The sequence below is a fragment of the Callospermophilus lateralis genome, chromosome 17 (assembly GCF_048772815.1).
Source record: "Callospermophilus lateralis isolate mCalLat2 chromosome 17, mCalLat2.hap1, whole genome shotgun sequence".
NCBI lineage: Eukaryota > Metazoa > Chordata > Mammalia > Rodentia > Sciuridae > Callospermophilus > Callospermophilus lateralis.
The window spans coordinates 35,442,538-35,586,716 of NC_135321.1; the positions used below are offsets into that span (position 1 = coordinate 35,442,538).

Here is a 144,179-nt window from a genome sequence, read left to right on the forward strand (position 1 = left end):
TATATTATCTCCAAATACCCAAATTATAAACCACTCCTTGAAAGCCTTTTGTTAAATGGAATCATAAAGAACTGAAGATTTATTGCTGTGAAAACAAATCTGTAGTACAGTAGTATGAATCTTGGGTATTAAGCATAATCAGCTGAATCAAGTTAGGAAGGTGAAAATGTGGTAAGAATGTGTGTGTGTGTGACAGAGAGAGAGAGAGAGAGAGAGAGAGAGAGAGAGAGAGAGAGAGAGAGAGAGAATGAATATGAGAGAGAAAAGGGAGGGAGGGAGGGAGAGAAACAGACAGAAGACTGAGACTGTAAGTCAGTTGACCCAAGAACAACTGAGATATCTAACTTGTTCAGTTGAGACCAGGCATCATGTTAATTCTCCATTTTTTAGAAGGCAATTAAAAGTCACAATTCCACAGCCCACAAATCAAATAAAAATATTGTAGAAAGAAATTAAAACTATGTTCAAAGAGCTTTTTCTCCCAGCTCATTTTCAGCACCCCAAGGAAAATAAAAGCATCCATGACTATCACAGATGAAAATAAAATGAACGTCATTGGAATCAGTTATTTTTCCCCACTGAGGTATAAAATCTATATAGAAATTTGATACTATACTATAACAAATTGTACTTCTCATAGTTCTGTTTTAATTTTGTTTAAACCCTGTTTAATATAGTTTTTTTTTAATGTAAAAATGTTGTTTTCATGATTCTGTATCTGGTTTCAGTTCTTTTTCATTTGCTTTTATGTCAATGTTTAATATACTGGCTACCAGTTCTAATCAGGAAAAAAATCTTGGTAATCTCTTCATTGACAGCACACTCAGCAGAAATTACTGATGTGCAAGCAAACCATAAAAGGTGCAGCTCTCCAGATAGCACATTTTGTTGACTGTTTCACTGTCTGAATATTCTTTTCCATGATTCTTGATGAAAGACTCTTTCAATCTTGTAAACATCAGTGTGCACAGTCTCACTACTATGCAGTTTCACGTCCTTGGACAGGAAGGCTGGTTCACAGCTAGTGAAAAGCTAGAGGAGTCTGAGTTTTAATGGCTGATAATCTTATATCCCGCAGAGGAGGAAAGCACTTTCCTTTTTTGCTACTTAAGAATGTGGCAGAAACGTATGCTGAGGTAGCCCAGTCAATCCTTATTTTTTTTCTTTTTTTAAAAATTTGGTCTCAGAATATTTCTGGAAGGGTGACATTTCGAAGAAGCCACTGCTGGGACCGGCTTCCACTGCAGTCTCTAATGCTGGGCACCTGGCTGTCCTCTTCCGTGGCTTTATCCAGGCACTGATTACTGTTCACATGCTGCAGGGTTAATTTCTGAAAATGACAGGGGGGAAAAAAAAAGAAATCTTAACATGAAAGTGGAGAAGGAAAACATCACACCCCGCCCCCCCTTTCTTGGAACTGAGGATTGAACCCAGGGGTACTCAATCACTAAGCTACTTCCCTCGTTCTATTTTATTTTGAGACAGTCTTGTTAGGTTGCTTAGGGCCTAAGTTGATAAAGCTGGCTTCAAATTTGCTATCCTGCTTCAGCATCCCCAGTTGCTAGGATTACAGGTGTGTACCATCACATCCAGCTTCAACTATCATTTTGGTGATTACTAAATTTGTCTGTAGAAAAGATTTTTGGTGGGCAGTATAAATTATTTAAAAGACAACAGAGAAAATGTGCACATTTAAAGATGCATTAAGAGCTAAGTGGGAGAGAAAATCCATTTGGTTCAGTGGGGCACAATTGACCTGCAGGAAGATGACCTAATTCTAAGCCCTAATTCTGGCATAAGTTCCGTAAAACTGTGAGAAACTTCTCTTTTTGTGAATGTGCACTCTGGTTTCCCTAAAAAAAGAAAGAAATGAAAGAAAGGAAGACCAGATTGGTTCCTAATTTAGGATCCTCCAACCTATTTCCAAACAGCAATTTCAAAGTTTTTTCATTTCCCTGTGATAGGGCTGTTCCTGTAAATTCTGTGATTCCAAATCTCAAGCTTTAGAAATTTAGGTCCTTTTGCAGAATTAAAGTTGTATGAACACTGGGATGGCTACGATTTGGTACAAGCAATCTTAAGTCTGTGTTATATTCAATCCAAGAAAAGACTAGCCTTGTGGTTAAGGCAGGTGGTGTGGTACACAAGAACAACACAGGAACTTGGAGTTAGTCTATGGTTCATAGCCTGGGTAACTTGGCCTTCCTCCTTTTTAAAATGTAGATTACATATTTTGAGTAGATTCTGTGAGGCTGAGACAACAAAGTTTATATAATATCTTACAAAGAAGGTATTTAAACAAATGGCTGACAGATAAAGCTATGCATCTTCGTATCTACTCATTTACATTTTGTAATTGGTATTATCTTGTTGATTTTTAGGATAATTTCAAAAAGGCAGGAAAGAGAGTTAACAGATACACAGTTAAAATGATCCAGACTCTGATAATGTACTCTGGTCACATTAAGGTCTTCAGAATAGTTGTGGCAGGCATAAACTTCAAGTTATTTTATAAGTTCAAATGACTTTAAGGAAAGGTGGAACATCAACAAACATATTTATTTGGTTCGCTGACAATTTTAAAATAATTATTTTATCTGGAACATCTCATTTTCATGAAGTTTTTCTTTTGTACCTATGTCAAAACAAAATGTAATGATTATATAACTATTTTGGCTTCTAGTCATTCACTATTCTTGTGTTAAAACAAAGTGAGAACTGGCAAAAGATGGTATACATTTGCAGATGTCTCCATCCACACTGATTTAGGTTCAGTGACTTTTGAATTCCTATAAATGCATAAAAACAGAACCAAAAAAGAGTGGATGTTTTAATTTTTCACACAGATGCTGTGTAATTTATTGGCTGATAAGGTGGCCTTAGCAGTCAAGACATTCCTGGAATGAATTTTGGATTTGTCAACTGAAGCATAACTTAAAGTAACTCGTCATCAAAGCAACCTCTCTGACACTCAGTATTCTCACTATAAAAAGGGAGCAAAAGTACTCACTTCATTGGGCTTTTGTGAGGAAACAATGAGAAAATGTGCACAAAGTGTTATCTAGTCTGGACTAAGAACTTGACAAATGGTACTTATTAGAAAACAATATCCTAGCTACACCCTGGGCAGCCATGAACACAATCTAGCAGCCCGATATACTAGACTGCTGAAGCTCTGCATGCACACTGTTGCCAAAGCAGTCACATAAACAATGCAGAACAAGAACAAATTCAGCAAAGCGGCAGGATACAAATTCAACATACAAAAATCAATAGCTTTTCTATACACCAATAATGAACCCAATGAAAAGAAGTCAGGAAAACAATTCCATACATGATAGCCTTAAACCGAAACAAGGGAATAAATCTAACAAGGAGGTGAAAGATCTCTACAATGAAAATTATAGAACACTGAAGAAAAAAAATAAAGAAGACATTAGAAGGTAGGAAGACCTCTATGTTCTTAGGCAAAATTAATACTATTTTTAAATGACTGTATTATTAAAAAAAAGTGATTTATAGATTTAATAAAACTCCCACCAAAATACCAATGACAGGCTGGGATCATAGCTCAGTGGTAGAGCGCTTGTGCCTTACAGGGGTGAGGCACTGGGTTCAATGCTCAGCACTGCATATAAATAAAGGAATAAAATAAATATCCATCAACAACTAAAAAAGAATTAAAAATAATAAAAAATATCAATGACAGGGCTGGGGTTGTGGCTCAGTGGTAGAGCGCTTGCCTAGTGCGTGTGAGGCCCTGGGTTCTATCCTTAGCACCACATAAAAATAAATAAAACACAGGTATTGTGTCCAACTACAACTAAAACATAAATATCTTAAAAAATAAATCAATGACATTCTTCATAAAACTAGGAAAAAAGTCTTAAAATTCATATGGAAGAATAAAAGACCCAGAGTAGTCAAAACTATTCTAAGCAATAAGAACAAGGTGAAAGCATTACAATACTCAATCTCAAATAATACTATAGAGCTACAGGAACAAAAACACTATGGTATTGCAAAAACAAAACAAAACAAAACAAAACAAAACAAAACAAAAACAACACCACATATAAAGACCAACGGAATAGAAGACACAGAGACAAATCCACATAGATACAGTTATCTGATCTTTGAAAAAGGTTCCAAAACCATATATTTGATAAAAGAGAGCCTTTTTAACATAACAGCCTCTATCAATGTGTAGAAGAATAAACTAGATCCCTACCTATCACCCTGCACAAAAGTCAATTCAAAATGGACAAGAACTGGGAATTAGAAACTTCTCAATTGCTAAAAGAAAACATGCAGGAAACATTTCAATATATAAATGCAGGCATCAACTTCCTTAATAAGACTCAGTAAATGATGAATAAATAAAGCTCAGTAAATAACAATAAGAATCTATAAGTGGAATGGCATCAAATTAAAATGCTTCTGCACAGCAAAGAAAAAAATTAAGAGCATGAAAAGAAGCCTATGAATGAGAGAAAATTCTTGCCAGTTACGCTTCTGACAGGGAATGAACTAAATACTCATTTCTCAAAAGAAGAAATGCAAAAGGCCAACAAATATATAAAAAAATGTTCAATATCCTGAGTAATCAAGAAAATGCAAATTAAAACTACACTGAAATCTCATTTCATTTAGTTAGAGTGGCAATCATCATCTATGTATAATATATAAAAGTGCATAAATGCATTCATTCTACTGTCATGTGTAATTAATTAAAACAAAAAATTCTTAAAAAGAGAATATAAATAATAGATGATGGTGAGAATGTGGGGATAAAGAAACACTTGTATAATGTTGGTAAGATTGTAAATTAGCATAACCACAATGGAGATTCCTCAAAAGACTAGGAATGAAAACACGGGATGACCTAGCTATTCTGCTCTTTGGTATTTATCCAAAATAACTAAAACTAGCATACTATACTGATACAGGCACATCAATGTTTGAGTCTTGTCTTTTTTTGTATGTGCATGTGTGGTGTTGGGGATTGAACTCAGGACCTCACATATACTAGGCATAGCATGCTATACCACTGAGCCATATTCCCAGCCCTACCATCAATATTTATAGCAGTGCCATTCACAATAACCAAGTTATAGAACCAGCCTAGGTGTCACCTACACATGAATGGATAAAGAATATGTGATATATACACAATGAAATTTTATTCAGCCGTAAAGAAGACTGAAATTATGTCATCTGCTGGTAAATAGATGGAATTAAAGAACATTATGCTAAGTGAAATAAGCCAAACTCACAAAGTCAAGGATCGAATATTTTCTCATATGCGAGAAGCTAGACAGAAAAAAGAAATTGAAAAAAAAAAAAAAAAGAGGGAGGGATCTCACAAAAATAGGAGAGAGACCAGTAGAATAGAGAAGGGAGGTTGGGGGGAGGAAAGAGGTGAGGGAAAGGGGAAGTACTGGGGAATAAAATGGAACAAATTATGTACATGTATGAATATGTCATAATGAACTCCACTATTATGTATAATATAATGTACTACAATTAAAAAAAAAAAAAAAAAAAAAACCTCAAACATTCCAAAACTCCCTGCAAAGCTTGTTCTACTGACATTCTTCCTCAGGCCCATGGCCAATATTATTAAAATCAGAAAGAAATTTAAGTACAATAAAAATTTGGTTGGATAATTCTCTTTTTCAAATCCCAATTTTTAAAAATGTGCATTTCATTTATCTAGTATAATTCAAATAAACTTGAAACAAATTGGGTTACTGTTTGGTACTGATTATTTAACTGTTTAACAACAGTATAAAATTCTCATAATTCAGTTGAACAGCCCCCCAGAGACCTGGACTCTGGTGAAGAATCTTGTTCCAAATAAGGCTCTGGTAACTGACATCAGGTGAAGAGCTCTGTGGCTAGTGACACTGTGAGCTTTGTCATCTTAGGACTCAACAAAAAACCCAGCTAATACTGAGTAGACTCCACATAGAGAAAGCTCAATTAAGGCAACTAAACAGGCAAGTGACAAATGTCTACCTTTAATCTTTGAAGAGGATAAAAGTTATAATTAATTTTTACAAAAAGTCTACATATAAGCTAGAAAAAATAATTTGCCCACCTCCTGCCCTGATCCCTAGATATAATGGGGTTTCAACTGTAAGTAGTCAAAGCAAAAGAGGATGGTGTTACATTATGAAATTTATGTAATATATAATATAAACAAGATTTAAAGATATATATATATATATATATATATATATATATATATATATATATATAGAATCCCAGTTTTGAGATCTAGTTTATACCATTACCTGTTCTGTGACCTTGGGCAACTGAGTTCCATTCTGGGCTTCAGTTTCTACTCACACAAAACAGTGTCCTGGATTTTATTTCTAGGGTTCCTTTGAAATCCAAGATTTCATTATTTTGAGTTTACATTTATAAATTACTGAGATAAATATTTTGTTCTCTCTCTAGTTTGTTATGTTTTCAGCAGCTAGAAGCAGGATAATTCTGATGGATTGTTACCCTCTAGAGCTCCCTACTACAGTCAGCTCAGGCTGCTGGAGGTGGACCAGTACTGCAGCTTGACTTCTCCTTCTGTCCAATTTTGCCTTCTCCCTTTCCTTTTCACAGGTATTGATTCAAAAAGTGACCTCTAATAAACATCTGAACACTAAATTTTATTTTACAGACTGCTTCTGGGAGAAACTAGCCTATGACATTGAATTTTTAATCTCAGGAAAAAACTCTGCAAAGTGATTCATAAGTTTTAAAACTTTACACTCAACAACCAGTTCTTTGTAAAAACCCCATCTCCAGCCTCTTATATTTCTAAGCAAATATTTACTTTTCAAATACCTGTTGTGGTAGACTGTGTAGGATAGCTAGACAACAGTCATTCCCAATCTTTGTCACTTGGCAATCTCATACTATAAAGACTAGCTCTTCCTTGTCACTGAGCTGGGGGTCACTATGGGATGAAGTTCTGGCCCATAAGAAATAAGCAGAGTTTGCTAAGAGGGTTGCAAAAAAAGCTTTTGCTTTCCTGAGTAAGAGAGACATATGTGGTAGCGAAACATTCCCTCTTCCCTTCTCTTTCTACTTTGAGTTGAGATGTGGCAATGAGAGCTTCAGAAACCATCTTCTGGCCATATAGAAAGTTGATAATACTATAGTTATGCTATCCCTGACACCAATGTCCCATTGAATCTATACCCGAAACCACTGACCTCCAGATTTACATAAGAAAAATAAATGCCTATTTATTTAAGCTACTATAAGTAGTTTTCATATTGCCTAATTAACACACTGTAATTTTCCAGTGAACTTAAAAGTGGGAGGTTTTTCAGACTAGTGGGATTCTACATCATATATAATCTGAGAATGAGAAATTATACTCCGCTATATATGATGTGTCAAAGTATACTCTACTGTCATGCATAACTAATTAAAAGAAAAAAAATTTAATTAAGTTCTCCAATGATTAAAAAAAAAAGTTTTGGTTGTCACAATGACTGTGCCACTGGCACTTTCTGCCTCATGCCAGAGATACTCTATATCCTTCAATGCATGGGGCAGGCACAGCCAAAAGAGCAATAGCATGCACCAAACATCATTCCAGAAGAGACTATTCAGGCCATTTCCAATGGCCATATTAACCATATTAGTTGATATTAGTCACTGTAGCTATGAAGAATATAAACATACTTAATGACAGTGACAGTCTAATTATTTTATTCCTAGAGGCTACTGGATAGGTAACTTACCACTGGGTCATACTCCCAGAGCTGGTTGCCTTTTAGGTGATGGCACTTGAGCATGGTAACTGGGCCATTAAGTTTGGAAACATCTAAGCAAAGGTCATCTGTTCTAATTTCTTTATTGGCAGTATAAGAGAAAACCTGGAAAACAAAATGGAAACATGTAGGCTTTAATAACAAAAAAAAATTAGCCAGTATTTCATATACTCAGTAACCTAGGAGGGAAAAAAATATTCTAAGATACACAATTCTGCATTTTATTGAATTAATAGAGACTTAAATGACTCATAAAAGCTACCACCAGGTTTATACAGAAAAAAGTAAAAATGGCCTTAGTTCTCTGCATACACTAAGTGTGCTGGCAGGGAGTATAATTTCATTAGAAAGCGCAAAATAAATTTTGTGTTCAGCAATGTTAATATAGTTCTCACAAAGGGCCTGTTACAGGAAAATATTTCCTGAATGATGTCACAGATAAAAAGGGCAAAGTAAAAACAGAGTTAAAAAAATTCTCCTTTTTATAAGTTAATATTAAGATACTCACCTGATTGCCTCCCATACCATGACAATTAAAAATTCCAACTTTTTCATTCTCTTTTCTAGCCATGTTATCTAGACACTGATTTGTTTCCACATTTCGTATCTATGGGACAACAATGGAAATATCAGAAGTTAGAAGGGTTAACTAGACAGATAAACACACATACACTAAAAAATCAATTTAAGTTTTCCCCATACTATGGATTCCCCATATAAAGGTGGTAGGTTGGGGTGGTTTGGAGAGGATCAGTAACTGGCTACCTAAAATTCTTTGGTCTAAAAAGAAATATATATAATTTCTATGTTTATGAGGGAAAATCCTTTAAATTCTTTTCCCTTCATTCTTCTAATGTTCTCTAGAATTTGTATTTAGTCTAATAAAGTCTTCTCTAGCTAAACAATGTAACAACTCCCTAAGGACACAAATAATAATCAAGACAAGCATATTATATTACTTTTGGTAACTACTCTGATGACTTTTCTGGATACTTAAGATGGGCATTTTCTAGTCAAAGACTTGGAAATTGGCTTATTTTGGAAGCCTAGGTATGGTATAGTATAATACAAACTTTACTCTTTCATTAGACATTTATCAATTACACAAAAGGAATTTAAATCAGTCATCAGACTTGTGAGAAATATTTTGAGCAATGCCTCTTGACACTTTGCTTTCTTTAAATCACTGCAGCTTCAAAGCACTTGATAAATTAACAGACACCTGAAAGTCCTAAATCTATTACCCTGCATGGTATTGTTAGCAGGTATGCCAGGGGGAGAGGTGTGATAGACTACATTTGTCATGTTATGTAGACAGAAAAATCTAATTTTGTGTGATGAAGTAGGGTTAAAGTTAAAAACACAAATATGTCATTTACTTTTATAAACAAATATATGGTTTACATATTATTCCAATATTTTAATAAGGCACTAAGAAGGCCAGATACATAAAAGTACAGCTATTATTCCCAGGCAGCCAGGAATAAGAATTGAGGCTCTGGCACAGGAGACCCAGATTTAAATCCAAGTGGCCCAAACCTTTTAAAATCAGTAATGGCAATCATGGTTAGCAGAGGGACGTGGGGGTGATGTCTAACAACCCTATAGTGAGGTTATGTAAGACACTGCATCAAAGTATCTACTTCAGAGTCCAGTACAGCTTGATTCAGAAACAGCAAGAATCTGCAATGTTACATTATCACTAGTTACCAACATGTGGCTATTCACTTTATTCAAAACAGATTTTTCAACTTTTTAATATTAATAGTTCCTCATCCCAATATTTTAATATGCTCCCATCCCACCTTGAGAATTGCTACCTGAAACATACCTCATTATCATTCCTCAAAAAACTTTCCCTATTCTCCTGATTATGACTAATCTTACAACTTATCCAATATTCAAGTTGGAAATCCCAAGGTCTTTTTTTGTTTCTGAGTGCAATATATCACATTAGTGTGTGGTAATTCTTTTACTACAAGATTCATATACATACAAGCGTATATGGATGTGGATACACACACACACACACACACACACACACACACACACACACACACACACATATATTTTGGTACTGGGGATTGAATACTCTGTTGCTTAGCCACATCCCTGGCCCTTTTTATTTTTCATTTTGAAATTGGGTCTTGCTAAGTTGCTGAGAATACAGGGATGTGCCACTGTGCCTGGCCAATTCATATCATCTTTTAAATCTATTATTTAAATTCAGAAACTCATTACTTAATAAGAAATAATAGGTTTTATAATTAAACACAGATTTGCATAGAGCAAATCTTCCTATACCACAGTTGGAGATCAATTAATACTTGATGATGATGGCTACCTTACTTGAAAAAGAATTCAAGTTATGACAAGATGATGTATTCATACAAATCAATTATTCCTTATAGTTTTGATTAAAATATAACTCTCCAATTCTTTGATTTTCTTATTTTTTTTCTTCCAAACACAGATGTAAAAGTTGCTGAAGAATGGGGATACATACGACAAGAATGATTATTAGAGTAGAACCAATGTTATCCCTGGCTTCTCAACGAACAAAATAGCTATTTTGTTAAATAACTGACTAATCTTACAACTAACTTGTCCAATATTTATCAATTCAATATTTATTATCCAATATTTATTTACAATTCTTTAACCAAATTTAAAACACATTTTTTTTTAAAAAAATGCAATACTCCAAAATATAACAAGGCTTCTTATCACTTTTTAAGTATTTTATAATAAATTAACTTTGGCCATTTGCTTTTTATAAGTGATATGCTGCTAATAAATGATAGCAAATAAACTGTGCTTAACTCTGCTAGGCACTGTTCTTTGAGATCTGTATAAGAGCTTATATCATAGATATAGTATTCACGACTAATTTTGGGTTGTTGTCTGAAATGAGAGCTGATCTCTATCCCTTGGGGTTACTACTGACTACTAGATGCAGAAAGTGAAGTTTCTACAAGAACTGGAAGCTTCCCATCAGCTGTTAAAAGTAAGGGAAAAATAGCCTATATCAGTAAAACGTGGCAGTGAGTCCCAGATGAGATGGGAAGTCAGAGACCCAGTGTTAGGTAGGGCCTGGTGACAAATCTCCAAAAGGCAGGGAAAGTGAAGAGATGTCCTGCAGATTAGGTTTCTGGAAGAGGGCAGTTAATGAAGTTTTAATCTTGAGTGGCTTTAATATTAGCAGGAAGAGAGGTGTGTTTGCCTCAACAAATTCGTAACATCTTTGCTGCTGGAAGGGTATGTCTGCTTGCCCCAGGTGGGTTGCTTTATATACTGGTTGGCTAGATGATGCAATTTTGGAGGATATATCCTTCTTCTTATAAAACTGTATGTGGATTACCTCACCTATTGGGTGTTTTCTCAAGAAAACATGGAGGGTAAAAATGACGGCAACACCTCAATGTTTACTTTGCAATGGACATAGGTACTAGGGTTGGCTATTCAACACTTTAAAGAATATTTGAGGGCTGGGGTTGTAGCTCAGTGGTAGAATGCTTGCCTTGCATACATGAGGCCCTGGGTTCGATCCTCAACACTACATTAAAAATAAATAAATAAATAAAAATATGTGCAAGAGTGTAAGACTAGCTAATGTAAGGATATTCTAGGCAAATGCCTCCTTTGTTGGACTTAAAAAAAAAGTACAAATCTTCTGAAAAGTTAGGCAATATACTGAATTTCAATACAAAGAATGAAGAGGCTAACTTCTTTTTTGGTTTTCCCCAGTCATTCAAGGTTTTATCCCACCTTCTGGTGTATATACAGTGCAAGGCTAACTTTTCAGGGGTCTTACAATGCTATTAATTCTTTTTAGTTTGTTTACCTTCCAAATCACACCTTGATGACTATCAGAGTATGTTTCCTTGTTTGGTAACATACTCATAGCAATCTGATCTTTTTTTCAAAGGAGTTTGCTCATATTGCTTGTCTTCCCACCAAAATAAAATCCAAAGTCCTCACTATTATATGCTCTGTATGACCTAACCCTCATTATGTTGTTGACCTTATCTTCTACTATCCCTCTACTTGTTCACTCTGTTCTAGACAACTCCCTCCCTGCTGAATATGCCAAGTGCATGCACATCTTAGAAATGTTTGTTCTTGGTGTTACTGGTGCTCAGAATATCCCCTCCCCACAAATTTATATGACCTGCTCACTCACTTCTTTCAGATCTCTGCTCAGTAAATTACCTTATAAGAAGGCTACCTCAACTACCCTACAAAAAACAGCACCATTGTCCACGGTTACCAGTTGTTCTCTATTCTTTCGGCTCTGGCTATCATCTGATATACTGTATATTTTTCATAACTTGTTTCCCCCATGACTGTAATATCAACAAGGGCAGGATCTTTATTCATTACTATGTCCTTAGTACTTAAATAGTATCTATTACATAATAGGTGCTGAAATAAATATTTCTGAATGAATGAACTGAAGAAGAGACAACTTCCTATAGAGTAGGGAGGGGATTACTTCCTGAGTGTTAGAAAGATAACTGTTAGGATAGGGCCTGGCTGTGGCCCTGGTCACACATGTCATCTTTTGCTACTATGCCTTTCAAAAGGAAATTTTGTCCTATCAATTTCTATCATAAAAGGTTGGATTTTCACCTCATTTTGCTTCTTGTTCTTTCTATAAAAGCCATTTTTATAATCAAAAGCTCATAAAGACCTGCAATGAATTGCAGATGGTTCAGCCTATTAACGAAACATATTGCTATAGGGAAAGAATAGCAGAAAAGGCAAGATTATACACTATACACATATCTTCAGGTACATTAACCCAATGGATTTGACTTTTGGGGAGAGGTGGGAGCAAAACAGTATTATTTACACTTTGGGATAAAAAGGAGGAAGGAAGCAAAGAAGTTTAATTTTATCATTTGAAGAAAATACCTCAATAAAAGCTCCAAGTGGTCAAACACAAGCTGTAACAATAGATGAGGATAAGGAAGGTTATCAGTGATTGCTCCTGACTGCATATTCCGGGGCTCAGTAAATATTTTCTTAAATATTTAAGAAAGTAAATATTTTAGTCTTCTGGGTCATATGGTCTCTATGGCAATTATTCAACTCTACTGCTGTAGTGCAAAAGTAACTAAATGCAGTAAGTAAATTCAGGGACAAGGCCATGTTCCTATACATATTCATTTACAAAAACAGGCAACAGGGTGGACTTAGCCTGCAGGCCATGGAATGCTGATCCCTGTCAGAGACTACCAAATACATGCCTATGGTACTGGAATAACTCTTCTTTTTCCCTTTCTACAATTTTTCTGTAAGTCAAATAACTATGGAGTCAAAACAAGGATGGCTACATCTTTTCACAAAGGGCCTATGTACAAGTAAGTCTTTTAAGTGCTAAGACCATCCCAGAAAAAATGAGCCAATTCCAAGCAAAGGAGTCTGTGCAGGGGTAGAAAAAGAAATAATGGCTGTTTTATGCAAAGTAGGAGGCCTGTGTTCTCTGGGTAAAAGGGACAGAATGCAGAAAAGAAAGTGTATCTACTAGAATGGTGGACAATAAAAGAAGAGGCTAAGAGATAGAAAACATCTGATAGTGAGCATATTCAACAATATAAGCCTAGTCAAAAAAGAATTGTGATGTATCCTTTAAAAGACAGAGGCTTTCAAACTTTTTTGATTGCAACTGACATTGAGAAATATATTTTCTCATCATGATTCAGTAAAAACTTTACTGTAAGCAATACGAATTTGAACTTTTTTCCCAGACTATTAAAAAAAAAAAATGGTGGTCAAAAGCAGCTGAATTGCTTTACAATCCAGTATTGGGCTGTGTTAAAAATCACTGACTTGAGCAGTAATAACATGGATCTTCAACTTCTTTAACAGAAGAAACTGCAAGATTATTAATAAAGGATATCTCAAATCTTTATAGTCCTAAAACTCGGAGTGTTCTACTATAATAAAGAAGAGAAGGAAAGGCACTGCTTCTTGGTAGGACACAGTAATCCAACACCTCTGCATTAAAAACTAGAGGCAAAACATCAGTTAAACTGCAAGCTGTTGAAAGCACTAACTTAAGGTAGACTGTGATACTTCAGAGATGAATACTGAAATCTCTACAGCAACTATGAAAACAAAAACACAAGCATTACAACTAAGAAGTCAACAACAGAGAATAAAAAGAAAATTAACAAAAAAGAAAACTGTTCTTGTTTCTTGGGAATGGAGGAAGGAACAGGGATTTAAAAGGGCTACAGGTGAAGACAGTTGTGTCTGCCTCTAAGAAAAGTTTGAACTTAGGCTTCTGGGAGACTGACCTCCAGAGTCAACATTTTGGATTAATAACAATAACAATCAGAATTCTGGGCTAGAGGAAGAACCTATTTGGATCCCTAGACAAAGCCAAGGTCTAGATGGAACACAGAATGGATGGCCATTGACATTGGAGGAAGACGGCATACAAAATGGTTGTTTGTGACCTTCCTGGAAGTTACAACAGAAGTAGTAAGAATGTAAGTCTCTCTTATAAGAGATCCTTACAGTATGGGAATTCTCTGGGATAAAAAGCTAACCTTCAAAGCTTAACTAATTTGTTTTAACTAATTAGAAGCATTAATAAGCAGAGACTACTTCAGATTTCAAGAACATTTGCTGCTGAATTCTAAGAGAATAACTAAAAGCATCACCAGAAACAAACATGTTTATCAACATTCTTTCCAACTTCCCTGCCCAAACCAAGACTTACAACTCCCAAAGGATATAATTTGCCAAAAATACAATGTTATGAATGATCTTTCAAACTTCTCTGTCAGTCTTTACAATTTATCTTGACTTTAAAATTTCTTAACCTTTGATTTGGGACTAAAACTAGTATATAAGCTTTATGAGTATGTGATCAAGTAAATGGGTTAGTTTGTTAAAAAATAAGTTTATTAAAGATATTTATATTGTAACAAGACAGAGCATCCTTATTTTAATAAAATATAACATGACAAAATAATATTTCAACTTATGAGGCAGACACTGTGTAAATAAGAACTTTTCCACACTTGAGATTATTTAATTTTAATCTGAAGGTACTCTGAAGTATATTAGAAATTAAAAATTTAATCTCTAGGTTTTTTAAATGAGGAACTAAGAATATAATAAACACAAAGAATACATGTTTTTACCTCTCCCAATGAAAAATAGTGACGTGGAATTTGAGAATCAGGGTAAATATTCTCTAGGTACCAAGAAAAAGGTTTGCATTGCAGTTTGTGTCTTAGACCAAGTCTTGATGATATATCCCCATAATCTACCTTTGTAACACCTGTTGAAAGAAATAATTAATGCTGAATTATTAGTGTCCTATCAAGTAATACAAATCCATTTATATGTTGATTCTAATAAGACAGTTGAATAGAAAGGTGGTATTATTTAGGTGACATGATTACATAGTTACATACCATGAATCCACCTCTAACGTATAAAACAAGGAAAAGACATTAAATGTATTTTAATCTTTCAAAAGAAAACTACATTTATGTGAGAATAAAATACATACTAACAATATATGCAAATACAAGCTATATGGGAATCAAACTTTTATATCTTCTGGAAAAACAAAAAAAAAATATCAAAATCTATTTTGCTAAATAATAAATAGTACACTTGTTTCCAGTCAGGTTTCTCTTACACAAGTCACTGAATTGTACACACTACTATTTGTTAGACTTGTGGTAACTGAAAAATGAGGACAGAATTGTAACAATGTCAGGCAGATTTATAGCTAATGAAACAATAGTTCCCACAAAACTCTGAATAGCAGAGAAATGTTCCTAGAGACCATGTTCAAGAGCTTTCCATAGGACTTGTGATATTTGACAATTTAACAAAGATGGCTTCAAGAGCCTGCTTTCAGAGAATAATCATGACATACTGCTAAAACACTGTTTTGTTTTGTTTTTTTTTTTTTTATCAAAAAAAGTTAAGAATCCAGAAAGTCATACAAGCCTGGAAAATAGCTGAAACATCACAGAATAAACGTCAAACACTGCAGTTAGGTTAAAAAAGAAGAAGGAAGAGGAGGAGGAAGAGAAGAAAGAAGAAGGGAGGAAGGAAAAGGAGAGGAGGAGAAGAGGGGAGGAAGAAGAAGAGGAGGAGGAAGAGGAAGAAAAGGAGAAGGAAGGAGTTGGGGCGGGAGAACAGGAAGAAGAAGATGAAGACTATGACAACCACTACCAATCACCACCAACCACCACCACCACCACCACCACCACCACCACCTGGGCTGGCAAAAGTGACCATGATAATTTAGTATTATTGCCAATGATACACTGGGCACTTTGCCAAGCACAATCTGTACTGTGGTTTCATTACTTCTTACCATGACCTCATTATAGGGCAAGTGTTCATGCTCAAAGCTTCATTTCTACCCTCTTGCCTCTCTTCAGAATGCATAAATCGGGGGAAAAAGTATATAGCCTTTTATTTCTAATGTAAAATAAACTAACCTGGAGAAATTATATAGAAGAAATTCTTGAATTCATCCATCCATACTTCTGCAAGTCGTCTGTTATTTTTATTGATAATTTGCCCTGTGCCTCCTGGAAATGTGTATGGGGTAGCCTTCCGAAACACATGTCCAACATGTGAGCAAGTGACAATTTCCAAAGTTCCTCCACACTGCCAAATCTGAACACAATGCAAAGAAGACCATGTAATACATTGCTCAGTATCCAGGAAAAGATAATCTTAGTCTTCCCATTGCAATTTTCCTTTCAAATGAGTAGAGGTTTGGCTTTTATTTAAACTTAAATGGAAAATCTTCATTTACTGTTAAAAACCTTCCAAACTACCTTCACACTACCAAATCTGAAAACAGTAAAGAAGGCCATATCAAACATTGATTTTCTTAAAAACAAACAAACAACAACAAAAAAAACCCCAAAACCGTTGACATCTATTGAGTTTTATAGTTGGAATTTCATAGAATCCCAGGCAAACAGTGGTTATTTGATTACAAAGCCATTGCTTCTCAGGAGCAAATGTTTCTCCAATCATCAATTTTGAACAAACGAAAAATAGCAGATTAAAACACAGAAAAGATAGATTAAAGGCTAAATACAGAAGAGACAGAAGATGTTGAACACTTATTTTTCTAAACACAGGCCAGGATTCATAAGAGGATCATAAATTCAAATATCAGAATTACGACCAGTCCTCGTTAACAAGGACATACTATTGCTTTGTTTGTGTATGATGTGTTTATTAATGTGATTCTTGGTTAAAAATAAAACAAAACATGAAACTGACCATGTAGTAACCAGCCAGATTTTCTTTCCTCCCTTCTCTAATCTGTGTCACTATTTGTACATTAGACAGAACATAGGAATTGGAATCAGATCCATCATAAGTTCTTCAGGGAGATAGTGATAATATGTTTTGTGGTAAAAACAAAAACAAAAGAGGGGGAAAAGATCAAGTATGAGGACAAATATTTAATGCAAAATACTTGTCCTTTCAAATATATTTTCTCCCTAAATTAAAAATCTCATATAGCTATTTGCAATTAAAATCACATTTTGAAAGGTTTTGATTTTATTAACTATTACAGCCTATCTCCAAGTTTACCCAGGATCTAAAAAGTGTTAAAGCTGGATAGATCTCCTAGAGGATCTAGGGCCCAACCCTCTCCTTTTACAAGAGGGCAAAGGGATTCACTAGAAATAAGTGAACTCAAGGATTCAGATTACAGTACCCTTCAGTATGGTTTCTACTATAGTGAGATATGTGTTGTGAGTTAATTACTGAAGAATATATAACATTATCTAAAGATGTTGATTTCAGTGAACATGAAATGGTTTTGATATAAGGTCAACTGTGTTAAATTAATTTAGAGCCAGTTTTAGAAGTTTTGCACTCTATTTTTTATTGAAAAATTTAAAGCTGATAAAATGACCAGGTATTATATATAAATGAAAAATTTTCATATAAGACAAAAAGTATATCACAGAATATGAAATTAAGTTTTAGCAGTTAAGTACCAAAGTAACATATATAAACTACATATTATTTTTTAGAGCTTGAATTGTTTCCTTGAAAATGATAGAAATTAAAAACAATTAGGGAATCTTATGTAATTTTACAATTGGACTATTAAGATAATTAATTGTATTATTTGCTTAAATAGTTTATAATGAACCCTTAATAGTATTCCCAAAGTTTTTATGGGCCAAAGGCTTTGGAGTCAGATTAAACTCACATTAACTTCAATTTTATTTTTTTATTTAGAGATAACATGAATAATCAAAGCATAATATTTGAGGTTAAATACAAGACTTAATTTTTTCAAAAGGAACTTACCCTAAAGGAAATTTCTAAGTTTTCTCCTCCCCAAATATCCATTCCAGCATCATATGTTCCAATTTCCTGAAAGTAATCTCTGTCTATTGAAAAAAGGCCTCCTGCCATTGTAGGTGTTCTGAAATTCAATCATAATACTATACCATTAATATTAATGATTAAAAATTTACAATGAATTTTTTTAAAAAATTATTTATTTAATTTGTTATTAGAATAACAAATAATAGAATAATAGAATAAATTTGTTATTTCATTTCTCTGATTGTACACAAAGTAGAGTCACACTATTTGTATCTTCGTACATGTACTGAGGGTAACGATGTCCATCTCATTCCACCATCTTTCCTACTACAATGAGTTTTTGTTTTTAAAAGATACTATAGTTTTGTAACTGTTTCTAACTACAGAATAATGCTTATTCTCACTCTTCAAAAACTTTCAAAGGCTTCTAAGGGCTTTTGGTGTCAGACAAGACTTGTATACTGCTTAGGCTATTTGCTGGACCCACTGTCAGTTTCTGCCTAGATATTCCTCACTGTGCAAGTCTTAAGGATGTTCCCTGTCTTGAGCACCTTTCTCTGTCCTCAATTCTAACTTAGATTCCACTTCAAACTCCTTAAACTGAAGCTATTCCTCATAATCCTCTCCATGTGACTGTGTACACATTACACAGTTCCTAGTAATTATAAAGGCAGTGAGTTGACTATATGAACTCAGGTTAGAGTTATATGCCAGGTTCAAAAAGGCGGCAAATACTCCAAAGTCATAATATTAAATAGGATGAAAATGATAAGGCCATTTTCCTATGCTTAACAGAATAATTTAATAATTCTATTAAATCTTAATGATTCTATTAAATATTCTTTTTTTTGGGGGGGGGATACCAGGGATTGAACTCGGGGGCACTAGACCACATTCCAGCCCTATTTTGTATTTTATTTAGAGACAGGGTCTCATTGAGTGGCTTAGTGCCTTGCTTTTGCTGAAGATGGCTTTGAACTCTCGTCCTCCTGCCTCAGCCTCCTAAGCCACTAGGATCATAGGTGTGTGCCACCATACCCAGCCCATTAAATATTCTTAATAAAATCATCACCTTGACCAAGTATGGTATGTTTTCTCCAAAGTGGAGCCCAAATCATTGCGCCAGGTATGCAAGGGATTGGGGTTGGTGGGCGTAAGTGGTTTAAGCAGAGAAATCATAATAAAGAATAATTTCAGGGAGATTTCATTTATTTAAATGATTTCATTTATTTAAAATGAGTATCAGTTAATCATTTTATTTCCACAAAGAATGAGTATGGAGATAACACAGACTCCAGCAAGAAGAAAGTTAAGTACTAGGGTCTGAGGATATTATAAAGATTATATTTTAAGATGAACTGGTCACTTCTATAGCCCTAAAATATATTTAATTCCATGGTCTACTTAAGATAACAGCACTTGCCTATTAATGTGGAAAATTGTTTCCAAAAAAAGTTTGGACTTATTTTGATCTTAGAAGAGAAAAAGAATGAGAAAAGGCTAAAAATATTAGGAGTCAAAGTACACAGGCCAACATGCAGAGCTACTGTTTAGTATAGGGATACCTGACCTGCTAAAATCTTCTCTAAGTCCATGTGCATCTTTTCCCATTGGAGAAGACCCATGTCTTTCATCAGACTTTCAAATAAGTCCATCATCTTCAAATTGTTGAAGAACCCCTAATTTAGATGTTGAATTGAACTAACATCTACAGAGAGGGAATGTACCTTGTTCTGGTAAGAACTCAGGCTGGCTTAGAAAAAAAAAAAACACAGTGAAAAATCTCAACTTAGCTAGAACTGGACTTGAATCCATGGGAAAGCAGACCTCAGAAGTCCAGAATAGGAGAAAGCAGAAGCCTAAAGAAACTGAAAGAACTCTTAAATACTACAGAAGCAACATGTGGATGCAACTGGGATAAATCCTAGATGATGCAGAAAGTGCAAAGATCTCATATCCTGAACTACATAAAGATTTTTCTGGGAAAAAAAATCTATATATAGTCAAATATGAAACAAAATAAAAATTAAAAAATGAATTAATGGATATCTTTTTTGTTACTTTGTTAATTCTAGTTATTTTTATGTTTGAAAAAGTTTTGCTAGCCTTACCAGATAGGAACTATCATCCAGATGGTATGAGACTGAATTAAAAGTCTTCTCTTGTAGTGCAAGGATCCAGTTTTAAGTAATGTTTTTATATACTGACACAATTCATTAAGGGTCAGTTTGATTTATGCTAAACATTATTATCTTTAACAAATGAATTAAAGCAGATTGGACATTTTCAAAATGGTCATAGAGAAATGAAATAATATGTCATCATATTTCATGTATGTTAGATTTTTAGAATACATGGAAAAGTTCTAATTTTATTAACTGATTGGAGGAAAAATTCCTTTTAAAAATATTGATATATATGAAATTGGCTCTTAAACTACATATAAGATACACAATTACTTCATGTTTTTCCAGTTATACTTATAATCTTTTCGATATGATTCCCAAAGCTTTACAATCCTCTGTCAATAATACTTTAGGGAAAACAGATTAGTTACCTGACAGGAAGAGTCCTATCACCTTTCCTTCTGTCCATTTCTCTCTGGGGAACAGGATACCAGCGAAAATTAAGCTTCCAGTTGAATCCACCATAAGTCATATCAGAGCCTGCCATGTACTCAAAAGTATCATCACTGATCACATCAATGATAGGACATACCACTGTTCTCCTAATATCATAAAAAGCAATTTAAAAATCTTTCAAAATGTTGCTGCTTACCATAGTTATGTAACAATTATACACCAATTGTTTTTAAAATAAAAACATATTCTACAATGTTAAAGATAAGGATGAAAAAACTTCCTGCAGTAGCTAACATCATGATTATGTGTTGGTTGATAATCTTCTGTCCCTTTTTCGTTTACACTTTTGCATATATGCCACATGTAAAAAATGCAAACTATTTCTACAGGTTTTTAAGATTACACTTTTAGTGACTATAGTCATTTCAAAGTATTTTCTTAATAAACAACTCTTGGACATTTGTGTTCTTTACAGTTTTTTTTTTTTTTTTTTTTTGCCAATGAGATACTAAGTGAATATGTTTATGTATACAATCTTTAACTGTTGCCTTAAGAGTAAACTTCCAGCAGTGAGATTAGTAAATTAAAGGCTCTATTCCTTCTTGTTATATGCATATGTACAGACTTCTTCCTGCAGCTTCCCCATAATGCTATCAATTTTGGATGTTTTTTCTTATATAATAACATTAAATAATATCTCTGTATTTTAAAAATTTGCATTTTCTAATTATTAATATACTTTTCCTTCAGGTTTGTATTTCTTCATACAAACTAGTTGACCATAAATTGAAGGGATTTTCAACTGGTATTTTGGGGTTTTAAAAATAAGTCTGAAAACACACATGAATGACAACAGCTCTTTCTACGGGAATGTGCCCTAGAGTCTTTGCTAGCCAAATTTTATAGTATGTAATATCCTACCCAGCCTTTGATCTTATTTAAGAAATCTTTCCCTCCCACAAGATCATAAAATTGATCGCATGCATGAGGCCCTGTGTTCAATCCCCAGCATCATCCAAAAAAAGGAAAAAAAAAAAAAACCCTCAAAGAAGTATATTTTTGCTTTTCACATTTAAGTCTTTAATCTTTAAGAAATTGATTTGGGGTATGATAAGCAGAGGTATCCAACCTTATTTTCCTTAGGGATTACCAATTGTTCCAGCACTATTTATTTCATAGTCCCTTTTTCCTCTGCTGTAATTATCAGCACCTGCTTTGTCATAAACTCTATCTAAATCAAGTATGCATGTGGAAATGGGCTGATTTCTGGAGGCTGCCCTTTCACTACTCTTTTTATGAATTCCTACAACAATATGTCATTGTCATAATTAATATAGCTTTAAAATAAATCTTCACAGTTGGCAGAACAAGTTCCCTTATGCTTACTCCCTCTAGGACCATCTTAACCATTTTTGTTCTTTTTTGCATTTCCATGAAAATGTTAGAACCAGCTTGTCAAGTTCCTCAAAAAATAAAAATATTCTTCTGAGGTTTCAATTGAAAACTCATTGAATTTACAGACCAATTTGAGAAAAGTTGGTATTTTATGATAATGACTTTGCGTGTGGTGGGGTGCTAAAGATTGAACCCAGGGCTTTGTGCATGTGAGGCAAGCACCCTACCAACTGAGCTATATCCCTAGCCTCCAATAATGACTTTTCTATTCATGAATATAAGCCTTATCTTCCCTTATTTCACTTTGATTTATTTTTTAGTGAATTTTAGTAGTTTCATATTTCATGCATCTTTTGATAGTATAATCCTAAGTACAGATTATGATTTCTATCACTATTTTAAATGGTATCTTTTGTTTTTATTATATATTTTCTAACTATTCCTTGCTGGTTTAGAGACAGCAATTTACTTTTCTCATATTTGGCCATATTGTTAAATTCTTATAATTTCTATTATTTTGTATACAGATTATCCTTCACAGATAAGAATATCATTTGCAATTCAGAGTATTTTTTTCCCCTTGTACTGCAAAATTTAAGATTTCTAATGATACCAACAGAGGTGATTCAGGATTTTTTTTTTCCTTTTGGTGCTCTAGATCAAACCCATGTACTTTTGCTCTGGATCAAACCCATGTACTCACATGTGCTCTACCAGTGAGCTACACCCACAGCCCAATTCAGGGCATTCTTATTTTTCTCCCTATCTTTTCAAAAAACAAACTCACTATGTTGCCCAGCTGGGCCTGTATTTGAGATGCTCCCATCTCAATCTCCAAAACAGCTGGGTTTCAGGTGTGCACCACCACACTGCTGCTTTCAACAGTTTTTCTTTTATATAGTGTTTGCTTATGAAGGGTTTTTATTTTTTTTAAAGCATTCTTTCTTGGATTAGTAAATTTCCATTCCATAATAGCTTACTAAGTATTTTCTTATAACAAATGGATGTTAAGTTTTAGTGAACGCTCTTTTTCTCTACTTACAGAAATGATCTCAGAGACTTCTAATAAGTTTGTAATTATAGTTTTACTATTACAGAAATGGATTTTAAACTAAACCAATTAGTTATATGTGTGTGTGTGTGTGTGTGTGTGTGTGTGTGTGTATGTTTTGATGGGTTCAATTTGCAGGTATTGTGAAATTTTTATGCTAGCATTCACAATGGGTTTGGGCTATAATTTTCCTCATAGTTCTTTCTGGTTTTTTGTAAACAAGTTACTCTAGCCTTAAAGTTTAGTTGTTTCCATTTTTTCTATACTCGGTTTTACAAATCCCTATGGGAAAGTTGTTTCCCTTCTTCCATCCCATACTAAGGTTGAGACAGGCAAGTTTATTTTGATATGGTGGAGTCTATATCTCATTCTCACACTGAGGTATAGATTTCAGATCACAGCTTTATATGGGTATTTGCTATTAATCTTCCCACCTTAGGTAAGGCCTAGGCTTTGCCTCCTGTCCTCTCATGTTATTTACCTATCAAGGCAAAAGCTCAGTGTCTCCAGAGTTCAGCATAAACCATGTAATTGAAAGCTGGCTTTAATGTTTGGATAGCTCATTTGCTCTCACTTTGTTATAAGACTGGCAAAATTCTTAAAACCTCTGTGTCAACTCAATGATGCATTTAAAATTTTGTTTTGTATTTTATCTGATATTTTATCTTTTTCACTTGAAAAAGTTACTCAGAACATCTAATCCACCACACAGCCCAAAATGGAAGTAACTGTGTTTGTTATTTTGGCCAGTTCTCTTTTATACTGTTATCACTGCACACTGCTTTCTCTCTATGGGTTCAAACTCTTGTTTCTAAAGGTTATATTATCTTTATGCAACCAAATCATTCCTAAATCTCAGACAGAGCTGAGATGACCTGTCCCAGTGTTACCCTAAAGAGCAGGGACAGTAAAGATTTTTATCTTGCCATCCTCAAGTTCATTGTCCAGATGTTTGCTCCTGTTTGGTGGTGAATATTTAACAATATGCTTCCTAATTCATTTCCACTAATAAAATAGTTTGTATACATTATTGCCAGAGTTTAGGTCATGCTCTTCGTACTTTGTTTAGAATCTTCAGGGCTTTTTTTTTTTGATACCAGGGATTGAATACCCGGAACCCTTAACCACTGAGCCACATCACCAGCACTTTTTATTTTTATTTTGAGACAGGGTCTCACTAAGTTGTTTAGGGCCTTGCTAAGTTGCTGGGGCTGGCTTCAAACTTGTGATCTTTCTACCTCAGCTTCCTGAGTTGCGGGGATTAAAGTATTTGGCACCAAGCACGGCTTTTTAAGGACATTTTAAAAACAATTCAAGAAGAAATTATTTTTGTATTTATTTAAAAATAAAGAATCTTCCAACTCATCATGTAGTCTAGGACAAATGTACTGAGAACAAATTTAAGATTCCAAAAAATTACCTGTCATGTTTGATCCTTGCTAAGAGAGGCTCCAGCCATCCCACTGTGCACTCACAATGAGCATCTAAGAAGGTTATCACCTGGCCTTTGGACACTGCAGCTCCTTTCAATCTAGCTCTGATCAATCCAGAACGCTGTTCCATTCGAATTACATGAACTGGCACTTTGAGTTTCTTCACATAACTCTCTAGAGGTCTTTTCAAAAAGTCTGAAAAAATTAACAAAACAATATCATGAAAACTTCGGAACTAGCACTATCTAGATGTAAAGCAATTTTGATTTGCAGTATTCCTTTGATGCGTATTTACTAAGCACTCCCAGTGGGGATCCATGCCTCACAATGTATTTCCCTGAAGGAAGACTTTCCATTTCATGACAGCATGGACTAGAGCTGCCTCTCTCTTATTACATGTGGAGCTCTGACAGCATCTTTGGCTCTGGCTTCACCAAGGATAGGCATGTCACAACACTTCTCTAAGTAACTCTGCCAGGCTTAATGCTTCATTTTCTAACCATATTTAAGGATCATCAATACAAAGAAAGTAGTTTAAGAGTATTAAATCCTGACCTCAACAGAGAGAAGAGAATATGCCACAGCTATTACAGTTCTGAAAATTGTGAAATTTCCTCAGAGGCAGAAACACTCTGTCTTATTGATTGCCACAGTCTCTGATTATACAGTTTTTTTATTAGGAGGAAATAAGTGAGGTGAAACAAATGAGAAATACTAGACTGTAACTGCAAGGCCACAGAGAGATCCTTAACAGAAAAGTAGTCTAAGAAAAAAGCTTTTAAGAGGGAGGAGCAATTAAAGATGAAAAGGAAGTAAAAAGGAAAGGGAGAACTATCTTGGAGAGGTCATATAAGAGATTATTATCTGTAAGGCAAGCATGTCCTGCCTGCAAAGTTCACAACTGACTAAAAAGTAGAAAAGACACAGCTTTATCAAAGCAAAGAGAAAAGATCTTTTGAATCAGATCACTTTTTAGGATTTTATGGCAGAGAAGCTATCGATCGATGGTAACATGACCAGATGTCTTCAACTAGTCCCCATGTGACAAATGTAAGGATAAGTTCTGTAGGAATGGAAATATTGAGATGGAATTACTGGGATTTCTCTGACTAGCTCTATCTAATAGGACTCTAGCAATTCACAGAAATCAGGATGTAAATTAAGGGGTTCTTTAAATATTGAGCATAAGAATCCAAAGTACTTCCTATATAGTGGGGTAGGGAGGACAAATGGGAATGATGTGATTCCTGTTTGGTAAAAGCAAAATGAGTCAATAATGAAGTAATCAGGGATATAGAAACCATCCAGATTATAAGTAATTTCCATTTCTGCTAATATACTTCCTAATATTTGAGCTAAAAATAGTATCTAACAAATATCAGTATGGTTTTATGAACTAAGCTTTCAGATCAGGAATACCTTATTAGATTATGAGTAAAAAGGTGGGAACTGCAAATTCCAGGAAAAAAGCAACATTTTGCAGTTAGCAGCTAACATTTTGTGCCTATTTAGCACAATGCTAACTTGTTACATGTTTTACCTCACTTAATCTTCACAACCACACTGTGAGGTTAAATGTTATTATTCATACTTTAGAAATGAAAATCGAAGACTCAGAAAGTTATATAAATTCAATCAAGGTGACACAGCTTGTTATGGGGTTGGATGCAAGAGTCAAACCCAGGTCTACCTGCCTTCAAAGCCCACCTTTTTGTCCGAGCAAGAAAACCCTAGAAGGAAATGCTAAAGAGAACAATTTAGGATTGTGGAAACACCTGATCCAGCATCAATTTAAAATACTCTATCTCGAGAATTTGACAGAATCTCATGTGGTAGGTATGAGATATATTCTTGTACCTAAGGTTAGAAAAGTTGATTGTATCATAAAAACTGTCTCCCAACAATTTTTTCCAAAAAAAATATAAAAAATTTAGTGTAAAATACTTCCCCAAAACTAAAGTAATCTAATCCCCAGATCCCACACCTTTGAAACACATAACTGTTTCTAGCTGATGCACAAAATAAAAAATACATGAGACTGTGTATGATAATGTAACAAATTCATTATTTTACAAAATTTCTTGGCATCTTTGTGGTTTTCATGCAATTAGACTAAAAAAACACTGTTGTCTTTTTTTCAGTTCATACAGAATTATAGACTCAAGACCGGGTGGGAAAGTAGGAATATCAAGTCACACTTTACAAAAATGAATCCATGAGAAGTGAAGTGACTGTGGTTAGAAGCTACTATCTTTTCTTCAACTATTTATACTAATAATTCATGGGGTCCATACCTCCATATTTTTGTTTTCACTCTTTCATAAAGTTTCAAGATTTCATCTTTCAGCATTATAGGTTTTCTGCCTCAAAGATTTGAGCAGTATTCCTGTTCCTTTAGTAAAGAGATGAAAGTGCATGTTTTTAATCTTCCCTTTTACAAAGTATTAAAATAAAGATTTTTTTTGATTTTTTAAATTTTATTTATAAAAATAAAAGATTTTTTTAAAAGCCATTACTTCATATAAAAATAAGAGTGAATCTTGTTTATTAGAATATCTATGGTTATTGTTCTATAAATGGACCCCTAAACAACTCTCCATCAGGAAGTATGAAGCTATTAGTGAGAAAGGGAAAATCTCACCATTCATAGCAACATCTGAGAAATATTAATTGGAACTCTAAAGAGTAGTAGGAAGAGCAAGAAATGTAGAAGCTAATAAATCTGACTAATTTGACTTCCTTATGTGTAAAATGAGAAATAAACAACCATCTCCGATTAGGAATCTTATACAAATTATAAGAGTTAAGATAAACTTTTAAAGTTATGATCCCGTAACTACTGACACAAACTAGGGATTCATTCTTTCTGGGACTTCATTACAGATCATACAATAGTAAAGTTCTGTCAGAGGCAATCAGAAGTGATGTATGCAGAAGTTAAGAGGTCAGGCCCTGAGTTTACAGAGTCTAGATATCAAATAGGGATAATTGTAGCACCTACTTCATACTTTTTTAATAAATAGAGCTGCTCAGGAGGTTAACTGTGAAATCAAGTACTTTTGAGGCCATGCACAGGCAATGCATACCATATACTCCAATTAGAAAGTATAAGACAAATTTAAAAAAAAAGAAAGTCTGCACAGAGCATTAAAGGATGGTAGAACATGAATTCACTAAATCTGCACTATGTAAACAGTCTGTGGGCACTGAGGAGATAATCGTGAGCAAACAACCCTGATGGAGGGATTAGTGTAATAGAAGAACATAGACATTAAACATAAAAGTCAATAATGGAAACTCTGTTGAGCACTATGGAAGAATAGGAAGTGTTCCAAGATGTGTTCAGAGAGATGTGACAGGGTCTGGAGAGGTCAAGGAATCCCTCTCTAAATAATCCCATTTGAACTGAAATTCTGAAGATGATGAGATGTTAAGTAGGGTGGGGAAATGGCAGAGATGAGTACTTCCTGGAGAACATGTTCTAGAATAAAGAATAGCAACAGTAGAGGTGAAAGGTTCTGAGACAGAAAGAATGGTTCTTTTAACAAATTCAAAGAAGAAAATTATGAATAAAGGACAGAAGTACAGGACCAGAGTGGCAGGGAATGGTTCAAGAAGTGCCTGGAAATGCCAGATAGAGTTAGGTGACACAAACCTTAATCAGAGTCATGTTTTTATAATTAAAGGCCCATTCTGTTCATACTGGGGTAAACAGATGGGAAGGGCTATCTAAATAATTTTCAATCAGTACATCAAAATCTGTAGCTATACAAGGAAAATAATACCTAAGGTTCCCCTATATCAAACATGAAGAACTGGATACTTGACACTTTCTGAGAAAAAAGATAAAGAGAATCAGATCCCAGAACAGAGACTCTGAGGTAGCATTCAGGAGATCCTGCCTGGAAATTAAGAGCCTTGGGCGAACCAGCAAAGCAGACATCTTCCCATATCAGTTTTCACTCATATTTACAAAGTTGGGACATTAAGTAAAGGCCTGCATGAGACAAGGGAAAGAGAGCTGGCATACTTGAGTTCACTTTAGAGTGAACACTTTAGTTTGGGTACAAACACATTTCTAAGGAAGCCATATTCTACCCAAACTTACTTCTATACAGCCTTTTCAGGCATTCACAGAGTAAGAGAAAACCAAAGGAGGAAATGGAAAAAGAATTCATTCTGTTTGTGGAAAAATCTCTCTCCTTGAGAAATATTTAATTTAGCAAATATTAACACATAAATAAATCAAGCACAAATCACTTGCAGGATGTTTGTACCACGATGTACTGCATAATGCTATTTTGGTCAAGGATGGACCGTATATATGATGGTGGTCCACAAAATTACATCACTTAGTGTTGGCACAGCTGTCTTAGTTTGTGTAAGTACACTTTGTGTTTGCACAATGACAGTCACCTAGCAATAAATTTTTTAGAACTGTTCCCATTATTAAGCAATACATGACTTTTATATATTGCTCCTTAAATTAAATTAGGTTAATTTTATTGAAGAGGAATAAACTTCCAGGAAAAAGTTATCCATATAAAACTTATATTTTTATTGTCAATAGTAATTATTTCTTTGTTAAGCCTGGTGATTTATAACAACTCTCATTTCACACTGACTTGTTACACATTAGAGTATTTATGTTTTGTGTGATTACAAATTATTCCTTTAATTAGGGTAAGGAAGAAGATACAAGGCACTTGAGAAGTTAACTGTATTATTATTATTTATTATTATTATTATTTTTTTGAGGTGCTGAGGATCCAATTCAGGGCCTTGTACATGCTAGGTTAGCACTCTACCAATGAGCTATATCCCTAGCCCTAGAACCATAACTTATTCTTCATTTGTACCTGTATAATCTGGCAAAATAACATTTAAATTGTTATTTTTAAAAATATTTATTTTTTAATTGTAGTTGGACACAATACCTTTATTTTATTTATTTATTTTTAATGTGGTGCTGAGAATCGAACCCAGGACCTCGAACTTGGTAGGTAAGAGCTCTACTGCTAAACCATAACCTCAGCCCTAAATTGTTATTAACACATAATTTACTCCCCAAAATTAATATTCAGTGTAGGCAACAGAAATGAAGGGTAGAATACCTGACTAAACCATCTTAGGAGACACAATGATAAAGTAGGTAAGATAAGTTGAAGACAATAATAAAAGAAGTTAAAACAATGGGTCATGAAGTTTAAAGCTGAAGGAAGGAAGGAAAAGCAATAGGAAGCTGTTTTCTGTAAAGCTTTCCAAATTTTTCTTATCTAAACATAGGAATATTGGGGGAACACACAACACCAATGATCCTTAAATAGATGTACTATGGGGAGGGGATAAGAAAATTAGGAAATATTGGCTGAGTTTGACAAGTTTCTCTACTAATGGACTAAGTTTTTTTTCTATTGTACACTGCATTGTGAAATCTACAAGGATTCAGAATAAATAATGCCAACCCATTACATTAATTTAACTTTTCCCAAAAGAGTGCTTTATGAAACTTTTTAGGAGACTGTAAGCTTATGAAAAATTCTGAGATTTTTAGAAGAATATATGGGCAAGAGTTATTGCAGAGATTTATTAGGAGATTAGAGTCTTTTATTAAATTACATACTAAGGATTGAACTTGGGAGCACTTTGCCACTGAGTAACATCACCAGTCCTTTTTATTTTTTATCCTGAGATATGGTCTCACTAAGTTGCTGAGATTGGCCTCAAATATTGTGATCCTCTTGCCTTAAGACTCCCAAGTTGCTGGGATTACAGATGTGCACCACAGTGCTTCGCTCATCCTTCTTAATCTTTTAATGAACTTAAGATTCCTGAAACTTGGAAATAAAGAAGTAGGGAAACACCACAGAAATAGGAAGAATCTGAAGAACTAAGGGCTCTCCAGCTTAAGACTCCATTTTGCTGTCAAAGGTACTTCCTATACATAGAACTAAAATTCTCCATTTATGGCTATAAGTAGGATCTAGTCTTCCTTTCACTGACTCAGGGCTGCAGCTTTCCACAGAAGAAATTCTAACAAAATTATGTGGTTTTTTTTAACTGTTCTCATAAACATTTACATTATAAAGCATTTACCACAAGCACAGACAGAGCACTATTCTAGGACATATAAAGCACTCAAAAACCTTAACACCAAAAAAACCAAATAACCCAATCAATAAATGGACCAAAGAACTGAAAAGACACTTCTCAGAAAATGATATACAAACAGTCAACAAACATATTAAAAAAATGTTCAACATCTCTAGCAATTAGAGAAATGCAAATCAAAAGTCTCTAAGATTTCATCTCACTCCAGTCAGAATGGCAGCTATTAAGAATACAAACAACAATAAGTGTTGGTGAGGATGTGGGGAGAAAGGCATACTCATACATCGCTGGTGGAACTGCAAATTGGTGCTGCCAATCTGGAAAGCAGTGTGGAGATTCCTTGGAAAACTTGAAATGGAACCATCATTTGATGTAGCTCCTCGGTTTATACCCAAAGAACTTAAAAACAGCATACTACAGGGACACAGCCATATCAATGTTTATAGCAGCACAATTCACAATAGCTACTTTGTGGAACCAATCCAGATGCCCTTCAGTAGATGAATGGATAAAGAAACTGTGGTATATATACACAATGGAACATTACTCAGCATTAAAAGCGAATAAAATTATGGAATTTGCAGGTAAATGGATGGAGTTGGAGAATATAATGCTAAGTGAAGCAAGCCAATCCCAAAAAACCAAATGTTTTCTTTGATATGAGGATGCTAACTCATAATGGCTATGGCGGGGGGTAGGGGCGGCATGGAGGAACTTTAGATAGGGCAAAGGGGAAGACGGGGAAGGGAGGGAGCAAGGAGGTAGGAATGATGGTGGAATGAGTTAGACATCATTACCCTAAGTACATGTATGAAGACACAAAATGGCTTGAAAAATTGTGCTCTACATGTGTAATATGAAATAAATTGCATTCTGCTATCACGTATAACAAACTAGAATAAATCAATAATTTTAAAAACATAAAATAAGATTAAGATGTGATACAAATTAAATGCTAAATGAATACTCCGCATTTTTTCAAAAAAAATTACAAGTTTGTATAAAATCATTATAAAAATTATAACAACTAATTTATAAACTATTAGTGATAAAATGTGTAGGATATCACTGCCATCAAAATTTACCTCTTTCACTGGCATCATCTACTAGAACAATTTCTTCTATCATGTGTCTTGGTGAGCGATTAATGACACTATGGACAGTTCGCAGAAGTGTGCTCCAAGCCTCATTATGGAAAACAATCACGACACTTGTTGTAGGAAGATTATCTGGATACACCTTTGTTTTACACCTAAAAACAAAGAAAATACTTTTATAAAAAGTGACTGTTAAAGATAATACAACAAATCAGTCTGGACTAGAAGGGATGAAAGAACAACAAAAATGGTATGATTTAGTGGCAAGTCTGTTAGTGCCTTTTATTTAGGTTGTGATTAATGTCATATATTTAATAAATACCTATTTAAAGCAATAAGTTATTTTAAAGATGTTGCTCATAATTTTAAAATCAAATACCCCTTCCTGTTAAATGTTTATAGTTGATTCATTTCAATGTAAAATAAACTAAGGCTGTATTATTATCAATCCCACACTGAATGTATTTCAAGAATCCAATTAAACAAAAAAATCAGAAACACTAGTTAAACTAAATAACCTAAACAAAACTATAACTTCTACAAAGAAAGAGAAATAGCATTTACTGAGTACCTATTATGTACCAAGTTCTTATTCTTCCTATTCATTCTATAAGGAAAACTAAAGTCACATGTCACACTCACGTGACAAGCCAAGACAAAGATAGCTAAAAAGCATCAGGGCCTGACTGAAGACCTCACAGCCCAGGTTCTGCTGAGCAAACTCCTTGTGCTGCTGTTTCCATAACTAATTATCAACTAAATGCATCTCATTTAGTAAAGATTGTGCTTACATATGCAAACATCAAAAAGATCAAAGAAACCCAAAATATATTCACACAAAATCAATACATTACATTGTATGTTTCTAGCACTGTGTTAAGTACATGGTGTCTTCCTTCAACCTTGTTAGCTAGATATTACTAGAGAACAGATACCAAGAGAATAGTAGTAAGCAATCACCTATTAAGGGATGTGTTTTTAAAATCTAAGCTTCCAGGAGCTGGGGATGTGGCTCAAGTGGTAACGTGCTCGCCTGGCATGCGCGGGGCGCTGGGTTCGATCCTCAGCCCCACATAAAAATAAAATAAAGATGTTGTGTCCACCGAAACTAAAAAATAAATATCATAAAAATTCTCTCTCTCTAAAATAAAATAAAACAAAAAATCTAAGCTCCTAAAAAGAGCATCTGTAACTCCCTGTTAGATATCCACACTTGTAATAGTTTCTCCAGTCTTTCCTCCTTTTTTCCCTGCTCTCTCTCAAAAACCTAGTGCTTCTTACACTGTTATAAATTTGGAGAGTGGAAAATGGGAAGAAGGGAAAGGGAACGAGAAAAACATCAACCAAACTCCTCTTCTGAAGCTTCTGTACAACCCTACTTACTGTACACTCTACCCTGGGGCTTCTCACAGGCAGTAGGAAGAAAAGGGAAAGGGTAGAAAAAATGATGACAAGGTAAAGGGGATAAAAGGAAAAAAGAAAGAAAATCACTGTAGAGCCCCATCAGTCCTTGTTTCTCTGCTCTCCTAGAGAAAAAGGACCAAATGAGTAGTTTTCACTGTCATTCACTCTCGTCTCATCCTTTTTTTACCAAATTCCCATGACCTGGTCTTTCCAGCATGGTCTCCATCCTATTATCAGGAACCTATCTAGCTGCAACTGATCCACAATGCCCATAGCCTCATTTCCACTTCTCTGTCCATGCCCCATTTACCCTGTTTACTCAAAGCCATTGTATATGATCTCTTTTCCCCAACTTAATCCTTATTATTTTAACAGAATTGGGAAGGAGAACACAGCCAAGGTTATTGCATAGCTGCTGGTTTACCAAAATAACAAAAAGAAAAAAAAGAGAAACAGAAGGTTATTAGGTAAAACGTACCAAGAGCATTGTTAGCCACGTACATGGCAAGAAAAGCAGAAAGCAATAGAAGGCCCATACAGTCTGCTACACTCTGCAACACTTTTCCTCCAAGTCTGAAATAAAAAGACAGGACCCAAAAGACTAACTACGTAGGCCATAAGAAAGTGTGTCCCTAGAATTCCTAATAACACTTCTGAAAAGTTTCCTATCACAACTTTGTTATAAACAGTAGCTAGATAATTTATATTTATATAATATTATGCTTCAGGTATGGAATAAGTAATCAAGCCAATATTCAATGTTTTATGAGGATGCATCCTGAATGTCTGTCTTGAAAATTACTAGCACAAGACTGTGAAATCAGGAATGGCCTGGGTATAAGCCAAGAAGTTCTGAGAAAGTTTCTTTTATTATTTAGCTGGATTGTACTGTGTCATATATGGTCGCTTTTCCTAAGTTAATCCTTATTAGACAGTAGGCTTTGCAGAAAAGAAGTAGTGATTCAGATTTATTTAGTGAATGATATATTAAAGAATTAAATTTTAAAACTGTATGGAAAAAAATAAGATTATAAGAACATAGTATTCAAAAAGAGAAAATTAGAAGAAAACAAATAACCCAATCAACAAATGGGCCAAGGATCTGAACAAACACTTCTCAGAGGAGGATATACAATCAATCAACAAATACACGAAAAAATGCTCAGCATCTCTAGCAAACAGAGAAATGCAAATTAAAACCACTCTAAGATACCATCTCACTCCAGTAAGAATGGCAGCCATTATGAAGTCAAACAATAACAAGTGCTGGCGAGGATGTGGGGAAAAGGGTACACTTGTACATTGCTGGTGGGACAGGAAATTGGTTCAGCCAATTTGGAAAGCAGTATGGAGATTCCTTGGAAAGCTGGGAATGGATTCACCATTTGACCCAGCTATTCCCCACTTCTCGGATTATACCCAAAAGACCTAAAAAGAGCATACAACAGGGACACAGCTACATCAATGTTCATAGCAGCACAATTCACAATAGCTAGACTGTGGAACCAACCCAGATGCCCTTCAATAGATGAATGGATAAAAAAAATGTGGCATTTATACACAATGGAATATTACTCAGCACTAAAAAACAACAAAATCATGGCAATTGCAGGGAAATGGATGGCATTAAAGCAGATTATGCTAAGTGAAGCTAGCCAATCCCTAAAAAACAAATGCAGAATGTCTTCTTTGATATAAGGGGGGTGACTCAAAACAGAGCAGGGAGGAAGAGCATGAGAAGAAGATTACCATGAAATAGGGACGAGAGGTGCATGGGAATGGGAGAGAGAAGGGGAATTGCACAGAAGATGATAGGAGACCCTCACTGTTATGCAAAATTACATATAAGATGGTGTGATGGGGAAGCAAAAAGAGAGAGAGAGAAACGTGTCACAGTAGATTGGGTGGAAAGAGGTGATGGGAGGGGAGGGGAGGGGAGGGGGGATAGAAAGGGTAGCAGAATACAATAGACACTAGTATGGCCCTATGTATAAACATGGCTGTATAACCAATGTGATCCTGCAATTTGTACACGTGGAAAAATAAGATTACGTACCCCATTTGAATCAAATGTATGATATGTCAAGATCATTGTAATGTTTTGAGCAACTAATAAGAAAATTTTTTAAAAAAGAGAAAATTAGGATCCAGGAAAATTATATACAGAAGAATAGATGACAAAAGTTAAATAATATCCTAAGTCTAATAGTTAAACATAATAATTCAGAGACCACAACAAATTTGCACAGGGTAATATTCTCCCAAAGTAAATCAGAAAGTACCACAAAGAGTGGGAAAATCATGCATGCTCATGAAGATACACAAACCCACCTGGAGAGCCATAAAACACTTGAGCCAAAGAACCTTTTGGAATTGTAGATCAGCTTTTATAATGGAGAGACCACCTGTCTGTGTGCAATGATCTACACATGACTCAGGAGCTGAAAGTCTGGTCTTTTAGTGTGGTGATGTTGAGAGCTATTAGAATCTTTACAAGATGGGCTATATATAGTGAGAGGTCACTGAAACTGCTGCCCTTGGGAGAAGTGATGTAGTTCTTGTAGGATCCTAGTTAGTTCTCTCAAGAAGGCTGTCATAAAATATCAAGCCTGACCCCATGTTGGCTTTGTTATAAACAGTAGCTAGATTAGTTATATTTTTATAATATTATGCTTCAGATATGGAATAAGTAATAAGACCTTCACCTCCTGTGAGATTTATCACTCTCACATGTACTCCCATCATATGACATCTACCATGGGGGTACCTCATTATACTATTTACAGTTACAGCCTCCAAAATTGTGAGCTAAATAAACCTCTTCTCTTTTTTTCTCCATTTATTTTTATTGATGTGTCATAGTTGTACATAATAGAATTTGTTGTTACATATTTGAACATATACACAATATAACAATAGAATTTGGTCAATATCATTCCCCAATATTTTTTAATAAAGTTCCAACCTCAGGTATTTCTTTACTATAATGGAAAATGAACTAAATAACATTTTTTGTTGTTGGGAGGAATTCACAGAATGCAGAGCTGAGGATGAGCAGAAAGGCCCCAGGCAGTGTTATAAAGCAGATTCCACTCACCATGTCACAACTCAGTCTTTAATCTTCAATCATGAAACTAGCCAGAGTAAGTTAGGGATAATTTTTAAAAGTTACATACAAGATTAACAAGAGTACAGAGTTAGGAAGAAAGGGAAATGTCTTCCCTTCTTTACTGAAATATAATACAAATATAATAGAAATACATATAAAACACTGACAAATCATTAAGTGTTTAGATGAATGAACTTCCTCAAAGTGCAATGGCTTCCATTGTGCTCCTTCTCCCCAGGATTTCTAATATTACAGTTGAGTTTTATCTGTTTATAAAGCAGTAGTACTCTTAATTTTTTTTAAAATTTAATGATCCCTTTATGCTTAGAAATTGAGGACCTGAAAAAGCTTTTGTTTAAGTGGGTTATATCTATTGCTATTTAGAATGTTACAAATTAAGACAAAACTTTTAAAAGCAGGAGAACCCATAAACTCATCACCATCAACTACCAGAGATAACCCATCGTGTCATATGGTGCCCATTATACATTTATTGCCTTCAAGCTCTAAACAGAGTTTTCATTTTCAGTTCTATGACACTGGCCCCTCCAAGTGGTTCTCCTTGGCAAGGGGCATCATGTATACAGAAGCTCTGTTAATGGAGGGTGTTGGAGGAACGCTGCAGGAAGAAGAAACTTTACTTCTAATTCCCACAGGCTCCATTTGTTTTCTTTTCCTTCCTACCGTATGGCCCTCAGAAGTGTGGGTGAACACCCAGAGGCATTTAGCAAACTTTTCTGCTATCCAGTTAACTGCAATCAGACCTTCTTCAATGAGATCTGAATCCCAGCCTTAGGGAAGGAGCTCCCTTCTGTGTTTTTCCCCCACTTCCTTGTACTTTTCTTCAACTCTAGGGTATCTATTATGTCTTTATCTTCTTATAATCTGTCCCATTATAGTTAATACTTTTTAACATTAAACTTTTTATATTTAAATTATTTTATGATCTGTCTACTCCTTGGTTCCTAATCCACATAGCCCCTCCAATTCCATTACATAGTAGTTGAAGAATAAGAGCAAAAGGAGCAAATAATGTCTTAGTATTATTATGAGAACTGTTTTGACTTTGCAGACTCCCTAAAAAGGGTCTCAGAAATTGTTTGAAGTTCCAGCATGACAATTTGAGAACAAGCAAAACAAAGCATAATCTTTTGTCTGAATTTTTTCACTCAAAATTATGTTTGTACATCATCCATGCTGCATGTACAATAAAGAGTTTGTTGACTTCTATTAATGCATGGCAATAAACTATATTAAACCATAATTTACTTTTCCATCCTAATACTGATGGACAACAGTACTTCTCAGTCTGGATTATTATGCACAGTGCTGTGATCATCACTCATGTACCCATTTTTTAGTGACTATTTGTATACATTTCTGTATTGTTGGGAAATAGGGTATGAATAAGGTCAGCTTTAGTAGATACTATGAAACTATTTCCTAAAGAAGCTGTAAAAGTTCTGTGTTAGAGTTCCAGCTGTTCTACAAACTCATCAATATTTGGTTTTGTGTCATTTTTTTCATTAAATTAATTTTAATGTTTTCATTTCTCTCAGTATAACACCCACTATGGGCTCACTGGGTTTCATGTAAATAAAACCTCATTTTAAAAATTGCCTAACTCTGTCAAAGAGACTGCAGCACTCTGCAATCCTAATAGAAATATATAAACATTCCAACTAGTCTGTATCTTTGTCAGCATTTCATTTTTTATTTTAGCCATCTAAATAGGTGTAGAGTGGTATCTCATTATGGTTTTAACTGGCAAACATGGCTAGTATCTTTTCATGTTCTCATTTGCCAACCAAACAGCATTTTGGGTGACATATCAAGTCTTTGTCTAATTTTTATTGTATTAATTTTAAAATTAGATTGTATACTTAAAAGTTCTTTAAATATTAAATACATAAAAATATATCCTTTATGGCACATTTGGCTTGCAAACATTTTCTTCCAATTTTTAGCTTGTCTTGTTATCCACTGTGCAGTGGCTTTAGCAGGGTGAAAGTTTTAAAACTCGATGAAGTTCATTTATCAAATTTTTTCTTTTATGAAATCATGCTTTTGGTATCATATGTAAACACTCTTTGCCTAACTCCAGGTACAAAATATTTTCTAAAAGTTATAAATTTTTAGGTGCTAGATTTACATCTATGAGTCAATCTGACTGAATTTTAATAGAACATGAGATTTAGGTTGAGATTCACAATGCATAGAGATGCCTAATACTCCCAACACTATTTGTTGAGAAGATAATTCTTTCTGTATTGGATACCTTTTGCACTTTTGTCAAAAAGCAAACAGTTCTATCTATGTGAGTCTAATTCTGAACTCTCTGTTCTGTTTCACTAATCTATGTATCCATTTCTTTGCCAACATCACACTGTCTGGTATACTACAGCTTGACAGTGAATCTTCAACTTGGGTACTGTTCATTTCTTCTAACTTCATTCTTTCTTTAAAAAAATGTTGAAATCATTTTTCATGGGAGGCATTATACTTTTTTTGCCTTTCAAAATAAATTTTTAAATCTCCTATTGGGATTTGAATGGGAGTGCATTAAATCTACACAGCAATTGGGGAGACCTTTTATGATTAAGTGTCTCACTAGAACTAGAAGAGATGAGCTGTTGGTTTCCTTGCTTTGATGCATACTTCTGAGGATGGTGTCATGTGTTCTAAGTCAGTGGTAGAAGACAGAAAAAGGAAAGCAATGGTGATTCTACTCATTCTCTAGAATTAAGAGTTTTTTTTTCTGGTCAGAAAGAGGATCTCCCTCCCTCACAATTTTAGTTGCTTTCTTGGACACTGCTCTCACTGCTGTGTCACCTTGACCATATAGCCTAGAAGCTGTTGTAGTAAATAAGCAGAAAAAGTAGGGGAAAAAAAGAGAAAAATATCCCCCTCCTTCTAATATTTTGTTGTTTCTTGAACCAGAAAAACAGGACCCAGTGTGCACTCCTGAGTGTTGGGATGCCTTTAATACAATTCTGAATAAAAGCAGTGAGCGCAGACATCACTTTCTTGTTTGTGATATGACACTGAAAGCACAATCTGTAAAAGAAACAGTTGATAACTCTGACTTCAAGTTTAAAAGTTTTTATACTTCCAAAGGCAATATTAAGGATATGAAAAGACAAGCCACAAACTGGGAGAAAATATGAGAAAGTAATTTGAATAAAGGATTTGTACTGAGAGTACACAAAAAAACTTTAGAAAGACAAATAATCTAAAGAAAATCAGGCCAAAGATCTGATGACATTTCATCATAGCTACAAGAATGGCAAAGAAGGATCTGAAAAGATCTTCAATATTCTTAGTAGTTGGAAAAATGCAAATTAAAGTCATGAGATACCACTTAATACTTACTTAATACCTGTAGCAGAAAAGTAAAAAAGTATAAATGAAGATGTGGAAAAACTAGATCCTCATAACATTATTGGTAGGAATGTAAAAGATACCGCCACTTTGGAAAACAGTTTGCCAATTTATAAACAGTTAAACACAGAGTCACCAGGGGATCCACCAACTGAATTTCTAGGAATCTACCCAATAAAAGTGAAAACTTGGGCTGGGGATATAGGTTAGTTGGTAGAGTGCCTGCCTCACATGCACAAGGCCCTGGGTTCAATCCCTAGCACCACACACACACACACAGAAAAAAAAAAAAAAAAAAAGAAAGAAAGAAAAAAAAGAAAATTTATATTCACATAAATATTCTCAGCAACATTATTCATAATAGCCAGAAAAATGAATCAACATTGGACAATACAAAGGATGCATGTTAAAACATAATGAATTCAAACATCATCCTCAGGAAAAATACACAGATGCTAAAAACTGTATCGTATATGACTACATTTACTAAAATGTGCAGAAAAAGCCAATCTAAACAAATAGTACATTAGTGACAATCTAACCCTGGGGCTGGGAGTGGGAATGGAAAGTAACTACAAATGTACAGGAGAAATATGTTGGGTGTGATGGAAAATCTCTAAAACTTGTGATAGTTGCATAACCCTGCAAACTGACTATATAAATAATTGAATCATACACTTCAAATAGGTGTACTATTTGCTTCCAGGAAAGATGGAGTAAATGCACTCCATTCTTTTTCCCTGAGTGAACTATAAATCTGGAAGGAATTCATAGAGTAGCTATCTGAGCAGACTTATTATGAAATGTAAATGGGAGCAGGTCCACTGGAGAAGAAGACCAGCATTCAAAGTTCCCCTGAGGCAGAGACTGGCCTAACATGCACAAAACCCTGGGATTTTCATTCATTCTCTCTCTGGCATTAGCCAGGGCAAACTCAAATGTAGTCCAAAGCTGGCACTGTGCATTGAGTATTTTTTCTTTTTTTTTTAAGTTCCCAAAGCCCCAAGAGAAGCCCTCTCCAATCTGAGGAATAAGAAAAGGGTATATTAAAAATCAAAAAGTAGGGGAAAATCTCCCCTTTTATTCCTTTTTCTTTCTCTCCTACCCTAGCAAGTTTGAGAAGCACTACATTGAGTCAGTCTGTGCTGGGTGAGATGTATAGAGAGATCAGAATTATCTGAGCAACTTTTTATATTTTTAGTTTGATCAAAGTTACATACACATGCTTAAAGAGTCAAGCAACTTTCCAATACTTGTTTAAAAAGGGGGGGGGGGCTGTTCCTTCAATTCTCCCTTCCCAATTTTTTCACTTGTTTCTCTTTCTTGCTATTTATCTCCAAAGTTGTTTTTTTAATTTATGTATTTATTCTAATTTGTTATATATGACAGCAGAATGCATTTCAATACACAGTACACATATAAAGCACAATTTTTCATTTCTCTGGTAGTACACAAAGTAGAGTCACATCATTCATGTCTTCATACATGTACTTGGGGTAATGATGTCCATCTCATTCAATCGTCTTTCCTAACCTTCTGCCTCCTCTTTTCCTTCCCTCCCCTTTGTCCTATCAAAAGTTCCTCCATTCCTACCATCCTCCCCCTACCATCCCCATTACAGATCAGCATCCTCATGTCAGGGAAAACATTTGGCATTTGTTTTTTTAGGAATGGCTTACTTCACTTAGCATAATATTCTCTAACTCCATCCACTTACCTGCAAATTCCATGATTTTATTCTCTTTTAATGCTGAGCAATGTTCCACTGTGTATATATATCACAGTTTTTTTTTAGTCTATTCATTTACTGAAGGGCATCTAGGTTGGTTCCATAATTTAGCTATTGTGAATTGTGCTGCTATAAACATTGATGTGGCTGCATTACTACAGTATGCTGTTTTTAAGTCCTTTGGGTATAAACCAAGGAGTGGGCTAGCTGGGTCAAATGGTGATTCCATTCCAAGTTTTCCAAGGAATCTCCACACTGCTTTCCAGATTGGCAGCACCAATTGCAGTCCCACCAGCAATGTACTAGTGTGCCTTTCTCTCCACATCTTCTCCAACACTCATTGTTGTTTGTATTCTTAATAGCTGCCATTCTGATTGGAATGAGATGGAATTTTAGAGTAGTTTTGATTTGCATTTCTCTATCTGCTAGAGATGTTGAACATTTTTTCATATATTTGTTGATTGATTGTATATCATCTTCTGAGAAGTGTCTGTTCAGTTCCTTGGCCCATTTATAGATTGGGTTATTTGTTTTTTTGGTGTTGAGTTTTTTGAGTTCTTTATATATCCTAAGATTAGTGCTCTATCTGATGTGTGTCTGGTAAAATTTTTTTCCCATTCTGTAGGCTCTCTATTCACCTCACTGTTTCTTTTGCTGAGAAGAAGCTTTTTAGTTTGAATCCATCCCATTTATTCATTTTTGAGTTTATTTCTTGCACTATAGGAGTCTTATTAAGGAAGTTGGGGCCTAATCCAGCATGGTGAAGATTTGGGCCTACTTTTTCTTCTATAGGCGCAGGGTCTCTGGTTTAATTCCTATGTCCTTAATCCACTTTTGAGTTAAGTTGTTTAAAAGGTGAGAGATAGGGGCTTAATTTCATTTTGTTGCATATGGATTTTCAGTTTTTGCGGCACCTTTTGTTGAAGAGGCTATCCTTTCTCCAATATATGTTTTTGTTGCCTAATATGAAATAACTGTATTATGTGGGTCTGTCTCTATGTCTTCTATTCTGTACCATTCATTGGTCAACAAGTCTATTTGGGTGTCAATACCATGCTGTTTTTGTACCTCAAAAGTTAGGTACCGTGCATTTTTACTTTCTGGTTTTTAAATTTCTAGTTCTAGGTATCATGTATTTGCTTCCTACTATAGAATGAGAATTTACTTCTATTCCCATCCCAACACATATACTTCCCAGTTCCTCAATCTCTCAATGTAATTTGGTGACTTCATTATTTAATGATTACATTAGGATCGCATAAATTATCTTTCAATATTATATTTTTAAGGTTGAGATGCATTATTCCACTTATGCTTACAAAACACTAAGACTGAAGTATTACTATCCCAATTTTACATATGAGAAAGCTGAGGCTTAGCAAAATGAAGTAGCTTATCTGGCAGTTCATGTCACAAAATAGAGAGGGTTGGGAAAATGAACAGGTAGGTGTGAATACAATCAAAGACTAAGCTTAAGAAGACCATATTTGTTGACAGTGAAATGTGTGAGACTTGCGGAGGGTTTGCTCCCCGCCTCACGAGTAGAAGGGAGCAAACCTTCTTGGGAGGCTCCTGAGATTTCAACTGCCAGCAGAGATCAGCATCTGCCTGACCCTAGCTAGGGGTGTACTGATCTAATCTCTCCAAATCAGATACCACTCAATAAAGTCCCTAAAACCTGATTAGAGCTAAGCCTCAATCCCCGCCCCTCTGAACTTCCCACTTAGAACTCTGCAGCAGTCTCATCCTGGGAGTACATCCATCTCGTCTGTCTGGACAAAATTCCAAAAGAGAGTACTTTCCATTCCATCCTACATCACAATGGTGAGAAGGGAATTTGAAAGCTATTTCAACCAGCTCCAGCTTTAGTTTTAGGACACTACAGCTGGCAGCTTGGTGAGTAACACACAAAAAGAAAGGGTTTAACAACTCCCAGCCCTTGCGTGCACTAGAGAGCATGTATACTCTCTCTCTTTTGCTCTCTGTACATAGCCCAAGAAGAAACAGAACAGCCAGCACAGGCAGTTATAGCCTCACTGACAGTTATAATCACCTAGGAGACAATAGTTTTATTTCTCACTGAGAATTTTCTTCTTCTTCTTCTTCTTCTTTTTTTTTTTTCCTGTTCGTATTCTTTTGTGTTGATTGGTTTGTGTGTGCACACACGTTTCTTTTTCTCATTTTTTTTTTTTTTAACAACTGCTCTTAGTTGTGTCTTTTGATGGTTAGGGTTTATGTTGTTTGTTTCAGGTTTTGTGTTTTTTTCCTCTTTCCCTTCTTTCTTCTCCCCCGAAAAGCCAATTCTCTTGTTCTCTATCCCTTTATATAGTGTTTTTTTTTGTTGTTGTTGTTTTTAATATTTTTTTCAGTTGTAGTTGGACACAATATCTTTATTTATTTTTATGTGGTGCTGAGGATAGAAGCCAACGCCTTGCACGTGCTAGGTGAGCGCACTACCGCTGAGCCACAGCCCTAGCCCCTTACGTAGTGTTTTTTAATTTACTTTTTCTCTTCTTTGTAGCTGTCACTTGCTACATCTCTTCTGCTTTCTGTTTACATTTTGAATTTTCTTAACTTTTTTCTACCTTCTTATTATATTTTCTTTTCTCTTAACTGTATTTCCGCCATCTTGCAGAACTATTTAGTTTATGTAAGTTCTTTTCCCACCATTCACGCTGTTGCAGTGATCAGTAAGATGGATGACAAGCTGCTTATTTTTTTTTTGTTGTTTTTGGCAATTGCTAACCCCCACCATTCCTGTTGTTGTGGACTGGGCATTTATTTTAATGTTGTACACTGTTTACTTCTGTTGTTGCTACTGTTTGTTTCTCCCTTTCTTGTGAGGTGCTGGGAATCTACTGGGACAACAAAAGTTCAAAGGGTAAAGATTCAGCTACTGAGCTAAACCCAGTCAAGAGACAGTATACTTTGCTCCCCATACAACTTAACCAGACTTACACTTTAATAAGTGATACTTTAATACAAAAAACAGAAGAGTCAAAAATCCCAAACTACCAACCAGGCCCCAAGTAGCAACAGCTAGTGGAGCCAGTCAGGCAGGTCCCTTTCATGGACATAACACACACCGAATTAGCACAAAGGCTGTGGACACCACATCTGACAGGTCTCAATCTAGATCACTCCAATACCTCTTTAGAATATACAATAGAAATGTTAGTGAAAAAGAACAATCACAGAGGGTGTATCCCATATAGCCTAACTGAATACAATTGCCAAATCTACAAGAAGGACCCCTTCTTTTGAGACCTACAGGAAAAATGGAATCCCCAAATTCTGACATAATATATAATAATATAATATATATATAATATATACAATATATAATATATAAATACACTAATCATCATCAAAGAATTAGCAGGGAAACTATACTTCAATACCCACTTAGAAATATATTAAAAAATTCCTAACAACCTGATATCTTAGAACACTTTGGCAAAAGAAGGCTGTGCCATAAAAAGGCCCACACAAGGGAGTGGAGGAGAAATCTCTCCCAACAGCTGCATAAAACCCAACACAAGAATATAAGAAATATGAAAAAATAAGGTAACATAATGCCTCCTTTAATTTATAATACAAGAATAACTAACTCCAAAGACACTAAAGTTAAGATACCAGAAAAAGAATTCAAAAGAATGATTATAAAAATAATCAATGAATTCCAAGAGAACACAGGAAAACAACTGAATAAATTAATGAAATCAGTATAGGATATGAATGAGAATTTCAATAAGAATTTCAATTCTTTGACAAAGAATCAAACAGAAATCTTAGAAAAGAGAGGCACAATAAATCAGATAAAATGTTCAGGTGAAAGTACAGAAGACAGAATCTCAGAGTTGGAAGACAAAGTGACTGCCTTGAACATTCAGATACTATTAAAGAAGAGAAAATAACCAGGATCAGAACATACAAAAGCTCTGGGACAACATTAAGGGATCAAATTTAAGAATCACAAGATCCAACAAGAACCTCTCCACAACACATTAACACAAAGAACAAAGATAGAATTTTAAAATCCTCAAGAGAAAAACCTAAAGTCATATTTAGATGCAAGTCAACAAGAATTCTAGTTTCTCAGCATAAATTCAAAAATCCAGGAGGGCTTAGAACTATATGTTCTAAGTCCTGAAAGAAAATAACCATCAACCATGAAAGTTATATCCAGCAAAGCTATCCTTCAGTATCAAAGAAGAAATAAAACCCTTCCAAGAAAAGCTGAAACAAAAAGAATTCATGACTACTATGTCAGCACTATAGAAAATACTTAAAGAAATACTACACTCAGAAGAAATAAAAATACTCAGAGTTCACAAATGAATAAATCTAATTTAAAGAGCAGCTAAGCTAATGAGAAATAGGAGCAAATTAAACATTAGAAATAAATCAAGCCAAGTGCAGTGGTGTACTCCTGTAATCCCAGTGACTTCAGAGGCTGAGGCAGGAGGATCTCAAGTTCAAAGCCAGCATTAGCAAAAGCAAGGCATAAGCAACCCAGTAAGACTCTTATTTCTAAATACAATAGGGTTGAGGATGTGGTTCAGTGGTTGAGTGCTTCTGAGTTCAATCCCCGGTACCAAAAAGGAAAAAAAAAAAAAAAAGATGAAAATGGCAGGAATTAAAAAAAAAAACTTTAACAACACGGACAATATCTCCAATAAAACACACAGGCTGGCAGAGTGGGTTAAAAAAACAAAACCCAATTGAATTGAGAGACTCACTTTACAGGCAGGCTTAAAGTGAAAGGATAAAAACTGATACATCATGCAAATGGAGGTCCTAAAGAAGCAGGATTAACTACTCTCATATCTGATACAGCCATATTCAAACCAAAATCAATTTGGTCTCACAAGAGACCAAAAAGGTTACTTAACACTGGTAAAGAGAACAATCCAACAAGAAGATATAACAATAGTAAATGTTTATGCCCTCAAATATTTGTACACTTAATTACATAACACAGACAACACTCAAAGCTTCACACAGACCCAAGTACAATAATACTGAGTGATTTCAGCACACCTCTCTCACCAATAGGTAGTTCATCTAAACATAAACCCAGTAAAGGCTCTTCATACCTAATAAATACTATAAATCCAGAGGATCTAAAAGATATCTACAGAATACTTAGTCCAACAATAGCCAAATTCATTTTCTACTCAGCTGCTCATAGAACCTCCTCCAAAATAGGAGGTTTACAAAGCAACTCTTTGACAAATTTATATATATATATATATATATATCTTATCTGAGTATAATGGAATAAAATCAGAAATCAACACATACACATGGAGACATGGAGAGCAATACAGTTTTGAATGAGGAATGGTTGATAGAAGAAATGAGAAAATAGACTAAAAATCTCTTAGAATCAATGAGAATATTGATAAAACATATCAAATCCTATGAGACACTATAAAACAGTTCTAAGATGAAAATTTATAGCTATGACTGCCTACTTAAGAAAATCTGAAAGATCCCAAATAAATAACCTAATGATGTATTACAAGGTGCTTGAAACACAAGAACACACCAATCCCCAAACCAATAGAAGGAGAGATTAAGAAACTCAATGAAATAGAGAATAAAAAAATTAGAAAGGATAAATGAAGAAAAGTTGGTTCTTTAAAAAGATAAACAAGATTGAAAAACCCTTATCCAAACTAACCAAAAGAAAAAGAAGACCCAAATTAATAAAATTAGAGATGAAAAAGGGAGAAATCACCACAGATATCATAGAAATTCAGAAGATTAGAAAATATTTTGAAATTTAATACTCCAATATATCAGAAAACCTAGAAGAAATGGCTATATTTGTAGACACAGTTTTGACCTGCCAAAACTGAATCAAGAGGACACAGAAAACCTAAACAGATCAATAACTAGCAATGATGTATTCGTAGTAATAAAAAATCTTACCACAGGGCTGGGCTTGTGGCTCAACGGTAGAGCACTTGCTTAGCATGTGTGAGGCACTGGGTTTGATCCTCAGCACCACATAAAAATAAAATAAAGATAAATAAAGATATTGTGTTCACCTAAAAAAAAAAAAAAAAAAAAACCTAAAAAATAAATATTAAAAAACAACAACAAAAAAACCTTACCACAAGGAAAAGCCCAGGAGTAGATGGATACTCAGCTGAATTCTACCAGACCTTTAATGATGATCTACTGTCAATACTCCTCCTACTCCACGAAATAGAATGGAAGCAAGTATCACCCTCATACCAAAATATGATAAGGACACATCAAGAAGAGAAAACTACAGACCAATACCCTGCTGAACTTAAATGTAAAATCATATTAACAGAGCTACAGTAACAAAAACTACATGGTGCAGGCATAAAAACAGACACAAAGATCAATGTTACCAAATAAAAGGTACAGAGACAAACCCATACAAATACAGTCATCTGATCCTTTACAAATGTGCCAAAAATGCATGCTGAAGAAAAGACAGCCTTTATAACAAATGAGGCTAGAACCTTATCTCACCCTGTAAAAATCTACTCAAAATGGATCAAAGATCTAGGAATTAAACCAGAAACTATGCACTTCCTTGAAGAAAAGTTTTGCCTCAACATTCCAACATACTGGCACAGGCAACAACTTACTCAATAGGACCCTGAAAGCTCAGGAAATAATGCCAGGAAAATTAACACAAGGGATGGCCAGTATAAAGTTACTGCACAGCAAAGCAAACAATTAAGAATATGAATAGAGAACCTACAGAATAGGAGACATCTTTGCTAGCTACTCTCTGATAGAGGAAGAATATATAAAGAACTCAAAAAACTTAACACCAGGGTTGGGGCTGGGGCTCAGTGGTAGAGTGCTTGCCTAGCATCTGTGAGGTCCTGGGTTCGATCCTCAGCACACCTAAAAATAAATAAATAAAATAAAGATATTGTATCCAACTAAAAAATAAATATCAAAAAAATTTTAAGAACCCCAAACCATTAAAAAAAAAAAACCCACCAAAACAAAACAAACAAAAAACCCCAAATAAACCTATTAAAAATGGGCAAATTGGCCAGGTGCAGTGGCACACGTTTATAATCGCAGAGCTCAGGAAGCTGTGGTAAGAGGATTGCAAGTTCAAAGCCAGCCTCAGCAACTTAGTGAGGCTCTAAGCAACTCAGTGAGACTATCTCTAAAAAAGGTGGGGATGTAGCTCATTGGTTAAGTGCCCCCGAGTTCAATCTTTGGTACCAAAAGGTGGGGGCAAATTAAATAGACACTTCTAAATAGACATTTCTCAAAAGAAATACAAATGGCCAATAAATATAAAAAAAAAAATGCTCAATATCTTTAGTAATCAGGGAAATGCAACTTAGAACCAGACTGAGATTTCATCTCACTCTAGTTAGCATGGCAGCCATCAAGAATACAAACGTCCTTTCCATGCTACTCAGGGAGGGGTCCATTCAGCATTGTTCTTGATTCTAATCGTAACTTTAAAGGGAAACTGTCACAATGTCTGGAGCCCTTGAAGTCCTGCAAATGAAGCAGGAGGATGTCCTCAAACTCCTTGCAGCAGAAACCCACTTAGGTGGCACCAACCTTGGTTTCCAGATGGAACAATATTTCTACTAAAGGAAAAGTGATGGCATCTACATCATAAATATGAAGAGCACCTGTGAGAAACTTTTACTGGTAGCTTGTGCCATTGTTGCCATTAAAAACCCTGCTGATATCAGTGTCATATCCTCTAGGAATACTGGCCAGTGGGCTGTGCTAAAGTTTGCTGTTACCACTGGAGCCAATCCTATTGCTGGTTGCTTCACTCCTGGAACCTTCACTAACCAAATCCAGGCAGCCTTAAGAGCCAAGTCTTCTGGTAGTTATTGATTCTAGGGCTGACCACCAGCCTCTTACAGAAGCATCTTATATGTCAATCTGCCTACTCTCCTCTGTGCTATGTGGACATTGCCATTCCGTGCAAGAACAAGGGTGCTCATTCTGTGGGTTTGATGTGGTGGATGCTGGCCTGAGAAGTTCTGCACATGTGTTGCACCATTTCCCATGAGCACCAATGGGAGGTTATGCCTGATCCATTCTTCTACAAAGATCCTGAAGAGATTGAAAAGGAAGAGCAAGCTGCTGCAGAAAAAGTTGTGACCAAGGAGGAATTTCAGGATGAATGAACTACTCCAGCTCCTGAGTTCACTGCTGCTCAACTGAGGTTGCAGACTGGTCTGAAGGTGTGCAGGTGCCCTCTGTGCCTATCCAGCAGTTCCCTACTGAAGACTGGAGTGTCCAGCCAGCCACTGAAAACTGGTCCACTGTTCAGGCCACTGAGTGGGTAGGAACAACCAACAAGCGGTCTTGAGCTGTTCTGAGGATACTTATTAATAAGCAAATGGAAATAAGGTTACAGAAAATAAATACCAGTTTCTTAAAAAGAATACAAATGTACAATAATAAATGCTGGAGAGGATGTGGAGAAAAAGAAATACTGCTACACTGTTGGTAGACATTGTTGGTAAAATTATAAATTAGTATAACCGATATGGAAATAATTATGGAAGTACCTCAAAAAACTAGAAACAAAACCACCATATAACCCAGTTAATACCATTCCTGGATATTTATCCTATATGAATTAAAAGTTAGCATACTATAACAATACATGTATACTCATGTTTACAGTAGCACAATCCACAACAGCCAAACCAGCACAGATTGTGCTACTGTAAACTACATGTTTACAGTAGCACAATTCACAACAGCCAAACTTGAGAACATTATGTTAACTGAAAATAAGCCAAACTCAGGAAGCTGAGGGTTGAATGTTTTTTTTTCACATTTATATAGAAGCTAGAGAGGAAAAAGGAAAAGAAAGGTGATGGAAAAATCTAAGGGAGATCAGTAGAGTAGAGGAAAGAGACCCAGTGGAAGGGAGGAAGGAAGAAAGGAGAAATACTAGGGAATTTTGTTGACCAAATCATATTTTATATTGTATACATGTACAAATATGTAATAACAAATCCCACCATTATGTGTAACTACAATATATACCAATAAAAACAGATGGAAAAATATTTGGAAGCTAAAACTTCACCAGTTAAATCTAATTTATCAAATAGCAAAGAAGGAAGGAAATTAATAAGACAGTAAACAGAAAACTAGATTCATTAGATCAAAATTTATGAAATTCTAGTTCAATCCAACTGTTTTTTTCACTTGAGCTTCTGTGTGTGTCTAAAGAAAACATATGACCATGTTGAGTGGTATCATTTCAAACTTACAGCCACAAACCTCAAGTAGTCTCAGCACTTCCAACAGTATTGCCAAATTTCCTAATCAACTCCTTCAAACTACTACCTCTCCACAGATTCCTAAAACTTCTCCCTGCCTCCTCACTGACAACCTTGTTTCTAATTTCACTGGACAAAATAAATAAACAAAAACCTTCAGATGAGAAGTTCCACAGTCCCATCAACACATGTACCATCCTGTATGCACCTGAGATTATAAACGTTGCACTTTCTCCTACTACACAATGCCTGAATACCCTGGTTCTCATCAAAGCCAACTACATCCCTTCTCACCTACTTATGTTCAGGCTCTTGGTATGACTCTTCTCTCAAACTTTCCCTCTCAACTGGATCATTTCTATCACCACACAAACATACTGTACTAATACCACCTTTATAAAAGATAAAGGAAAAAGCCTCCCTGATTGTATGCTCTCCCCATTTAGCAACCCTTTCTCTTTCTTCTTCACAACAGCTTAACCTCAGAAGCACTGCTACATAGCTCACTCCATTGCTTTACTGCCCACTTGTTTCCAATTTGATTTTATTATGAAGTATAGCACAAATACTGATATGGAGTGCACACAAAAGGGAGCTGAATGAGTTGCTGAGCTAACACTGTGCAAGCACCATTCAGAAAATGCTGCCAGCACCTCACAAGCCCCCTTGCTCCTGTTAAATCTGTTTCCTTCCCAAGAGTGATCAATCATTATACTGTATTAGTTATTTTGCCCATTTAGACTCCCCACAAATAGCAGCACTCTCTGAATATTCTTATTTGATTGCTTTGCTCAATATAATATTGTTAAAATTTTGGTGAGATTCATCCATGGTGTGGGAAGTAGCTTTTGTTCATTTTTACTGCTTATAAATTATTGTATAAACATACCACATTCTATTATTGACGAACAGATATTTTCCAGTTCAGAATGAATAAAATAGCACTGCTATAAACACTTTGGTCCTTATCACCTAAACATTTCTAAGATAACTTGGAGTGGAATTGCTGGGCCATGAAGAATGTAAAGGTTCACTTTAGTAGATACTGACATATTTTTCAATGTGGCTGCACCAATTTAAACTCCAAAAGTGTATAAGAATATAAATTGGTATGTCACTGTGGTTTTTTTTTCCCCTTTTTAATTTCTAGTGAGTCTCAGTACCTGTCTCATGTTTATGGCAGTTGAATGATTATTGATTATGCAAATGATTATGCATCTTCTATGATATTTGTTTCCCACTGGCTTTTTTATTGGACTATCCTTTTCTTATTGATATGTAGCAATTTTTAAAAATTTCTGGATCTAAGAACATTACTGATTATGAATGTCATAGATAATATCTCTTCAATGACTTAGTTATTTCCTTTCACTCTTTTTTTAAATGAACAGAAAGTCTTTGATGAGGGGATGGGAGTGCAGCTCAGTAGTAAAACATGTGCCTAGCATGTCCAAGCCCACAGGTTCAATCCCTAACATAGCAAAATTAAAAAAAATTAAAAATAAGTCTTCAGTGTAGTCAAATTTATTAAGCTTTTCCTTCATATTTTTTTGTATGCTTTTGTGTTTTAAGAACTCTTTCCCGAGTGCAAAAGGATATTCTCCTATGTGATCATCTAAGGTTTTACTGCTTTGCCTTCACATTTGTATCTGTTATACATATGAAATATAGACTATTCTGTATGATGTGAGGAAAGGTAGTTTCTATTTAGTCCTTAATTATATCAAGTTGACCCATTTGTTTATTTTTTTAGAAGATCATCCTTCTACTACTATGTAGTACTACCATTGTCTTCAACCAAGTGTTCAAAGTATGAATGAGACTGGTTATAAACTCACTATTTTGCTCCACTGATTTATTTGTCTATTCTTGCAATATTATGCCATATTATCTTAATTACTATAGTTTTCTTTAAAAAAATCTTCATAATTCTTCTATAGGAATGTTTGACCCTCCCAGGTCTTTGCATTTCCAGTGACATTCAAGAATCAATTTGTCAAATCACATATACACAAGGTTATGAATAAGACTACAATAAATTTATAAATTAATTTAGAGAGAAGAAACATCTTTATAATATTGAGCAGTCCAATGAACATGAGGCATTTCTTCATTTATTTAGGCTTCTAATTTCTCTCAATGTTTTAGAATTTCCCTTAAAGGGTAGGTTGTTTTATTTTTCGATATTTTACACTTTCTGACTACATCTTAAGTGATACTTAAAAAATTTATTTTCTAGCTTTTGTCAGAAAACAACTGACATAGAAATACAATAGTTCTTTCTTATAAATACTGACCTTAAAGCCACCAACCTTTTTGAATACTTATTGATTTGAATCTTTATCTATACTTTGTTTGGATTTTCATCCTACACAATCATTTCAACTGTAAATAATATGGCTCAATTCCTTCTTTTTGAATCCTTTTCTTGCCTCCTTACACTGGCTAAGCCCTGCCGTGTGACAATGAATGCCAGTAATGACAAGGGGTATCTAAGTTGTGTTCCAAACCTCAGAGAGAAAGGTTTTGAAATTATTTTTAAGTATGGACAAGGTAGTGTTCTGTTTGTTTAGGCTCTCTATATCAGACTAAGGAAGTTCCCTTCTGCTCCTAATTTGCTAAAGAGGTTTATCATGGTAGTGACAAATTTACAAATAATTTCTCTGCATCTAACAGTCACATAATTTGTAACTTTCCACTGTTAATTAGTAAATTTTACTGAGTTTCAAATACTAAACCAACTTCCTATGTCTGAATAAAACAATTTGGTATTAATGTATCAATTTAACATACTGCTGGCTTTAACTAACTCATGTAATTAATGTCAGTATGAACTTGTCAAATTTAAGATCTGATGCGCTGACTATAGGAAACACATTTAGTAATGTTCCCTCCTGTTTTAGTATCTAAAAAAGTTTCTGTTAGTTTGAAAGTATTTCTTCCTTAAATATATATAAAAACCTAATTTGTTAACAAAGCTGTCTATGCCTGAAAGTCTGTTAGTATTTATGTATGTATGTTTTTAGATAGTTTTTAAATAATTAATTCTACTTATTAATAGTTATAGTACTTTATATTTTCCACTTTTCTCAGGTGTCACATTTTTCTAGGAACTGTTAATTTTATCTAAAGTCTTAAATAATTTTATTCATAATATTGACTTGTAATCTTACTTTTGTTTTGGTAAAAAAAACATGAGGTCTACCTTCTTAATAGATGTTTAAGTGCATAATGAGTATTGTTATCTATAGACAATGCTATACAGTAGACCTTTACCTAATTATCTTGCAAAACTGAGACTTTATACTTACTGATAAACTTCTTATTTTCCCTGCCCACCACAATTCTATCCTCTGCTTTTGTGAGTTCAACTATCCACTTATAATACTTTACACAATTCACTTATAATAATTTAAATATCTACAGGATATGCAGTGATACTCTCTTTTTCATTCCTGGTACTTACTATTTAGGAAAGCATTTCTTGTTTTGTTAATTCTTCAAAGAACTAACTTACAGCTCCGTTGAGTCTCAATACTTTATGTTTGTAGTCTATTTTATTAATTTCTGCCCTTAATAATTATTTTCAGATCTGGACATATAATAACCCCCCTTTCCATTCCTTACTTAAATTATCTGTGACTCCTTCTATTTTCTTGATTGGTTAGTTTTATTAGTTTTTTCAATGAACCAGCATTTGACATTGCTGTTTCTCTATCATATACTTACTTACTATTCCAAGTTTTATTAAATATTTTAAGTTCCTATTTTTGCTTCTATTTGCTCTGAATTCAATTTTCTGTTCTTTATCTAACTTCCTAAAATGGACAGGTCATTAATTTTCTATCTTCTTTTTTAAATATTAAGTGTATTCAGAGTTATATAATTTCAGCTAACTGAAATGCGTCTCACAAGTTTTGAATTGTAATAGTGGCATTATTAATTAAGATGAAGTATTTTCTTCCTCAGTGAATTTAATACCTGGTTAATAGGAGTTACAAAGAGAAGACAGACAAATGGAACACATGGATCTGTCCAATAATGATATAACAATTACAGGCCAGATTTCACACCTTTATTACCACAAGCACACAATTTATTTGATTTCAAGGACACTGGGTTCACAGTTCCTCTAGATACAATTACTAATCTATAGGGAAGAAAGAAAACAGAGACACATGTTCAATGACACCACAGAGATGGAGTCAGCAAAATGCAAGTTAAGAACAGACAATTCTACTTGCATTCTTCAAATAATAAACTGTAGGGGAGAAAGATAGACAAGGATCTTAAGGTTTAAGAAACATATGCACCAGATGCAATGTAACCACCTTATTTCTACCCTGATACTATAGAAAAGGAAACTACATGACATAAGTAGGGAAGTTTGAATAGTAATTGTGTATTTCATGGTATTAAGAAATCACTGTCAACATAATTTGAGGTATGAAAACAGAATCATGATTTTTCTTTTCTTTCTCTTTTCTTATGAGTCCTTATCTTCCAGAGGTACATACTGAAATACATATGAATGATATGGCTTTGCCTGGATAATCTGCTTCTACCTTATTGTCCACAGATGTTTCTAATCTAACATAGTGCAGATAGGTTTCTACATAGGTTTCTCTATAAAGGTTGCTCTTGTCATATCAGCTGCTTACCCTAATATAAATGACTCTAACAAGAGTAAAAGTCCAAAATGGATACCACAGTGTATTTAATAATTTAATTTTGAAAGTTACATTTTGCTATTCATATCCTGTACTACTGCTCAAACAGACCAACCCTAGTACAATGTGAAAAGAGACTTCACAGAGATGAGATTGTTATTATCTAGAGGCAGAGATTGTTGAAGACTATCTTAAGAGGGGACAGATGAGTATATAAACTGAGACTGTTGGGAATTGTTGAAGGTAGGCTGTGAACACATGAAGGTTCATTATTTACTATCTCTATTTTATTTTTATACACATTTGAAATGTTTCATAATAGAAAATGTAAAAATTGTTTAAAAAGTGGGGGGATGCCAGTATAAAAAGGTAATTTTATGGTAGTAAAGAGTCCCTCTGAGATCTCATGGATGGTCAAAAGGATTGCATATAGCAGCTGTACTTTTGTCAAGTCTGAGGAAGCCAACAAGCCTAAAATCTGTTGTGCAAGCATGTGTATAACACCATTTATGTTTTAAATATAATGAAACTATTCACTATCAAAAATTAGTGACTTAGGGGCTGGGGATGTGGCTCAAGAGGTAGCGCGCTTGCCTGGCATGCATGCGGCCTGGGTTCAATCCTCAGCACCACATACAAAGATGTTGTGTCCACCGAAAACTAAAAAAATAAATAAATATTAAAATTCGCTCTCTCTTTCTCTCTTTCTCTCTCTCTCAAAAAAAAAAAAAATTAGTGACTTATAATGCTACTTACTGATAAGATTAAGAACCACATAAAGGAGGGTTTCAAGAGGCAGAATAGAAGTCACTCTCCTGGCTGCTCCATGGTATGAAACCAAGAAAGCAGACAGGCAGCTTCTCAACGAGTAAGGTATTGGAAAACTTCAGAGACACTGTAAGTTCACAGGGTAGAAACTCTGCTGCCTCAGATCCACACTCTTAAATGGGCAGACATACAAACAACATGAAAAAGTAAGGAAACAAATTGCCCCAAGCAAACCAAGATATTTCCAATAACAGAATGAATTGACACCACAGTGGAATAAATGTCAGAGGAAGAGTTTAGAATATACAAAGCTAAACTGACTTGCAAAGTAAGGGACAGTTTAGGGAGTAAAATCAGAGAGAAAAACAGGGAGTGAAAGATCACTTTAATAAAAAGAGATTCTAGGAGGAAAAAAAGAAAGCAGAAATCCTTGAAATGAACGAACCAATAAACCAAATAAAAAACTCAATTGAAAGCATCACCAACAGACTAGATCACTTGGAAGATAGTTTCATATAAAAAAGACAAAATATATAATCTTTTTTTTCATGGGGGAGGTAGGTACTGGGATTTGAATTCAGGACAACTCGGCCACTGAACTACATCCCCAGCCCTATTTTGTATTTTATTTAAAGATAGGGTCTCACTGAGTTGCTTAGTGCCTCAATATTGCTGAGACTGGCTTTGAACTCTCAATCCTTCTGCCTCCTAGTCACAGGGATTATAGGTGTGTTCCATCACACCTGGCCCAAAATATATAGTTTTAAAAACAAAGTTACCATGGAGAAAAGATGTAACAACACCATGAAGAGAACTTCCAAGAAATATGGGATAACCTGAAAAGACCAAATTTAAGATTTACTGGGACAGATGAAGGCTCAGAGATACAAATGAAAGAAATATACAATCTTTTCAATGAAAAAATAATCAGAATTTCCCAAAACATAAAGAATGAAATGAAAAATCAATTACAGGAGGCTTACTGAACCCTAATTATACAAAATTATAACAGACCCATACCAAAGGATATTATTATGAAAATGCCTAACATACAGAATAAGGGTAGAATTTTAAAGGCTGCTCAAGAAAAACAACTGGTATTGTTTAGAGGGAAACCAATCCAGATATAAGCTTATCTCTCAATTCAGACCTTCAAAGCTAAGAGGTCCTGGAAAAATATATACCAAGCTATGAAAGAAAATGGATGCCAGCCAAAAATACTATAACCAGCAAAATTAAGCTTCAGAATTGATGATGAAATAAAAAACTTTCATGATTAAAAAAAAAGTTATAAGAATTCACATCTAGAAAGCCTGCATTACAAAACATGCTCAAGATAGTTCATGAAGAAGAAATGAAAAATAAAAATGAAAACAAGCAAAGGGAGAAATTACACTACAAGAACAGTGAATCAATGGTAAAACAAATTCAAATTAAAAACCAGAAATAAATCCAAATGACGGAATAAAAATCATATCTTAATGACAACACTGAATGTAAATGGCTTAAACTCATCAATAAAAAGACAAAGACTGGCAGACTGGAATAAAAATCAAGACCCAACAATATGCTATCTCCAAGACACTCATCTCATAGGCAAAGACATCCACAGACTGAGGTAAAAGGATGAGAAAAAACATATCATTCACATGGATCTCATAAACAAGCAAGGGTTTTTCTCCTCTTATCAGATAAAGTGGACTTCAAGCCAAAGTTAATCAAAAGGGAAAAAGGACATTTCATCCTGCTTAAGGGAATTATACATCAACAAGACATAACAACTGTAAATATTTATGCCCCAAATAATGGGGCATTTATTTACATCAAACAAACTATTCTCAATTTCAAGAATTAAACAGACCACAAAACAATAATATCAAGTGACTTTAACACACCTGTTTTATGATGGAATAGATCCTCCAAAACAAAAACTAAATAAAGAAGCTATAGAACTAAAAAATACAATTAACTACTAAAATTCACACTGAAAAGGAATATCACAAGACACTACTAAAATACAGACAATAATCAGAACCTATTTTGAAAATTTATACTGTAATAAAAGAAAATCTTGACGATATCAACAAATTTCTAGAGATGTATGACCTACCCAAATTGAATCAGGAGGACATAGAAAATTTAAACAGATCCATTTCAAGAAATGAAATTGAAGACACCATCAAAAGCCTACCAAGGAAGAAAACCCCAGGACCAGATGGATTCTTAGCTGAGTTCTACCAGACATTCAAAGAAGAACCAACATCAATCCTCCTCAAACTATTCTGTGAAAGCAAAAAGAGGGAACCATTCCAAAATCAATTTATGAAGCTAGCGTCACCGTGATACCAAAACCAGACAGACACACGAAGGAAATAAAATCTCAGACCAATATCTCTGATGAACATAGATGCAAAATTTCTTAATAAAATACAGGCAAATCACATACAAAAAAAATAAAGGTAGTGTACTATGATCAAGTGGGGTTCATCCTAAGGATGGCAAGGGTGGTTCAACAAATGAAAATCAATAAATGTAATTCATCACATTAATAGAGTTAAAGTCAAGAATCACATGATTATCTCAATAGATACATGAAAAGCATCTGACAAAATACAGCACCTCTTCATGTTAAAAACACTAGAAACACGAGGGACAGTAGGAAAACATACCTCAATATTGTAAAAGCTATATTTGCTAAGCCCAAAGCCAATATCATTCTAAATGAAGAAAAACTGAAAGCATTCCTTCTAAAAACTGGAACAAGACAGGGATGCACTCATTCACCACTTCCATTCAACAGAGTCCTGGAAACTGGCCAGAGCAATTAGAGAAAAGAAAGAAATTAAAGGAATACAAATAGGAAAAGATGAACTCAAAATATCCCTATTTGCTGATGACATGATTCTATATTTAGAAGACCCAAAAAACTCCACAGGAAACTTCTAGAACTCATGAATGAATTCAACAAATCAGCAGGATATAAAATTAACACCTACAAATCAACTGTGTTCCTATATATCAGTGATGAATCAACTGAAAGAGAAATTTAAAAACAATCCTATTCAAAATATCCTCAAAGAAAATAAAATCTTTGTGAATCAATCTAACAAAAGAGGTGAAAAGACCTCCACAATGAAAACTATAGAACACTAAAGAAAGAAATTGAAGAAGACCTTAGAAGATGGAAAGATCTCCCATGTCCTTGGATAGGCAGAATTAATATTGTCAAAACGGCCATACTATCAAAAGTGCTATAAAGATTTAATGCAATTCCTATTAAAAATCCCAATGACATTCTTCATAGAAATAGAAAAAGTAGTCATGAAATTCATTTGGAAAATGAACGGATTATGAAGATTCTTAATTTTTACTTCTTGTGCTTTAGGAGTCCTGTTAAGGAAGTCAGGTCCTAAGCTGACCCGATAAAGATTTGGGCCTACTTTTTCTTCTTTTAGGCATATTGTTTCTGTTCTAGTGCCTAAGTCTTTGATCCACTTTGAGTTGATTTTTGTGCAGGGTGAGAGAGAGAAGTTTAATTTCATTTTGCTACATATAGATTTACAGTTTTCCCAGCACCATTTGTTGAATAGACTATCTTTTTTCCAATGTATGTTTTTTTTTTTTTTTTTGACACCTTTGTCTAGATTGAGCTAACTGTATTTATATGGATTTGTCTTTGTATCTTCTATTCTGTACCATTGGTCTACATGTTTGTTTGGTGCCAATATGATGCCGTTTTTGTTACTGTTGCTCTGTAGTATAGTTTAAGGTCTGGTATTATGATGCCTCCTGCTTTACTTTTCTCAGTAAAGGAAACAATCAATAACGTGAAGAGAGATCCTACAGAATGGGAGAAAATCTTTACCATATGCACCTCAGAGCACTAAGAGCACTTCAGGATATATAAAGAACTCAAAAAATTTACCACTAAAAAAAACACAAATAACCCAGTCAATAAGTGGTCTAAAGAACTGAACAGATACTTCATAGAAGAAGAAATACAATCGATCAACAAACATATGAAAAAATATTCATCATCTCTGGCAATTAGAAAAATGAAAATCAAATTAAGATTTCATCTTACTCCAGTGAGAATGGAAACGATCAAGAATACAAGCAACAAATAATAAGTGTTGATGAGGATGTGGGGGAAAAGGTACTCTCATACATTGCTGGTGGGACTACATAAATTGCAACCTCTTTGGAAAGCAGTATGGGGATTCCTCAGAAAACCTGGAATGGAACCACTATTTAACCCAGCTATCCCACTCCTCTGTTAATTCCCAAAGGATTTAAAATCAGCATTCTACAGTGACACCACCACATCGATGTTTACAGCAGCTCAATTTACAATAGCTAAATTATGGAACCAACCTAGATGCCCTTTAACAGATGAATGAATAGAGGAAATGTGATATATATACACAGTGGAATATAATTCAGCTTTAAAGAAAAATGAAATTATGGCATTTGCATGTAAATGGATGGAACCAGAGAACATCATGCTAAGTGAAATAAGCCTATTCCAAAAAATCAAAGGCCAAATGTTTTCTCTGATAAGTGGATGCTGATCCATAGGTGGGGGGAGAATGAAAGAACTTCGGATTGTACGGAGGGGCATGAGGAGAAGGGTGGGATTGTGAGGATGGGAAGGACGGTAGAATGAGACAGACATTGGTACCCTATATATATGTATGATTACTACTGGTATGACTGACTCTGTACCATGTACACAGCCAGAGGAATGAGAAGTTGTGCTCTATTACTATACAATGTGTCAAAATGCATTCTACTGTCATGTATAACTAATTAGAACAAATTAAAAAAAAAATAGAAGGGAGACCAGTAGAAAAGAAGAAGGGGATCAGGGAAGGGAGGGGAGAGAAAAGGGGGTACTCGGTAATGAAACTGATCAAATTATACTGTTTTATTGTGTGTACGTATGAATATATAGTAACAAATCCCAGTGTTATGTATAATTATAATGTGCCAATAAAAAGGAAAAAAATGATATTACAGCATTTGCTGGTAAATGGATAGAACTGGAGAACATTATGCTAAGTGAAATAAGCCAAACTCAGAAAATCAAGGGTGGAATATTTTCTCTCATACATGGAAGCTAGAGTAAAATAAGGGGAAAAGGCAGGAAGTTAGGGTAGGGGAGCCAAATATCATAAAGATATAGGAAAGATCAGTGCAGTAGAAGGACAGTTAGAGGGAGAAGGGAGTGATGAGGCAGGGGAGAAAATGCTGAATGAATTTAACGAAATCACATTATGTGCACATATAAACATACCATAGGGAATTCATTCCATCTTTATAAGTAGAAAGCACCAAATCAAAAATAAATAAACAAGTAAATGTGTGAAAGGAAGATCAGTAGAGTAGAAGAAGAAGAACAGGGAGAGGGAGAAGGAAAGTGAACAAGGACTGAAACGGAGTACAAAAAGTCCATACATACATGATTTTGTCAAAAAGAACCCAATTATTGCATATAAGTATAATGCTCTAATAAATTTTTTTTCTTCTTCCTGAATAGTCTTTGCTTGCTCCAAGTTGCTTTTCAGTTTGTTTTGAACTCTACCTTTCATGTTTGAGGATTTCCTATGCTGTCTGATATTCCATGGTTATCTGTTTGTTATTAAGAATGGAGGACCAAAAAACTGATTACAAATAGAATTTATCAGCTATGAGCTTTGGAAAATCCACAATGTCTTTGTAGGGTGTTTTTTTCCTCCAACATGACTAGTCTAACTCTGCTAAAAAAGATTCTCCAATTTTTGGGGGACTGGAAATCCTGGCTGCATTAATGAAAGCCATACAGAGCAAGGTAGCTTGGATCTCAATAGCCAGAATGTAGGTGATCACTTAATCCCTTTGTCTTTTGTACAGTTCCCTTGCTTTTAACAGAGTTTATTATCATCTAGTCTAAATATTGTGTATTATCTTCTTCACAAGAAACAAGTAGACCTCTTATATTACTGATAGGAATGGAAATTGATGAAACATTTTGGAAAAATGTTTGGCAGTACATGCTAAAGCTCTATAAATTTCTAGCCTATTCTCCCTTCCACAAAAGAAATGAAAGTTTAAGCCCTCCAAAAGGAATGCACAAGAATGTCACAATTACTTTATTTACAATAGTCAAAATGTGGAAAGAACACAAATATCTATCAATGTATTTTAAAAACATGGTATATTCATATAACAACCACTACACTACAGTGGTGGGGAGAAAAAAGTCAGACATATGCAACAATATGAGTCTCAAAGACATGAAGGAACATACATACACATCTACCTACCATGTGAATCTATTTATAAAAATTAAAAACAAAGACGTGTATTTATAAAAAATTAAATAAATATATTTATAAAAAATTAAAAACAAAAACTATGTGTAGAGAGGTCACAACAATGGTTGCCTCTGGGGATGGAAGCAAGAACTGAAAAGGAAAATAAGGGAAATTTTAGGAGTGATGAAGACGTTCTGTCTTGGTCTAGATGATGGTTACACAGTTATATACATACATAAAAAAATCCGATAAGCTGTAGCCTTAAGATCACATATTTCACTGCATGTTATACACAACTTGAATCTTTTTGTGAAAAAAAATACATAAATATTTTGGTAATAACAAAGTTTAAAACTCCTATTAATCCATTAAGATAAATGATTATTTTCCAATAACTGGAATAATCATTAGATCAGCAATATCATGAGGTATTATTTTATTATCATTTAAATATGCTTTGATTTCATTAAGTAGTAACTTAATAAATGTAACATTCACTTTAAGAACAACCAGCACTAAAGTGCAATTCACTGGGAATTCAGAACACATTTTTCATTCAAATACTAATGGGCCCACACTAGGTACTTACCCTTCTAACCTAACATCTGGTAAAGATCTGTTGAGTGCAATCATCTCGCTTGCCATTAAATTGAACTGATTGATTTTAAACATCTCTTTCATCTTTTCTTGATCCTCTTTAGGAATGACAACTGGTTTCCCCATTTCTCCAGGACCTTCATGAGGTTTTTGTACTGGCTCTAGAACTAATAAGGAGGAAAAACTTAAATTAATTTCATAGTAATTAATTTATGTTTCTGTTTAATAACATTTGAATTGAAATTGTGCCCTCAAAAACTAGAGCCATTTCTGAGCCCAAAATCTCCCACTCTGTTAATACTCTAAGGGGTTGGGTTGTCCTCTACTTCCATGCTGGGATGACCTGACTCAAGACATACTCACTTTGTCCTATTCATCTGAATTGCTTCATAGTTTTGCATTCCCATCTCAAATATTTTTGCCACATTAAGTTTCCCAAAGCACAGCCTTCATGGTTTTCTCATGGTCTCCTAAAGTCCAACCTCTTTAATAAAGAATTAAATTCAACTTTCCAAACCTATTATCCATTTGGTGCTCTTCCACAACCCCTCAGTATTCCTTCCTTCAGTTCAATACTGACTCACTACTTTCCTTCAAATGTGCCTCATGTTCTCTTGCTTCTATGCCTTTGTTCAAACAGGTCCTCTCCCTTGACATCCCCTTCCCACTCCTATTTCTGCAATATAAAACCCCCATTTATCATGCCAGGCCCAAGAGCTTTTTTAATCTTTCTATGAAAGTCATTTACGATTCTTGATTATCACACCAATTTCATCTGGAACTCTTACTTCTCTAATAAATTGATAACTCCAACTATAATGACTACTAAACCTGTTTTGCAACACCCCCCACTATGTCACATTTCTTTTTTCAATTGGGATTTGAGTCTTTCTGTATCTTCTATGGAGTTTAGTGTGGTGCCTTATAACAGTTTTGTTAACTATATGCTGAATTAATATGTTAAGTAAAAATGCTACTCAAAATAAGTTAAGATGAAAATCCTACACTTGATAATGATAGGCACTATAATGAAGTTTATGCAAGGTGGAGCATCAGGAACAATAATTCTAACCAAAAGCAGTGTTATAGCATTATATGTACATGTGTGTGTAATACAAAGTAAGCAATATGCCCGATTAGCACTTAACAAACATTACTCCTTGTTTTATCCTTTTGAGATGTTAATAAATGTTCCACGAAAAATAGGTTCTGATACTGAACTTTGAAAATATTGTGTTATATTTCTCATGTAAAAGGGACAGAGAATGTGATAAGGCCATAAATAGAAAAAAATATGTCCTTCATGTTACTTGTTTATTTTTAAAGCTGAAATTTTTATTTTCCTTTAGTGTTTTTTTATGTTTGTGGTGTGTGTGGGGGGGGTGGATACTGGAGATTGAACCTAGGGGTGCACTGAATAATATCCTCATCCCTTTTTATCTTTTGAGACAAGGTCTCACAAAGTTGCTGAGGCAGGCCTTGAACTTGTTATCCTCCTGCACGGATCCTTTCCTCACAGGATTTACAGGAGTATGCCAACATGTTGGGCCCTTCTACTGTGTTTTTTAGGCATTCTCAAAACATCTACCAATTAGATATGATTTTTTTTTTTTTTAAGTAGCATCAAGGGAATAAAAGAGCCATCTCTTCCATTCAGGCTTCATCTGCCCAATAACAGCACTGGTTGGTAAAGCTATTCTGTAGGATGACTGCTGCAGATGGTGGTACAAAGCAAACTATCAGAAATGCAGAGTATGAATTTATTCAGTGTGTTTTCAACAAGTTTCTTAGAATATAAAAATCCATTTCATAGAACTCTTAATAAAAAATGATGTACAATAATTTCCCCTGTTCTTAGAATAAACTGGTTTTAGGAAAAACATTAAAATATTAAGAAGTAATTTTTAAAATTGTAGGAAACACAAATAATACAGTTTTGAAAACAAATTCTGCAAACTATCTACCAAGCAAATAAGCTCTTTAAATATAGGGTTGGCAGAATTTTTTAAAAATTCTCAACAAGTATAATAAAAACAAAACGTATAATGTCTTTTTTCTTTTTTTAACTTTCAAAATCATTAATCATAAACCTCTTGAAGATCATGTCTACTTACTTACCTCTGAAAATAAAGAGCAATCAACAGATTATGGGATTGGAATGTACAGGGATCAACAGGAAGGAGTAGAGGTGACAATGATCTTTTATGGATGGCACACATAAAGAAAAGGTGGGAGAGATCTAGTGGCCCTGATTATAAATATTCTTCTCTTACCTTCGTTTGATTTTGGTATAAGGTTAAAAGAGAAATATTTTCATGCTGCTCAATTTAAAAATTATGAGTATTAAGTTACACATTCATCTTCTATAATGTGTTTTTGCTAAGAGTTAATAAAGATCCTGAATCTGATCAAACCTCTGGTCTACCAATTCAAAAAAATATGGAAGAAGAATAACATAATAAACAACATTAAAAGGGATACAAAGCCCGGCTGTGGGAAACTGGAAAAAAAGGAACAATACAATTTTTTCTTTTTCATCAACAAAAAAGGGGGGGGGACAATGAGAAAGAAGTATCTGTGCCATAAGACTAGCCGTGAACTGACAACTCTTGAAGTTGATATAAGTTCAATTTTCTGTTCTCTCTTTTGTTTGTTTCAAATTTCAATGGTGATGGGCATGAAGAACTCAATAAATTAAAGAAATTATTATCTTAAGAACTATATAGTATAAGTGTGATTGATTATAGCATAAGAAACTAGATATGATTAGAAATTTAAATCTTGCCCCATCATTGTTGACTTTGAGATCTTAAAGAATCAAGCCAAGAATGTATAACACATACAATCCTTCTGTTGCAATATTTTATAAGTTTAATAACCTGGTACTTATTATATTTAAGTTCTAGTATAAGGCCTACATCTAATTTATTGGTATACATGAGATATCAGAGCCACATTCAAAATTACCATTAATCAAAAGTTGTATGACTTCCAGCAGCTCAAGAGGCTAAGGCAGGAGGATCTCGAGTTCCAAGCCAGCCTCAGCAAAAGCAAGGTGCCAAGCAACTCAGTGAGACCCTGTGTCTAAATAAAATACAAAATAGGGCTGGGGATGTGGCTCAGTGGTCAAGTGCCCCGTCGAGTGCCCCTGAGTTCAATCCTCAGTACACCCCCCCAATCCAAAAAAGTTGTATAACTACTGTGTGACTTACAGAATCTACTATAATACTCTAAAGAAGAAATGATAATGGTAATATCCTAAAGAATTACATGAACTATTAATTTTCCTTGGCAAAGCGGCCTGGATAAAATGTATGCAGCTATAAATATATTTAAATATTAGTGCTAGAAAGCAACCAACAAAAAAGATGGTTTAAACTTTTCTTGTACTCACCTATCTTTCTTATAAATTAAAAGGGTATTTAGGGGCTGAGGGTATATTTCATAGCTGGAGTGCATGCTTAGCAAGCATCAGGGTTTGGGTTCAAGCCTCAGAACCAAAACACACATACACAAAAGAGTTTAGGACAATTTTTGTTTGAAATTAATTCAAATGGGGCTTGGGTATCATTTCAACAACTGAAAAACTTTCTTGGCATAAAATTTTATATGTAGATAAATTCTAAGAATCAAATCAACTTTGAAAAGGGAGTGACGAAGATGTCTGTGAAGGTTTGGATAAGTGTCTCCCAAAGATCTGTGCATTAAAATGCTTGGTCCCTAATTCGTGACACTATTGGACCGTGGTAGAACCTTTAAGAGTTGGGGCCTGGTTCAAAGTCTTCTTTTTGGTCATATGGAGACATGTTCTTTATGGAGAGGTTGGCACCCTACGCGTCCCACTCTTCTCTTTTTGCTTCCCTGCCACAATGAGGCAAGTAGCTTACTCTGTCATGTGCTCCCATCATGACATACTGTCTTGCCAGGAGCCCAAAAGCAACAGGTAATTTATCTCAGGTATTTTGGTCACAGTGAAGAAAACCTAACACAGTGTGATTCCTAAGTATTATGTGAGGACAAAGATACTTTTGGTAAATACTTCTGTTAAGCTTCATTTACATTACAATTAGAGACATGTCATGTTTTAATAAACTTAATTACCAAGAAAACTACTGATTCACTCTGAAAGCCTGAACATAAAACATACACAAACTATAGGACATACTTTGAGTGTACTTTAGTCAATCCTTCAAATTTCTAATCTGTGGTTTTTTCATGGAAATGAATAAAGAGGTCAAAGTTACAACTCCTTTTGTAGGGGGAGGGTATTAATAAAAAGTAAAAAAAAAAAAAACAAAACAAAACTGTCTTCCAAACTATTTTTTTATCTTATTAAAAATTATCATCTTTATTGTCTTTATGTAATATATTTCACCTATTCCAAAACCTTTTGTCCACATTTTAACGTCTCTGAAATTGGAATGTGGCTTACAATAATTGGAATATATTTGTTTTCACAGTGGCATATAAATTAGGTATCCTATAAACAAAGGTATACGACGTACTGAAATTTAGTATTATTATCTGATTCTTTTAAACTTAAAATATCATCTATAAATAAATTCACTTCTAACACTCTGCTACTTCAATATCCTTGCCAATTTCAACCTTTGTTCCAATCTCATGTACAATTTATAAAACTCTAAATGATTTTTAAATAATTCTAATAGAGTTTCTGAAAGCTTTTAATGATAATATTTTTACAAAATCTTTTAATCATTGGAAATTCTTTCTGTAAACTGTGCCCTCAATGTTTCCTAATATTTGACAACTAGAATAACTCTAACAAAAGAGCCTGAAAATTAAACCATCAATATTTCAATGATCTGGATATCAAGTAGAGTGGTAAGCATGAAGGATCAAATCCTACTTAAAACTGAACCTGTAAAAATAATGAACACTCTATATAACATCCAAATTCATAATCTGAAAGAATGAGCAAATCCTGGAAAGTGGAATTCCTAGGCTATAACCCACACTAACCTTGATATTTCAAAGAAGCCCTATCTAGCACTCTAGCATCAGAAGAATTTTCCTACTTTCAGATAGTCTAGAACATAAAACCCACATACAAAACTGTGAGAGAACTACTCAGGAAAACAAAACAAACTATGGAATCACTGAAGAATAGCCCTCTTAAAGGAAGTGGAACCCAAATAATAAATTACTCGGCTCTGACAGAACTACAGACTGTACAACCACTGCACTGAAACTTTACTTCAGGGCAGAGTTTTCAACTGTACTCTTTCCCCTAATCATTTCTCTTCCTTTTGCTTCAACCTCTTAAGACTGTTTTTATAGTATGATATCAGATGCTCCAAAGCCTTGTAAGAAACATCACCACACAAGGCCTTCAATCCTTGCCTTCTGCCTTAAAGCTCAGCCCTCTTTTCTTATTCTTCAACTGCTGACTTCCTTCACAGTCCATCCCAGTGAACACCAAACACCCCACATCATTATCAAGCCTCTTCATTTTGCCCCATCTACTAGTCTGATTCAAATCCAGCTCTCTTCCAGGTTCCACTAACTTCATAATCTTTTCTCTTCTCAACTAATATAAATAATATATACATACATACATACATAGAAAACCAACTTTGGCTCCATTCCTTTCTTCTGACTTTTGTTTTACCACCTCCCTTTCATACCAAGACTTCCTAGAGAACAAGTTACACATCTCTATTACTTCACTGGTACATCAAATCCACTGGTCTCCACACTTAACAGTCTGAAATGCCAGGATCACTAGAAACTCCATTACTAAACATATCAGAAACACTTCATCTTCATCTTAGGTAATTGCACAAATGTCATGCCAGAGTCACATCAAAGCTGCTCGTCCTCTGGGAGTTCCACTTCTTACCAACTTGTCTAACCAAGGAGACCTAAGTGTCACCTTAAACTTTTCTTTCTCTTATTCCAATATTCAATGCTTCCCAAGTTACATAAATTCCACTATTTAAACACTTCTCATATATATGCATTTCCTCTCTACCTTCAGTATAATTTTAGTGTAAACCAGGGTACATTTCCAAATTTTCACCATAGTCTTCAAATGGTATTTGCTACCTGTCAAATTCTCTTCTAGTTCAATAGCCAATAGACCACCAAAGTGTTCTTCTAAAAGTACAGATTTGACTTAACACCCTTGTTTAAAAATTCTTCAAGAGCATGTCATTGCCTAAAGCACAAAGTCCAAAATGTTCATTATGCCATAAGGATTCTCCGACAATCATGAAGTAGTTCCCTCCCCAAGATTCATCCCATGCATCCTCAACCCATCAACTCTCCATTTCTTATCTTGCACATGCTTCTTTTCTTGGTTTAGTCAGTTTTCATCTCCCATATCAAATACCTGCCTATCCTGATACTCAACTGGAGCACACTTCCTTGTTACACCTTCTCAGTCACCCCAAGCCCTTCCTTCCTTTCTGCTTGTGTACGTCTGTGATTTTTATGATATCATTATTCTAGAATTATTCTCTCTCTCCATTAGACTGAGTTTCTTAAAGGGAGGAATTCTGTCTCACTTAAGTTGTTGTTCAACAATGTTATGACTAGCACATAGTGCGTGTCCAGTACTATGAACACTCTATATATAAACATCCAAATTCATAAACTGAAAGAATGAGCAATATATCAGCACTTTAAAAATATTCACCAAGTGAATCTTCACAAGCTAATGGTTCTATTCTTTCTCACATTTAGGCCTTAGAATTTAAGATAGACCACTATAAGCTTCCTATACAGTGGCATTCAACTAGGGTAGAATGAGAGGAAAGTTAATCCATTCTGTTTGAGCAAAGAATACTTGAGTTTCTTACTGATGAATGGGAATATTTGTTCTGTGATTTAAAGGTATACATACAGAAGATTTAGCTCTGACAACAGTTATGAAGTTGGTGTTTTACTACCCACTAAAGTTACTTAACAGAGGAGTCATAAAGTAGATATTATACAAATAAGCTGACTTTGAATAAAACTGTATTTTATTCAAACTTATGTAGAAAGTAAAAATTAAAAAAGGTAATGGTTAGCCTAGGTATTACTAGCATCCTGTACTAGCAACAGAATCTAACTGAAGGCAAATTTCCCAAGAAGAAATAAAAAGGTAGTTACCAATACAAATGAATAATTTTTAGATTATAAATGTTGAGGGACCAAGTGCCATTTCTCTTATAAAAGTGTAAAAAATTCAAATGTGGCTATATACTCTAAGAAAACCTTTGATAAAAGAACTATTATTTACATAATATTCCTAAAATAGTGGAAGTATTATATAGCCATACATCTATAACTAATCATAGACAGTTCAGAGCCTTGAACAGTTGAACTAATAACTGTTCACAGTACAGTTATTTTCATTATGGCTAAAGAAGAAAAGAAAAAAAAGGCAATATGTTTGTTGATATGAATGCAAGGAGTTTAAAATCGAATTTTCCAAGTGTTCTCTGCCAAAATATCAGTACTACCTACCTTGGCCCTTCATGCCTTGGCCCTTCATGTTTTCTTTTCTCCCCCTATATCATTGCAATGAACTCAATGTAGCCCCTATTCTATATCCTGATCCTAAGCCTTCTCTAAAAGCACTAAAGAGAACTATCTGTAGCATTAACAAAAAGAACTCTCCAGATCACATGTATCTATAAAACTTCTTCCCCACCAAAACAAGATGGCAGGGCAGGAGACATATCTCTTGATACCTAATGGTACTATTTTAATGCTCCAGCAAGCATATGGCATTAGACAAATCTTGTATAAAATTTTGATAGTTCCAACTACTAGATTCCCTACATTATTTGCTAACATAAAATAATTTGTAGAAATTTAACTACATTTAATATTGAATATAAAAACAAAATTGAGTGATTTAATAATGATAATTTAATATTAGAAGAACCTATTAGAGAATTGTTAGAAATATGATTACCACATATATAGGAAGCTAGGAATTCTATCTAAAATGCTTAACTTTTATATTATTCAAATTAGTAAAAACTAGTGATATGTTTATCAAAATAATTGTATTATAAAATGTTACTCACCATCCCCAGCAGGAAGTCCTCTTTCCTTTTTCTCATCACATTTGTTGCATTCACTGAAGTAAAGCAGCAAGAACATATCCAACAGTACCCAAATTAAGGAGGTGGCTAGGACCACCTTGCAATATGCAAATTTTCTCATGGCACTTTAAGTCAAATGCAAAATTTTAAAATATATATATATATAAATATACAAAGATCATGAAAATTATTCCAATCCAGTTTCATCAGAAATCACGTTCACACCCTATAAAGAAAAAAAGGAAAAACACTGACTTAAAAAATTTGAAACCTAGAAAACGAATTGTCTAATTAATATATTAAGATATGAATTAATTTCATTAATAATGTTCCATTTCATGATTATACAAATAACTCTTACAAAGCAGTATTCAATAGAAAAATGGATAAAGGATTTAAACAGGCACTTTGCAGAAGAAAAAGATACAACCATGAAGAAATGTGCTCAATTCCCTATAATTAGACATATGAATTAAGACAATACCAAGTTTGCTATTTCACATCCATCAAACACAGGGGTCTCAACTCCCTTTCTATACAACTGCTACATTTAATGCAAAGGCAAAAACCAAGCTCTTAATTGCCTTGGATTTTGGTTTGCTTTTTTCTGGAGATTGAACCCAGGACCTTCTGTATGCAAGGAAAGCATTCTACCAACTGAGCTATATCCCCAGCCCCTTGCCTTGGGAATTTAAGCAATAAGTGACCCCTGCCTATTTCAAATATCCACATTCAGTTCCTAGATCCAAAGATCTCCCTGTAGCCTGTACTGCAGCAGGTACTTGGGGTAACTCTTGTCCTTCTTCCCTGCTGGATCCTATCCTAAAAACTCTACAATCACCAATCACGCAGGAAATAGAAAACATCATGAAAAAGAAAAGGGTATCATACAATCTGAGATGGAGCCTTCACTCTTGACTTCCCTGATTTTTAGTTTCTATTTCCCACTATCCCACTTCCCATTCTTCTGTTGTAACAGTATGAGAAAGTGCCTGGAGTAACTGTAACCAAATTTGGAAAGTAACTTAGGATAGTTTGACTAAAAATTTTTCTGGCACATAAAAAGTTTATCTTGCCATGGGAGGTAGAGCATGATGTAATAACCAGCGACTCAAGTAGCTGAGACAGGAGGATGACAAGTTCATGTCTACATTGGCAGTAAATGAGCAAGATCCTCTCTCAAAATAAAAAAATGAAAAGGACTGGGGATATAGTTCAGTAGTAGAGCACCCCTGGGATCAATTCCCAGTACCAAAAAAGAAATCCAAAAAACCGAGCTCATCTTGGTGAGCTACAATGCAGTCTGAGACTTCATACAGGAAAGGAATGTTACTGTGTAATGGACAACAAAGTTCAAAGACCTATCACTGCCGATCAGGAGAGAGATAAGCAAAGAGCATTCCAATGCTGTAAACTGAGGAATTATATGCTATGCATGCATGCCCCATACAGAGAGCCACAGAAGCAGATGTTCTGAAGCACTGCACTGACAGGATGTAGTCTCTTCTTACAAGGGCAACTTTATATAACATGTTCCATGGTAGCCAGCAGAGATAGATAAACCTAAACAATTCAGATAAAGTGAGTGAGTTTATTTATAAAATAGATATAGTAGCTCTTCACAAGATTGCTAGTCAACAACCTGAAAATCACCTAATATATATATATATATATATATATATATATATATATATATATATGGAATACTTTAAGCATAAAATATTCCTTTTTCTGTTCATCTCTAGAGTCTCTGATTTCTTACTTATATTCTTCCTTTAATCAGATCAGCATTCTCTGGCTGCAAAGTGAGAACAAAGATGCTACTGCCATATTTCTGCCTTAAAATCATGCTAAATCAATTTAACACTTGATATTGTGCCACATGCAGTGAGCTGCCACCAATGACTATGGTAATGGGTAAAGGGATTATAGGGCACAATGTCATGAGACAACAGTTCTCTCCACAGAAGCAGATGTATGAATTTATATTCTGAGCTATTTCACATGAAAGGCTACACCTCTTGTGGTCACTAGCAAAGCATTTGATTACTCATGAAATGGATTTCAAATATGGCTTCATGGTCTCTAAAATATAATGATTTTTTAAACTGATATATAGTCGGTTCAGCTTTACAGAGAAGATCTCAAGAGAAAGGAAAAACATGTCTACACAAAAAAACTGTATTCACATTATTTAAAATATCCCATCCCCTGTATCCAAAACCTTACAACACTTTAATCATAATCAAAATCTGGAAACAATCCAAATATCCATCACTTGATGAATAAATAAACAAATTGTAGTCCAGATTGAGCATCCCTCATACAAAGTGCTTGGGATCAGACTGTTTCAGATTTTGGAGTTTTTCAGATTTTTGCAATTTGTACAGACTTTACTAGCTGAACATCCCTAACTCAAAATCCAAAATGCTCCAAAAACCCAAACTTTAGAAAAAAATTTTTAAATATATATATTTTTTAGTTGTAGGTGAACACAATATCTTTATTTTATTTATTTGTTTTTATGTGGTACTGAGGATCAAACCCAGCACTCGCAAGTGCTAGGCAAGCACTCTACCACCGAGCCACAACCCCAGCCCCAAAACTTTAAAAAATTTTTTAAAGTGTCACACTGCCACTAAAAACATTTCAGATTTTAGAACATTTTGGATTTCAGATTAGAGATATGCAAGATGAATATCTATAAAATGAAACACTACTTAACAATCCAGCAATAAGTCAGAGGAACAAGCTTATCATCTGAGAGACTATGTGTACAGTCCAATAAAGTTGACTGGCTCAATATTTCCATTTAGAGCATGCAATATCTGACATCATGAATTGTCTAAAGTAATAAACTGATTTAAATTCTAGCAATATCTTAAAAGTTGATAGTTTCTTCTATTTATGAAGTAAATATGTTCAAGACAAAGACCCTGGCAAACACAGAAAACTAAAAGATACAAAACTACCTGTAAATTCACATTCCAATTAACTCAATGAGTTAAGTGTCCTTTCAGTTATTCAGAACAGACAGTATACAATGTCATATTTAAAAGCAACTTTGTAATATCTATTTTGACTCAAATGCTTTAATAGCTTCAATGGCCTCATTATGGGGAGGGGGAGAAGATGGGTATAACTACAAAGTGGTAGCATGAAAGACATTCATCATAGTCATACTGCATTTTTGGTTTTTTAATAAACAATGTGTTTAACAGATACCCCTCTTCCCACCACAACCACTGAGAAATGTGTCTTTTTTGTTGTTGTTGTTGTTTTGTTTTTGGGGGGGAGTACTAGAGATTGAAACTAGGGGGCACTTAACCACCGAGTCACATCCCTAGCCCCCCCCCTTTTTTTTTTGAAATTTTGAGATAGGGTCTCGCTAAATTGCTTAAAGCCTCATTAAGTTGCTGAGGCTGCCTTTGAAATTGCAATTCTTCTGCCTCAGCCTCTTGAGTTGCTGGGACTACAGGTATGTGCCACCACACTTGGCTTGAATACTGTGTCTTAAGAAACGTATGTCTTAATCCTCACTTCAAAATAGCCATGATATCCACAAAGCTATGTCAAAATGGCACATGTATTGCTTTAAACTTAAAGAGCAAACACATAACAGACAAAAATAAAAGAGGATTCCTGGCTCAAGATTCTGGCCCTTACTTATCCCCTTTCCCATTCCCTCCTCTGAGCACTGATACACACTCTTTGGTAGTGAAAAATGTTTACAAATGGAAAATTCTTAAACTTGCTGTTTTTCTAACATTGTATTCAGAGATTCATCCGTATACTGAACATAGGTATAGTTAATTCATTTTCACTGTGAACAGTATTCTTTCAAAATTTAGCATACCATGGTTTCTTTACTCTTAATAAACATTTAAGTTCTTTCTAGATTCATTATTATTGGGGAGGCAGGGGTGCTAGGAATTGAACTCTGGAGCACTTGGCCACTGAGTCACACCCAGCCCTATTTTTTATTTAGAGACAGGATCTCACTGAGTTGTTTAGCACCTCACTGTTGCTGAGGCTGGCTTTGAACTCGCAATCCTCCTGCCTCAGTCTCCCAAGCCACTGGGATTACAGGCATGTGCCACTGTGCCCAGCTAAATTCATTATTATAAGTATGCTATGTAACGATACCAGATCATGTTCCCTGGTACACATGTACAGAAGTATTTATGTAAGGCAGAGGTTTCCCAACCTTTATGGCAAAGAGCCAGATGATAAAAATTAGAGGTTTTGGGGGCTATGGTGGTGTACGCCTGTAATCCAGCAACTTGGGAAGCTGAGACAGGAGGATCAAATGTTTGAGGCCAGTAGCAAGGCCCTAAGCAATTTAGTGAGACCATGTCTCTAAATAAAAAATAGAAAGGGCCTGGGATATGATTAAGTACCCCTGGATTCAACCCCTGGTACGAAAAAAAATTTTTTTAGGTTTTGTGTTTTGTGGCTTTATGGGTCATTCTCAGCATAAATTTATGCTGCCATAAATGAATGTGGCAATAGCCAACAGTTTCTTTATAGGCACTGAAATCCAAGTTTCATAGTTTTCAAATTACAAATTATATATAAAATATTATTTCTATTTTTAAGCATTTAAAAATGTTAAAATCTATTCTTAATTCATGAGTCACCATAATGACCCCTGACCTAGAATATATACCTGGGGATGTTAGGTCAGAAGGTATGTGTTTTTCAATATGATTAGATATCATCAATTTATTTTCCCAGGTGGTCAAAACAAACTACCCAGGAACTCTGGAAGATGTGTTCAATCCTTGGCCAGGCTTACTGTTGTCAGACTTTTATTTTTTACAATCCTCCATGAGTGTATAGTTGGTATAGTAATGTAGTTCATCTCTGACATTACTGGTCGTTCCATTTCTTCTCTGATGTGCCTACTGAAGTCTGGTTTACTATTCTATTAGATGAGTTGTTTTGTCTTTCTTCTTAGTTTGTGAAAATCTTAATACAATGCCACTTGAGTTACACATCCTGAAAAAATCTTTTCCCAGTTTATAAAGAAACACCAACCCAGGAAACCTGACAGGAAAAGATACATTCACATAAAGAAATTTTCAAACAGGTTTTATCAGTAGGCAGTATAAGGTAAGATTTCAAGTAAGTTTTTTTCTACAGTTGTTTTGTTTCTGTCATTCCTTTACCTAAAATCTTTTCATGGCTTCCCACTGTCCTTTAATTAATGTTTCCCACTGTCCTGTTTTTCCTAAAGAACATTGATACTGCAGGGCCCATACTTGAGTGGGTCTTCACTAAACAAATTCTATCCATTGTCAAACAGGTTGGAGAAATGTTGCCCGGGTGAGGTACACCTGTTGCACACCTGAAATCACAGTGGCTCAAGGGGCTGAGGCAAGAGGATCATGAGTTCAAGCCAGCCTCAGTAAAAGTGAGGCACTGAGCAACTCAGTGAGACCCTGTCTCTAAATAAAATACAAAAAAATAGGGCTTGGGATGTGGCTCAGTATTTGAGTCCCCCTAAACTCAATCCTTGGTACCCCCCAAAAATAAGTTGGGGAAATGTTATATACTTATATTCACCCTAGAAGGTTCATATTGCTTACTACTGGTATTAATGGGTCTATGAAGTTGTAAAAATTACCGCCCCCCCCCCAAAAAAAAGACAAAAGTGCTAGTGCATGCCCATAATCCCAGTGGCTGGGGAGGCTGAGGCAGAAGGATATTGAGTTCAAAGCCAACAGCCTCAGCAATAGCAAGGTGCTAAGCAACTCAGTAAGACAATCTCTAAATAAAATACAAAAATAGGGCTGGGGATGTGGTTTAGTGGTCGAGTGCCCCTGCGTACCAAAACACACACACACACACACACACACACACACACACACACACACACACCAAAAAAAAAAAGAAGAAGAAAAAAGAAAGGAAACCTATTTAAGTTTTTAAATTTATAACTTCTCACTTTCAAGCATGGAACTTTCCCCATGTAAACTGTCTTTATTGTATAACATGAAATAGAGTTCAAATAGCAATGGAATAGTAAAAACTTGTTCAAAAACCTAAAATTAGGCAATTTTTTAAATTATGCATTGTTTGCTTTTGTGAAACTGGTATTTCCTTGAATCTGCAAATTCTATTTTTTAAAAAAAAGGATCCCAGTATATTTAAAAGCCAACATATATATTGATTTAACTATTTGAAATTCATATTTCTCTATTGTTCTGTAATGTAAGATGTATTTGCATATAAGTCAGATAGTTGTGGACAAAAATGCTGGAAATTCTATAAATCCCTAAATGAAAAGAATCTACAAATTTCCCCTCAGAGAAATGAAATTTATCAACTATTTCTACTATCTCAATTTTTTTTTTTTTTTTTGTCCTAAAGACTGAACCCAGAGGCACTTTAATGCTGAGCTACATCCCAAACCTTTATTTTATTTTGAAATAGGGCCTCATTGTTGCTTAGGGTCCCTCTAAATTGCTGAGACTGGGCTCAAACTTGTGATTTCTCTTGCCTCAGCCTCCTAAGTTGCCTACAGGCATGCACCACTGTGCCCTGCTTTTTTTTTTTTTTTTTTTAAGTTTATAATATCATGCTCCAAAGACTATATCTATCATCAAATACTTCACTCATTATTTCATGTAAGATACCATAAAAACAGAATTAAACACAGCAGGTCTGTATTCTTTTAATCTCTAGCGCATATCTGAGCCTTGGTGGTAACCCTAGCCAAACTCTGAGAACTGAATCCTAGAATGTTCAGTTACTGGTTAATGATCTTATTCTGTATGTTCCAGGCAATGGTCAGGTTGTAATAAGCTATTAGCAGGATTTAAAGAATCGTCAAGATTTGTGATGTGTACTTGATATCTCTCTAGGGTTTCTAATTTCAGTTGCCAGAGATAATTATATGACAGAAATAAATGTAACTGTGGGACCAGCTCCCTATAAGACTAACACTTACAGCCATGGCTACAGATATTTTGTATGTGTCTCTCTCATTTATAGCCAGAGAAAAGCATGTTCATATAATTCTCAGAAGACCTAGAAGCCTAAGCCTGACCTCTCTTATATTTATCTGAACAATTTTTCCCTGCTGTTTTGTACTGTAGCCTTTGCTATAGTAAACATCAGCAATGAGTACAACTTTATATTGAGCTGTGTGAGCCTTTCAGGCAAATTAGTGGCAACTGAGATCAGTCAAAACAGATACCATTTTAAAATGTGGTTTGCCATAGGTAAGTGATCATAATTATAATCCCTTCAAATGAATGAATCAATGGACAGGAGAAATTTTAACATAGTAGCCCTGAAATTGCTATCCTTATAAATGCATGGTTGGCAAGGTTACCCCTGGGTGGCACCTAGGAATCTGAATGGTAAAACAGTTCTCTATACTCATTTAAAACCTTCCCTAAATGTTAAGTGTGGATCACTGTACCTAAACTGTACAAACAGTATGATTTATGCCACGCATTTGTTTTCCTTCTAGAATCTAGAATTTTTCTATGTGCTAAACAGTAGATGCCTACATGACCAACCCCAATAAAAACCTTGGACACTGAATCTTTAATGAGTTTTCTTGGTAGACAACATTTCACAAGTGTTGTCACAATTCACTGCTGGAGGAATTAAAATACATACTCTGTTACTCCACAGGGAGGTTTCTTAGAAGACTATACCTGCTTTCCTCCCCATTTCATCCCTGCAACTTTTCCCCTTGCTTGGTATCCTTTTGCTGTAATAAATCTTAGCTGTTATAAGTATGACTATGTGATACAGCCTATGAGTCCTTCTACCAATCACTGAACACAGGGGTGGTCTTAGGAATCCCAATACAATCATCACACGAAAACAGAAATGAGTGTGTGTTTACAAAGCCCAATACTAAAGTTCAAATGTAAGCTCAAATTACAGTTTCAATACTTATACATACCCTAGCTAAGTTAATTTATTAACAAAAAACCTAAGCTTCTTTATTCCTTAAATGAGAAAAAAAAAAAACATACTTCATAGTACGATCACAATAAATTAAATGAGGGAATGCACAATTCACATACTACACACTTAGTAAATACTAAATGGTATTTCCGGGTGTACTTTCTGAGATGAAACAATCAAATCTTTTACATGTACACCAATGCAATGAAAATTCTATTGGTCATTTGGGGCACCACAAAAAGAATATCAGCACGACTGACCTTGTATCTTCAAATGCTGGCTTTCTGAATTATTTCCAGATCACATGACAGGATTATTAGGTAAACTTGACCAAGTTAAACTCTATATAAGAATTATCTTTTGATTTCTGAGGCTGATCTTCATTTAATATTCAAATTGATCTCTCTAATGAGAAATGAAAGTACTAATTAACTAGTACTGGGGCTGTAGTTTATGGTTATGATTCTCAAATTATTATACTGGGATTTTAGTATAAGCCCTTCTCTTACATGTATATGAAGCATAAAGTCCAACTAATGTAAGTTCATAGCATAACCAGTAAGTAGGTTTTCAAACCTAGAAAGCTAAAAGATCAAGCCCAAATGTAAAAAGAACAAAACTGAAGTCATTCACTCCAGTCTATCAACTTACCCCAAAGCAGTTTTTCAAATGAATTAATATTCCAAATCCACATGTCCCACATTTCCTGTTGAAAAATAAATTTCCTAAAATCAGTAGATTTCAAAGTAATTCTCTCTTTCCCCACTTACCTGAGCCACCCTGTTCCACCAGACTGCAGGCCAGCTGCCATCTGACTGCAAGGACATGACAGCACAATACCTGGCACACACTTAGTGTCTATTAAATAAATGAGTGGGTCAAAAAATGAAATAGTACTAAAATCCAACACCAAATTCTGTGGAAATACTATAAAATTTTCTTTCTTGTTCTAAGAAAATTGTGACCCGCAAAAATGTTATGAAATATCTGAAGACAACAGAAACTCATCTATAAAATAGCAATTCCTCTCTAATATTACTGTTTATCCTTTCCTATTACTTTATTTCCCACTATAGAACCAACCACTAATCTATACATTAATTTATTAATTATCTGTGAGCTCCACAAATGCAAGGACTTGGTTTTATTTAATCTAATACATGTCTCTAATTTCTGGTATAGTGCTTTGCTTAAGATAAAGAGTTTAATATTTATTACATAACTAAAATACTAGAAAACAACATAAATGAGACAGAATAAAGGTAAATAAAATCAAAATATTTTAAAGCTGTGTTTACATATAGGATAAGAGATAATTTACTTAATGTTGAGACTTACTCAAATATCACATTGAAAATTAAAAGGTAACAACTAATTATGTAAAATAATGTTAAATGTAAATATCAAAGTTGAAAAAGGAATAAGAAAAACAATTAACTGAAAATAAGTAAAGGAATTTAAAACCACAAATATAGAAAGCATAAAATGAAATATTAGGGAAAAAATCCAATAAGAAGATGTCAAGGGCTGAGAATGTGACTCAGTGGCACTGCACCTGCTTATCATGCATAAGTACCTAGATTCAGTCCCTACCACTGAGGGAAGGGGTGATAAGATACACTGTTAGATAGGAGTTTTTAAAATTAATTAATTAATAAAACCTATCTGTTACTTATGAGACATACACCAGAAATAAGGATTCCAAAAAGTTGAAAGTGAAAGCACAGAGAATTTCACTTAGAAAAGTAGAATACTTACATTGAACTAACACACCCATAGACAGTAAATTATGATCTCTGGCCAAAACATAAAACTAACTATGTGCAGGCTCCAGAGAGCAACCAAAAGGCAGAAACTAGAGAGAAGCCAACACTTGAAAGAGAGAAACATATACTAGATAAGATGTGCTTTTTTATATATAGCTGTTTCCTGAAGACAGATACCAACTCAGCAAGACAGCTAAAACTCAAGAAATTGCAATCACATTACCTTGAAGTACTAAAGGATGAGGTACCAGCTAGCACAGTAACTGTAAAGTGAGGAGGAAAACCTAGAAAGTGGAACCCCAAAAATATGTATGTAAATTCCAAAACAACCCTTAGCTAAGCCATAAATCATAAAACACAAGACAGACTCCTGTTACAAAACCAATAGTTAGATGGCTAAAATAACTGAGCAAAGATATCCTCTGTTGCCTAATTTAGGGGAATCAGTTTAGAGTTTAAGTCTAGCCAGTTAACTGCCTGCTAGAAAAACAAAGAATCAATATGCTTTAGAAGAAAAATGAATTGAGGGTCAGAAAAAGTATTATCCACAATATCCAGTAAACAACAAAAAATTACTAGAAATAAAAATAAACGGGAAAATGTTGTTTGTCATCAAGGAAAAAAAGCAATCAACAGGTATCGAACATAAAGCGACTCAGATGATGAAATTAATTAAAGAAGACTATAAAGTATTTATCACATATAAGTTTAGGAAGTTAATAATAAAGGGAGAGAGAGATCTCTCATCAGACAAAATTATAAAAAAGAACCAAGTAGAACACAAAAATACAAAGTCTGAAATGTGAAGTTTGCTTAATGGTTTAACAGCAGAACAGAGACAACAAAACATAAGGTCAATCAATGTAAATATAGATCAAAAGAAACTATGCAATCTGAAGATCCAAAAGAATAATTTCCTAATGAACAGAACCTTAGTGAGCTATAATACAACATAAACTTAACATGTGAAATTGGGAGTCCCAAAAAGGAAAGTACAAAGAAAATTATATAGAAGAGGTTTCCAGTGACCTCTAAAGAAGATAAATATAAAAAAGTAATAAATCCTATAATTAGAGCACATCATATTCAAACTGCTAAAAATCAAAGATGATAAAAATTTTAAAAGCAGCTGAGGTAAAAATGACATTTTATATATGAGGGGAAATGGTTGACTTTTCTACATGAAACAAAGACATTTTCATGTAAACAAATGTCAAGACAACTTATCTCTCACAGCCTTGCACTGTAAGATATGTTAAAGTTTCTTCAAGTACAAAGGAAATGACTCCAGAGGAAGCTGTAAGAAAAAAATGAATAACATAAAAAATATAAATATATGAATATAAAAGCCTACTTTCCCTTTTTAATTTCTTAAAAGACATATGACTAGTGAAAACAAAAATTATAGCTTTGTACTATTAAATTTATTAACATGAAGATACAATATGTGACAAAATTAAAGCAAAGGATGGAAGTGGGAGAAAGTTTAACTATGCAGTTGAAAGGGATTTACATATTATGTAACACAGTACAACCCAGCATCCATTTAAAGCTAAAACCAAATAACTCCTGGGAAATTAGAATAGGAAAGGATTTTGTTAACCTGACAAAAGATGCCTGCCCCAAATCTACCATAAAAATAAATAAATAAATAAATAAATAAATAAAAACTATTACTGATTAAGTGTTGGAATTATTATTATTATTATTATTATTATTATTATTATTAGGGTGGTGGTATTGGGATTGAACTCAGGGCCTTGTGCATTCAAGGCAAGCACTCTACCAACCAAGCTAAAACCCCAGACCCCTGGACACATTATCTTAAAAGTTAGGAAAAAGACAAATATGCCTCCTATCACTTTCTTCTGTCTACAGTATACTAGAGCTCCTATCCAGCACAATAAAACAAGAAAAAGAAACAAAAGATTTAAGAATCAGTAAGAACAAAAAAGAGAGAAAGAATATGGATTAAAAAATTGAAGGAAAAAAAGACTACTGGAACTTATGAAATCAACATACAAAATTTAACTGCATTACTTGGTACAAATAACAAAAAAATTGCCTTAAATAAATATGTGTGTGTATGTGTGTATGGAATGTGTGTGTAGTTCAATAAAAAGAGTAAATTCTCTATGTGTTTTATACAGGTTTCCAATCAAAACCTCAACATACCTCTTTACAGAACTTTAAAAGTAGATCCTAAAACCACATGGAAAATGGCCAAGAACTAGGTGAGATAATGCTAACATATATCAAGCAACGGTAATAAGTCAGTGTGATACATGAAACAGAATAAAAGACCAACAAAACAGAATAGAGCAGAATCTGAACCATATGAATATGCAAACTTGATACATGACATAGATGGAACTATAGATCAGTGTAAAAAGGATGGGCTATTTGAAAAATATTCACCTATGCATAAAAATAAAATTCTTACTTCATACCATACCAAAAAAATTCAGTTACATATGGATTAAAGACTTAAAGATATATATATATATCCCAAACTTTAAAATATTGGTCTATGTCTCCATGTCATTGAGTAGGAAAGAATTTCTTAAATAGCAATAAAAAAGATGAATAATATCTACTACACAAAAATAATACTTTTAATACAACCAAAGACATCAGACAACTAAAAGTGGACAAAGATCAGGAGAAAATATCCACAAAACAATTAGCAAAAGATTAGTATCAGAATGTATTAAAAACTTCTCTAAATCAAAACAAACAATAAACAAGAATGCATACAACTGAAAATGGCCAACAGGAATAAAAGGGCAAGCCACAGAGAAGAAACCAGAAACAACCAATGAACATAGATAAAAATATGTTCAGCCGGGAATGGTTGTGCTCGTATCCCAGTGACTCAGGAGGCTGATGCAAGACGATCACAAGTTCAAAGCCAGGCTCAGCAATTTAGCATGACCCTGTTTCAAAATAAAAATAAATAAATAAAAGAGCTGGGGGTGTACCTCAGTGGTTAAGTACCCATCGGTTCAATTCCAGGTAACGACAAAAAAAAGTTCAACCTCAGCAGTATTAATAAAAACACAAATTAGGGAATAAAGAAATGGACATTCATACATTGTTGTTCCAAGTGTAATTTGGCATTGCCACTTTGAAGAGTGACCTAGCAAAGCTGAAGAAAGTACCACCCTACCATTCAGTAATTCCACTTCTAGGTTCATAACCCTGAATAAGCTCTTACATGTGAATATAAGTAGACATGATTGCACCAGTGTTTATAATGACAATAAATATATAAATAAAAACCTAAATGTACATCCTGAAGAAAATGATAAGTGAACTGTATTACAGAATACTATAGAGTGGTTAAAATGAATAAGCTAGAACTACATCTATATAAGTAAAAAACTCTGAATGAGAAAAAAGTAACCTGCAGGATAGGTACAGCCTCTTCCACTTATATTACAGTTTTAAAACATATTTAAAAAAGACATACTGCTTACAAGTAACTTGTAAAGATAGAATAAGCCAAATACATGTTAGTGGTCACTGCCAAGGAGGAAGGAGAAGGGCTTCAAATATACTGAAACTTTTTTTAATAGAAATAATCTAAATTATGGCAGACTGCTACTTGTTCACTTAGTATCTACTTTCTTGTCCTTTCTTAGCAAACAAATTATTATTACTAAAAGTGGCAATCTACATCTCGCCTGCCTTGCAGATTAGGGTAGCCAATAACATAAAATCAGAAGTCATTGGATATTTGGCTCTGGGAAAGATATTTAAAGGAGACAGACTTCACTGGAAGATGGACCCTTTTGCCCTTATGCCTTCCTTGATTCTACTCCCTGGAATGTGAACATAATGGATGGAGCTGCAAAGACCTTCTGTGCAATCATGAGATAACCTTGACAGGGAAAATAACAAGCTAAGGAAAGACAAAAGGAGCTGATCCTTGGCAACCACACAGTTACCATATCCAGAGTGGGGAGGGGGAAACACTTTAGCTTGTTTTAAAGTACCTTTTAGTGGGGAAGGAAGGAATGCAGGCATCTTTCAGATGAAGCCAAACCTAATCCTAACTGTAACTGAATGACATAGGGCAAAATATTAAGATAAGACAGCGGAGAAGAGGACTCATGTCTCCTTATCTTCAACTCACTGTGCTTTTCTATAGGTTTTTTTACATTAATTTTAAAAACCTTTCACTTCTCAGATTTTGAACAGTGATTCTCAAACGTTACCCACAAACATCTGTTGGCTAGCAGATCAAGTTAAGAGCAGAGACAACATGTATATATATACTCTGAGATGGCCAACCAGAGTGGATAAAGAATTCACTAGGAACTTGCCAACTATACTCTAGAGAGCAGTGCTACCACTGCCAGTTTGGATAACAAACAAGACTGTAAGATCCCACAGTCTCTTGGCACTGGACTGGGGATGAAAAAGACCAAAAACAATGTGCAGACTAAATGGAAACCTGCTGTCACTCCTTTTCCCCTATTTTTTCTTCTCCATGCATTTCCCAGAGCTCAGTCCCATAATTTTCTTCTTCCTCAACTGAATCACCAAGGAGAAGAAAAAAACAGTTGTTCCCTTAGATGAAATTTTGATTGTCTTTTACAATCATAATCATGAAGCTCCTTCTAAACCAATTCTATTAAACACTGTGTAATGCTTCTTGGATATTAATTTAAGTGACCTTTTGAGATCTAAAAAGTTTCAAATTCACTCAAAAGAAAAAATTTGGGATGGAGTAGATTTTAGATTCTGGCCCAAGATAATCACCTGAAATATTTAGTTACCATTGAAAAAAACAAAACAAAGAAACTGTTCATCTGTTAGTCTGTTACAGATAGTGATCTAGTTAGTTACGAATTCCACTTCACAAATTTTATCACAGATACCACACACTATAAAAAGCACATACCCCTCATTTTCTTTCCTAATCTAGTCAGCAAATTTGGTATATCAGTTTTTGTGTTGTTTTCCTAAATTGGTTTCTTTCTTATTTAGTTTCTCCCTAATGTCATTTAACTTTTCCTAGTTTATAATCTTAGTGGTTGTTTGCATTATCTCCTGCGGATTTTTCTGAAAATAGCTACTACCTGTCTCACTCCCTCATTTCAATTTTCTCCATAGTCTCAAGCTTCTGAATTCATACCAGTTAAGACCCCTTTTAGGGGTGACATTTCAGTACATTTTAATGAGATTTTTTTTTTTCAGCTTTTACAGGGACAGATTATAGGATCTGCTTCCTGCTCTCAAACAAAAATAGTGCAATTAAGCTGTTATTTACTCAACAATGTAATAGGAAATTAAGTAAATTGTTGGAAAAGTCTCCAAAATAATCCTATTTAATTCACATCAATAGCTCAAAACATTTTTTTGCATTACTTTTTAAAAATCTCATCTACATTCTCAAAATTGTATGTTACTAAAAACCTTTAAACCCTTGGGTTATCTCTCCCTGCCTTATTAAAAACACTAAGTATGTTTGTCTTTCTATCAATAAAAATATCTACTAAAAAATAAACTTTTGCAGATGACATTTTCCACTTGAGTTTCAGAGAATATAATTAAGTTTACCCACAGCAATCTATTCCAAATACAAATATTATATTATAGCCTAGTCTCAAGCTTCCCTCTTTAACCATAAAGCCAAGAGGAATAACTACAAAAATTTTACAGATAAATGTAAGCGTTTTCAAAAAGCATATTTTTAATAACTATAAAATAATGTTTCAGCTTTCACAATCTTATGATAACACTGAACATAATGCTATGCCACTAATGAGAAAGTTCAGAATAGTTACACTTAGCTGTAATTTTCAGTTTTGCATTTTACTGTGCTATGTTTCATTCTTAAAACAAACAAACAAAAAGCACAGAAGTCTTAAAAGAGAAGATGAAACCTTCACTTGATACAGCAAAGTTTATGGTTTCATTATAAAGAATGCTAATCTTGAGGGAGAATTATGAAAAAGAAGAGGGAAAAAAATCCTAAAAACCAGGTATTTTACTCTTCCTAAGTAGAGCTTTTTTATAAAAAATAAATGTAATGTGTGGACCGTGTGTGACTTCTGAATCTATAAGCCAACTTAAAAAGACACTTTAGGGACCACTAGGGAAATATGATAATGGACTAGGTTTTAGGTACTACTAAGGAATTATTGTTAATTTTATTAAGAATAACGACATTGTGGGGCTAGCGCTGGGGCTCAGCAATAAAGCACTCGCCTAGCACATGTAAGGCACTGGGTTTGATCCTCAACACTACATAAAAATAAAGAAATAAAAATAAGGGTATAAAAAATATTTTTAAAAAATGACATTGTGCTGGGTGTGAGAGGCACATGCCTATAACCCCAGCAACTCAGGGAGCTGAGGCAGGAGAATCATAAATTCAAGGCCAGCCCCAGCAACTTAGTAATACCCTCAGGAACTTAGTAAGAACCAGGCTTCAAATTTAGAACTTAAATGGGCTGGGGATGTAGTTCAGTGATAAAGCTTCCCTGGGTTCAACATGCAATACACAAAATAAAAACAGTATAATAATAATAATAATAATAATAATAATAATAATAAGTAATGGCATTGTGGTCCTCTTTTAAAATGTTCTCATTTGGGGGCTGGGGATATGGCCCAGTAGTACAGTGCTTGCCTATTATGTGAGGCCTGGAATTCAATCCTCAGCACTGGACATGGGAGTTTCATTTTAAAAAATGCATACTGAAGAATACTGGAAGTAAAATGGCTACCACTTTAAAATACTTGCTCTTGGGACAGGAGAGAGAGAGGAGAGGAGATTAAGAGGTGAAGCACAAAGGGCAAAATCTTGGTCTTTGTTGAATCTGGAAGATGGATACAGGTTTAAGAAAATTTATTTTACTTGTCCCTCTACATTTATATATGTTAGAATTTTCTAAAACACAAAAGTTAAAATAAAGATATGACTTAAATGTGTTTCAAATAGCTAAAAGATAAATTAAGATTGCCAATGGATTTTATATTCTACTTTGGCAGACCAAGTATTACAAACATTAGTTTTCCATAAACTTGGGGCATGCCCATATTTACTCACTCAGACCATGGAGAACAAAAGTAAGTGAGACAATGTTACTGTTGTTAGAAAGGAGAGAGTAAAAACAAATTTGTAATGTTTCAATAGAAGGGTATGGAGAACAGCAGCAAGACACAAGATGGAAGGAGAAACTGACTGAATGGCTGCAATGTGCCATAGGTATTATATTTACATATCACTGCTGTTCAAATGGAAGAGGAACTACTCATGAAATTGTGTTTGTTTTTATACCATACCTCATCCCAGCATAATTAAATCAGAATATATGGGTACAGAGTTCCTCCACGAAAATTATTCATTAGAGAATTTCACTCTAACAACAACCCTTTAAAGTAGGTTTTATCTTCATTTTGCACCCAAGAAAGCTGTACAGTCGCAAGTTTTAAGGGTGATTAAAACATTGACATTTACAGAACTAGAGGGTCTGAGAGGTCAGGGAGAGTGGTGACTAAAACAAAAGCAGACAGAGTTCTGAGAAAGCAGTCAGGGACAATGCTAAAGAGAAAGGTTAAGTGACAGCAGAAACTGTTTTAGCCAAGTATTTGGCAAGCAACAGTGAGTTTGGTGATTTAAGTGTACCACTAAAAACATCAGAGGGGCTATTTTACTTACCACAAACTGTGGTAAGTAAAGAAAATTAAACATTACTTAAGACTTTAGGGTGCAAATATTTGAGGGCTTAGTATAGTCACATATTAGCTATAGCTACACAAATCTGGATAAAAAAAAGTATTTGCAATTCCCAAATCAATAAAGGCTCTTTTTAAAAACAGGATATAAGTTAAAGGTGAATGAAAGTATAACAGTCACTGAGTACTTATTATGTACAAAACATTTTTACTGGCACTATATTATATGGTCTTCCCAACAACTTACTGAGGTAGGTCTTCTATGCTCATCAACTTACAGATAAGAAATAACATTTTGGCATAGAATGCTCGCCATGCCACACCCATCTCTGTTGGCTGTGCACGTATGTCTATACTCCCACCATGGTCAACATCTGGCAGCTGAAAGGAAGATGGCACCTGGTGGGTGGCAAAGGCTTTGATGAATATATATGAAGGAAGTAGGAATGAAACCAACACTGTGAAAAATGGATGTGATGCCTAAACCAGATACTGTAATCACTTGTGATAGCAAAAACCGCACTATAAAGACGGAAAGCTCTTTGAAAACAGTTTTCTCGTACCCTGGGAAAGAAGTCTGAAGAAAATACAGCTGATAGAAAGACTAAGACTGCCTGCAACTTTACAGATGGTATATGGGTTCAACACCAGGAGTGGGATAGGAAGGAAAACACAAGAACAAGAAAATGGAAAGATGGAAAATTGCTGGTGTCCCACTTTGTGCATAACTGACAGCTGTACGCAGGTCTATGAAAAAGTAAAATAAAAATTCCGTCATCACTTTAGACAGCAATTAGCTGTAAGAATCGCTAATTCAGCTCAGTTCAATGAGCAAATCTCCACATTTTTTCCCCCATTACTGTGTTCAATTATCCTTATCATAAATACTTTACAAGCAACTATTTCAGAGTGTTGGTTTGTATTTGTGCTAAAAACAAAATAAAAACATTCCAGAAAAAATAAATAAATAAAAGCTGAAACTTTTTTAAAAATTCAGGCACAGTGGTGCACGCCTGTAAAAACTTTTTCAGGCACAGTAGTGCACGCCTGTAATCCCAGAGATTCGCTCAGGAGGCTGAGGCTGGAGGATTGTAAATTCAAGATCAACCTCACCAACTTAGTGAGGCTTTTAGAAGCTTAATGAGATCCTGTCTCAAAAGAAAAAATAAAAGGGCTCAGTGGTAAAGCACCTCTGGGTTCAATCCCCAGTAGCACCCCACCCAAGAAAATAGGTAATTTTACCAAAGTCACAGAATATATATGTCAAGGCCAGAATTCAAAATTAGTCAAGTCCCAGTAACCATAGTAAAATTCATAAATCTGTACCCTTTACATTGCTCCCCTCTGGAATTTACATAAATGAAATCATACTACAATTTATTCTTCTCCTCCCTTTTTAATCCAACATGTTTTTAAGACTCATCCATAATTATGCATTAATAGTTCATTAACTACAGTGTCACAAAACAAGGATTGGCAAACTATTTTTGTAAAAACAATTTTTGTGGGAATATAGCCACACCCATTCATTTATATTTGGCTTATGACTGCTTTTGCACTATAATGACAAAGATAAATAATTGTGAAAGAGAATTTTGGCTTGCAAAGCAAAAAATATTTATTATCTGGTCCTTTAAGGAAAATTTGCTGACAGCTGTCATAGAGGCATACATGGATAATGCTATACCCAAATAATGTCAAACTTTCACAATTTTGTCAGTATAGTTTTTAAATCTGCATTTTATTAATAACAAAGTGCCAATTTTTCTCAATTTTTCTCCTATGAAATGGCTCTTCCTTTTCCTTATTTAGCTTTTTCACATTTACATACATGTGAGTACTAACAAATATATTGTATATTGTGAGTAAGATCCTTTATGTGTTAGAAATTTCTTCTACTACATACTTGATTTTTGTTTTTGTTTTTTAGGTAATGGGGATTGACTCCAAGGGCACTCTGTCACTAAGTGGCATCCCTAGCCCTTTTTAAATTTATCTCAAAACTCAGTCTCATTAAGTTGCCCAGTCTGGCTTTCGATTTGCAAGGGAACACAGCCCAGGGCCCTTGCACATGCTAGACAAGTTCTCTATGAGCTACACCCTTACACTCTATACTAAGTCTTAAAATCTTGTAGAACAAGTGCCTGCTTCAGGGATTTTACAATTAACTTGTCAAGTTCCACAAAAACAAATAAAATCATATTCTGCAGGGCTTTTTAAAAAAATACCAATGAATTTACACTTTATTGACAGGTTAACATATATTTTCAATAAACATAACCATGTCCCCACATATATTTAAGTCTTCTTTAATGTCCTTCAATATATTTACAACTTTCCTGATTTAAAGATCTTGCCCTCCCTGCATAGTTTGATCTTGAATTTTTGTCACCAAAATGCCCATACATTAAAGCTTATCAGCACCCTGTGCACTGGGAGATGGTTGGATCTTTAAGGGATAGGACCCAGTTGGAGGAAGTTAGATCTTCGGGGTGGGAGGAGGGAGATACTCTTCAAGAGGTTATTAGAACCCGGTTCCTTTTCTGTCTTTCTCTTTTTCGTTTCCCTACAGAGCTCTGAAATAAATAGGCCTCTTCTGCCACATGCTCCCACCATGATGTACTATGACACCACAGGCCCAAAGCAACAAGGCCAAGCAACCATGAAGTGAAACCTCTGAAACTGTGGGCCAAAAAAACCTTTCTTCCTTTTAAGATTATCTTACCAGGCAATGGCAGCACACACCTGTGATCCTAGCGCTTGGGAAGCCGAGGAAGGAAGATTACAAGTTCAAAATCAGATTCAACAATTTAGTGGGGGCCTAAGCATTAGCAAGACCCTGTCTCAAAATAAAATATAAAAAGGGATGGGTATTGGACTCAGGTCAAGTGCCCCTGGGCTCAATCCCTGGTACCAAAAAACAAACAAACAAAAAAGATTTGTCTCTGTTATTTTTTATAATGATAGAAAGCTCTCAAATTCCCCTTTTAAGTATTTATTCCTAGATAGCTCTTTAATTATTATGAAATGTTCTTATTATATTTTTTATTGTATGTAGTTTAGAGTAACAGAATTTATTTTACTATATGAAGCTTATGTTAAACACCTTACGGAACTATCATAAATCCAAAAAATTTATCTGGTCTTTTTGAATTTTTTATGAAGACATTCATATTGACTCTAGAGAATGACCACCTGGTGACTTCCTAAATAAAGCCTTATAACTTTTTTTTTTTGCCTTATTGCACTATCTCGTATTTCCAATGGAGACATAATGCAATGCTGGAGATAAAGTATAATGGACATTTCTATACTGTACTAGTTCTTGTATTTAAAGGAATGCTATTAATCAAGTATGATATCTGCAGTAGGTTTCTCATAGATATCCTTTATCAAGTCACAGAATTTCCTTTCTGTTCTGTCTGTAATGAGATTTTTACCATAAAAGGCTGTTGATTTTAAATTAAAAATTTTAAATTCATTTTCTGCATCTTTTTTTAAAAAACTTTAAAGTGTTCATGTGAATAATTACATTAATACATTTTTGTAATGCTGAATCAAGTTTGCCTTCCTGGAAAAAATCCTCTTTTCAATATGTAGTATTTCCTTTACACACTGCTGAATTGAGCTTGCCTACCTATTTTTGATAGTCTCTTGTTCCTTAGCCACATATTTTTACCCTTTATACACATTAAACATTTTATATTCTGAATCTGACAACTAGAATATCTGTATTTTTAAATACCCGGTTGTACAGTTTTCTTGCTCTGCTCATTAACTCACTGTCACTTATTTGAAGTATTTTTTTTTTCATTGTAAGCTCATGTTCTTGAAACTTCACCTGCGTTATCTCTCTGAGGCCTGTGTTCCTGTATTTCTCCAGAGAGGAGCTGATTTGGTTCTCAGTCCTAACCTGAGACCACTTTTCACTAAATTCTTGGCTAGGGATGGTTGTTGTTTTTTGCTTGTTTGTTGTTTTTGGTTTTACCATTCAGGTAGTAGGAACTTTAACCCAAAATCCAGTTAGAGCGGATTTGTAGTTTTAACTTCTCAGGGAAGACTATTCATCCTTTCAGTGAAAAACAAGCTTAGGCAACTTTCCCTTTCCCATCCCACACTTCTCCCTGCACTGTGGATGAGTTTTTTTTTTTTTTTTTTTTAATGTTTTCTTTTTTTTTTTTTTTTTATTGGTTGTTCAAAACCCTACAAAGCTCTTGACATATCATATTTCATACATTAGCATACATTAGCTTCAAGTGAGTTATGAACTCCCTTTTTTGCCCCAAGTACAGATTGCAGAATCACATGGGTTACACATCCACATTTTTACATAATACCATAATAGTAACTGTTGTATTCTGCTACCTTTCCTATCCTCTACTATCCCCCCTCCCCTCCCCTCCCATCTTCTCTCTCTACCCCCTATACTGTAATTCATTTCTCACCTTGTTTATTTTCCTATTTGTGGATGAGTTTTCTATTTTTTCCTAGTTTTACCCACTGATATCTTTCAGGGAATTCCAGGTCTCTAGATGTTACTTCTGATCTTTCTTGATATCCCATAGTTACCTGCAGAAGTCAAATCTCTAAGGTTCCAGAGATCTACAGTATCCCTGGTAGTGTGACTACTACATAACCTCTGTGGATTCAAGGTTTCTTGTTTTTCAACTCTGTTATGGTTTAGATATGAGATGTCTCCTGAAAGCTCCAGTTAATACAAGAATATTCAGAGGTGAAACGATTAATTATGAGAGCTATAATCTAATCAGTCCACCCTAGCTTTGAATAGACTAGGTATTAACTACAGGTACGTAGGACATAACTGAGGATGGGGACTGAGGGGAGTGGGCACTGCCCTGGAAGGGTATCTTCCCAGTGGCACTTCCTCCCCATCTCTGCTTCCTGACATGGCCATAAGCTAAGCAGCTTTCCTCAGAAAGGCCCTCGCACCATGATATGCTGCCTCATCTTGGGCCCAGAGCAATGGAATTGGCATTCTATAGTCTGAGACTCTGAATCCATGAACCCCAAATAAACTTTTCTTCCTCTTAAGTTATTTTTGGTGAAGGCAAAGCAAAGACCAACTAAAATAGTCTCTGAGGAGCTGCCTTACTTGTACTCAAACTCAACAATGGATTTAAGATATTTTAAATATTTGGTCCAGTAAAAAATATTAATGTTTTATAATGTAGACCTTTTTTTTTTCCTATTTGAATGTCTAGTCTGCCACACTGCCAGAAAAAGAAACCTTTCTTCTATGAGCTGCAACAGTTGGCCAGCTGACTATTTTTCCCCAAATGAAATGTACCTTTACTACCTAAAGCCAAAGGAAAGCTAATTAACAAGTATCTTCCAAACACTGTTCTAGGCACTTGGCACATAACCATAAAACTAAACAAAAATTAATGTAAAGTGTCTATGTGGGAGAAAAGACAGCAAACAATAAACATAAGTAAACTGGATTATATTATAGAAAGAAGTAAACACAGTGGGGAAAAAAAAATCAACTGACTGGGTAATAAAAGGATCAAGAGTGTCTGGCGTTGGGATTGGGGGAGTAAATTAGTGGTAAAGAACTTGCCTAACATGCCCCAGGCATTGGGTTCTATCTCCAGCAAACACACACACACACACACAAACAAACAAAAAAACACACACACTTAGTGGTGGCATAGTGGTTACAATCCTACAAAGTAGCTATTACTAAAACATTTCATATTTCCCTACAACATACCACCAATTAAATTTTATTAAGTATAAAATTATAAGGAACTATGAGCATTTTCCTCTTAGTGTGAGGTAACAAGGAGGGCAGCCTACAGATATGTTATTACTACATGACTCCATCTACTTCAAAGAAACTGGGGCACACTTTAATATTAATACTTGGAGATGGTGCTCAAAAAGTGCTCCCTATTCAAAAAAATTAAAATAAGTGAAATCTAAAAATAAACACGAAAAAAATATGGTCAAAGTCAGTACTTGATGTTCACTCAAAGAATGATTTAATAAGCAAAATTATCTTTCACAAACACTTCTAAAGATAATTACAATTTAACTGTATTTCTATTAGTCAATTCTTTGAATGTTATACCTAACCTAGAAGGCAACTTGTCCAATTATCTGATTCTATCTTTCATGGAGATATGCCCTATTAACTCTTTAAAATGTTTTTTTTTTTTTTTTTTTTTTTTTTACTTCTCTTTGAAGGAACTGGTACAAAGCTATTAAATCACACCTTAAAAAACTGAACTCCAAAACCCAAGATAGTACTTTGTAGCCTTATAATTACTTTTATGGTTTTTATCTTTCAAGTTTTTGCTATTAAATGGTAGCAAATAAAACTAAAGCTAACATTTTAAATAAACATTGTGTTATATAATACAACAAATCATCTTTTTTTTTCATTTTTTCCATCTCTCTTTTTAATGATATGAATGATAAATGGTGATAGTAATGAGGCCACTTTAAGTTGTCTGTCAGATAAAACTCCCAAAGGACAGGGCATACAAAACTTAAACATAGGATTTACTTATAAAAAATAAAAATTTTATAGGAAACTTTTGCTGTGATCCCCTTTTCAAGACAAATTGTTTCATGGACAAATAAAAAAAGACCAAATTGAGAATGGTTCCCAAGGCAGACAAACACAGGTTTTTTGTTTTGTTTTGTTTTGTTTTGTGTGGTGCTAAGGATTGAACCCAGGGCCTTGCACATGTGAGGCAAGCACTCTATCATCTGAGTTATATCCCCAGGCCCCAAAATACAGTATTTTAACACAGCAACATAAAATCTGATAATAATAATGGCACTTAAAACACTTCCAAGCTCTAGTCTTGCTCTTGCTCACTGCCATTCTCCCTTAATCTCTATAGACCATGAGAATCCCTCCTATATTTGGTCAGTATATTTAGTCTCCCCAATTTCCAAAATTCAGCTCCCTATAACTCCTTACCTTTATATATTACCAGGTATGCAAAGAAAATAAACTGTCTTTTAAAAACCTAAGATATTTAAAATTTTTGTAAATTACATTAAAATTTTCTTACTGGCTTTACAAAATTGGAAAATAAACCCCAGAAACAAAATGTTTTTGTGTGTGTGTGAAAGCAAACTAATGATTATATACTTACAGGAAAATGGCCTTAATAACATATTAATACTTATATTTCAATGATTACAGTGTTAGTAGTGTTTATATAAGACATACACTAAAAGGCCATTAAATAAAACACTATAAAGTATGGTACCACGTATTAAATCCCCACAGTATGCTCAAATGCCTTTCTTGCTCTAACACAATATTCCTACACTGGAAATATCAATCCCTTGGCCAATGTAGTGATTTAGCCAAGGAATGAGAAGGAAAGGGAAAGGAAAAACTCCAGAAACTTCCCCACCCCCTTAGTCCCAGCACATATGCACTTTAACCCAAAGAGTTCCACTCTGTCTCTATACATTGAAGGTGAGTTCAACATATTATTTGAAAATGTACTCCTGCTACTAAGAATTTTGAAAACTACCTCTAGCATCAATTCTTCAAGTGAAGTACAGGGATTTACCCTGCATTCTAGGAATCATCAAAACCCTTTCTGCAAAGTCAAAACCATTTTTATACTATATCAAGTTATTTGCAATTTTATTCTTATTCTCTAAGTATACAGCAGAGTTGCAGGGACTACATGATATGCAGCATCAAAAGACTGATTAAAAAGATTATGAGAATCCAGGTACAAGAAAGGCAGATACTGTGTTTTACACAAATATAAAAACAATGTCAAATTTCTCACTACTTTTTGTTTGCTAAATTATTTTGTAAAAATAAATACACTAATATGTAATCAGATTATTATTTTGTGGAGTGTTTGTTTGTTTTGCAGTACTAGGGGTTGAACCAGGGCCTGATGTATATACATAAGCAGCTCTACCACAGAGCTATATCCCCAGCTCTCAACTTAGTACTTTAAATGAACTACCTTTAAATTTTTAGTTTTTGTCTTTAATATAATAAATATCAACATATATTTCCCACAAAATAAACTTTTGGGGTCATTAATCACTTTTAAAAATGCAAAATGGTCTAGAAGACAATAAGAAGCACAAATCTATAGAACAAAACACAAATCATAGTTTAAAAAAATCCACACTTTCATTCATTCCTCAACATATATTAAATGCCTGCGTTACGGTACGATCCAGCATAGCAGTAAATATGACAGACAATGTTGTACTCTCATGAGACTGTAGTCAAGTGTTCAGAAATACACAATAAAAAAAGTGACACTAATAAGAAACTCCATGAATAAAAGAGTTGGTGTGTTCAAGTGACTGTGTTACTATATTACACTGGTTCCTCAGGAAAGGCTTCTCTGAAGCACTGTATTGAGGAGGAAGGAGATGGGGGAAAGCAAGGAGCCAGCTACAGGAAAAGCCTTCCAGGCTAAGATCTTTGGGACTCTGCCCATCACAGAATCAACGGTACTTCACCTTCCACGCCTGCTTCAAGTGCCCTGCTCTTCAGTTACATCCACCAGCTCTTAGATTCCCAAATATGTCAAGTTTTCTCTTGCTTCCCTAACTCCACATCCATCTAAAATGTCCTGTTTCTCCATCTACCAAACTTAAAGATCCAGGTCAAAGTTTTATGAATGCAAAGGTTTTGCATTCCCAGGATCCAGAGCTATGTCTGCTGACATATTGCTAGAACTCACCAATATCTCCCTGTTTTATGGCACCTTTATTAATGTCATGTAGTTGTGCTTTTATAGGCCAGGTTTACCCATTTGACTATGAGTCTCTTGAAGGTATTTCTGAATTTGCGGTACTGAACACAGTGCCTGATTTACAGTAGTTAATAATCATCAGGCAAATGACTAAAACAAATGAATCACTGGGTTTTTGTTGTTGTTGTTTTGTTTGGTAGCAGAGCCTGAACTCAGATGCACTTGACAATTGAGCTACATTTCCAACCCTATTTTTTTTTGTATTTTATTTAGAGATGGTCTCACTGAGTTGCTCAGCGCCTCACTTTTATTGAGGCTGGCTTTGAACTTGAGATCTTCCTGCCTCGGTCTCCTCAGCAACTAGGATTACAGACATGCGCCACCAAACCTGGCTGAATCACATTTTTTATTCTTATTGTAGCTATTTTTATGTCTAATCTTTTACATGTATGAATTATGTCTCATTTGTCTTTCTATCACTGAGTCTAACACTGAGCATATAAAACCACACATAGTCCATATATGGTAATCTGTAAAGCACTTTATAATTTTTAAAGCCACTCTGTAAAAGACAATATTAAAAGGAATATCCAAGTTACGATTTTACGTAAGAATGGAAGGTGTGTCTGGTATCCATGGAATGGAAGGGTCTCAGTTCCCCAGACCAATATTTAAAGGTAGGAAAGGCTCTATGTTAAACACTAAATTTTTACTAAGGTCAGTCAAAACCTGAAAATTGGATTTAACATTCCAGCTGGCAACTGCACAGAGCAAGTTAAACAGTAAAAAATTATCCCCATATTACTAGTTCTGATTATATCTAATCAACTGAGCTTATTTCTGTTATGTGAGAAGCTCGATTATATACTAGCTGTTTATACTGCAACTTCCTTAACCCCACAATGTTCTTAATTTTCACAAGCTCTGAATAGTTTATTTATTCATATACTTTTCTAGTAGTTCTCTTGAACTGCTTATCCAGTATATTCACCCCAGCCTATGGTGAATACATTCTTTTCTTCATTCTCTTTCCTTTGAGTCTTTCAAGACTGGTTAGAACTTTCAGAATTTACAGGAAAATAAAGAAATTTAAACCTACACCAATAAATGATGCAGCAGGACTGGAGTATGACAAAGATGATTTATTTATTTTGGTGCTGAGGACTAAACTCACAGTTTCATTTTCTACCACTGAGCTACATCCATAGCTCCTATGACAAACATTTTTTTAAAAACAAAACTGTTTGGAGGGAACACAAAATTGGTTATGCCAAAACAACTATCAGAAGGTCAACATTCACATTTTAAATTGATTTAACTATGAATCATGTTTAAGTAACTACCTGCTCCCACTTATTTCTATCAGCAGTCATATATTTAAGTTTAAAGTGATTTTGAAAAACAAAAACTATTTGATTACTACTCAAATTAGCTTAATTTAGAAGAAAAACTGTAGTGGGGGGGTGCATAAAGCAAGTTTTCAATAACAAACATGCTGGCCATTGTACCATGTTTTCTACAGGCAATAGGGACATACCACACTTACACAATTATAAAGAGTTCATCTACCCTATCATAAAGGCCCTTTGCTTTTCCTCATCCTCCTTCCTGTGAGTCTTTCACGGGTGGTTAGAGCTCTCCAAATTTACAGAAAAATAAAGAATTTTAAATCTATACCAATAAATTTTGCAGCAGGATAGCAAGTATCACAAAGATTATTTATTTATTTGGTGCTGGGGACTGAACCCAGTTTCATTTTCTACCACTGAGCTACTTCCCAGCTCCTATGACACAAATTTTTTTAAAGAACAAAACTTGTTGGAGGAAGAACTGGGAAATAATTCAGAATAAAATTCCCTGGAATTATTTATTTTAACTACTCATATCATTATTTTTATGACCACTGTGAGAATAGCAATTATAAATTATACTGTCTCAATATGACAATTTAAAGGTAGCAAAAAATTAAAACTTTCAGAAGTATTTTTAATGTCCTATAAGAGAGAAGTAGTTAAGCAATAGCAATGGGTTCCAGGTAAAGGAACCCTTCCCTATCCAAGGGGTGACAGGGAACCCCAGAATCTCAAAGAAGTCTGAAAAACAAAGCTATTTCCACATTCTACAAGGTAGGCCTCAGAAATAATGCTCTATTAAGCTCAGGTTATCCTATATACACTGCATATATTGACTGTACTTTAATTGACCTGAAATTTCTACATAAAAATTCAATTTCAACTTAAGCTTTTAATGTAGATATCCTCTAGAGTACCACTAATATTGAGGATCAAATTTCTAAAGACAAACATAGATAACAAAGAAAATGAGGGTACGATTTAACGTAAAACAAAATGCCAGTGGCAATCTGTCAATTTATAAACACTGCTATGTAAAAAAAAAAAAAAAAAAAAAAAAGCCAGAAGAAATGTTTTAAAATGATATTTTATTTTGTAAATAAAATAAAATTGGACATCTGGAAAACTGAGATTTGGAGATGAGAAAAATTTTATATGACATAAGCATTATATATATACTTACTGCTCTTCTGTGGTAGGTTTAGGGATCTGTTTAGAAAGCTTCTTTTACTCTGTTCACTGGGTAGCTCTCATTAGAAGGAGTATCTGCAATTGAACTAATAATAATGCCCCATGAAGGCTTAGTCTTAAGTCAGCATCATGAAATGGGTGTTCATTTTCTGTTTTAAAGAAATAAATGAGGTAAAATATGCAGCCAGCGATTCTTTTTTTTCCCCCTGTCATTTTTTTTCCCATACCTTTATTTTATTTATTTATTTTTTATGTGGTGCTGAGGATCGAACCCAGGACCTCATACATGCTAGGCGAGCACTCTACTGCTGAGACACAACTACAATCCCTTTCCCTGTCATTCTAATAAGTAAATTATAATGAGGATCTTTCTTATTTTATTTATCATACTATATTATTATTTACTCATACAAAATGAACAACTTTAATCTGAAAATATAAAATCCCTCAAATTCCAAAACACTTCAGGTCCCAAGCATTTTCAACAAGGGATATTTAATCAGAACATCTGTCTCTCTGCCAAACTATGAGACTAAGATGTGATGAGCAATGGGACAAGGTTTATTCCAGTACATGAATGTGAGGGAATGCCCCAGAGAAATAGAGAACTGTGGTATAAGAAATTAAATTGAAGGAAGAGAACCCAATTACTCTAAAACCTTCTGCTTAGTGAAATTCAAGGGCAAATATTTTGATGAGGTCACTTTCAAAGAGTTGTATGATAAAAAAAGCACTCAACCTCAGGTTTACTGGTGTTGTCTATACACAACAGGAGATCTTCCACAAAGAATCAAGTCCAAATGATCTCCTCTTCCTTCCCCCCAACCTTTCTCGCTGAAATCCTTTTTCCTTAGATCAACATACTTTGGCATATAGATGGTTCAAGCTTACAAGGAAAGTCTATGACTGCTCAATAATATTTCAGGGCAGAGATTATTCAGAAGTTAGAGAATAATACAAGTTATCCAGCTGGCTTGATTCACATTTAAAGTTCTTGAAAATTTTTTCCACAACTTCTGTTTTACTACTGTATTCTATATTACTAGATCCAGTCTACTGTCACTTGTCTACTAGTTTCTACCTTCCTGCCCAATCTGAATCCAGCTACTGCTCACATTGGTCTCCAGAGAAAGTAAAAAAATTCCAGTTTAGGGCCCGGATAATGTGAAAGTCTCCTCATGTTTCTCTCTTTGCGGTAACTTATCTTAACCTCTGTATGTAACACCCAATATCCTAAATTCTTCCCAAGTTCTCCCCGCCCCCAGTTTTCACAGCATCCTCTTTCTCCAAAATATATCCCTACCTTCTTCCATTATTCAAAATGCAATTCAAATTTAATTTTTAAAGATGTCTCTCAGCAAGTCACACCCAACTGATGTTTTCTTCCCCCTCTAGTTTAATTATCACATCTTTTCATAATATTATACTTCATAAAAATACATTTTAGATATCTCTCATGTGGCCCAGAAAGATTTATGACTTCCATTTACATTGTTAAAAAAAATGACTTAGGTGAAACAATCATTTTTCACTATAACCTTCTGGTACTGTCAGGATATTTTATCATATAAACATGTTATTTTTCTATTTTAAAAAAATCCCACTATTTAATAATACAAAAAAGTATCAAATTTTCCTACTCTCCCAATAATAGTTTTATGAAGAAATATGTTGACATCAGATGGAGAGAAGAGAGCTTCCCTAAATTCACAATCATTTTGATTTTTTTTTAGTTTCGTATGGAGGGTAAGAGGTGGACAAGAGCTTGTTGCCATAGAATTACTTTCTGATCATTAAAAAAAAATGCTCTAGCAATGCTTTAAAAAAAAAAAAAAAAAACCTAAAGACTTTTTCAAGTACTTGACCCCTCAGAAAGTGTTACTACAAGTACTCAGGCTCCCAAGGAATGTTACAGCAAGATTATTCACGGCCATTTACAAGTCTGGGAACTGTAATAAAGTGGGAACACAACTGGTCCAGACTTACAATCATCTCTGGTGCGTAAGAGATGATTTACGTGGACCTAGGTGGACCCCATCTTTTTTCCCCTAAGCAGAATGGATCACTCCAGATCTTTTGACATATTATTTTATTGCTTTTTTTGGTTATATATGAGAGTAATTTACATAAGATATTTTCCATGTGAATGCTATAACATATCATAAATGTGAATTAGTCAAAATCTGCCACTTGACTTAGGCCCTACCCCTAAAATATCTGTTTCATATACAGAGACTGATCTTTTTGGCACTATCCATTGAGCTGATTTTAGCACTAGATCTACCATCTTCCTCCCCATTTCCAACCCCATCTCAAGCTTGCCTTTAGCAGACTCAATCCTGGTGATATGACTTATCTCAGGGCCCACCACCAACTTGCCCATTTACACCTTAAACTTACACTCCAGTCAAAACTAAACCTAGACAAAATACTTCTCAACCATGGTCTCCTGACCAGCTGGTGCTTAGATTCCACCCCTGCCAAACCTGCTCTTCTCCATCTACTTGCAAATCACCTCCCGACTAGGTTTCCAGTTTAGGCTCAGCTACCAACCTACAAGTTATACAACCTTTATAATTATGCACTCTGGCACACATAAATATCCTTCAATAGATTGGACTTTTTAGTCTTACAATCTCTAACCCTAGACAAACACCATTATGCACTTCTACTTCAGGATATTAATATAGCATAGAAATTTCTGGAAACACTGCTTAGTTCATTGTAAACTCATGCTAACTAGCCAGATGGTGCCCCATTCTTTACAGCTCCTCTCCTTCCACCTTCTTTTATGCAAACCCTCACAAGTCCTCTAACATAATCCCTGCTCTGCAAAGAAATCCTACCTCATCAGATTTAAGTTCCTCCCACCTCACTTTTACCTCACAGTTCCTTTGTTCCTCTCTCTCAAAGGCTCTCCTCCTTTTCAAGGATAATATTCTCTACTTATACACATAATTACATTCCTTTCTATATCCTTGGTTTCCCTGTCCCACAAATCACTCCTCTTCACTGTTTCACACTCACCAATTGACTCTACCAGCTCTTTCCCCTGGCTATAATTTATAGACTAAAAACTATGCAAAAATGAGAGTTTTGCCCCTTCTCTGTCTCCCCCAAGAAAGATTTTAAAAAACTGAATGATTTGCCAACATTTAAAAAATCAAGACATTTCACTTGAAAAATCAAGATGGCTGGTTCCTCTGATAAAACAAAATTCTCTGCCATCACTACACATACACAAGCAGTGCTATTTCCTGCTCAAAATCTTTCAAGAACACTGAGGACAAGGTCCTGCACCAGCTATCCACAGTAATTTTTCCACCTTCATCTCACTCTTCTTCCCTTCTGCTAAAGGCCCTTCAGTTACACTGATCCTTCAGTTCTTTAAACAAAATGAGCTCTCTTATGCTACATGGCCTCTGTATATACCATTCTTTTTACTGGAAATCCTCTTGCCCTGACTCTCTGTATTATTAAAATCTTTTGACGTATGTATTGCTGCTGAAATGTCATTCTCCAATACTTGCAGAGCACCTGCCTAGCATGCATGAGGCCCTGGGATCCATCCTCAGCTCTACCCAAAGGGGCGGGTGGGAGGGGGGAGGGAAGGCACATTCATTAACTATCCTCAAACTTAATGGTGGCATCCACTCAGGTCAAGAGACTCAATTCTCTCTTTCTTCACCCAGTGACAACATTGGATTCCACTTCTAAAAATGTATCTGTATGTTCCTGCACCCAAGTCATCTGGGCAAAAAGTCCATTAGCCTCATTTCTTACCTGTAGTCTTTTATTAAAGAAACTTACTTATACATTCAAGCTTAGTTTTGATAATGTCAGTCAATACGCTCATCAAAACCCTTCAACAGATCCCTCTTGCCTTCCAAATATCCATACTCTTCTATTTAGCATTCAAAGCCCCTCTCAGTCCTGCCTCCTAGCAAGACAGTCTAGTTTGCTGGTTAAAGACAGTAAACTCTGGAGCTCTAATGCCATGTTATACAAACAAACAAACAGAAAAACAAGTGCAGATCCCCATTTCACCACTTATCTTTGCCAAACCATGTAATTTTACTATAAGGAACAAATGTATAAATGTAAGTAGAGCTCTTAGAATAGTGTGTGGCATATGGTCAATGATATCTATGTTGTATTTTGCAGCCCCATCTCCAATTATCAAAAGCCAGCATTCCCATCTGTCTGAACCAACTCACAGTTGCCCTAATACTCTTCAGACTTTCCCTTCTGGAGGCCAGAGTCTTCTACAGGGTAAGAACCAGCAGATAAGCTGACAGGGTTGCATTCCCTCCTTTAACTTAAAAGCAGTCTAAAGCTTCTGCCACAAAAGATCCTTTCTCTATACATCTCATGCACTGACAGTTTGCTCATCAAAGAACTTCCAATCCTGATCAAAGATTCTCAGTCTATAATTAGTCACCCTCTTTCCGCCTCTACTTTCTCACTACTCTCCCAAGATGTTGATCAGAAATCATCTTACCACCTATTTTCATGCCCAATAGCAAAGCTGTTTTAGTTCTTTTATACCCCCAAACTAGGTAAAAGTTGAAACTCTCATGCTCTTCTGATAAGCAGTTTCATTACTTCAGACTGTGTTCAATTTACATGAAATAGAACAACCTTCTCTGACAGAGGACAATTCTTGAGTCAAGGGTATACAAATAGCTGTGCTTCCTTACTAGAATCTTTAAACAAATTCACGGGGAAGCTGAGTAAACCCCAAACAGGATAAACCCAAAGAAACGCATAATATGAAGTACCATAAATTTCGGGAAAAAAAATGTGGAACACAGCTAAAACAGTACTCTGCAAGTAAGAAACTTTTAGTGCTAAATGACCTGTGATTATAAATGCAAAAATCCTTAACAAAACATTAGTAAGTAGAATTGAGAAAGATATAAAAGAATTATATGGCATGATAGAGAGGTTTATTCCAGAGATAACTTCAGAAAATTTTAAAAAGACAAAAAGTTCCAAAGAACAATAAGAGAAAAATACACCTTAACTTCAGAGGAAAAATGATTTGAATGCAATGGATTTCTCATCTGAACTTAAGGAAACCAGAAGAAAGTGGCACAATGTCTTTTAAAGAAAAAGAACTATCCTCACAGAATCCTATACCCACAGAAAATGGAAGGGGAAATTAAGATATTCTCAAATGAAGGAAAACTAAACGAATTTTTCTTCAGAAGACTTACTCCACAAGAAGGAATAAAGGAAGTTTTTAAAATAAAGTAATGTATAAAAGAAGGAATTTTGAGACCTCAAGAAAAAACACAGTAAGCAAAAATATGGGTAAATACTAAGGGTTTGGGATTTTCTAATTTATTTTTGACGCAGAAAGCTAAAATTAAAACACTGTCTCATGTTTTGTGTGTATGTAGAAGAAACATTTATAATTATAAACAGAAGTGTAAAGGAATGTAAAAAGAAGGTTTCTATATCAATTGAATAGGTAAAATTAAAACACTAGCAGATAAAATAACCTCTATAAAGATAAATGTAATATCTAGAGCAACCAATTAAAACAAAACAAGATCTATATAAAGAATTATACTCGGGCTGGGGCTTTAGCTCAGTGGTAGTGTGTGAGGCACTGGGTTTCATCCTTAGCACCACATAAAAAAATAAAGAAATAAAATAAAGGCATTCTTTTTCATCTACAACTACAAAAATATTTTTTTAAATTACACTCAAAAACTGTATAGAATATCAAAATGAAAAATTTTAGGGGCTAAGGATATATCTCAGCTGGTAGAGTGCTTGCCTCACATGCACAAAGCCCTAGGGTTCAATCTCTAACATCACCAAAAGAAAAAAAAAAGAAAGAAAAAAGAAAAATTCTAAAATATTCAAGCAAAGCACAAGAAGTCACGGAAAGAAAAAAAAAAGAAGAAGAAACAAGAAAAAACTAAAATACTAGACTCAAGTCCCAATACAGCAATAATTACATTAAATATAAATGGTCTACATTCTCCAATAAAGACAGAGACTAGCCAAATGGATTAAAAATATGACCCAACTAAATGCTGTTTACAAGAAATTTACCTCAAATGTACCAGAATAAGCAGGGTAAAAGTCAAAAAGGGTCAAAATGGATATATTAGATCAACAATCAAAACAAAGCAGTACTGGTTATGTCAACATCAGGTAAAGTAACTCAGTGCAAAGAGAAGACTATCGAGTCAGAGGAAGACACTGTATAATGAAAAAAGGACAATCTACCAAGAAGACACAACAACCTTATATGTGTATGAAACAGTTGAAAAATACATAAAGCAAAAACTGAAATAACTTAAATAAACAAATCCACAATTATAATTAGAAACTTGAACAACACTTTATCAATAGTTAATAAAATACCTACACAGAAAATGAGCAGAAGGTTGTGGGTATAACTTAGTAGCAAAGCACTTGCCTAGAATACACAGGCCCTGGGTTCAATCCCCAACCCTGCAGAAGAAGAAAAAGAAAAGCAAAGATACAGAACCCAACAAAATCATCAACGAACAGAATCTAATTGGCACTTAGAATACACTCCACCCAACAGCAGCAGAAAACAAATTCAAGTGCCCACAAAACATATACAAGACAGATTATATTCTGGGCCATTTTTATTTGTTATTTTTAGTTATACATGACAATTGAATGTATTTTGACATATCATACATACATGGAATATAACTTCCCTTTTTTTTTTTTTTTTTTTGGTTGTACATGATGTGGAGTTATGCTGGTCATGTATTCACACAGGAACACAGGAAATTACATCCAATTCATTCTATTGTCTTTCCTATTCCCATCTCCCTCCCATCCCTTCATTCCCTTTTGTCTAATCCAGTGAACTTCTATCCCACTACCCCCCAAATTATTCTGAATTCACATCCACATAGCAGAACATTGGGCCTTTTGTTTTGGGGATTGGCTTATTTCACTTAGCATGATAGTCTCCAATTCCATCCATCTTCCAGCAAACGCCATAATTTCATTCTTCTTTATGACAGAGTAACATTCCACTGCATATATGTACCACCTCAACAAATTTAAAAGAACTAAAATCATACAGAGTTATATTCTTCAACCATAATAGAATCAAACTGGAAACAGATTAACAGGAAAATCTCCAAACACTTATAACACAGCACAATTCAGAATAATACATGAATCAAAGAGAAAGTCTCAAGAAAAATAAAAACATACATGGGAATTGAATGAAAATAAAAATACAGCATATTAAAATTTGTGGAACACAAGTTTAAAGCAGTGCTCTTCAAGAAAGAAACTTTTAGTACTAAATGCCCTCACGATTATAAATGCAAAAATCTTAAAAATTCAGAAATGCATAAAAAATGATAGGGTATATCCAGTGATGTTTATTCCAGGGATAAACTTAGCTCAATATTCAAAACTCAATCCACAGAATTCACCGTATCAAAAAGAAAAACCAAGGCTAGGGATGTAGCTCAGGACTATGTAATTAGCATATGTGAGGACACTGTAAAAAAGCACGAAAGAAGGAAAGAATGATCAATTGATCACATGATTATATCAAATCGATGCATAAAGACAAAATTCAACATCTACTAAAATTTAAAAAAATCTTCAAGGGCAGGGGCTGGGGCTCAGTGGTAGCACACTTGCCTGGCATGTGTGAGGCACTGGGTTCGATTCTCAGCACCACATATAAATAAATAAATAAAGATCTAGCAACAACTTAAAAATATTTTTTTAAAAAAATCTTCAAAAACATAGGAATATAGAAAACTTCCTCAACTTGATAAGAAGCTTCTATTAAAAAAAACTCTACACTTAACATATTTAATGTGAAAGAATAAACACTTTCCCCCTGCAAGGTCAGGAACAAGGCAAAGATGTCTTTTCTCATCCTTCTTTCTCAAAACAGTAGAAGAAACTTTAGTCAATGCAGTGAGAAAAGGTAATAAAATGCATATAGAATAAAAAGAATGAAATAAAATTACCTCTATCTGCAGAAGAAAGGATTATCTACATAAAATAATCCAAAGAATCTACAAAAGACTCCTACAACTAATAAGTAGGTGAACAAGATCATAAAATACAAGATCAGCATATGAAATTAATTTTACTTTTCTTTTTCTTTACTTTTCTAGCAATGAATACAAGGGATACTAAAATTAGAAATTCAACACCACTTACAATTGTTAAAAATTTATTTATATATTCATGTATATAAAAGTCTAGCTGGACACAGTGTTGCACACTTGTAATCCCAGCAGCTCTGGAAGCTGAGGCAGAAGGATCACAAGTTCAAAGCCAGCCTCAGCAACTTAGCAAGGCCTAAGCCACTCAGTAATATCATGTCTCTGAATAAAATACAAAAAAGGGCTGGCGATGTGGCTCAGTGGTTAAGCACCTCTGGGTTCAATCCCTGGTACCAAAAAAAAAAGTCTAAAAAAAAAAAATCAACCAGATCTAAGAAAACTGTTTTTCCCTCTGTGGTTTTGGGTATTGAACCCAGAGCTTTGTGTATACTAGGGAAGTACTTTGCTACTAAGTTATACTCCTAGCCCTAAGAAATCATATGTATAGAACTCATGATAAAACTACTTACGTTAATGAAAGAAATCAAAGATCTAAATAAACAGACAATACAGTGCTCAAAAATTGGAAAATGCAATATAGTAAAAATGTCAATTTTCCCCAAATGGATTCAGGTCTACCAAAATCACAGCAAAATGTCTTTGGAGATACAGATTATTTTACAATTTAATGAAAAAGGAACATAAATAACTAAATAAACTTTGAAAAGGGAATAAAGTGGGAGGAATCAGTCTACTCCATTTAAAAATTTTTCATATAACTATAGTAACCAAAACTGTGTGGTACTGGCAGACATACACAGAATAATGAAACAGAAAAGAGAATCCAGAAGTAGACTTATACAAATATGCCCAATTATTTTTTGGTGAACATACAAAAGCAATGGAAGAAAGACAGCATTTTTAAGAAATGGTACTGAGGCAATTCAACATCTATAGGCAATAAAGAAATAAACTTTGACTTAAGTCTCATACCACAAAAATTAACTCAAAATAGATCATGTAAAACTATAAGGAATAACTTTTAGGGAAAAAAAAAAAAACACAGGAGAAAAATCTTCAGGTCTAGGGAAAGGATTCCTGGATTTGACACCAAAAGCATGATCCACAAAAGAATAAATTGAGAAACTGTACTTGATCTCTGCAGATACCTTCTTAAGGGAATAAAAAGACATCTATAGACAAATTACATTTCTAACAAAGGACTAGTTTCTAGAATACATAAAGAACTCTTACAAACTCAATAGTGTATATATATATATGTGTGTGTGTGTATATATTCCAATTAAAAAATGAGCAAAAGTCATTTCCCTGAAGTATGACAAATAAGCACATAAAAAAAAACAAATAAAATAGCAAATAAGCATATGAAAAGACTATCAAGGGCTGGATGTGTACTCAGTGGAAGAGTGTGCCTAGCATGTGCTGGGCCCTGGATTCAATATCCAATGTTACTAAAAACAAACTAACTCAACATCATTAGCATTTAGAAAAAGCACCTTAAAATCACAGAGAGATTATTACTCTGTACCTAACAGAACAGCTAAAATTAAAAAATAGTGACAACACCAAATGTGGAAAGGAAACAGAGAAACTGATCATTCATATATGACTAACAGGAATATAAAATGTTTCAGTCACTCGAAAACAATTTGACAGGTTCTACAAAAAGATAAACATTCAGTTATCACACAACCCAATAACTGCACTCTATCACTTTGTCCCAGAAGACTTATGTTTACACAAAAATCTGTACTTAAATGCTTACAGCAACTTTACTTGTGATAGCCAAAAACTGGAAACAAACTGATATCCAAAAGGTAGATGGTTAAAACAACCATAAAAGTACATCCACACTATGAAATACTACTAAGCAATAAAAAAGAAGCAAATATCAGCATATGTAATAACCTGGGTTAATCTCTGTACTATATTGATTCCATTTATAAAATATTATTGAAATGACAAAATTGCAAAGATGGAGGACAGATTACTGATTCTAGGACTTAAGAGTAGGGTAGACGTGAGGGAGAGAGGCATAGCCATTTTAAAAAGCAAGAAAAGGGTGCTCGCTTTGGCAGCACATATACTAAAATTGGAACGATACAAAGAAGATTAGCATGGCCCCTGAGCAAGGATGACACACAAATTCGTGAAGCGTTCCATATTTTTTGAGCTCTGTAATGTTTTGAACAATCAATAAAAAATAAATAAAAATTAAAATTAAAAAAAAGCAAGAAAAGGAAATCTTGTGAAGATGGAAATATTTTGTATCTTGACTATATTACTGACACTATTATCGGTCTGATATCATGGGTGCTATAGTTTTACAAGATGATACCACGGGAAATAACTAGGTAAAGGGTACATAGAATCTTTCATTATTCCTCATAACTGCATGTGGATCTATAATTATCTCATAACAAAATGTTTTATTAAAACAAAACTAGACTTTCACTTACTGTTCTAAGGGTCATCACCCAAATGTGAACACTTCAGATCTCCATTTCAACCCCTTATTAGTTGTACTTTGTGCTGGACTAAGTGAAGACACACAGATATAAATGCAAAGTATTATCCCTACCACTGAACATCACACACTCAAACAGAGTGACAAACACAGGCATAAATCAACAGTGACAGTCTTCATAAAGGAGATAGGATGTGATCAAACATTTGCACAAGAGGCAGCACTTCTGCAAGTGGAGGTAGTAAGGGGAACATCTTGGAAAGAGAAGAAATAATTGAAGTCACAGAGCTAGAAATAAATACAGTGCCTATGGAGAAAGTGATGTATGTGTTGTGAAATAAACAGAAGAAGAATTAGCAGTTTGGGGTTAATTAGGGAGGGCCCCTAAAAACCAGAGACAGGAGTTCAAATGTCACTCAGAGAAGCCTTCCTCATGAACCCAGTCAACAAAGCAGTAGCTCCCTTACCCTCTCTTTCACACCATCCAGCCCCTCTAAAATCCTTTACTTTATAGCACTCATCACAAGCTGTAATTATTAGATAATTAATTCATCTGCATGTATATTTGTTTAAAGCTGCTGGCTTGCCCCCCAGTTTCTTGAGCCTCTAGCATAGGTCAGGCATACATTAATCACTCAATAAATAGTAACTGAATAAATGAACAAACAGCAATTATTTGCTTCTGGTTCTTTTATCTACGTAGCTACCTTACTTCTTCCTCTATTTTCTTTCATTCTTTTGCATTTGTCCTTCATTGACCTATTGCCTCTTTCACCTGATATTTCCCCTCTCCCCCCTCTTTCACCTGTCCTTATCTTAACTCATCATAAAAATAAAACTCAGTATATATTAAAACAGTGGTACACAACTGCAGTGTTGCCACATTTCCCAGTCTCAATCAATGAGGAACTGTATCCAAGAAATTTGTTACTGAAAATAAAGTACAAATGTTGTTATGTTGTTACTTGAAAATAAGAATATGCACTACACAAACAAATTAAGAGCTGAAAAAGGATTGTCCCCGTTGTGGCTATACTTGCCGAAGTATGAAAACCTCTCAGACTGGATGATTCTACCTGGTCTCAGGAAGCCAAAGAAAAGACACTGATGTGGTGGAGAATGCCTGCAGTCCCAGAGGACAGGGATACACAAGAGGATCCCTTATGCACAAGAATTGAGACTAGCTTTTATAACACAACAAGATCCTGTCTCATAAAATGAAATAGAAAACCAGAACAGTACTCCTCCAGGCCACCAAAGTTATGAAAAACAAGGAAAGCTTAAAAAAAGAAAAAAGAAATGCTACAGACCAAAGAGGCATGACACTTAAATACAATGTAGTACCCTGGACTGCACCATAGAACAAAAGGAAGATACTGGTAGAAAAATTGGTGAAATCCAAATAAGGTCCAGAATTCCGTTTTTTTAAAAATCCTATATAAGACATTAATATATAATTAAAATTTGAATTTATTAATATTATGTTATTAAAGAGACAGCTAGATTATATACCAGGAGCAAAATCCAGCTCATTTCAACTGAGGTCCCCTGAGCCCACCTGATGCAATGTGAGTACTTGGGACTAACAACCAGTTTTAACTCTCCTAGTAGCTTGTTCACTTACTCAGCAAACATTTACTGAGTGCCTACTATTTATCAGACACTATAAAGTCTCTAAAGATACAGGGCTAGATAAGGGAGGGGAAAAAATTTAAACAACACTGAGAAAAATCAAGCATTTAACAAGTATTTGCATAAATGATGAGTACTCCCCAAATTTTTTACAGCCATTCATTAAACCCAGTAATCCCTAGTATTCTAAATAAGGCTTCTTAAGATTCAAAGTACACACAAATAACCTAGAATCTTATTAAAGCAGAAATTAATTCAATTGATGGAATCTGGGGCCTGAGATTCTGCATTTCTTCTAGACTCTCATGTGACTGTAATGTTGCTGGTCCATGAACCACACTTGCAATAAAAAGGCTCTGAAGCACCACAGTTTTAACATCCTCAAACTATCATGCAAAACACAAACTCCAAAAACTCAAAAACATTTTGTCTCTCACTTGCCACAGTATTCCCAGGACTTAAAACTGTGCCCAGTATATTCAAGATTTAAAACTAGGCAGCTGGCACTCAAATATTTACTGAATACATAAATGGATGTATGATCTAGACTACTGTTCAACTTAGCCATTTACCCATTTGGCTATTAAACACTTGAAATATGGCTAATGACTAAGGAGCTGAATTTTTCTTTAATTTTAACTTAAATAACCACAAGTCACATGTGGTTATTTAAATTAAGACTACCATACTGGAAAGTCTAGGTCTATGTCACGAATGTGACACAAAGAGCACTGAACTAATAAAAGTCTGGGTTTCAATCCCAACTCTGCCGATTGGCCTGTGACCTGGAAAGTTTAACTTCTTGAGGCCTCAACTTTTTCATCTGTGAAATGAGGTCAAGATCTCCTAAGTCTCAAGGTTCTTGACAAGAATTATCACAAAGTAATGTATTAAACATAAGGTATGATAAAGGTGAACATTTTCTGCGCTCCATAAACAGTTCACGATCACAAAAAGACCTTTACCCACACTTGCCAGAAAATGCCAAGGGAGTTTGGTTGATGGACGAACAGTGGCTTTGAGAAAGAGGCCAAGGTCATAAAATGGGTGGTAGGGGTCGCTTAGTAAGATTGATGTAAGATTGGCAATGACAGTGCAAATCATCACAATTCCTGGCAAATCTTTAAACAGGCATTGTATTGATTATGGGTGAGTAAATGACATTTCATTCATTCATTCTTCCAGGAAGGGCTCCCACATTACCTAAAGCCCGCTACTTCCCAAGCACAAACATTTGCTCTTTCGGAGCCAGGTCCTCTCGGCCCACAGCCGGCCGGGAAGCCCCCGCCTCCAGTTACCGGCGCGTCTTCCCCTCCCCCGTCGCGCCGGCCCCGGCGAGGGTCAGGCTGGTACCACGGCTCCAAATACCCCACGACCGAACCCAGAAGCCATATTTAGCTATATTCTTGTCAATAAAACAAACTTCCGTCTTCTAAAGAAAAACGGTTCTAACTCAATGTCAAACTAGGACGGAAACTCGCTGCTCGCCGCAGCTGCCAACCAGAGACGCCGCGTGTCCCGCGGCCCTGGAGCCCCCGACCAGGACCCCGCAGCGAGCGCACCCGCGCCCCGGCCCTCGGTAGCACCGGCCACAAAGGGACAGGGGGACGCGGACGGGCCTCTTTCTCCTCCTCCTCTGGCCCCGCGCTAGCGGCTGCGGCTCCAGGGCTGCCCGGGCGCGAGCGGACACTCACCTCGCTCTGCGCGCGGCGGCGGCGGCGGCGGCGGGCGCTCCTCCGGGCCGGCCCGGGCGGTCGCGGCGCGGTCCCGCGGGCCGCAGCGCGGGCGCTACTCAGGGGCCGCCGTCCGCCGCGCCGCCTCCTCGGCCACTGCCGCCGGCTCCCCCGGCGGGCGGGCGGGCCTGGCGCGAGCCCCGCCTCCGCCGCGCCCGCCCCCGCCTCCGCGGCGGGCCTCCTGGGCTCGGCGGGCTAGTCGGGGCCGCCCTGCATGCCGCGGCCGCAGCCGCTCGCTCTCGGCCCCCTCAGCGCCGCCGGCCGGGGCCGCAGGGCCGCCCGCAGGCCGCTCGGGCGCGGTCTCCACAGCGCGCGGCGTGCTCCGCGGCGGCGGCGGCGGCCCGTGCGGCTGCGCGGGGGAGGCGGGGGCGCCGCGCGCTCACCCGGATGCGCCGGCCCTCTCCTATGCAGCTAGCCCACCTCGCGGCGGTCGCGCTTCTCTCCCGGGCCGGGAGGTTCCGGCCTCTCAACTTGGCAGCCTTTTCTTGCCCGATCCGCCGGGAGGTGCGGGACCGCGGCGCCGGCGTCCGAGTCACCGGGAGGGAAGCTCCCCCTGCGATGGGTTCAGTGGTGCTGTCTGGGCCGAGGGATTTTGCCCCCCGATCCTCTGTAGGGACAAAGAGGCTGCGGCAGCGAGTAAAATAAACCCAGGCCGCTTCACGTCGAGCCCGTCACGGGCGGGAGAAAATGGAGGTGCCCTCACCGCGCAGAGGAGGCCCTCGGATCGACCCCGGGCCGTGCCGAAGGCCACCCCTGACTCGGGCGGAGCCACTGTAGTGTCCGGGGAGGTCTGAAGCTGGAGAACGGTCGGTGGTGCCTCGTCAGACCCGGCGGAACCGGGCGACTGGGCTGCCGTGGTCCAGGACCGGGGCGGGCAGTGAGAGGAGAGGCCACCGACCCGCACTGCCGGAAGAGGCAGCCCGGCCCCGAGGGACCAAAAGAATGCCTGGGGGGTGAGGGGTGCACAATTGGGACCGTTTAGGGGTCTGTCTCCTACGCAGTATCCTACAAGTGTCTTTCCACTACGCCCCCTTGGGAAGCACTGCTTAGTACTCCTTCTCAATACCCAGCCGCTCCCTACCCTGAAGACTACTAGACCCAACCCTGATCCTCTATCACACTAGGATAACCAACCGTCTTTTTACCAAGTAAAATTTCTCCTTCAGTCATCCAGAGGTTTGTGTCTTACTGCTTGTCAACCAAGAGCCGGAATGATAAAGAGACTGTACCATTGAAATAGCCCCATCTTAAACTTTTAAATACATATTCTTATATAGGCTGGGGGCGTAGCCCAGTAGTAGAGCACGTGCCTACCACGTGCAAGGCGCTGGGTTTGGGTCCCAGTGTCACAAAAAAATATTCAGGGGTGTGTGTGTATGTGTGTGTGTGTGTGTGTGTGTGTGTGTGTTTTGACATAACCAAAAGGTTGCAAGCAAAAAAAAAATTACCAGAAAGTTTATTATCCTGCATTTGCGATTATCTACATCTTCCAAGTACTGTATTCAAAAATAAAAATTTAAAACATACTATTTTTAAAATACTTATATAATATTTTGGAAGAAAGTCAGTGATTAGCCCTTTAATGTTCCACAAGAGGAAACATCACTTTGAAATAAAGATGTAGTTTTTTTAAAATACTGTGTCCATATTTTGTGAGCAAATATTCACAAATCACATCAAAGGATTTGTATGCAAAATATACAAAGAAATCTTACAACAACTTAATAAGGCTAATAATCCAATTAAAAGTGGACGAAAGAACAGACATTTTACCAAAGATTTAAATGATCAACTATTAGTATTCAACATTATTAGCCACTTAGGGAAATGCAAATTAAAACCTCAATGGGAAAGCTCTTCACCCCATCAAAATGGCTAAAATTAATAAGCAAAAAAAAAATTGCCAGGAAGTAGAGAAATCAGGACCTTCATATCCATTACTTAAGAAAATATAAAACAATGCACCACTTTAGAATACAATTTTTCAGGTTCTTAAAAACTAACATATGACCCAACAACTCCACTCCTAGATACATACTCAAGAGAATTGAAAATATGTTCAAATGATGTATGCTTAAATATTTATAACAACATTGTTGTAATCAAAAAGTGAAAACAATCCAAATGTCCAAAAACTCCTGAATAGATAAACTAAATGTGCTGTATCCTTACGTGGACTTATTTGATAAAAGGAACAAAGTACTTATAAAAGATACAACATAGAGGAAACTCAAGATTAACTAAGTGGAAGAAGCCATTTTGCAATAATACATATAACATGATTCTATTTATTTGAAATGTCTAGAAAAAGTAAATCCATACTGAGAGTTGATTGGTGGTCACCTAGGGCTGAGGGCAGAAATAAGGAATGACTGCAAAGAGTACAAGAGATAGTTTTGCAGTGATAGACATGTTCTAAAATTGGATTGTAGAAAATTTAAGGCCAGTCTGGGCAACTTAGCAAGACCCTATCTCAAAATAATATAAAGGGCTAGGGATGAAGCTCAGTAATAGACTATTCCTGGATTCAATCCCCAGTACTTAAATAAATAAATAAATAAATAAATAAATGGGTTGTGGTAATGGTTGTGCAACTCTGTAAATTTACCAAAAACGGAAACAAGTGAATGTTGTGATATGTAAAATTACTTTAAATAAAAATTTTTTGTAAAGATTTCTGTGTTCCCTTAAGCAATAGTAACTTTTTGGTTTGGTTTCAAAAATCCTTTGCAATTAAAAATGTAAAATGCAAATAGAGAATTGGCTGTAATTTGCATTGTGCAATGTAATGAAATGTACTTTTTTGCAACTGGTTGTATAGCCAAACACATTTAACCTTCAATGTCCACATTCTACCTACTCCTATTCATTCAAAACTGTTTCTTCACTTAATCCACTATAAGAATAGGAAATGAGGTAGAAAAGGATAAACTTGTTTGAAAGCAAGAAGGAACTGGGTATCTGTGGTGATGGGCAAAGTTGTGACTTATGCAGTCAAGGGGGAGAAATAAAGAATGTCCACGTGCTTCTGCCTTTTTCAATGCTTTATTCACTCAAATCACTCAGTACAATTCCACTCTATAGGTTCTTAATCAAGAAAATGACAATCCTTAATGTCAGGCACTGCAATAGACATAATGAATTCAAAGTAAACAATTCTAAGTTAATTCTAAGTACTGTTAACACACTTAATCATGACAGACTCATTACATACATCCCCTCTGCATGTTAAGCTCAAGTGCCAAATCTAGAGTCTAAAGTCTTAGGAAGGCCAGCAGATGCACACTCACTCAGACCACAGTGATCAGATCAGGAACCTATGGAGGCTTCTCCTCAGGTAGAGCTTAATAATGTTGAGGAGAGGGTCCTAAGGCGAAGTTGCAATTCTCACCAGGGTCAAGATGTGGCTGTAGAGTTTGAGAGTGATGAGAATGATGCAGAGGATCAGACAGATGATGAGAAGAGTTGGGGTGTCAGTCCAGGTCCTCATCAGGCTCTCTGGCATGTGGACTTCAGTGTTGGCTGGCTGGATATTCATTTGCTCCATCATTTATGTTAAATTTTGGGGCTTCTGCTCACCCTTTCAATCCCTACCAGCCATTACCAGATTTCTCAATGATGTCTTTCATTCTAGGGTCAGGACATCTTGTCTGGTGGTTTCCGCCCTGATCTCTCCCCTCTAACTTTATCAGGGCAAAGGCAAATGACAGTTACTTCACTCTGAGTTTTATCAGGGTTGTGGAGATGACAGTATTGGAGGGCTCCATAGGCTTGCCTGGTAGGGATTGCAGTTTTATTTTAAGATGGAGTTACTTAGGCTAAAGCCCTTCTTAGTGTAAGGCCATCATTATGGTATCTCCCAATAGGGTCAAGCTCTCCAACAAAGAGTGGAAAAAAGGGCACAGATTAGAGAATCCAAAGTAAAGACACTGACATAATCTTTCCAGTGTTATTCTCATTTCCCTTACTCTCAGATCCCCAGGAATCTGGTTTCCTCCAAGCATGCAGATGTGTGCCTCAAGGGGAGAACTGCCTTTGGGCTAGATAATTCAGAATTTTTAACATAGTTGTATGTATTTTAAAAGGATTTTTTTGACTTCTATGATTTTACCATCTGGTGCCTAGAAGATTGATTAATGCAGACACATTGAAATTGAACATCCCATATGAAGTAGTCTATCTGCCCTGCATTCCCTCATCATAGCTCCCCATCCCAGTAAGCACACCAGAGGCTGCTGCTCCTTTGAAGGAATCAGTAACTCAGTGCATCCTTTGTAGAAGGCCTTCATTTAAATAGTTGTTATTTGAATGATGCTGATATTCTTTTGACTTGTGAATAAAGCCAAGTTTTTCCCGGCTAGCTAGAAAGCAAATGAATGGTTTCTAGGATAGATTGGTTTTTGTGGGAAGATGTGGGAGATGGCCTGAAGCAAAATAAACTGCCTGTGAGTGATTGACCTGTGGTAAGAGGAGAGGGAAAGGCAGAAGAGGTTGCTTATACAGAATGTTGTGTCAAGTACCCAAAGGGTAGGGAAGAGCAAAGAGGGTGATGAATGAAAGAGGAATGGGCAAAGATGAGCCCATACAGGACTCAATATTTTGCTTTTCCAAGCAAAGAGCTGGCAGCCCTGCCTTGTGGCTACAGCCTGAGGAATGAATGTGGGTGCCCTTCATTCTATCATAGCTCCCCTGACCATGGCACATCATTACTGTCAAGACAGCTGCACTGCTCTGAGGCCCAGGAATCAAAGGGTGTGAATTGGGTTGAGGCAGGAAGCTGTTCATCCTTTGGGTGGTGATCATGTATAAGGTCAGGGGATGAGTCAGCAGTCCTGGGCAGAAGAAGGTGAAATCACACTCAGGACCCCACCAAAGCCTTGGATCTGATGATCAGATCAGGTAATTATGACTAACACTAACAGTTGTACTGTACTAGATGACTATATACAAAAGTCCCAAATCCTGGTGCCTTAAAACTGTGTAAATTCTGCCGGGCATGGCAGCACATACCTGTAATCCCAGCAGCTCAGAAGGCTGAGGCAGGAGGATTGTGAGCTCAAAGCCAGCCAGAGCAAAAGCGAAGCACTAAGCAACTCACTGAGACCCTGTCTCTCAATAAAATACAAAATAGAGCTGGGGATGTAGCTCAGTGGTTGAGTGTCCCTGAGTTCAATCCCTAGTGCCCTACTCCCCCCCCCCCAAAAAAAAAAAACTATGCAAGTTGCTTTCTATCTCACACTCTATGTCCCTTGAGGGTCAGTAGGGGCTCTGCACATCACTGTGAGCCCATGTTAAAGGACAATCAATAGCAACACACAGCTCCTCAGTGGAGAAGACAGTGCAGGTGACAGCTTACATGGAGTCTCTACACTTCGTCCTCAATATCTCTTTCATGCTTGAATTTCCATGGTCAGATCAAATCACATGACCATATCTAATTTCCAAGGAGGCAGGGAAACAGACTCAATCCCAGTGTGCACCCTAAAAGAAGAGGGAGGAAAATATGTGGATCACAACATTAGTGACCACCAAACATATCAAACATCAAAATCAGGATAATTTTTTAAAACTTTACTTTGAAATAATTATAGATTCATAGGATGTTTTAAAAACTGAACAGAGAGATCCTTTATACCCTTCCCTCAGTTTTCTCCAGTGATTACATCTTATGTAACCAGTAGTACACTATCAAAACCAGGAAACTGATATTAGTACAACATGTGCATATAGCTCCCAGCCATTTTTAGCACATGTGTAGGTTTCTATAACTACCTCAAGAATCAAGATACAGAACTATTCCATCACCACATAGATCTCCCTCATTCTGTCCTTTTATACATAGTCACACCCACTCCTTCCCTAGCCCCCATCTCTCTTAACCCTGGCAACCACTAATCTGTTCTCCATCTTTATAATTTTATCATTCTGAGAATGTTATATAAATGGACTCATATAGTATGTGACCTTTCAAGGTCGACTTTTTATTCAACCCATATTATCCTCGCAAACAGAGGGGTCATGTTTGTACTGTCTGCTCTATTGACTGACAGGATGGAAGTCCTGGCTCCAACTTGGTCTTCTCTGATACCACCCAGCAATGGGGTCAGGGCCCTGAAGGATACTTGATGAAGGTGTAGGTGAAGGTCGGAATCCAGGTTTTCTATTTAGCCATTGCTGACTGGGGTAGGGGTAAGGCAGTGGTTTTTTTTGTTTTGTTTTGTTTTGTTTTGTTGTGTGTGTGTGTGTGTGTGTGTGTGTGTGTGTGTGTGTTTCCTGCAGTGTTTGGCTGGAATAGAGCAAGTTATTGTCCCAAAGTTTTGTCTAGTGACATTACCCTTCTCTTGGTCTTTTGCCTAGAGAAACCAAGGCACTTTTTTATTTGGATTTTTTTTTTTTTTAAATCTTATCCTATGATAGTCTGGGGTTGCCTACTTCTCTAGCATTTAGTCCAGGATATATGAAGCTAGAAAAAAAAAAAAAAACCCAGGAAAACTCTTTGCCTTGTCATTCCTCAGGTCCCAAGGTTCTTAATCAATTATCTTCCTCTCTCCATGCACCTAAATCTCCTTCTGTTTGTTTATATACAGTGCACAGGGCTTTGACCTGTCCTCAGAGGACATGTACTCCGCCCTCTATTTTACCTTGGTCTGCAATAAAAGTCAAGAATAAATTTTTAAAACCTACATTAGAGCAGATAGCAAATTATTTCTACAAAAATGTCCCTCCCGGTTTCTTGTGTTACATTTGGCTTTCTTGAGTTAGAAAGAAAAAGAAAGATTTTACTGCTGGTCTACTAGGAGTTCCACACGTACACTTTGGACATCCATGTAGGTTGTAATGTTTATTATAGTGAGAAAAATGCTAGCAACTGCTCGCTAGATCACAGACCCAGTTGGAATCTGCAGTCAGCAAGTATGGAGGAATGGAAAACTGGAGACAACCAGTGAGAAGAAAAAAAACCTGAAGCACAGCAGGCCAATAGATCAATATTTGCATTGATACAGGCAGAAAACACTGTCTAGAAACGTGGTCAATGAGAGTAAAGAAGGTAGTGGACAAAAAGAAACTCAAGTAACTGATATTTTGGAAAGTCAGACAAGTCATCCATATGAATTCTCTTTATTTTAAGGAAAACAGGAGTCAGGATAGAAGGAAAACCTGTCTGGTATAAAAAGCATCAAGGAAAAGGGAAGCAGGTCTTAAGAAGCCATAGATTTGGTTTGGGGTTTTTTGTGTGGGGGTGGATTTTTTGTTTTGTTTTTGTGCTGAGGGTTAACCAACTCAAATAGAGTTGCACAATTTAACCAGAGGGGACTAAAGCCACATAATGTCCCTAGCTCATTAATCTATCCTTGCCAAATGGACATTGTGAGGAAGATGATTGGGACAGCAACACAAAAAAAATTCCTCAAGTGAGAGTGACCAGACTTGCTGTGGATCCCAATTCATTCAACTATTTTAATAAGTGAAAAACCTACTTTGCTCACAATGCCCTTCAACTTTCCACAGCTAGGTACATTGTGCTCCTCAAAGCGTAACCTACTCCACAGACAAAGCGTGGGAAACTCGAAACTGGCTGAGATTGTTTTCAGAGTTGGAAAAGTCGGGGATCCAGTGACAGGAAAACTGGGTGCAGAAACGATTCACCTGGAGAGTCTGTTCAGTTTGTAAACCACTCACCTAACCAAAAATCTGGAAGAACTTAGTATCTCATCAACACAGTGGAGGAGGAGCAGAAAATGGAGTCAAAGGGAAAGATTTACACATTTGCTTTATGGAAAAAGAAAATTTTCTAAGTCTCATCATCAACTATGTCCAATTTCTCTGTGATATTTATGAAATAGCTAAAAGTAAATGGAGTAAAGGGCTTATTATAATTTTTCATGAAGGTTTGTGGTTCTATTTTTCACATTTTCTTTTCAATAACATACTTTTATATTGCACTTAGTATGCCTAACAATATTGCACTTAGTATGCCTAGCAATCTGCTGCATTATTTTGTTTCAGGAGGTTTATTTTTTCAGAAGGTTTGTTTTTTTCCTCATTCAAAAGAATGTTGAATTTATCTGAGAATTTTATTTTAGGAGAAGAAAACCTCTTATATAAACATGTAAGTCCACATTAAATGAGTATTTTTGATGGTCTACATTCAAAATAAATTTAAAATTTTTTCTCTGACTTCACCAATTCCAAAAGGAAATCATCAACATGTTTGTGGTCAGAATTTTTTAGATTAAGCTGTATTAATAAGAATATTGAATGTAGAAATAAAATTTTTAAGTTAAAAAAAAAAAGAAAATCAAATAGCATGAACTTCAAATTAGGAGAAATGGAAGAGGTGATGGGTACTTGATTTAAAATAGGTACTGTAGCCTGCATGGTGACATACAACCATAGCTGTATCAGCTATTCTAGACTGAAGCAGGAAGATAACTTGGGGCCAGGATTCAGCCTGGGCAAGGTAGTGAGCCCTTGTTGCAAAAGAAGAGAGAGGGATGGGGAGAAAGAGAGAGAGAGAGGGAGGGAGAGAGAGACAGAGAGAGAACATAGGGCTAAGGCTGTAGCTCAGTGGTATAGTAAGTGCTTAGCATGCACAAAGCCCTGAGTTAAATCCCAGCATGGGGGAAGAGGGAGAGAGAGACAGACAGACAGAACTATGGCAAGAAGGCTGGGAAGCCTGGAAAGCTTGACCAACAAATGTGCACAGAGAGTTGTTTCATGAACTAGGTGTTTTAGGAAGACCAAGATAGCAGGGCTGTGTAGAATGGGTTGTATATTGAGAAGAGAGTTCTCAGAGGTGGTGGAAACTATCTCAAGGGCCCCTTTGGCAGGTGGTGTGGCATATGTCAAGGTATTGTTATTAAGTTGTACAACTCTTGTTACTACATCCTTTGGGCCTAAATATACAAAAAAGCAGTATCTCACTCTTTTGCTAGAAATATGTGGTTCATTATTCGGGTAGGCAATTTGATTGCCCTGCAGGACTGGGAAAATATGACTTGGTGAAAGAAGAGGCTGTATTTTATAATCCTCTAACTGGAAAGACCCTGTAGAAAATTTCCCATCTTGTGTTACTTGACATTTTTTTTTAACTTCTTCTTCATGGAGTTATCCTAAATTCCATCTAATAATGTGATGAATTTGTAGTTACAATTTTTATTGTTACTCTGCAGTCTTTTCAGCCCCTCTCCACATTTCATATGCTATTTGTTTCTTCTTTACTTATTTTCCTCCATTTCTCTTAACCCCCAAAGATCCATTCTACGGCAACTTTGCCTTCAACGAGCACTTCAGTTAGATTGATCTTTTCTTTTTTTTTTTTTTTTTTCAGAATTCCTACAATTTAATCATCTGTTGAACTTTATTTTTTCTGACATTAATTAAACATCTCATCATACTGCTGCTATAATATTTTACATTTTAAAGGTCTAACCTCCTAGATGGTGTGCACTGTTTGTGTATTTTAATTATAAAAATAACATGGGCATTTGATTGAAAAGTCACAGGGGCAGGAAGATATAAAATGAAAATTTAAACTCTCCCTCAATGTCATCCTCCAAAGTAACAACTTTTTAAACATTTGTGTTACTGTGTATCTCTCCTGTAAACCATCCCTAGCTCTAAACAATACTCTTAGAGTTCCAGTTTTTGATTTATAAACCTTAGATAGTGTGTCAATTTTTTTGCTGCCATACAAAACAATCCCCAAAACAAGGTTTACAACATTTACTTCAAGCTTATGAGTCATTGGGTGCAGTTCTTCTGGACTTGGTCCAGTGTGGGTCTGTGTATCTTCTCATTTGGGGCTGGCATGAAGTAGTGGCCATTGTTTGGGGCACATTGTTTCCATGGCAGAGGGTCATAGCTCAAGAGGAGCAAATGTGATACTTCAGAAGGCCTCTGTTCAGAACTGGTCACTGTTACTTCCAACTGTTACTTCTACCTGTATTCTATTATTCAGACTAACACAAGATCCAATCTTGAGTCAATGAATAGGAGCACTATATGTGCTCTACCAGGATGAAAGGCAAAAATCACACGATCAACAGTGTGAGTGTATAATGTATTACAGAAGGGGAGCACAGAATTGGGGACAATTGGAGCAATGATCTACTTCACCATGTACAAATGTCTGTTTAGTCTCACTTTTCAAAGTTAAGGACTTGATCTCCTTAATATCACTCCTATATCCCTCTTCTCGAAGTTTCTCAATTGTATTACACATAGTTCTTCTACTTTATGGCTTTAGATAATATAGATAAAATGTTTTCTCATACTCAGCTTTAGATAAAATCTCTTGAGTTTTTATTATTAAAATAAGGATATGCATATGTAACCCTTAGATTTTTATCTCTTTCCATCTCAAAGCATATCATGAACATTTATAACATTCCCACTGCATTTTAACACTAAATTCAAGTATTTTATGCCTTGAATACAAGTCGATTTAAGAAACTAAAATCCAATGAAGATCACTTATGATACTATCCTTGTGCACATATTATTTTTCACAAAACCAAGAAATATAGTTGGAATGGACTTGTAGAAAAAGAAAATTGAAATCATCTGCTAAATATGTGTAAATGAATATTTTAAAAACTGAGATCAAATGGTTTATCATTCATGACACTCGACATGCTGTTCAGAATCATGCTACACTTAATTTGTTTTATATGGGACTGTGCTTTTTGCTATAAAGTTTTTTGTTTTTCATGGAGTTTCTCCTTGTTGACAGGATTGTCACACTACCTCTAAGTTCATAACAGCTTCTTAAATCGTACTTATTTGCTGAAGCGAATCCAGTTTCCAGTTTCTTATCTCCAAGCCTTCTGATTACTTGTTTAATTTGAACCAATTGCCTTGATATCTACTGCCCAGCCAATTAGCCTAGGGGTTCTTTTTATCGCTGTTCTGAGTTGTGACCATTATTTCCTGGATTTTTTTTATCTTCATTTTTTTAAATTTCCATTTTCATTTTCACTCAACTGATTTTTTTTTTCCACAAAGGAATTAAATGTTGAGCCTTTTCAGTCTGACTTGCAGACTGATAAATTGGCTGGGCATAGAATTCTATGTCCCAGGCCACTTTCTCTTTCCACTTTGAAGGCATCGTTCCATCGTATTCCTGCCTAAAGCTGGAAAATCCAAAAGCCAATATGATTCTCATACCTGTGCAAATGAGTTGTTTTTCTCTCATAAAGCTTTTAAAAGTTTTCTCTTTGACATAGTGTACTGAAATTTCATAAGAATATAAAAGTTCACAATGAGTTCTTTCTAAAAAGCAGTTGTTAACCAATCGGTATTTTTTAAATATCATGTTACATGGTCTATAGTGTTGAAGACATGGGGGGAATGTACAAAAGGAACACAATAATATTTCAGAGAGTTTCAATCCAAGGACATTTATAATCTAGCTAAAGAATAAACAATTAGGTAGCCCTTATGAAATGAATTCTTAGTTAGCTAAAGTGAGTTCAGACATTTATTTCGTGTCTGATGATATAATGTATAGTATATTCTCTCTCTCTTTTTTCTTTTCTTTCTTTCTTTCTGTCTTTTTTTTTTTTTTTTTGGTATTGGGGATTGAATTCAGGTGCACTTGACCACTAAGACATATCCCCAGCCCAATTTGTACCTACTGCTAAAAAATATGCTGAAACTTTGTGAGAAGGAAGCAGAGGCAATCATTTCTTTGCTCTGTTTTCTCTCTTTGTGAAAACCTAAAGTTATTTTTCTACTAATCTTCCATTGCTGTCATTTAAAATAATTTCAAACAAATGTTTTAAATTATATTACAATAGACCATTCAATTAGTAAATGACTACAGAAATTGAAATTATTTTTGTTTTCTTTTATTTTTTAAAAAAAATGGTACTGGGGATTATACCCAAGGGTGCTTTACCACTAAGTTACATACCAAGTGCTTTTTATTTTTTACTTTGAGACAGGGTCACTCTAAGATGCTGAAGTTCTCACTAAATTGCTGGCTTCAAACCTGCAATCCTCCTGCCTCAGCCTCCTGTGTTGCCAGGATTTCAGGTATGATCACCATCATGGGCTCATATTCTCTCTCTCTCTCTCTCTCTCTCTCTCTCTCTCTCTCTCTCTTTTCTTTTCTTTCTTCTTCTTCTTCTTTTTTTTTTTTTTGGTACTGGGGATTGAACTCAGGGGCACTTCACCACTGAGCCATATCCCCAGCCCAATTTTGTATTTTATTTAGAAACAGGGTCTCAGTGAGTTGCTTAGCGCCTCACTTTTGCTGAGGCTGGCTTTGAACTCATGATCCTCCTGTCTCAGCCTCCTGAGCCACTGGGATTACAGGAGTATGCCACCACACCTGGCTTCATTTTCTCTTTTTGATTTGTTCTGTAACTTGATCACATCTTCAGTAAGCTTCTTGGTGACTTGGTTTGTCTTCTTAAGTATTACTGTATTTTCCTTTAGGATCATAGAAATCACATACCAAACCATGGTCATTTTTTATTTTTCCTTGTGGCCACATGCCTAGAAGTGGTCTAAGACCACATTGCTTCTATAGCAGTGAATGAGAACATGATCTTTCAAAGTAGATGGAAATAAATGAGATATGGTGAGAAATATAGACCCCAGAGAGTCCTCCCCCAACCCACACAAAAAAAGAATAAAGTGAGGAATACCACCTCTGAATGTTTTTATGATCTCCTTGTTGCCAGTGAGAGAAAACAATCAAGGAGTAGTTTAGAGAAACTGATCATTTTAAACAAGGAAAAGGAGAGTACTTCTTTTATGCTAAAGATCCTTTAAAATTCTGTTTCTCAATCCTTAATGTGATTCAGAGTTCTCAGGAGATGCTTGTTAAACATACAACTCTCGGGGCCTCACCCTTGTAGCATCTTGGAGCAGGTAGAGCTGGCTTTATCCCCTCCCAGTCTCAGAGCTCTTTCAGGAAAGTCTTTGAGATTTTTTTTTTTTTTTTTTTTTTTTTTTTTTTTATAGAGAAGTTAAAAAACCCAAGACTCTATTGCAAAACAACAGCTCAATGCAATTGCCAAACCATTGCTACCTACTCCACCCTTGAAAGGTGTTGCCATGTTCAGAAGGCCTTTAGTGCTTATATTTCTTTAGATGTCTGTTTGTAACTTAGATAACTTAACTTGCTGACTATTAGAAGAGATTGGACACAAAAATTTTCACTTTGTGACTTTTCTCAATGTATTTTCTCAGACAAATGACTGGAAGACAAATCTTATAGCTGAGAAAATTGAATCCCTACTGATGGGTGCGTGCACGTGTGTGTGTACATATATATGCATACATACATGCACATATTATAGCACACACATGATCACACTCTTACATATATAACCATGTACACAAGACTTTTCACTATACAGATGAGAGTCCATAATCAGAAGGCTATGTCATAGCTTCCTTCTGATACACAGCTAGTCAGAAAAGCTTCTAGCCATGAGAGAATGAAATAATTTGAAAGACAACACAAAAATGAGATAAAATACTAGGATTTTCAGAACTGTATGGACACTAAGTCCTGTTCCTTTCTCTGGTTCTTTTTTTTTTTTTTAACTTTTTTTGTAGTTGTACATAGACAGCATGCCTTCATTTTATTTGTTTATTTTTAGTGCTGCTAAGGATCAAACCCAACCCCTCACACATGCTAGGAAAGTGCTCTGTTATTGAGCTACAGCCCCAGCCCCTCTCTGGTGTCTTAATAGCCTTCCTGACATCCCCATCAAGTGGTCACCAGCCCAGGTTTGAACTTAATGGATGGGAAATTTAGTGACTCTACGTGTCACTATTCTAATTTTGGTATTGTTGCCTAGGGATTTCATCCTTACATCAACAGGAAATCTAGAACCTTTACCTTCACCTTACTGTCTAGATTTTGCTTAATTTTATCATATATAGTTATGCCACTTATTTTTCTGTTTTGGCAATTTTTCTCTATCCCTTCATTTTCGATTCTCTGTGCCTTCATTCAGGTATGTCTCCTACAAATAACATAGAGTTAGAATTTAAAAAACAGTCTCTGCAATAAATTTTTTTTTGAAACTGTGCTTATTCTGTTGAGTATTATATTCGAAATTATTTCTACTACTCATTGTAGGGATTCTATTTGTCTATTTTTCTGTTGTTGCTTCTTTTATCCTTTTTTTTATTCAATTCTACTTTCCCCCTATCACTTTATTTTTGCCAAGGTGTTAGTTTGGAGATTATCTACTTAATTTCTAATTCTTCTAGAAACTTTAACAATATTTAATTTACTGATAATTTTATTTGCCTAACCATTTTCTTCTTATATTTCAGATCTTGCCTCTGAGATCGTTTCCTTATGTTTGTTCCTAATGTTTGTTGCATGAAACACAACCCTTACTGTTGGCATTAGAGAGGGTCTATTGGTATTAAACCATTTCTATTTGTCAGAACATATCTTTATTTCATAACATAATTTTATTCTTGAAAGTTTCAATGAGAATACAGTCCTAGATTTATGGTCAGTGTATTGAAGATACCACTCCAAAATTTTCTTGGCTTCCATTATCACTGTTGAGAAATCAGCTTTCAAAAACATTTTTATTTATTAATCAGTAATTTATATTTTTGCTTCTGACTGCTCTTTGTAATTTTTTAAATAACTAGAAATTCACAGGAAGCTCAACATAGTATGAAGAGGTCTTTCAGAGCCTTCCCCAATTTTCCCCATTGGTTGTATCTTACAGAACTATAATAAAATAGCAACATGAGGAATTTGATGTTGGGACAATGTGTATACATAGTCCTATGCCACTTTATTACGTGTGTAGATCCTGCAAGCTCATCTAGTTTCAAGATGCAGGACTATTTCATCACCCACCACAAAGATCTTCACAATGGCCCTTATAGTCACACCCAAACCCCCTGTCATCCTTAATCCCTAGAACTACTAATCTGTTTTCCATCTCTATAATTTTATATTTTAAAAAACATCATATAAATGGAATTATATTGTATGCTATGAACTGAATTATATCCCCCCAAATTCACATGTTGAAGCCCTAACCCCCAATTTGACTGCATTTGGAACTAAGACCCTGATGTGATAATTAAAGTTAAAGGAGGAGACACCAGGGGATTCCTGATCCCTTCTTCTCTCTTTCTTTCTCTCTGCCATGAAGACACAGCAAGAAAGTTGCTGTCAGCAAGCCAGAAGATAGCAGTTACCAGAAACCACCTGTTATCTCTTGATCTAAGACTTAGAGATCAATTTTCTTCACAACTTTGAAAAAATACATTTCTGTTATTTAAGCCAGTCTATGGTGTCTAGTTATGGCTGCCCAAGTGGACTTATGTATGTTATGTAAACTTTTAAGACTGTTTTCCCCCCCTCAGGATAATATTTTTAAAATTCACTCAAGTTGGTGGATGTGTTAATGGTTTGTTCCTTTTTATTATTGACTAATATTCTAGCTGGCTGCTTTCAAGAGCTTCAATTTGTCTTTGGTGTTCTATAGATTAGTTACAAGGTGTCTAGTTGAAATTCTTCTTTTATTTTTCTTTTTAATTTCTTCTTGAGACTTTCTCTCCTCCCCAAATTTGAGAAATGATGTCATTAATCAATTCTGGAAAATAGTCATTATTTCCTCTGGTATGGCATCTCTCCCATTCTCTCTTTTCTTTCCTTCTAGAACTCTGATTAGATATCCTCACTTTATCCTCCATGACTCTTGTATATTCTCTCTCTCTCTCTCTCTCTCTCTCTCTCTCTCTATATATATATATATATATATATATATATATATATATATAATACTAGATTTATATTTATAAGTTTATATTTACATTTTCTAGTAGTTTAATCCATCCATTGAGTTTTTATATCATAAAAATTTCATGATAATATAATGCACATTATATTACCTCTTTAAAAGTACACAAATTTCATGTTTTTAGTATATTCACAGAGTTGTGCATCCATACCACTCTGATCCAGAATATTGTCATCATCAAAGAAAGAAACTTGCTATCCATTAGCAGTCACTCCCCTGCCCTCTCTTTTCCAATACCTGGAAACTACTAATATACGTTATTTCTGAAGTTTATCTATCTGAACATATCCATGGAATCCTACAATATGTACCCTTTTGTGTCTTTGTTTTTTCATTCAGCATAATGTCTTCAAATTTCATTCATATCATATCAGTATTTCATTCCTGTCATTGCAAAATACTATACCATTGTAGCAGACCATATCCCATATCACCATTTATTTGTTAACCAATCATCAGTTGATAGGCAGTTTTGGCTGTTACGAACTATGCTGTTATGAACATTCATGTACAGGTTTTTGTGTGAACATATGTTTTAAATTCTTTTGGTTACAGGAGTAGCCTTGTTGGGTAATACAGTACCTCTATGCTTAATCATTTGAGGAATTGCCAAATTGTTTTCCAAAGTGGCTGCATGATTTAACATGCCCCCTAGCAGTATGTGATGGTTCTAACTTTCCTATGTGCTTGCCAGTACTTATTATTTCCTTTATTTGCAATCCTAGAGGGTGTGATGTGGTAGTATTTCATCATAGTTTTGATTAGCAATTTTCTAATGACTAATGATGTTGAGGATCTTTTCATGTTCTGGTTAGCCATTTGTACACTTCTTTGGAGAACTCTCTAGTCAAATACGTGGATCATTTAAAAACTGGATTCTCTACTACTGAATTTTAAGAGATTTTTATACAGTCTAGATACAAGCCCCTTATCAAGTACAGGTTTTATGAATGTTTTCTCCTCAGTCTTTGGAATGTCTTTCACTTTTTCCTGTTTTGTCCATTGAAAGACAGAGGTTTTTAGTTTTGATGAAATCCAGTTATTATTGCCTATTCTATTGTTCCTTCTGCTTTTCATAATATTTGTCCAAGAAACCTTTGCTAAATCCAAAGTCATAAAGATGTGTTCATGTTTTCTTCTTGTAAGTACTGCACGTTGATTGAGCCACTGAAGATACTGTATGTTTTATTCTAAGAGTTTTATTGTTTTAACTCTTACATTTAGATCTTAGGTCCATTCAGAGTTTTTTTTTTTATTTTTTAATTGATTTTAAAAATAAATAAATGACAGTGGAATGCATTACAATTCTTATTACACATATTCAGCACAATTTTTCAAATCTCTGGTTGTATGCAAAGTATGTTGACACCAATTCGTGTCTTCATACATGTACATTGGATAATGATGTCCATCACATTCCACCATCCTTGCTAACCCCCTTCCCCCTCCCTTTCCCTCCCACCCCTCTGCCCTATCTAGAGTTCGTCTATTCCTCCCATGCTCCCCCTCCCTACCCCACTATGAATCAGCCTCCTTATAGAGTTAATTTTTTAAAAATATTTTTGGTTGTAGATGGAAACAATACTTTTATTTTCATGTCGTGCTGAGGATCAAACCCAGTGCTAAGCAAGCCCCCTACCACAGAGCTGTTACCCCAGCCCAATTTAGAGTTAATCTTTGCATGTGATATAAGAGTCCAACTTCATTCTCTTGCATGTGGACATCCACTTGTCCCAGAAGCGTTTGTTGAAAAGATTATTCTTTCTTGCGTTAAATTGTATTTGTGTGTGTGTGTGTGTGTGTGTGTGTGTGTGTTCCCACCCCCAATAGTCTAAGGGTGTAGCTCAGTGGTAGAGTGCATGTTTAGCATTTGAGACAGAATCTCTCTAAGTTGTTCAGGGCCTTGTTAAATTGCTGAAGCTGGCTTTGAACCTGCAGTGCTTCTACTTCAATCTCCAGAGCTGCTGGGATTACAGGTGTGTGCCACCACACCTGGCTTCTCTCTACTCTTTATGATTTCCTGCCTGCCCCCTTTTAAGGTTTTGGTTGCTCTTCCTTTGTTCTTTTCTTTTTTCTTTCCTTCCTTCCTTTCTCCCTTCCCCCCTTTCCTCTTGTTATGGGGAAACCGACTTGTCGAAAAGCAGCAAATTTATTTTATGCTGATGAGCCCAGAGGAAAAACAAAACTCCAAATTCTGAGCACCTATCTACAGTTTCTCACAATATTTACCGGCTATCTAGTGTTATAAATTTTCTAGTCTACCCGATATATGATTGTGTGTGGGGTTTCTAGTGGGAAGTGTGTTTATAGAAGCAGATTGTCCTAAGGGGGAAAACAAGGCCTTCACTACATCTCTACCTTGGGCCAGGAGCCTCCACAGGTGTGTTTACATTTCAGAGTTATCTACAATCCCATGGTCAATCAGACTTCCTGAAGAAAATCTATGAGAAGGCAGGGGAATTGACCCCTATGCCAGACATAGGTTTCTTACCATAACATTTTTATAATTTCATTTCTCAAGTAGGTCTGGTTTTGACATCACACTCTCTTTATGTATCTTTCCTTCCTTCCTCTTTACTCCTTTCTTCCTTCCTTCCTTTTTCAGTGCTGGGAATCAACCCCAGGGCTTTGGGTGTGTTAGGCAAGCACTCTACTAATCAAACTACACCATGGTTCCTTTAAAAAAAAAAAAATCACAATGTTACCAAAAGCTCAGTACTTGTCCCTGATGCCAATCTAATAACAAGGGCATTGTTTTGAGAAAAAGTAAAAAGAAGGTTTATTGCTTTGCTAGCAAAGAAGAAACACAGGGGACTCCTGTCCCAAAGGCTGTGATTCTGCCCAACAGCAGGAACAGGGGGCATCTAAAGAGGTGATCCAAAGGCTACATCCCATGTATTCTCTGTTGGAGTTGTAATTCACTTGTTAATTTGGGGGATAGTCATTTCTGAAATCTTCTGGTACCATCCCCAAAGTCTGGATTACTTTGTTCCTGTTTCCACATTCCCCTGGTCCACTTCATGCTTTCCTGTTCTGCCACAGCAACTTATTTTTTAAATGGATGTATTTCTTTCTTTTCCTCTCTCCCTGCTCCTCCCCAATCTCCCCCCTTTCCTAATCTCAGGGAAAACAGAATTTCCTTTCTTCCCCCATTTTAGGCAGATTCATCTGTCCTGAATACGGACCCACCTTAGGTACAAATCAATCCAGAGGAGGCCATTGGTTTATGGCCTGGGGACAGAAATAGTCTCTCTTTTAAATATCTTACAGGACACCCCATTTGGCCAGGGGATATTATTCACTGGGCAGAGCAGTTCTTGATGTAACAGGATCCCATCAAGCTAAATGCCTGTGGAGACTGACAGAATAAATAACTGCACCCAGAAAAGAAAAAGACAGAAACTAATGCCAACCAGTGTTTTGTAGGTGGCCTCAGCAAAGGGATCCTCAAGGAAGCCTAAAGAAAAGGATGAAAAGGCCTCCTCCACTGCATATCAATATGCCTACTATAAGGAAAAGACCCAAAGAAGACTGGGTAAAATTGAGAGTGGGGAACATACTTAAAGTTGATGGCATTTTGATAATGATAATGGGGACAGGTCAGACTCAAAAATGCCCTGTGCTCCAACCCCTTGAATGCCACCTGGGAGAGAAAATATGAAGTCACAGTTTTTGTATATGCCAGATTGCCTGATCCCTCTCCTGGGATGAAAAATTTACTGTGTAAATTAAATTCACAGATAATATTCATAAGGATTATTTCAGAATGTAAAATTTAAGAAAGGGTCCAAAACTAGAAGAGATAAAAGAAAGATATAGTTTTGGAAATACATTTTAGTATGGAAAATGAGAAGGCAAAGAAAATGTTTCTGGATTACAAAGTATTTTGTCTGGTAAAGCTATATTCCTGGGCTAAAGTCCAAGACGAAAGAGGACAAAATTAAGGATGTAAACAAGTTGTGAATGTCTCAGAAGTGGTAGAAGGTTTGTGGAAGGTTAAGCTCAAAAGTTGTGTTTGTGATTATATTGCCTATAATTAGCAGCATCAGTCAAAATTATTTGAACTTTAATGTACTGTTATGAAACAAAGCCTAAAGCATTGATATGCTTTTATATATAAAGATAATTTTCTTGTATTTCTTTGTAACTGGTTACAAACTAATTATTTATGACTTTATGTGTATGCATCTGAAGTCTATATCTGTCTAAGCCTTGCCTAAGTGTTATGTAAACGTTTATAAAATGAAAGTTTATGTAAGTTTACTGGCAAGATAATCAATAAGTGTTCTCTTTTATATGTTGTATCTGATAGAAGGGCCACACTATCATTTGAAGACTTGAATTATATCCGTTTGCTTTGACTAAGTCAATATCTGATCATCAACACTGTCTTCTAAATGTATAAGAGATTTACGGCTATCCTTTGATTTTCTGTTAACCCATGCAGACTTGTGACTATTATTACTGTACATTCTGGATTCTAAATTTTACTTTAAAAGTTAAACTTAGTTAAATGTAAAGCTTAGGAGAGCACTTTGCCAAGTTGGCATAAGTCTCAGATTTGTATAAATCTGTACATGTATAGCAAAAGTCTCAGATTTGTATAAAAATAACAAATTTGGTTGATATTTATTCACGTTGCTGCCAAAAGCTTGGTCCTTGTCCTCAATGCCAACCCAATAACAAGGACATTGGGGGCTGAAGTTGTGGCTCAGAAGTAGAGTGCTCACCTAGTATGTGTGAGGCACTGTGTTCGATCCTCAGCACCACATAAAAATAACATAAAGGTGTTGTGTCCACCTACAACTAAAAATAAATGAATATTTTTTTTTAAAGATAGGACATTGTTTTGAGAAAAAGGAAAAAGAAGGCTTCTTGTTTTGCTAGCAAAGGAAAAACACAGGGGACTCCTATCTCAAAGGCCGTGATTCTGCCCATCAGTAGGAGCAAGGGGCTTTTAAAGAGGTGATTCAAAGGCTACATTCCAATATATTCTCTGTTGGAGTTGTAATTCACTTGTTAACACGGAGGATAGTCATTTTTGAGATTTTCTGGTGCCATCCCCAAAGTCTGGATTATTTTGTTCCTGTGGTGTATTCAAGGACAGATAACTCTGCCTAACATTGGTAAGGAATGAAATCCTATTTCCCCTGAAATTAGGAAGGGGGAGAGATTAGGGAGGAGCAGCGAGAGAGGAAGAGAAAGAAACATATCATTTAAAAGATAAATTGCAGTGGCACAGCAGCAAGGGCTACATTTAAAGCATAAAGTGGACCATTGTTACAATGTCTCATTTGATATTTTATAGCTGGATAAAGTAACCTGTTGTCAATAAGTTATATATACAATTTTGTGTTACTCTTCACACTGGAATTGGAATTTAAATGCATTTTTGGAAGACAATAAGGAGATCCTGATCTGTTTAAAGTGTGACATTGAAAAACATGGAAGATTTCTGCCACTTTTTCCACAAAAAGTTAAAAGTTCTCTTAGCCTTTCTTTGATTCATGTTTCAGATGTAATGTTGTATTGTGTTATTTGTGAAAAGCCCCACCTTGTCTGAAATAAGGCTCTGCCTGCCACCTTACTCCAACATAGAATGGCTCCAAAATAAACTAGACTTCAGCTCATTTATTCAAAAGACTGATTTTGGGGGGCTGGGGTTGTGACTCAGTGGTAGAGCGCTTGCCTAACACGTGAGGCACTGGGTTCAATCCTCAGCACCACATAAAAATAAAATAAAGGTACTATGTTTACCTACAACTAAAAAAAAAAAAAAAAGATTGATTTTTGTTGTAAAGATTACTGTGATCTTAAACAGGGGATATAATGTATAACTAAGTAAAGGTTCAAGATTATAAAAGTCATTTTTCTTGGTTCATAGCTATTACACAAACTGAATATGTTTTTGCTCTATTAATTTCATTTTTTATTTTCCTTGTAAATTTTATAATTGTTGCCTATGTTGTTTCTTAAACAGAAAAAAAAAAAAAAAAAGGAAAGGTCGGGGGAAGCAAAAAACAAAAAACCCCAACCTGGGTTAATTTGAGATAATAAGCCATCATCTACAGGACAGATAGTATATAATACTGACTTCTAGTACTAATGCTTACTCCATTTAAATAAAAGGGGTAACTATAAAATTATATATATTGAAGTTATATCCTGTTACTCTCTCTTTTAAGACAGTTGAAATTGGCTTGCTGGGTGCTTAAAACCAAAAACTTGAAGACAAAAGTCAAAAAGTAAAAGGGCCAAGTAAAACAACAGCCAACATTTTGGCCCTTGCCCTCTAAGGTCAACCAGGACCCAGAGAACAACAGGACCCCTCTCTGAGCCCTGCAATTCTGGTAAATCAGGGAGATTGAGAAGACCTTGGAGAGCAGGAAGTCAGCCAGTGCAAATTCTGCAGAGGAGGGTCATTGAAGATGGAAATGTCCCTGATGCTTCCAAGAGAAGCCACATATGGTCAGCAGGACCCTGACCTATCATGGCATCACTGATAGAGGAAAGCTAAAAGAGCCAAGAGGCTTCACACGCGTCCCCAAGAGTGATAACTGAGGAATATCAACTTACTCGCAAGAGTAGATAGGAACAAGGTCAGTTTTAAACAACTTGTTCTTAAACACCTGGCAGGAGAGTATAACCTAAGCACAGTCCTTCGTGCACATTTAAAAGGAAAAACAATAATTTTTAAAAATATAACTTGAGATGTACAATTGTGTCAGCACTATCAAAAGTAAGTAAAGCTGGAGGCTCTGAAGGAAGGGTCCTTGTATGGGAGTGCCTAATAAAAATGATCAGCAAGGACTCTAGAGTCACAAATTTGTCCTGAGTTAATTTGAGTATGATCTCATAGGCCTACAAATCTTCCTAACCGCCTACATAAACTTGAGCTGTTTTTCACTGATAAGATTATGAGTTAACTGTCTTCGTGGTTTTCAGAGAGTGACTGAAATATGAATTATTTTTGTGCTAATTGTTTACCAAAAAGTAATGCTTTGCTCTCTTGTTTATTGTTGGCTTAGCATAATCCCTGCCCTATATATGCCTTGAACAGTCACTTGCCATCTGCCACTGTGGACCTCTGAACTGCTCTAATGCTGAATGCCTTTAACTGTATGTGCCCCAACTCATAGAGAACAAGGACTTCCAATTACTTCCCCCAACTTCACCCCCTTTCAGCAGGAAGCAGTTTGGAGATGTCGCCATCCATTTTTCCATAGAAATGGAATGCGGAAATTGACTGAGGAAATTTAACAGTGCTCTATGTTCTGCCATGGCAGCTTGTTTTTTTAAATGAACATGTTTTTTTCTCTTCCTCTCTCTCTGCTCCTCCCTGATCTCTCCCCCTCCCTAATTTCAGGGAAAATAGAATTTCACTTCTTCCCAAAGTTAGGCAGAGTTATCTGTTATCTGTCCTTGAGTACACCACAGGAACAAAATAATCTAGACCTTGGGGATGGTACCAGAAAAATCTCAGAAATGACTATCCTCCATATTAACAAGTGAATTACAACTCCAACAGAGAACACATGGGATGTAGCCTTTGAATCACCTCTTTAAAAGCCCCTTGCTCCTGCTGATGGGCAGAATCACAGCCTTTGGGATAGGAATTCCCTGTGTTTTTCCTTTGCTAGCAAAACAATAAACCTTCTTTTTCCTTTTTCTAGAAACCGTGTCGAAACTGTGTCCTCATTATTGAATTGGCATCGGGGACAAGGCCTGAGCTTTTGGCAAGGGTAGTCTATTAGATTCTTCATGTGGGCTTTTTCTTCTTTATTAATTATGGGAATTTACTGATACAAGTTTCCTTACCCCTGCTTTTACTGCATCTTTTTTTTTTTTTTTTTTTTTTAGAGAGAGAGAGAGAGAGAGAGAGGGAGAGAGAGAATTTTAATATTTTTATTTTTTAGTTATCTGCGGACACAACATCTTTGTTTGTATGTGGTGCTGAGGATCGAACCCGGGCAGCACGCATGCCAGGCGAGTGCACTACCACTTGAGCCACATCCCCAGCCCCTTTACTGCATCTTATAAGTTTTGGTATATTGTATTTTCATTTTTAGTCATCTCAAAGCACACTATTTTCTAATTTCCCTTATGATTTTTTTTCTTTGATCCTTTGGTTACTTAAGAGTGAATTGAGCCTGGGGTGGTGGCACACACCTGTAATCCCAGTGAATTTGAGGCAGAAGGACTATAGGTTCAGAGCCAGCCTCAGCAAATTAGTGAGGCCCTAAGCAACTCAGTTAGACCCTGTCTCTGAATAAAATACAAAAAAGGACTGTGGATATAGTTAAGTACCCCTGGGTTCAATCACCAGTACAAAAAAAAGGGGGGAATTATTTAATTTCCATATATTTGTGAATATCCTGAATTCTTTCTGTTACCAATTTCTAACTTCATTTCATTTTGGCCAAATAATATATCTTCAGTGATTTTTAACTTGATTTTAAAATTTATTTGGTTTTGTTTTATTCCTAAGCATATGGTTTGTCCTGGAGAATGTCCCATATTTACTTAATAAGAATGGAAAAAATGTGTAGAATTTTCTATATATGTCTGTTAGGTCTTGTTGGTTTATAGGATTAAGTCATCCATTTCTTAAATGATCTTTTGCCTGGTTCTTGAAATATTTTAATATTTTTAAGATATAATTTTTTTGGTCCTTTAAAATCATGCTTGGTTATTTTTAATTAGCTTTTTCTCTCTAGTTATATTTTGCCTCTTGTTTCTAAATTTCTACACACAGATTAAACAAACTTAATTTAGATTTAGTATCCGATAACTTGAATAACTAAAGTCTGTTAGAATGAATTTGCTGTCTGCTCTCACCCATGCTACCTTGTTTTCTTGTATATTCTGTAATACTTGACATAGACTTTCTATGCTTTGGAACTTTGTGGAAATTCTTTGAGCTCTGACTTCAGGGCATATTCTTTCATAAAAGATTTGGCTTGCTCCTGTGGGTGCCAGAGGCTACTTTAAATTTTCAGACTGAAGTTTTTAAAACCTCATGAGTAGTTTGAATTCAGGCCAAAACCCATATGTGTAATTCTACTGAGGATTACATATTATAAGGGAAGATTTTTGGCCTCCACTCAATGTCGAAGTTAAGACAGGCAAGTTTCCTTGCTGTCTTTTTCTTCATGGTAATTGTATTTGTAGTCTATCATTACATTGACATGGTACCCCTTGGGTTTCCCAATTTTATGCACGCATCTCCTTTTAGATCTGCACTTTGAGCAGGCCTTGGATTTTAGCTCCTGTTTGTCATATGCTGAAGGACCGTCCAATGAAAGCTCAAGGTCATCAGGGTTCAATAGATGACCTCAACGTGAAAGCTAACCTCAGGGATTTTCTTCTTATCCAGATTTAAGATTTTATTTCATTTTTGTCTTGAGAGGCTTTCTTACTGCCTTGAGAGTACAAAGCACTTAAATGTGTTTATAACATTTATTTCAAAAACTTATTTAGCATTTTAATTGTATTCTAGTGCAGTTACTTAAGGTATGTTCTATACATGTTCATTAGGTCTAGTCAGTATACACTATTGTTTAAATCATCTTTTAAAAAATTGATCTTAGGGGCTGGAGTCATGGCTCAGAGGTAGAGCACACACCTAGCATGCATAAGGCACTGGATTCGATTCTCAGCACCACATAAAGCAAAATAAAAAGACACTGTATCCACCTATAACTAAAAAAAAAAAAAAAAAAAAAAAAAAAAGTATTTTTTTTTTAAATTGATCTTAAATGTATTACTACATTTTTAATTTCTAGAACTTATTTTTGGCTTTTAAAATTATGATTGGTTGGTTAATTATCTCTTATTTCAGGATAAGCAAAGTATTGTATAGTAGTAGCTTATAGTACGTATATGCATAGCACATACTGCCCCATACTATCAATTAGTCCTCAACAGCCCAGCAAATTCTAGAGAAAATATCATATTAAAAAGATGCCACTTTTGACTACCTACTTAATGCATCTCAGAAAATGCTTCTTTACAAGGAGGTGCTTGAGGCATAACCATTCCCACTGCCCACCATCAGTACCTCCTTTTTGTGTCTACCCTGCATCCTGAGACACCAAGGTCTCAGGCCAGGAAGAAAGTGTTCCTATAGCAGAAAGAAGCAGGAAGAACCAAGGTGTCAGGACAATCAATAGGAACCCTGCCAAGGTGAAGGTCAGGAGCAGATGGATAGTTTGATTAAAGAAAGGAACGAAGTATGAAAGCCAGAGCCAGAGGCCATGGTATTGGCCGTATAGAGTCAGAGTGCCACAGGCTGGCCCTCCAATGTCTACTCCACTCAAAGTAGTAGTTTCATTCTACCTTTAGTTTTTCTCCAAAATGTGCCACTTCATCTTTTACACTGGAGCACGAAACTGCTGCTTAAGTTGTTGTAGTAGAGCCAATGGCCCCTTACAGCAGACGCTGTCACTCTAAATAGGTAGCCAGACTGCTTTAGCTTTGCCCGTTGACTCATGCTGAGTTGACACCTAAAACACCCCAATTATTTTCCTCATACTAATTCATCCTCCCATTGCTATCTAATTGGATATTTTTGTTTGTTTTTAAATCTTAGCACATAAACACATTCAGATTCAACCAACCATTGGAGCCCATAAGAGCTTTTGATTCTGATCCGTCTTCATTAGTATTTACTATCTTTTTTGGTTTCATATCACCTGTCAACTTCATGAGTACTTTACTATATATTCATCCAAATCACTGATGAAAATACCAAACCAGATCAAGGCACAGTTCTTGAACTTTTTTTTTTTTTCCCAGCTGATGTGGATGCATTGCTTGATACACTTTGCATATGAATGTTCAACTAATTATTAATTCACCTAGCTGTACCCATAACCAGAACAAGTCTGCATGGTTATCATGCATGTTCTTGTCAAGAGCCTTGTTGCAAGTACATATTTTGCCAAACTACCTGCATAGCAACCATCGCAAAAGAGTGAAACCAAGACAGGTTTAACAAGACTTGTTCTTAGTGCATCTACTTTAGTGGCTAATGATAGCTACCACCTAACCATCTTCCCTTTATTGATCCACTCCAGAAAATGACTCAAGATCACCTTCAAATTCACCAGTCAAAACTTATGGACTATGCCTTCCTCTCTCCTAAAATAAAAAAACTTACCCCCACCTTTTTTTTTTTTTAAACTATTTCTGCTTCCTAATATACTAAAAAAAAAAAAAAACCTCAAAACTCTCTTGGTAAGGTGTGTGTATGTGTGTGTGTGTGTGTGTGAAGAATAAATGAAATATTCTGGATAAAGAAATTTGCAATAGAGTGCTCAGCACTTGCAATGTTCAACAAATTCTAGTATCCTTCCTCCTTCCCACTTCAGCCAGAAAAACAATTTTTCATTTACATTCATTGAAATTATTTAGCCTTTTTGATTGTGCTCTTACATAGTATATCAGGTAGACAAAGGAAGCCTAACTACAGGTGCCCAAGCAAAACAGAAGTTTACTTCTCCTACACATAAAAGATGTATACAGTCAGCTCCAGAACATGTAGGACCCAGCACCCTCCCCTGTTGCTGCGGTGGCATTCTTACCAAGCAGTTTCCATCTTTCAGTTTAGACACCAAGTGTGCTCTTCTTTTCACCTCTGAACTACTGGGAGGACAGAAAGGAAGGAAGAGGAGAGCATGCTTCCATGGGAACAACCCAGTTAGTTCACTGATCATTTTTGCATGCATTTCATCAGCTATAACTTAATTGCATTGCTGCGTCTACCCAGAAATAAAGCTGGGAAATAATCATCTTCATTTCGGGCAGCCACAAGGGTCTACCTTGGATGACCAACTCATCCTACTTTCTCCAAGTCTTTCTTGGCTTTGGCATTGAAAGTCCAGCATCTCGGGAACTCTCTTAGTCCTGAGCAAACAGACCCTAGGTGTAGTTAAAAATGTTGATTTCTAAAGAGAGAAGTGGATATTGGTGGATCACTAAGCTCTCTTTCTCATTCTCCAATTTGTCTTGTGAAGCTGCTATTTCTTCCTACTTGTGGAGCTGTTCTTTCTCATTTTAGCTTGAAGATATTTCTCCTTCAACAGAGGACCAAAGTGGAATTAGGTGTTAGAGAATCTGCATGGTCCTTGTTATCGGTCAACATTGCATCTATCATCCACTATTACTTTTCTTGGCTCTGAACATTTATTTAAATCCCTTTTGATGATCTTGGCATTAAAAAACAGATACTCAGATAATTCACAAAATAATGTATAAATTGGCCAATACGAGCAAGAATAAATACTTAACATGATTAATAATCAGAAAAATGCAAATTAAACCTGCGAGGAGATCTCATTACACACCCATTTGAACAACTAAAATTTTAAAAGACTGATAATATCAAATATTGGTGAGAAGGTGGTGCAACTGGTATTCTTACAAACTGCTGTGAAGTTTATAAACTGGTACACCAGTTTAGAAGACAGTTTAACAGCATCTTAAAATGTTAAACATAATTCTATCATGACTCATAGTGGAATTTGCCCAAGAAAAAAAAATGAAAGCTTATGTTTATACAAAGACTTGGCCATACAGTCTATTCATAGCAACTTTATTTGTTATAACTATCAACCTGTAAAGAGCTCAAATGTCTGTCAACAGGCTAATGCCTATACAAATTGTGCTATATTCATACAATAGGATGCTATTTGGCAACATTAAGTAACAAACCACCAACTCCGGCAACAACTGGATGAATCTTAAAATCATTATGGTAGGCGAAGGAAGCCAGATAAAAACAAAAACAAAACAAAACAAAAATAGTAATGTATGATCTTATTTGTATAAAATCCTAGAAAATGCAAATTAATGCATAATGACAGATCAGACTATGGCCGGGGTACAAGAAGGGTTGGATTACAAATGGACTTAACAAAACTTTCAGGGGTGATGGAAATGTTCATTACCTTGACTAGTTGTGGAGCTTTATCTTACCTTTCAAATATATAAAGTTTTTATCTTAACAAAGTAATTTCAAGAAGGTAAAATGCTTTAGGCAAAACGAAACTATAAATGTTAGAAGACAGGTTAGCTGTTAGGCTTGGTGGGGTTGGGAAGTGTGTGGATGCTTAATCATAGTGAGGAATCATGAGGGTATTTCTGGGAATGCTGGAAATGTTTTGTGTTTTGATTTGGATGCTGGTTATGTAGGTGTATGTTTGGATTTGGATGCTGTTACATAGGTGTGGTCAGTTTGTGAAAATGAATTGAGAGTATGCTTGTGTTTGCTGTGCTTTTAGTACCTAAGCTATTGCTCAATACAGCTGGTTACTTGAGAAAAATATCAAGCCCCATTTCTTTTTGTGTATTATTCTTCCTACTATCATTCTTTTTTTTAAAAAGAGACAGAGAAGAGAAAGAGAATTTTTTAATATTTAATTTTCAGTTTTCGGTGGACACAACATCTTTATTTTATTTTTATGTGGTGCTGAGGATCGAACCCAGTGCCCCGTGCATGCCAGGCAAGCGTGTTAATGCTTGAGCCACATCCCCACCCCCCCTGCTATCATTCTTACCCATCTGACTAACCGTGTAAAGTCTTCCTTGGTTCTGCTCTCTTCTTTCCATCCAAACTGATCACACATTGAAACTCTCAGAAAATAACAGCTTTCTTGCAGGTATGCCCTTATTTTCTTCCCAGAACAACATATTATATTTAATGGTTATATTTCCATTATAACCATTATATTATATTATCTTAAATTGCTTTTAGTATTTCCATGAAATACTAAAAGCAATTTAAGATGGCAGACTATAAGCTCTTTGAGAGCAGGTGTCAGATTCCAACATCTAGAACAGTTCTTGGTACACCCTTTATGCTTGATAAATATACACTTATTTCCTCCAGTTTGCTGCGTGTTTTCTTGATAAGCTGCCTAATATGTGCTTCTATTGGCTAAAGGAAGCTCTTACATTGTATTCTATGTTTTTGTTGTTGTTTGCAGTACTGGGATTGGAACTCAGGGCCTCACACATGCTGGGCAAGTGTTATACCACAGAGCTACCCTTCCAGACCCCATATTCTGCTTTTGATTCTCAACATACCAGTCTTAATCAAGACTAAATTTACCTTATCGGGCATGCCCTACACATTGAGAAAATTGAGCCCATATTATGATTTAGATAAGAATTGACCCTCAAAAGCTCATTTGTGAGACAATGCAAGAATTTTCAGAGGTGAGATGATTAGATTTTGGGAGGTGTGACTAATCAGTGAATTAATCCACTGATGGATCAACTGGGCAGAAACTGTAGGCAGGTAGGATAGACTGGGGAAAGTAGGTCACTATGGTGTGCATGACTTTGGGGTCTATATTTTTTTCTAGTGAGCAGATCTCCCTCCCTCCCCTCCCCCCATTATTGGTTGCCTTGTCCTGAGCCCATGTACTGAAACTCTAGAACTGTGAGTTGAAGTAAACTTTTCCTCCACTAAGTTGTTCTTGTGAGGTCTTTTGGTCACAGTGACAAGAAAGTTGACTAAAGTGGGCCATAAGATTTTCCTCATAGGAATCACTGGGAATCCCCTGCCCTCTTAATCTTTCTATACCATGTGTGTTGTTTTCTTCTCTTTTTTACTCCTTCATCTTCTTTCATATTTTGTATCAAAACCTCTCAGGCACTGTATCAAGTCTT

The 144,179-nt window shown here is 35.5% G+C and overlaps 1 protein-coding gene, 1 non-coding gene and 2 pseudogenes across 6 annotated transcripts; 3 read left to right on the top strand and 1 right to left on the bottom strand.

Annotated features, from left to right (window-relative positions):
• Positions 1 to 248: 248 nt before the first annotated feature.
• On the bottom strand, positions 249 to 114,592 carry Galnt1 (polypeptide N-acetylgalactosaminyltransferase 1). Of its 5 annotated transcripts, none has more exons than XM_076836640.2 (14): positions 114,404 to 114,592; positions 79,694 to 79,748; positions 71,093 to 71,336; positions 63,040 to 63,214; positions 48,297 to 48,335; positions 31,801 to 31,967; positions 24,592 to 24,799; positions 20,701 to 20,871; positions 18,123 to 18,240; positions 16,271 to 16,451; positions 14,948 to 15,087; positions 8,296 to 8,394; positions 7,758 to 7,892; positions 249 to 1,330 (listed from the first exon to the last, which is right to left on the bottom strand). In XM_076836640.2, the coding sequence occupies exons 3-14, from the start codon at positions 71,229 to 71,231 to the stop codon at positions 1,184 to 1,186; spliced, it is 1,719 nt and encodes a 572-aa protein (XP_076692755.1). In that variant the 5' UTR covers positions 71,232 to 71,336; positions 79,694 to 79,748; positions 114,404 to 114,592; the 3' UTR covers positions 249 to 1,183. The 5 variants fall into 5 exon arrangements, with proteins under 5 accessions (XP_076692755.1, XP_076692756.1, XP_076692757.1 ...); XM_076836641.2 differs by having other exon boundaries at positions 114,121 to 114,592; XM_076836642.2 differs by lacking the exon at positions 114,404 to 114,592 and adding an exon at positions 81,032 to 81,046.
• Positions 48,933 to 49,788, top strand: LOC143382849 (small ribosomal subunit protein uS2 pseudogene; annotated as a pseudogene).
• Positions 88,864 to 89,266, top strand: LOC143382531 (putative fatty acid-binding protein 5-like protein 3 pseudogene; annotated as a pseudogene).
• On the top strand, positions 109,931 to 110,037 carry LOC143383027 (U6 spliceosomal RNA). Its single transcript, XR_013089078.1, has one exon. It is a non-coding gene; the product is annotated as a U6 spliceosomal RNA (small nuclear RNA).
• Positions 114,593 to 144,179: the final 29,587 nt, after the last annotated feature.

Excerpts from the sequence above, each read along its gene's own strand:
- Galnt1 (XM_076836640.2), bottom strand. The coding sequence starts at position 71,231 with ATGAGAAAATTTGCATATTGCAAGGTGGTCCTAGCCACCTCCTTAATT. Across the intron at positions 31,968-48,296 it reads CAGGACCTCACAGATGCTAG|GTGTAAAACAAAGGTGTATC; the intron begins GCAAGCACTCTA and ends CTTTGTTTTTAG. Across the intron at positions 7,893-8,295 it reads ATGGTATGGGAGGCAATCAG|GTTTTCTCTTATACTGCCAA; the intron begins GTGAGTATCTTA and ends TTTGTTTTCCAG.